Source organism: Pleuronectes platessa, chromosome 10, assembly GCF_947347685.1.
Source record: "Pleuronectes platessa chromosome 10, fPlePla1.1, whole genome shotgun sequence".
Taxonomy (NCBI): Eukaryota; Metazoa; Chordata; class Actinopteri; order Pleuronectiformes; family Pleuronectidae; genus Pleuronectes; species Pleuronectes platessa.
Window position 1 is genome coordinate 9,278,509 of NC_070635.1, and position 138,499 is coordinate 9,417,007.

Here is a 138,499-nt window from a genome sequence, read left to right on the forward strand (position 1 = left end):
GACCAGCTTCTTCCCGGCTGCAGTTGGCCTTATCAACAAGGCCCGGGACCCCCACATGACTCTGACTTTTATTCCGCCCCACACCTCAAGGATGTGTTAAATTAACACATTATATCATATTACATTAAACTGCACTACATTGCATATTGCAATCTGACACTGTTCACTGTCTTGCATTTCACTTTTTACTTCACTTTTGATATCTTTTATCTATTATATATATTTTATTTAGATATGTTTATGTCTAAATAAATGTTACCTTGTATAAATATTAGAAAAAGGGAGTAAATAATAAGTAAATAGTGAGTAAATATGTATTGTTTCTTTTTATTGCTTTTCTTATGAGTGTTGTATTTATTGTGTTTGTATGTTTTTATGTTCTATGTTCATTGTATGCACCAATAACCAGAGCAAATTCCTCGTAGGTGTAAACCTACTTGGCAATAAATACATTCTGATTCTGATTTTGATTCTGATTACACATTCAGAAAATCTAAATAACTTTTGAGAAAACCAAAATAAATAAACACAATAAATGATTATTAATAGCTCCTCTCCTGATGTCACTATCATGTAAAGTCTCCTTCTTTTAATAGTGTAAAATGAATGTACATTCTCTTTTGATATAGGGTTTTTCCTTTTAATTGATATATAATCAAACGTGTGCAATAGAACGGTTATCACCTTTAACTCTTAACACTGTATGACACCCTGATTCTTTGATATGTTGGTCGTCATAAAAAAAAACTTTTTGGACTGTATAGCATACACTTTAGTTTTTGTGATTCAGAATACAATCCTATAACTTCTAGGTTTTTCTTTCCCCACGCTGAGCAGGTTCCAGACTTTCCAGTTTTGCAGTATTTTCAGTTTAATATGAGGATTCAGCTGAGATGAATTGCATCGATCTGGCAGATTCGTTTATAGATTTGATCTTGAGGAACATCAAACTCTGTCTCTGAGTGGCGGTCTGAGGTGGCACAGTCGTCTCCGTGTTCCTGTCCTGACTGCTGGTTATCTGGCTCTGAGCTCCACTGATCCCAATATCTGTGACAGGGCGAGGAGACGCAGGAAAGTGGGAGAGATAGGGCGAGCTATAAATTACAGCTGTGAACATCTCTGACAACTGGGAAAAACAAGCTCACCTCACACAGCTCGCTGATTTATTGATGATGAAATGTTGGAACTTACATTCATCTCAGGTTCTGCGGCTGAATTTATGACTTTTACACCGTTTTCAATGTCGTGAACGTTTTTTAAGTGGCACATTTCTTCATGATCATTACTTTATGCATGAGGTGTTAAACGTAGTTCATTTGTGTTAAATTTGTAATTTTGTGTTGTGGTGTGTTTTGCTCTCATCCTCAATCTCCTCCACTTTCTTTTTCCAGAGCGTCCTAGAAATAACATACATTTTGAATGTATTCTTAACCCTAAAATCCTATTATAATGATACAAATTAAAAAATCAACCTTAAGACTAGACAAAATGTCTTTATTTAAAATTAGATGCTCTCTTATGGTCTTAACTCAAATTGAATCACACAAACATGTTTCTAATCATTATATTATTATTATAAGTAGAAGGATTTTCAGAGTAAAAAAATCCAGACCTTTAACCCCGTAGAGGCCTAATTTATAACTCAAAATCACAAAGTGATTGCATATTTTCATACTTAATAGACAACCAGCTATTTTTTTGTAGAAGGAAACTCACAGGTCTTATAAACAACTCTGTGTCGCATTGGATCCAGTCAAGAATAGTCTGTTTGCACTCACATAGTCCTGAGCAGTGGGAATCCAGTGAAGTGACCTGTGTAGGAGGGACGTAAGCTGTGCAGAGCCTTTAAAATAGAGCCATGTATATAATGTGGAGAGTTTAAAGACATAAGTGGCAAAAACCAACCCCTCATAAATGACTCAGTTTTTCTGTGGTAATAGCTGGATCAGTAGAACGCAGTGTGAGAAGCACAGGGAAGAATAACTTTAACCTGCAACAGGCCTCAAATTAAGTTTAACTTCTAATTTCAAACCCCAAATACCCTCAGATCAGATAATGTGACCTTGCCCCAACATTTCATGTTCCTTCCTCTTTACACACACACACATACACACACAGACACACACACACACACACACACACACACACACACAGTTCACAGTAACCCACCCAATTAAGTAGAGCGAGGAACACCTGTGCTGGTCAGGAGGGCTCTGCAGAAGAGTTCATTACACCACACACACGCAGAGTAATGGTTTCACCCCTGACTGTGTGTGTGTGTATGTGCACAAAAAGACTCAACAACACATGGACAGATTTCCCCCCAGTGTGGTGGGCATATTACATGAAGGGTATTTCCAGATGAGACATTTTTCGTGCTGATCGGTTTAAAGTCAAAGATCAAGATCGTTAAACATATGGACCAAAAAAACACAAAACAAATTGTCCTCAAATATTAGTGCTAGAATAGTGTTGTCAGGACCCACACACACACACACACATACACACAGGTGCATCCTGTTCTACAGTGCTCAGTGATGGCCTCTCATCTCTGCACAGCTGTCTCTGCTCTTCAGTCAGTCCCGCTTGTCACGACTGAAATAGTAACACTGATCCCTGACATGAAGTCCTGCTTCAGGACACTGCTGAACTGTTAATGAGACAGACAGAACAAGACAAAAGGACGGGGGGGGGGAAACATAATGAATCGAAGGCAGCGGTGAAAGGAGGTCGTGCACATGTCTGATCCACATCTTGTCCCCTCTCTTTGATGAGGTCTTTCCCGGGGTGGTGAAGTCCTGACAAGACTGGATGTAACGTTTCTGTGAGGAGTTCAATCTCAGACCTGGAGATGACGAGGCCGAGATTAGAAGGATTGAAAAATAAAAAGATATAAGAGAGAGAGAGAGAGAGAGAGAGAGGAGAGAGAGAGAGAGAGAGAGAGACTATAAATGTCAACGTGACGATGTTACTACGGGAAAAGTCATGTGAACATCAAAGTGAATAGGACTCATCCTCTGGGGACCATGACTGCGCAGAACATCATGGCAGCGTGGTGTCGATATATTGGACCAGATCAAAATGACAGTTGTGTTTTCTGACTCACCTCTATCTTCTCCCTGTGATGGTCCTGTGGATATTTTGTGAATCTCTGTGTGATTTTATTGCTGCTGTTTCAGGAATAATTGAGTTTATATGAGCTCCCTCGCGGCGGTAAGATAATGATCATTTTAATATCGTCTGGTTTCTTCTTCACATAATCTTCCAGATTTGTGTCTCCTTTGTTTATGTTGCCACTTCCCCTTTGCCTTCTGAGACGTTAATAAGTTATAAGACGACTAATTCATGTGATATACGTCATGAACACAGATAATCGTTGTAAATTGAGGCTATTTGGCTTTTATCCAGAGAGACAGTAGTAATGACAACACATACATACAGATATAAGTAATTTGAGGAAGGAACGGAGTCATTCATTCATTCTGTGTTTTATCTTGATTAATTCCATTAGAGTTAATGAGTGTTGTACAAATTTGTTTTTGTAAAAATTAAATGGTAGCTAATACAAAGATTTCACAAAAAGCAGCACAATATACCATTATTATCAGCATTTGTTCAAATGTGCGGATTTGTTTTAGCACATTTCTACATTCACTATGTTGTGTTGTGTTTCCACCTGTGTCTGTTGGTGGGTTTGTTGCGGGGATTCGGGAAGAAGCCATAAAATGTTGTTGTTGATGCTGATCAAGTGCCATTTTGTTTCCACCTTTGTGAACTATGTTTTCTGATAAATGATAAATGAGTAATTGGACCACTTTGCCTTTTCTTTCATATTTCCACTATAAGAACAAGACAATCCTGTGTAGGATTAATCGACCTTGACACAGGAGCCGTTCCAGTTACCTCCAGGAGGTACGTTTTCACCCCTCTCACTTTATTTGATGGTTGAATTGTTTGTCAGTAGGATTCAACAAAACTACTTAACAGATTCCCATGAAACTTAATGGAAAAATGCGTCACAGAGGAAGAAAGAACATAATAAGTTTTGAACTGCACTAACGGATAAATCAAGGATTTTTCTTTTAACTTTTCCCAAAAAATTGTGGGATAGGTTGTTTTTCTTCCATTTTTACCGATTTCACAAGGAACAATACATGAATCTTGCAGAAAAAAAGAGAAGAGGCATATTTAAGTGACAGATTTCTGTGCAATTTGATGCAGATCCAAAAGTAAATATTTTGATCTGGAGGATTTAAATATGCTTTATCCGGCGACTGCTGGGCCTCGTTGGAGGGATGTGCTCTATTGAATAACATTCTAGTTTTTAAACAGTGCTAATTTGTAACAGCAATAAATGTTAAAATGTAAAAAAGTTGTTGTAGCTTATTTCAACATTTCTCTCGGTACTTCCTCTAAGTTGTAAGGAATATTAGCTTATTCATCATGACAGTACATTATGTTCACTTCTATACCTGATTCACATTGCAGAGCAAAATCTTTTTTTTCTCTTCTATCAACAGTCTTATGTTAACAAAAGATGTGTCTCTTTGTGTTTGAGAGAGTGTATGTGTGTGTGTGTGTGTGTGTGTGTGAGAGTGTTTGTGTGTGTGTGTGTGGTTGTATGTGTGTGGGTGTGTTTGTGTGTGTTTGTGTGTGTGTGTGGGGGGGGGGGGGGGGTTGTTTGTGTGTGGGGTGGGGGGTGGGTTTGTGGTGATAGATCGAGGACATACAGTCCCAGTGGTGTTTGTTTTAAATGAGCGAGTGTCCTCACAAGCACATTAACAGGCAGAGCTGCCAAACACCGTTGGCCCAGCAGGAAATATATTTCACAATTATGGACTTTGGTGCTTTTTCTATTACATGACCCTCACCGGACTGGAGAGAGAGCACTTTATCTTTTCTATTGCCAATTATAGTTGTCCAAAAGCACACTGAGCTGAAATAAAGAGAGGACAATCAGCCGGACGGAGGAATAGAGTGAGACTTGCAGAAAAAGGGGCAGACTGGCAGGTAGACATGCTCAGACTGCGAGAGCGGGAAAACACGGGCGGCTGAAAGACAGTGTTTATTCTCACAGTGAGTGTGATGTTGTCACAGATGGAGGCCCAAAAAAACAATAAGCATCAGAAGAGCAGTTGGACTCCTCACACTCTCAGCGCTGCACCGCGGTCCCTGGGAGCCTGATTAGACACAAAACAGTCCACAGCATGGTCGCTGTCAATTCAGGTTTTCTTTTTAAATCCTCTGGCGGAGCTTGTAGAGTTCAGACTCTGAATAACAGGAGGTTACCAACCATTGGAGCAGAATTTAGCTTCATTGACTTTTCTCAAATTATAAACTGTTTGTAGAGAGTCTAATCAAAGAGATTCTCCCTTTGTCTCACAGTGTCACATACTCACACAAACATATAGTACTCATACACATAGTCATTAATATAAAGCTATATTTATTGATGGCTATTGCGGCATAGCGAGGATATCAACAATGTTAAAAAGTGTTTCAGAGACAAATAACTTTAGTCGATGGGACGTGGACCAAAGTAAAAAGTTAAATTACTTGTTAAATACAATTTCTTATAAAGGATTTCTGTCATTTTATGGTAGTTCTCATTAAACTAATGAATGTTAATGTGCTGTGTGTAAAATAGGGTGGAAAGTCATGATTGACAGCTGATACTGACTCATGATTGGTTCAAGTGAGAGTTTGATACTGGGGGCTTCATCCCACGATCACTGGCTCTAAAATGTGCAAGATGGTGGTGTCTGGGATATATTGATTTGATATATTGATGCGTCGTCCATCTATATTTACAGTCTGTGGTCTGACTGGTGAAAGACTCAAAACACCCGATGTCGGGACGAAGATGATACAAGTTAAAGACGTTTGCAAAAATCTTCATCAGCAAAGTTGAATATAATCACAGCTTTACAGGAGTAAATGTACACACTTCTGATCTTTGCCACATGAACACATAAACCCACCATGGCTATGTCGGAGGACAGGCCTGTTCCCTCCAGGTGTTGGCTCCTCTGTGAACCCCTGCAGACCTCTCTGGGTTTTTCCTTCTCTCCTCTGAGGTCTGCAGTGTCCTTGTTAACGCTCTCGCTTTGTCTCTCTTTATGGGCGGAACTCCTCCGCTCCCTAAAGGCTTTTGGTGTCTCCTCTCTCTCCCGAGCAGCAATATTTCTCCTTGAAATTAAATTTGTTTCCGCCCGGTTGATTTATCGAGCCACGTCCCTTTGCCCGCAACACTGCAGCAGTGTTAAACCAACGTCCTCAGAGAAATGCTGCACTACACCCACCAGCCCCCCCCCCCCCCCCCCCGGAAAAAAATAAAATATAAAATGAGTGTTTTGTTGAGTGTTTTCTGAACAAAAGAGGAGACACATCAATCAAGGGTTTTCTTCTGTCTGGTGGATTTCAGTTCGTTGCGTTAGTCACTGTCATTGTCACCCTGCCACATATAACATTGCAAAACCCCAGTTGCAGATTCACCCTTTGGCTCCTTTTGAAGTGGGGCACAGATTCTGGGAATGACAGATTTTGGGCAGCTGTGGAGAGCTCAGGCGCCGAGGGCGGGTCATCCACTAATCGGATGGTTCGATCCCCTGCTCTTCCCGTCATCATGGTGAAATGACCTCAGGCAACCTAAATTGCTCCTGACTGCTGTCCTGGCAGTGTCTCGTAGCGCTGTGTTAATGTGGCTTGTACTGTAAAGCACTTGGTGGTAAATAAGCCTGGAAAAGAACTATATTTAAATGCAGTCCATTTACCGTCTCCCATTACAGATGCCTCATACATGACATTATGTGAGAGTAAGATGCTTGACAGATCAAAAACTTTCTAAACAATACTTGGAAATCCCTTCAACTTTCTGACATTAATTTAAAAAAGACTGGACGGGTGACAGAGTTGTGACAGAGAAGCATCTGCCTGTTATTTTTTTTTTTTTTATAAAATGCCGAACTCTGAATCAGTTCAGACGCTCTGACGATAAGAATTTGTGGCGATGTGCAAACACAAATTTTCTCTCCCTGAAACACACTCAGAGATAAACAACGGCCCAGTCCTCCTCTGCTTTAATTAGTTTTGGTTTGAATAATAAAACCTCGAGAAGTACAAGAGCTGACAGTGGCTGCGGGAATAAGCTGCCAAGAAAAAAATAATAAATGGGACATGTCAAAAAAAACAACAACATGTTGACAGTTTTTTGGAGCCACAGAGTGGGCATCTGGTGTGTGTGTGTGTGTGTGTGTCTGTGTGTGTTGTGGTGTAGAGGTCATATTGTTGCAGCTGCTCTGCTAACGTAGAGAATACAAATAACTCTGAACAACGCACTACACCGATAAATGCTGAATCGCAATTTTTAGGCCTCCATCTTTGCCAAGGAACTTTGCTCATTCAATGGTAAATCACGCCGAACTGCAAATGTTTGTTTATCGAATCTGATCCGGCGGCTTATCGATGGTTTGGCTTTCCAATATTGCAACATTAGGTTTTACCAGGTTTTGTCAGATGGGAGGCCGATCTGTTTGGAAGATTTGTGCAATCTGTACTTTACGTTCTCTTTGTACACAAACCGCTCTATAAAACACCCAGAGGGCAGAGAGAGAGAGAGAGATAGAGGAGAATCTGTGATATCCTGCAGGTCGACAGCCACAATGAGCCTCATCAAATCCAAAGGTAAACCAATTACAAAGTGTGCAGGAGGGGATGTGCGTGTATGTTGGGTCTGTTTGCCTGTGCGCTAATGTCATATATTTCTACCTTCTGCTATCCGTCTAACAAGGTGCCCTGGGAATCAGAGGCCGCGTCCTGCTGTCTGTTTTCATGGGCCTGTTGGTTTGCGGCGCCGTCTCTCAGGCCGCTGATGCTCCAGAGGAGGAGCTGGAAGAGCTGAAGCTGAGATTCGACTCTCTGAAGAATCGCTACAGACTCCTGCTTGAACAGTATTCCGACCTGGCGACCAACTGCTCAGCACCAGGTAGTGTGCTCTCCTCTTCCAGGCTCCAGCAGATGGTGATAGTTAGTTAAGCTTTATTTTAAGACTCATAGGTCCATGTCTTTCTGAAATATGAAATGATATATTGGACAACATGCAGCACAAATATATGGCAACACAATCATCACACTTAATGAGTCCACATGGATTAAAAGCAGCTTGATAAGCTTGAGCAAATTGTTTATTGAATTTTTTGTCTCTGAAAGGTTTAACCTCCTTTGTGCCCAAATACACAATCATTTGTTAATATACTTTGTTCTGAGGTTGCACGTGTTCTGCCTCATTCTGTTAAACTAACTTTGTAGTTGTCTGATCATTTCCTTTTTTCCTCTCCTCACAGGGCTCAACACCTCCGAGTGTCCTGCCGGGTGGTTTCAGGTGGCAGATCAGTGCTTCCAAATCAGCCCTGACAGGCAGGACTGGCTTACCAGTACAAATATCTGTGCATTAAAAGGCGGACATCTTGCCATTCTGACCACAATGGGACAGCACGTACGTGTGTTTGTAAACTGTTTATGCTTTTCTTTAGCATTTCAATGTATTCGTTTTCTAAAAGTTTTTAAATTTGAGTGGAACACCTTTTAGGATGCTGTGGAAAAAGAAAGCATAAGGTTCGGAGGGTTCTACACAAACTACTGGATCGGACTGTCTGACTTTGAGAAAGAGGGAGAATGGAAATGGGTCGACAACTCAACACTTAATAACCCGTGAGTTTGAAATGATTCAAATGCTGTTTCTACACGAACAAGCAGCTGAGTTATGGGTTTAATGACTCATAACCTTCCAAGCAGCTGCAACATCTGCAGAGAGAGAGAGAGAGAGAGAGAGAGAGCTGTAGGAGTTATAGACTTATGATGAAGGCCTTGGTTTAGGTATCACACACTTAAAAATACATCATATATTCCAGAGGTTTATATACGGTATTATACGGTGGCCTACAACTGCAGGGCTATAATTGTATCTTTTTTCTTTCTTCCCCATTTGAAGATATTGGGACACCTTGAAATCAGAGCCAGACAACCACAAGTCGGGCGGGCCAGAGGGCGAGGACTGTGCCGTGGTAGACAGCCGCTCTCAGAAGTGGTACGATGTTCCCTGCTCCTTCAAGTATCCTCGGATCTGTCAGATGGCATCCACCCCACTCCACTGACACCAGCCTCCACCCCAACCTCCAAACCACTGCAGGGCCACTCACCAAAAAAGCTGATTTACTCAGGACCCTGTTTTAGTTTAAGTAATAAAATATAAATTTCTGTGTACAGATAAAATAAATGTGTTAAGTTTTTATTGCAGCAGGTAACCAAGCCTTTCAAAGGAGCATCATAAAGAACATACATGACATGGAAATTAAAAAATACTCAAATAATACTAAATATACTGAATCCAACATATAAAAAGAAACAGCTAGGTATTATCATAAAAAAAGAGAAACAATTGAATTGAAGATAAGGAATTAAACACAGTCCAGCCTGGTTGATATATACAACTGTAAAATACACTTTTCTTTCTGAGTCTCATCTGGCATCTCAGCGAAGACTGAACTTTGATTCAAACTTTCAGACCTTCATCTCTCGCAGCTCACACAGCTTCACAGTTTAGTAGATACGACAGAAAAATCCATCTTATCTAGAAATTCAATCGGTGGCCGTGTCCTGTTGGAAATGTCTTTCTGGGAGATATCATGTTCTGTAGAATCCTTTGGGCTTGGGTCTGAAACAGAGAGTCACAGGTTTTGAAGTTTAGATGCTTATTTTATTGGTGCATCTTCATAAAAACACCTTATGGCTGCACTTGTTATTCAATTGCCAACGCGGATGAGTGTGAGTGAGTGTAAATGTGCGTTCGGAGCCATTTCATCAGTCCAGGAAATGGTTAGTACGTACTTTTTGCATCGGCAGAGTTGATGCCTGAGGTGTCTCATCTTCCGCTAATGTCAGCCACAGAGTGAGACAGACACAGAGAGATTGAGAGTTAACTTTTAATGCCACATTAATGGCCCATTGTGATCTAACGAAAAAAGATGTAGAAATTATTTGACTGTACACGTCTGCGTCGGTGGAGGACGAGAGCCAGGATGAGGAGGAGGAGGATCACGACGGCTGCAGCGCTGCACGCCATCACCAGCGTCCACACACTCACTTTGGGATCTGCAAACACGAGGAGGAGGACAGTCGTCAAACAGGATACTGTAGAGAACGCACCGTGTAAAACCAAGTTTCTGTAGTTTCAAAACTGTGGCCACAAGGTCACGCTGATGTCATATTTCCTGCTCGGCTCTCGCTTCCTGTGCTCACCTATCGTCAACGTTATCACAGCCGACGTCAGCTGCTTCTCACCCTGCCACAGCCCACACACCCAAAGTCCTCCATCGTCCGTGCTCACTTCTGGGATGGTGAGACGGGCAGTGTGCTGGTCAGAGTTCTGGCCAGGCTGGGCTGATCGTTTAGGTCGGTTCCACTGCAGCTGGAGGTCAGAGGGCAGCGGTTGGCCCACGCTGCACGTCAGGTTGAGCTGCTGGCCAGTGAGGAGGTGTGGTCCCGGTGAGGAGGCGACTGGGGAGCAAGGGAAGAAACAATCAGTCTACAGTTGTCCATTCTGAAGCTGACGTCTTTTTCACATTTTAATATCTTTAAGTCTTCTGTTGCTGCTTCTGCTGGAGAAACTTAATATGAACAATCATAATATGTTTAAGAAATATAAAGCATTGCACTGCAAACAGCATCTTTCTCCCAACCACTTTACATAAAAAAACAATAGGAACATATAGAGGCTTGAAATGTACTTTTAATGAACCTTAAGGGTCGATCCAGGGGATGAGCTGGGAGAGTCCCCAGTTTTTCTTTTCTTTATATTATTAAAATAATTTCTTTATGTATTGTGTGTGTGTTTCTTTGTATTTTTTGTGTTTCTTGATATAAACAAACACTCCGAAAAACATAAAACTATTTATAAGTCATCACTTTTACCACTTATAATCAGATTAGAATGTGAAAGGTTAATGTTTCCAAGTGATTTCATGTTGTTTATTTCTAACTGGCTTGGACATCACTAAACAAACCAAACCTGAGTCGTGTTAAATAAGCTCCTGAATTACACAAATCAACAGTCTTTTAAATACGTGCAACATTTAATTTGGTTTGGTAGATGGAGGTAAATCCCCAACAAAGCTGAAGAGAGACCATGAAATGCTGCAGCTGGACTCCAGTGAGATCACGCTACAACAAAGTCCAGGAGCAAATGAATTAATCCATCAGATCAGTGGACTTTAGGGAAAAAAACTAATGTTAAATGTTAAGTCCAATTAAAACATGTTGTTTTATCACATTCCTCTGGCAGAGGGACAGCTCGTTATACTCTATTAAAACAAGTGGAGCCAGACTAGTGTATTAACCATTGAATTAGACAAAAGTCACACAGGGACATTTTCAAATAAACTCTGCAGCAGATAGATTAAACACTCGCTTGGTGCAAGAGAGCAGAAGCAGAGAGGTGGCAAACGAGTAATTGTCTCCGACTTTGTCATGAATGACAATTAGAAGGACGCAAACAAACTAATACTCACTCGACAGATGTGAGGATAACACAGAGCTGGGCTTGTGCCATGCAATTCACTTAGACTTACTTTGCAACACCTCCACGTGTACCGTCCTGTTCAGGGTCAGGCCATTTTTAAATTTCATAGTGCACACGTAGTCCCCTCTGTCGTCCACTCTGCCCAGCTTTCTGGTCAGCTCCAGATTTCCTGTTTTGGGGTCTGATGCAGGCCTCAGATCTCGGGGTTGGTCTTCCTTCCAGCTCAGCGAGTCCAGTGAGAGGGAGAAGAGCCTCTGGGCGGAATTGAGGCCTGATGATGTTGCGGGGAAGAATTGCCAGTGAACTTCCTGGACACCCTTAGTTTTGATCTGTTCCCAGGTGAAGGGAGGAGGAATCGAACAGGGGACGGCGAAGCGTGAGGATGTAGACGTGTAGTGAGGAAGTACAGGAGTTGGAGAAAGGCCTGAAATGAGAACAAAAAGAGAAATAAAGTTTTCATCAGAACGAGGGATGACTTCTGTGAAATTCAATCTTGTGCTTTCACAGTAACTCACCCGTAACTTTTACAGGCATTTCGACCTGTTTTTCTTCTGCCACTACACAGGTCCACATGCCATTGTCTTGGCTTGTGACTCTCACAGCGACTGTTCCCTGGCCTTTCTTCTCGCGTCTGGGATTCAGCCAGTGGATCGCAGGCTTCTTGGGAGAATCTACGGTGCAGGACAGTGACAGAGATTCTCCAGGCAGCAGAGGATGGGCTGGGCTCACACTCACTAGGACAGAAATTAAGGAGAGCAAAAAAACGTTACGCTCAATCATTAGTAATTTCACCATAAAAACATCTGCCTCTGGAGTATGTTTAAAACAACATAAAGTATAATAGCCCTCTCCTGAGAGAACATTTCATGACTGAGCAGAACACGTCTCTTTGTTTTCACTCTTACCGTCGAGTTTGATAAGTTCGATGGAATGGATTTCAGATTGAATTTTACAAAAGAACGTCCCAAAGTTCTCTGGTTGGACCTTTTTGATGAACAGTGAGTCGCCAGACATGGTCAACTTATCTTTCCAGGGTTCAACTGCAAGGCAAGAAATACTGATTGTAATTGTCAGAATCACATTCAATTAAGATCATTTGATGCTACAAATAGGTTATTACACCAATGAATAAGTTAACGCATTGTTTACCTTCAGCGACTTTTTTTCCACCCAAGTGATTGCTCCAGGCAAGTTCAAGGCCGTCCTCTTTTTGAAACGTCCAGTACACATATCTATTTGAACTGTCAATCACTGGAGGCTTTAGGACGACATCCTCTCCTACCTGAGCATAAACAGACTTCTTGGCACCTAAGACAGTGAGAGGGGTGTTATGTGTTAAAACAAATACCATGCCCCAAGTTAAAATAAACCAATCAGTTGGAATCAGGACATCGAACCTGATGTTGAGATGAGGGCAGGTAAGAGGATGAGGACAAACTTCTCCATCACGATCACAAGTCTGAAAAAACAGGCAGTTTAGAAACATCCAGGAAACACGTTCATATAGATTCTCTGAAGTTGTAATACTCTTTAAGGAGTCTGTTAAAAAATGCTCAGTAACAGGGCGTGAATATACAACTGTGTGTCGTCTGCGTAGCATTACATTTCTTATCTCCAACAAGGAGCATGTAGAGCCAAAAGTACTAATTACTGATGATTCAAGATTATTTTTTCAAAGAAGGGATCTGATTAAGGGAGTTGGCAAAGGTATAGACCAAAAAATTATGTGAACACTTTATTTAAGATTTAACAGAATAATTTAGAAAAGCAGCAGTTCAAAAAAAAAAAATATTTTATCATAGATATATCCCTGCTTATATATCGTTCTGTGTGATACACTATATGAAATTTCGCTGCAGAGTAAAACCCCTCAGCAGGAAGCAGAGAGGGGTCTGTGGTGGTCTCAGATTTAGAGATTTAAGAAGATAAAAGAAGAGAAGTTCAGAGGGTTGAGAGTAGGCGGCCTGTGGTTGGGCTTTGGATGAAAAGACACAGACAAACGATGGAGGGAAGAGAGTCGGAGCGTACGCTGGGTTGTGGTGGGCCTTGATTTAGTTAAGGTGCAGATTCGTATCCCAATCCCCCCCCCCCCCCCCCCTGCCCCACCCCTCCCTGCCTCTCACACCCCCTCTCTTCCTCTGCTGTTCCACGAAAGACGGATCTCTCCACGCTTAAACAGACAGAAAAAAGACACCACAGCCCCGGCAGCACAGATATACTGTGGTTTAAGATAGATGTATCTTTTTCTTTCCCTATATGGCTCCGTCATCTCCCTGCCCCCACACGTCTCTTATGTCTCCATGGTGAACACAGTATGTGCACAAAAATCGTTTCAAAGATTTTTCATACTGCTTTTATATTGATTTGACCCTTTACGAGAAAATGTGCAGATTCATTTCAATTCAAGTTTTGACTACTTCCTCCTTGAATCAAAATAAATGACATTTTTTTTCAAAACAACTGAAGCACAACTTTATTCATTGTTTTACAAGTAAGGTCTGGTCAAGTGTTTTAAGTTTGAGGTGAATTCAATGAGTCGAGAGCCTTTGTCACAAAAAGATGAAATAAAATGTTACGTAAAAAGTTGATGCAGATGGTTGTTTATTTATTTATTTGGCACCATTTAATGCAGAACGCTGTATAAACAGGTGAAGGGGCGCAATGCGTGTTAGCATCTGGTTTGTGGTCTTAAAAAATAACAAGAACTAACAAAGAAATATATAAATTAAATAAAATGGAAAGTATAAGCTTTGCGTCTTTTGAGTATTTTTTCGAACAATATGTAAAAATTAATTATGGTCCAGGGTTCTGATTAATATATTTGTGGCACAAAGATATTAAAGCTGGGGCTCCGTGGTGGATGTATCGAGAGACCGTGAATGCAGCGTCCCTGGTTCGAGTCCGTCCATCTCTCTCTCCCCTAATATCCTGTCATGTCATTACTGCCAGTGTTTCAATAAATACATAAAATATAATATAAGAAGTTGTCAGCAAAAGTCTCCGTCACAACTTAATGCAATAATATGCACCGTGATAATCAGGATATATATTTTTAATTTATAAAGGTAACAAATTATTATTTATTGTAGGTACACCAACATTAATCATAGTATATTGATCAAATTCGGCTCATGGTTTTAAAAAGCTACTATCATGTGTGCGGGGCCTCAACCTTTAAATAAGGTGCATGTTTTTGGTTCAATTTATAACGATTCATGTCAGTGCCTCAAGATAAGCAACAGGAAACATTCATATCTGAGGTGATGTGTGTATCTAAGAGGAAAGACTCAGAGCAAATGGTTTGTGTAAGTTTCAAGTATAACAGGATAAGATCAAGGATTTTAAACACTTGACTTTAATCCATATGTCAACATGTCCGATTGGAACGATGAAAGAAAATAAATAACGTTGTGTCATTTCTTACAACTGCGATAACTCTGAGTTTGTAAGAAAAAAAAAAGTTGAATCGAGACAAAACCGTCATCCCACCTGTGGAGCTGTAACCCAGAAACAAGTCAGAGGATGGTGTCTGTTGTCAACATGGGGGGGGGGGGGGGCGGGGTGAGGCCAAACCCAAGGGATAGGTGAACGAGGGGAGGAGGAGCGCAAAGAGAAAGAAGAAAAAACAAGAGAAGAACTACTCGGATATATTTTTCTCTACTAGAGTGTATCTGTTTTTTTTTTATTCTTTAAAGTCCTGCTGGATCAAGTTTAACATCTTCTTACTTTCTTAAATTCACTCCTCAATAAATTATGCTGCAAAAGCTGCAGTTTGAACAGAAATAGTTTTTTTCGGTGCAGTTTTACTCTTATTCAGAAAGCCAGAATAACAGGATTTAGTTGATGTATCTATGGATTTTTTTGTACTCTATGCAAAGATCAATTTCAAATAAAATTCAGTTTTACTATTACTATATAATCAAAGTTTAGATTTATAATTTGTAAAGTTGTATGTATAGCGGTTGTCCTCTTTGTAGCGGTCAGCTGCCGAGTGCATAACGACTGAATATTTGTGACAAAGCTCAAAGAAAGAATAAAGAGATTCAACAAATACAACAATGAATTTGTGCGTAATGAGAAATTTATAAAAATAAATTTTAAAGAAATTTGTTGTTAATATCTTTATGTTTAAAATCTCAATATTGCCTGTCCGTTTAAATCAAAGTATTCTCGGTGAGTGCTGTTGATCCATTCATCTTGTTTTGTAGCTACATTAGAAAAATGAAAATATAAAACTGTCTACGACATCTCAGCCCGGCTGGGCCTGCTGTTAATGATTGTGCTGTTTATGATTTGGATAAAAAAAAATTATCAGTTTGGAGAGAAAGAAAATAAACAGATGGTGTACTCTGGTAAGTGTTTTTATATTATCAGTCATATGAACACAAGGTAAAAATGTAAAAGAAATCATTATACTTACAATTGTCGTCGCTGAGATGTCCCTCGATGTTCACTGATCTGGTGTCAGGAGGAAATGATGAATATTTATCAAACGAACCCTTTTAAGAGCTGTTGCACCTCCCTCACCACCGATTGGTCTAGAGAAAGAAACGCAGAGCTGTTGATCAGGCCAAAGTCAAAATCCTGACCTTTGATTGGTTGTTACAGAGGACGAGAGCAAGATCACTGAACCTTTCTTTACCATCTTAAAACAGTTCATCTTTAAATTAGGACAAAAAACATATATGTTACATTATATTATTGGACGATTCAAAAATAAAGCCCATCAGTCGGTCGACATAATTTAGCCAGCATGTTATCGGACTCACAAATAAACAACAAACCGAACAAATATTTTTTTTAATTGTCATAGGAGTCGCTGGCTAATAACATGAAGGAGTCCCACTGAACTCACTATCTTTTTTTATTGTGCTCTAGTTTGCACACGGTCGGTTTACGTCCTAATTTATTTATTTTAATGGCTCAGTAGATTTTTTATTTATTTTATTTAAACATTTAATGTATTTGTACACAGTGAACCTGCATTTACGTCTTTGCTTCAAGAGAAACCACTGAACTCTTAAACTGCTCTCCTGTGTAGCGAATTCTTAAACCGGTAAAGGAAAGTATTTTGCTGGGACAGATGCTGAGAGAGATGGAACTTTAATATATATCGATATGTGGTAAAATAAATATATCAGGAGAATTTAAATCTTACAGAGCAACACATTTCATCTTATATGATTTCTCTCAACTCCATGACCAGTCCCTGTGCGTCTCCTCACACATTAATCTACTTTCTCTGTAGACATCGTTTATTTCAGGACATTGTCTTGTTTAATGGTAACAATCATTTATTTCTGTTTCAACTACGCATGTCTTCTATAGGAAGCAAGTATCGAAGACGTGCATCAGTATAGTTTCTTCTTTGAAACTTCTCAGCATGATGAATACGCATTAACACTGTAAAAAAAACTGCTCTTTCATTTGTTTAAATATTAAAACAACCTAAATAATGTATATATATATTTAAAAAGTCTAAAGTATCTCCGTCTTAAAATCTTAAATTACCTTTTGAGGAGCTTTAAAATTACGTAACTTACTTTTCCTCAGTGTAAAATACTGGTACATTATCGCTCCGTTAAAGCTCCATCACAATGTGTCACCATGCGACTGACTGAAAACTTTATGTGCTTCTTTTGTGACACTTCACCTCGGCAGACCGTGTTTGGATCTTTGATGATTTGAAGAGAATTCAGAGTAGAAATCTGAAGGTTTCATCAAATTCTGCTCTGTGCGAGTTTGTTAATGATACGAATGAAACCCGACAGTTTGTGGAAGCGGATCCACTGATGTTTTAATCTGAACTCGTTATTGTCTCCTGATTAATTAGTATTTGATGATAAAACTCAAATTAGTCAGATTAAACCAAACGAATGGCGACATTCTTGTGCTTCAACAAACTCACACAGGTCTGTTTGTTTGTTTGGCCGTAACATTACTCAAAATGAACGGAACCGATTTGCTTGGTTCAAGTACCCATTACATTTTGATGAAGACCCAGTTAACTTATATCCAGTTTTTCAACTTTAAGAGGAAGACAGACGCATGTCGGACAGTCTGGCCTTTACAAAGTGGAGGTGTGTGCACTCGGATGGATGTAAGAAAGAACATTTTTAACTAAATATAGCCCTGATCTAAACTGCTTCCTATGATAACGCTCTCAATGGACCCTGCTCCATGAATTTTTCAAAAATCTGTATCTGTATTTTTAGCATTTATCATAATAATCTTCAGCTTTTGCAGCAACACATAGTCCAGTTAGGTTAATGGGCCTAAAGTCGCTGTGAGGGAAAACTGACCAGGTGTCTATCTGCTGTGGCCTTGGCAAACAGGGAGTTTGCTCCAGCGGACGGACACAGATGAAGATTTCATATCTTTTTTCATATTACGTTTTATGAATAACCTCTTTCCATTAGTTCTGGCTTGTCTATTTTTCATATCAATGCTTATGAAACGCCTCTTTCTATAAGTTCTGGCTTTTTGTTAACTTGCAACCAGTTGTTCCATTTTTAACACCCATGCTTGTTGTATAAACTCCGCAGAGCTTATTATTGTTATTATTGTAAGACTCAAAAGCAGCTCCAGTCTGAGAATTTCATTATTTCAAATCTCAAGATGAATTTCCATCTCATCGGGTTCACTGTAAAATCAGTGTTTCAATCCTCCCGTGTCGTGTTTTTGTTGAAATGGAGAAAAATCAATTGTCAGTCATCCTGTGTACAGATCATTTTACTCTCTGCAGGTCCCAGTAATTCTCTTATTACTTATTGTGCACCTGCTCAACAGCCAAACATCTGCCGGTGCTTATCTCCGATCCCGCTGTAAAGTCTCAGCAGCAGAACATCCGTGGATCTCAGTCCGCTCGGGCTGCCGTTTGAGTTTTTGTGTTGAATAGCTTGTTATCATCCTAACTGAAGTTAGATCTATCATTACAGGGACTGTTAATGTTACAGAATCACTGGTAGTATCACCCCCCCACCCCCCTGTCTGTCTGTTTGTTGGTTTGTAAGCAAGATTGAACAAAAGAAGTTCAATGATGGTGTTGGTCCGTGATTTAACCTTTGCTAGATCAAACGTTTAAATTCCAGGATTGTTTCCTTCATATTCCCAGGGAATAATTCAAGGGATCTCGATATAAAAAAATCAGGCACAGTTAAGAGACTGATATCGATGATTGTGTGAATTCAAGCTGACTGTGGGGCCTTGGCAGAGGTATGCACGCTACTGAGGGACATTCAGTATAGTTTTAACACTGAGAGTACACATCTTTAAAACCTATCCCATGATCTGACAGTTTCTGAAAAGGTAAAAGCAGTTGAATAAGAGTGGATTGGCAGCCACAGTCGACATCTGGTTAATAATTTTTGTTTCTTTTCAGCAACATTTAAGAAAATAGCGTTAAAATCAGCTTATTGATTTTCAAAATGACGTTTAAGAGGTTAGAAGAACAAAATATCTCAAATGCCGACGAATTGACTGCGTTGAAAACACAAATTTTTAGTCATTATAACAAAACATCTCTTCATCCAGAGCTGAGATGATCTGCCTGAGGACAGTTTGCTAACTACCAGCAGCTACAGGGATCTTTAAGGGACGTGAACTGCATGAACAAGTGTGGAGGTGGTTTAGAGACGTGAACCACAACAAGGACAAAACAAACACGTCTCATGTGTGTCTCTGAGGTTTCCTCCGCCTGCCTCTGTACATGAAGGCCTCACACCTGCTTCTGTTCCCTCTGAGCTCCGGATGAAACCCGCTCTCTGTTCACTCCTCACAACAAAACCTCCAAAGTCACAGCTGCCACACAGAAACTTCTACTTCTGCTGGGCCTCGTGTCGATGGATATTCTCCTGAGGCGACATCTGGATAGAAGCCGTCAATATAAGACGTAGAATAGATTTTAAATTTGACTCTTTCCTTCTCTCTGGGTTTTCTCGCAGAGATTTTGATGGAAAACACCTGAAAGTGAGGACTCCCTCATTAGTCACACAGCTAACCAGGACGTGTGTGATATCGTGACTGAAAACGACAGAAGGTGTGGGCTGCGAGCAAGAATCAACGATGATTCACTTATTTTCATATGTATCTTTTGTGCCCTCGTCCTTTGTCCTCTCCCACAGAGGGTTTCCCTGAAGCTCTGTGTTTTATAACAATCTTAAATGAACAATGTAGCTGCTTTCATTCTCTAAACTCGGATATTCTCCGGAGGGGCTGCATGGGAGAACGTAAATGTCTCAGTAAGAGGCTCCGGACCTTCTCCTGCCGGCCCTCTGTAGTGAAAACTCTGAAGAATGGAGGCAAACATTTAAAAACTAAAAAGATTTGAATAATCTCATCAGGAGGATCGAACATCTGAGCCAAAGACGTGGAAAATCACCAAGGAAGATGTCAAGAGAGGTTTCGGTGATAAGAGCTGATGCTGTGTAAATAAAAACGCAACGCATTCTTCATGTGTGAAAGGCAAACCTCCGGAGAAAGTCTGGACCCAATTGTTCAAACGTTCTCCGGAGTTCATGTCTGAAAAGGGCTCGAACGTAACTTCGGCCATCAGGCGTCTGTCAATCATATCGATGGCAAAGAGACTGAGTGTGATGACATCGTGAAGCAGCGTGGGATCATGGGAGTTGATGTGTTCACCATTACTGATGAAATCTACCTGACGCGACTCGGATCAGGTATCGCATGGAAGTTTATTAGGGGTACTCAGCAAATGGCAATTGATAGTACTGATCTTTTACGAGTTTACCTTGAATCAATTTGCAGATTTGATGTTGAATTGTTAGATATTATAATATGTATAGTTGGAGACTGAAGCAAGGCAGGAAGACGAAACACCAGAGGATGTGCGAGGCCCTGAGAAGACGTGAAGACACCGTGCTCACACTGTATTATAGTTACAGTTGTGATGGTTCAGATATAAACCAAATGTCAGTGGAAATTATGTTGAAATCAGAAACAAGTGACATTCTGCTCAACGCCTGAAAACGTGTCTGTCATGCGGGGGACTTCATTCAAGCTGCTGGTGGATCCTCGGGGTTGTGAAACAGTCGATGACAACAGAAATGTTTCTCGTGTGTTTCTCTCCCACTCACCACTCCACCTCCATCGCCCACGCACACCACTGGTTTGTAGGGTATTTACTTATCTGCCGTCACTGCACTGTTTGCAGCCTGCAGCGTGGATACGGGAAAATAGGATTATTTTCCTTTTGGACGTGGATTTCAAGCATCGCTCAGAAGACGCCTGGTGTCGTTGGAATAGTTGTGATATCGAGACTTGTTGGTGTTTTACTGGCAAGGGCCTGATGTGTGTGAAGTTATTTTTAGCTTCTTTTATAGGAAAACAGCATCACAGGCTCAGCATGAGTCGAGCAGCCAAACTGTGACTGTGAAGCTGTGATTAGGTTTAAACTAATGAGTTGAGCGATGACGCTGGTTCACCGTCGGAAAAACTGCTGCACGGCTCCCACGTACCGAGGAATCGAATGTTTGTGTAGATGCAGCATTCCTGTAAATATTTGAGATCATCTTATTCTTAAGAACACTGCTGCGGCTCGGCAAGAAAAGACTGATCAAGGAAGAGGAGGAGGGGATTTACAAGAAGGAGAATTAGAAGAGGTTCCTCTGGATTAGTCCAAGTTTATTTTGCTTCTGTCGTATATTCAGCTAATAGATATTTTTAACATGGTTCTGCATCAGAATGACATGTTTATATCTATGGCGCCTGGATTCCTAAATTCTCATGGGACTTTTTAAATACTATTCCATATGCTTTTCTCAGTTCTCTCCCTTTTTGGAATAATCTCTGACCTGCTCATGGATGGGTAAAGACAGAATGTTCTTTAGCAGGTGTCTTCAACTTAAGTTAAGAGACATTATTTAGTCAGAAGCCCAATGTGTGATGTCATTTTATCTCTAGTGTTGGGGGGATCATCTCGCCTATAAGAAGCCTTGTCAGGCATTGACAAGGCAGATTTTCACAGTTTGGTTTGTGAAGTCTCCGAGTTTCTAGAGCTCGTCCTGACCTGTAACTTCTTGATATAGACTTTGTTATACTGCAAGTACTGGGTCCACGGATTCCTTCCTTCAACATCATCTTCAACAACACTCTGCTGCTTGAAATAAACGACACTTCATATGAACTTCAGTATTTTCCCATGGAGAACAGACTGTGCATTTTGTCTCCTCGTCTTCTCCATTAGAGATGCATTGAAACATCTCTCTAGTCCCTATTGTCTGTGAAGACAATAGGGACTGACTGAAAAGTGATTTTCACGCTCATCTGCACCAGAATTGTATTAATAAAGGCTGAAACAATGTGCACCTAATTAGACTAAACTCTCCGATTTGTAAGAAAGCTTTTGCAAATCACAATCAGCTCACGATAACACGTCATCTGCAGATTCACGTCTACAGATAAGACAGCTGCAGCTTATTTGATTTCATCGTTCAATGCCGAGCATCTGACAGAATCTGCCCTGACGTGAAACCGTCAGCGTGGAACTGAGGCGGCACACGAGGGGAGTTTACAGAACGGGAAACCACCTCTCAGCTCCACGTAGTTTGAAGGATTGTGGACAGACAGCTGTTTGAAATCAATACAATGTAAAACAACATCACTTTGCATCTGTAGTTTGAGCACAGGCACCTGTGCTCAAACTACAGATGCAAAGTGATGTTGAAAACTCACAGGTCAACAGGCTGAGTGTGTTTCACCTCCAACAAAAAACAACAACTAACATGACACAAATTGGCGGCAAGGCGTCTCCAAGAGTTTGTTTAACTAATGTTGGAAATTCAGTTCCCCCGATGTTTTTCACTGATTGAACTATTGGAAATACAAGTGGGAGGGTGGAACGTACACTGGTTAAGAAATTTCGGTTTCACTTTGGATGACTGTGTTTGTGTCAAAACGATGAAGAAGAACACTGAGTAATAGCCACGGAAAGGGAATCCTTATTTCTCATAAGGAAACAATCCTCCAGGGCCACAGAGACGTCTTCAGAAGAAAGATAATCACACATGGAGCCTCTCCAGGAACGGGAACTCATACATTAAACGACTTGTCTTTACCGTGCAGTATAAACAAGCGCTCCTTCATTCGGGGTCTATATTCCAAAACGCTGAGTTTACAGTGGTGCTTTTCCAGTTTGATGGTGTAAGAGAGCAGGAATCATTGCTCTTATTTGTACAAAGGGCTTTAACTGGGAGGACGATGCAGGATAATGATCGTAAACATATTCACGAGACAAACGAGGAGTCTTTAACGGCCAAACTGTTCTTTTCCGGACAGATTATTTAAAACGTAATCCCACGGAGCCGATTTGAGTAAAAAGCCCCAAAGCAAGCCAGAAAAGAAGATCGTTGCAGAATAATTCTGGCCGAGTATCAACAACTAACAAGTGCCTGCTGATATCTGGGAGTTGCAGGCTTAGCCCTCACAATATAAATATATAAATATATTGGGGGGAATATTGGCACAGCCGTGGTTAAAGGGGGTAGAGCGGGTGTCCACTAACCAGAGGGTTAGCGGTTTGATCCGAGGCTCCATGCCCCTGATGTGTGTGTGAGAGATACTGTGGTAAAAGCAATGCACATACAAGCGCTGGGTAAATGTGTCTGAATGAGTGAATGTGATGTTTGAGCGGTTGCTAAAACTAGAAAACAACCATAAATGCAAAATGTAATTTATCAAATACGTTCAGGTTACTTCATGTCTTCTTAATATTTAGAGATTACTTTAATATGTCATACTTTTACTACCGAAAATGTTAATAATGCTGTAAAATAGTTATTTTGGAAAACATAAGCGATTCCCCAAACGTAAAAGAAGTTTTGTCAATTTTGCCTGACAAAGAAAAAACAGAAATCAGACGCAAGTCGGAAAGTAAACAAGAGACAGAGTCGACCTAAATCTCTTTTACAGCATCAGTTGTTTTCAGTTGAGTTTCTTCAGGAGCAGAGTGGAGGAAACCAGAGTTTTATACTGAGTGTTACAATTAATTAAAGATCCGTCTGAATTAGGCTCCTGCTGCTTCGAGGCCGATGTCCACGCGTCACGTTGAACGTTTGTGTTACGCTCATTAAAGTTTAGGTCAACAACAAACTAACATTATTAAATATATAATGATTGATAACATTAGCTTGTAATTGGTGATTCTGGCACAATTTATACTGTATTCATGTTACAGGTTCTACAGTAAAAGTGCATAAGAAATGCACGTCCAAGACATCATATTCAAGCTGATAACATAAAGCCATAAGTGAATATGAAGTTATATGAAACCCATGAATACTCTGTTCTCTTCAGAACAATATTTGCAATGTTTATACATATTTATATGTATGTTCCTGCAAAAATATGTGTATTATTTGCAATAAAAACATATTGTAATTTGGTGTAATATTTCCAAATAGAAAGACTTTTAAAGGCAGTTAACGTTAATTTAAAATGCTTCTATCAAAGACTTAATAATTATTATTACAATTATTATTTAATTATTGGTCTTTGAAGGCAGCAGCAGGCGTTTTGCATGTGGCAGCAAGAGGCCACTGAGCTTTAGCCCTTAGCAACAGCTGATATCAGCAGTGAACAGGAGCAAACAACAAAGAGCAGAAACGTTAACGTCTTACCGGGTTTAAAACTATATAACATGTTTATATACAGAGAGACAACAGATTGTCAGTTTGAGGGCTTCTTGCGTAAGAGCAGAAACGTTTCATCCCAACTGTGTCGATGGTTATTAAACCTGCAGCATGTTGACATTAGTATCGCTCTTTAAAACTTACAAACAAATTAGATCAATAAAGTCTGAAACACGTCCCACAGAGGATCAGACCCTCAGACATCCTGGTGAAATATCCAAGGTTAATTAAACTTGATTGCAATATCCGGCTGAATATCACAAGTCACCCGGCAACACTAGAAATACTCCTGCTACATACTTTTGATTCTTGCAATATTTGGAAAAACACAAACAACAAAGAAAGACGCGACCGGGATGAGACACTTTTTAAAATCTTAAATTACGGCCTTGAACGAGACCAGGTTTGAATGCTACAGCCTGGATTTCTGTCCGTGTCGATGAGATTTTGTCAGTTTTCGTTGTTATGTGTCGACAAACAGATTAAAATCCTGACTCAAGTCTTTTCTGTGTAAGAAAATCCCTTAAAGCAGCTAAAGCCAGAAGAATACAGAGCAAATACACACACAGTGTTTTCAGGAGTACTCACATGTGATGTGCTCAGTGCAGCGATAAGTTGTGCTCTGACATTTGGTCGGCTTCATGCAGTGCTGGTGTCTCACAAACACACTCACACACACACACACACACACACACACACACACACACACACACCCACACACACACACACACACACACACACAGGAAGTCAGGCAGCACTACGATCCCATCATGTCGGTTAAGTACTAGATGACATGCTGTAGACACATCAACCCATATTCATTTTTAATTACATATCAATATACACGTGTATATATATATGAACGTGTGTATATATGCCACTGGTGGTGTTGTGTTACTGTGTGAAACAGGTGTTTACTGTGTATTCCACACTATCTAGCACAGCACCGGTATCGACACCTGCGTCCCTGCACCAGTTGTGGGGCGTATATTCAGGTCTTCGGGGCTGATGCAGGGACAGTTTAAAACAATACATCCTAGTAAAGAAGAAAAGATTGTGTTCGATGTTGTGTTAGGTCGTAAAAAGATATATCCAAACACAACTGCACAGTCAGTGTCACTGTTTCATCCCTGATAGAAACTTCCTTCCTCTTTTTTCATGAGGACAGAATGAATTTAGAAACTCTGCAGTTGGGTTTCTTTATAGTTTATTGAATGAGGGGGGGGGAGGGGGGGGGGGGGGACACGTTTCAGCACAATACTCAGGCCTTTTAAAACCCACAAGAAAAATACATAAACTATACAACGCATACGTCAAATACAGCAAAGAAAGAAGGGATACTGAAGTCAGCTGGATGTTATGCAGAACATTAGAAGGTGGGGAAGCTGGAGGACACAGAGATACTTGTTCACACGCTACATGAGGAAGAACTACAGATTATATTCGGTGAGAAACACACTTTTACATTTTGATTTGATTTCCACCGGCATTCAAAAGTCCATTTTACATTCAGGCCACTTGCTCGCAGGGGTTCTCTTTCACATTTCTCTCTCTCTATCTCCACCTAATCCTCTGTCCCCTCGTCCCTCTCTCTTCTATCCGTCTCTCCCATCACTCCATTAGCAGGGGCTTCAGAGCGAGGGTGGACGGCCTCCCCTTCTGACGTCCTCGCTGTGGTTTCTCCGCGGCTGGCCGGCTGCGATAAAGAGGAAGGAGAAGAGGAGACGTGTTCACGCTAATTATGAGACAATAATGAAGCTCCCTGCGCGCGGGGCCGTGGGAATGAAGGTCAAGGAGTCGTGAGTACGAAGCGAAGGGAGTCTATTAGAAAGCATCTGTAAAGTGAACTGAGATTTTTATTATAATAGAGGAGTGGAGTGAGGAGAATTTACCAGTTACACTGACAGTACGTCTTGGGCCTCGCGGATCTCTGGCCCTTCTTCATCATCTGCTGCAATTTCCTCTAAAGTTGAAAAGAAAAAAAAGTGTCATCAGCTCTTTCTCGGTTTGCTCCTCCTGGTGCTCCTCGTGGTGCTCCTCCTGGTGCTCCTCCATCCCTCCTGCTGCTGGTTTCAGAGGAGACTTTCTTCACTTACCTTGCGTCTCCTGATCCTCCTGCAGAAGACGATGACGAGCGCCGTCAGGAGGAGCACGACCACGCAACCGGCTCCTGCTGCAGCCCACAGCCACCAGCCGAGCGGACCCCCCCAACCGCGAGGATCAGCGCCGCCTGCTCGAGCAGAGAGAAAACACAAAGCGCGAGTCGGTGAGGCTTCCTGGGAAAAGTCACTTTCAGATTATTTTCGGGTCAGAGGCCACAAAAGAATCCAAAGCAGTACGCACAGCCGGGGCACAGTGTGTCCTTGTTGTCCTCTGGTCTCTGGACAGGGGGGGATGTTGAAGACACAGGTTCTGAAAGGAAAAACACACTTGCTTGTTCTCAGCGACCACATGGGGAAGGTTCTGCTGTGTTGTCAGAGGCAGAGAAGCCAGTGTCACACCTTTAACTCGGACGGCGAGCTCCTCTCTGTACGTCTCCCCGCCGTGGGAGAACTCACAGTGCCAGGCCCCTGCGTCCGAGGCGGCCACGGGATTCAGGTGGAATTCTGGCCCCGCGTGGGCCCGTCCGTCCGGCCCCTTCCACTGCACAGTGGAGTCCGGGCTCAGGCCTGCGACCTCACACTTGAGCCTCACCTCGCCGCCCGGCTGCAGCTCCTCTGAGGGGCTGGCTGACACTGGAAACAAACCAGGAACCAGTGAGAGTCCATTAGAGAAAGGGAAGCTATGCTGAAAAGGATAAAACACCTTCTAAACACATGTGGCTAACAGGAGGATATGTTGTTTATGTTATTTAGCCTGATTAGACAAAAACTACTGGAGGGATTTCTGGTGGAATGATGGGTCAGAGAGGAACTCATTTAGTTTTTGGTGCAGATCAGGGCATGGATCCCAGATGATGTTTTTTTTAACCTTTTCTAACACATCGAGATATTCAATATTTTCCTCAAATTTTCAGAGAATGATTGTTGAATCATGATGAACATTTTTAAGCAGATCCAAATAAAAACCAGTATTTAGTGAATTTAGATGTGTTGTAATGAGGAGGCTGTTGCACCATGGTGGGGAAATGCACTTTACTGAGAGACCTTCTAGTTCCCAGGTGGTAACGACTGGAACATCTTCACTTCATTCACTGAACTCCATCAGTGTAAGATCAGTTTTACCATCACAAAATATACGTTTTCTAAAGAGAGAAATAACCTTGAATATTTCTCAGCTTCACATTTTCAACAGGAAGTTTACAACAGAAGCAGTGCGAGGTGAGTCTTGCGGATGAGAGTGGAGGTTTGTCAGGTGGGGAGGCTTTTTGAACAGGATCCAGTGCCTTTGAAGCTTGAGTCATGTTAAACACAACAATCTGGATATTTCAGCTTCTGTCTTTTTGTTTGTTTTTAATCCGTCTCCTGTCACACTCCTGACTTTATAAGGTTCGAATAGTAAAATACTGGAAAACGTAAAAGAAGTGTGGAGGTAAAAGTGAAAATTTGTACTTTTGTCCTTTATTTATTTATATTTGCTTTTAAGGCCTAAAAGTTGCTTTTTAAATTTTAGGGTGGTTTTTTCTTTCCTCAATCCACTCTTGATCTAATATAGCAATCACTTAAGACAATACAGCTTCTGCTTTCAAGAATAAAATATTTTTTTCTTTACTCTAGTAAATAACTCGAGGTAAATCCTGTGCAACGCTCAAATGATCTGCTGCAGACCTGAAACCACAAGAAGCGTGTGGTCGTGGCGGCTCCCGTCTGCTTCGCAGGTGAACGCTCCAGCGTCTTCTTTCCTCACTTCAGAAATCACCAGATCCTTATCATCCCTCAGCCTTGACCTTAGCTTAATGGCAGCCGGGCCTAGCACAGAGAACACATGTCAGTGGTGATTTTGAAATGATCACATGTCCTGTTATGTGTTTTTATGAACTACCTTTGCGAGGGGGGCCGGATCTCGCAATTTGAATAATCATTTCATCCTTGTGTTTCCACGTCAGGCTTCCGCTGTAGGAGTCCACCCCACACTTCAAAGTGACGCTCTGCCTGGGTTTTGAGTGGATCACCGTGGCTGCATCAGAGAGGGCACCCAGCACTGAGGAGAGAACAGCACACTGCATTTCATACCATATATTCACAGAAGGAGACCATGAGTATTAAATTAAAGTAAAACTGCTGATACTGTTGGTATATGAGTAAAACTGTTATTATCCTAGGTAGGTTCAAAGTGTTTAAATATATGCGACATATTTGGATCTATAGGATCTTCAAAAAATATTTTAAAAAGTAAAACTCACCAAATCCCAAACACACGATGACGTTCATTCTGAATGTTGGATCTAAAAATAACAGACAATGGAAGTTTTCAGTGGAGACGAACACAATTCACACAGTAGCAAACATTTCCAGAGTCACAGAGCTTCACCACACTTTACCCAGAAACATGTGATTCCAAACCACCGAGCTGCCTCTCTACTTCCTTCGTCTCTCTATCTCGTCTATTAGAAAATAAGAAGAATTTGCTTCACTTGTCCTAAAAAACTAAATTGAAATCCTAAATTATGTTTTGGCTCTTTTGTGTTTTCATCATCATGATCAACAAATTGATTAAAATGATCGTGCGTCAGAAACAAGTTGAAATCCGCTTTTGAAAGTTTTCAAACCGGGAAACGGAATGAAAGACGATAATGAAAGTTAAAATGAGTTATTAAAACCTTTCTTGATTCCTTGATATCTAAATTTTTTTAAAGATTGAGAATTTATCCCAGCATGATTATAGATTTTATTTAAATTTCAAAATGTCTCCTTTTAAAGCCACAAAATGTAGTTATTAGACTTATAATAATCCAAAATGAATTATCTTTTAAAATATGTTACCAATATACTTCCTATGAATGACTGAGCAATAAATATAATTAGAGACCGTCACACACATTGTTCTCCTTTAAATTTGTTAGAGCATTTATTTGATCTTCTACTGATCAACAGTTTCAAACTTTCTTGATTCTTGTTGTTCTGGGTTTGATCCCTCGTGGTTAAATGCACTTATTGTAAGTCGCTTTGGATAAAAGTGTCTGCTAAATGAAATGTAATGTGATAGGGTTTTAATTAACAAACATATACAAGACTGAAAATTGCTCTACAAAAAAAAGTTACTCAAATTGCTTCATTTTTCCTTAAGGTTTCACTTTTGCACGGAACAAAGTAAAAATAGTTTCAACATGTTCAAACTGAATCTTTCAATTTAATCTAACAACACAAAGCTTGATTTCGTAATTCAGTTTTGGATCTTACCTTCAATTTGACGCAGTGTGGTGTTTTTCGTGCTGTTACTAAAGGTTGAATTCTTTCCTCATCCTTCACTTCACTGAACTCGAGTGAACAAGGAGGCAGAAACTAGAGAAGGCGGAAGACGTCTACAGAAGAACATGCACTGTTTGAAAGATGTGGGCCAATGCAAACCCCAGCTCTCTGCGTATGCCCTTCACTTCTACAAAAACTAGGTCTGGGATTCTGGAAACCGCAGCTTTGTGAAGCAGAGACTTTTGTGAAGGAGCTTAAACTCACTTGTGTATAAATAATGAAACGAGGAGACGTTGGATTAATTTAACAAACAATACATACTGGTATCATGATTTGTGGCCAAGAATGAATATTCAGTTTTGGTGTTGAAATCAAAAGAAAGGAGAATAGGCAGTAGAGAAAAAGAAATAGGCCACATGACAGAAAGACAATTCTTTATTTGTCACAGCAGAAATAACAAAGGATGTTTGCAAAATAAAAACCGCACAAAAAACACTCAGGTATCACCCTCACCAAACCTTTAGAAAAAAACAAGTTAATTTGGTGTTTTGACTTTTTTTATTATTTAGTTTTAACACGCATTTGAGCTTTTTCTTCTTTAATGTTTGATTTTCTGACATTTCCTCTTGTTATTGTAGTGGAAGTGTTTTCACATCCTCACTGAATAAGGCGGAGGAGGAAGAGGAGGAGGAGGTGGTGGTGGTGCACGGCCGCGACTGCGAGACCAAGCTGCAACAGTCCAATAAAAGAGGCGGGTGGAGGCAGTAATTTGACGGGGAGGGGCAGTGACTACTGACGGCAGTAGAAATCAACAGGAAATGGATTCATGTGAAAGTTAAGAAAACTTACTAATAAAGAGTGGATGGACTTGTTCCGTGGAGCAGGTTCTCGGAATTATCTGGATGCATTTGCTGAGAAAACAGATCTCAGTTTCAATCAGAAAAGTTTTCCAGATAAATAAAGTGACTGTGCTCACAGAACAGGCCCCCGGCTCGTCCCCAAGCCCCAAACACCTCATCTGTACATCTGCACCAATTGATTTGACTGTGTGTATATTTGCAATCGGAGAGATTTATTTACATGTTTTTATCATTTTGAAGCAAGCCAAAGCATTTGAGCTTGTTGGGGATGCGACTTTTCATGAAGTGTTGTTGTTGCGTTTGTGTTAGCGTCCACAGCTCTCCTCCCTCACGCCAAGCAATTTGCTCCGATGTCTCAGTCCGCCACCCTCCGGTAGAAGTAGAGGTATCCCAGGTCTTTGGGAGGTTTCTCTGAAGCACACACCTTCTGATCATTGAAGATGACCCACCTAACAAACAGAGGATACAAAGTTCAGAGTCTGGTGACACCTGCTGTTACCAAATAACTAAAAGCATATTAATAGATAAAATATTAAGTTATTGTTCAGAGAAGAATCCACGGGTACAGATGGGAATACTTGTGTTATCCAAATAGATTTCCAAAGTATATTTAAAACCATTAACATTGTGTTGAACAGCTTAATTGTTTAAACCAGACCTGGAGTTTGCTGCCCCCTGGTGAGGAACCATGACTCCTGCTACATAATATTTTGAATATGATTCTTTAAAGACATTTCCTCCATCATGACCAATAAATGGTTTGAGAACATAAAAGCATATCATTTCTTAGACTGTGACTAATTTGTATTTCCGTTGCTTCTGGAAAACAGGTAAATATAAATGCAATTTATTAAATTTTCTCAGTTTAGATTTTCTCTCAAACTTTTTCCTTTGAATTTAAAAAAAACGACATTTTGATGCATTGAAAGAGTAAAATATTCCTGTGAGTTCGAAACAAGTGTGAAAAACCCCAACTCACTGCTGATCCTTCTTGATGTGACAGACGTAGTGGCCGCACATTGTGCTCGTCCCCATGTGACTGATGAATGCAAAGAGCTCGTACTCTGGATAAACAAAACACAAATTCAATCAATACTATAAAATAGATTTGATGGATACATATTATCAAAAGTATCACATTGAAATATGATTGCTGAAAGAACAAAAGACGTCAGATGGAAAATCTGCTGTTGACACAATCTGAGGTGATAACTGTTCTGAATGCCTCGGTCTCTCTTAGACTCACTTCCTGGTCCGTCTCTGACTCGGGGCCCAGGGGGCGGCTCCCTGCCCTCGCTCTCTGCAGCCGAGCGGCCTCCTTCAGACACATCCATGGACTCCAGGTCATCCAGGTGCGAGAAGATCCAGTCCACTGCACGCTCCAGTACATTACTCTGACAAACAAACACCAGTTGGGAAAGATGGAAACGGCAAATCTATAATCAGTGTGAGTTCTTTTTAAGTACAATATTTTATGAGGTAGAGGACACACTGCAAAATACATCAAATGGATTGTAGTAATTTTGACCCATAAAGGGGAAGCTGCATTTATGTTTAGTGGGGTTGTGATACTTTAATAAATAATTCAAAAATACTGTGATACTTTACTATTATAAGGAGCCAATAGTTAACGATGTCAATATAATTTAACAGCAGGCGGCTCTAAGTACTTCCCTTCCACATAAGTGGCAAGACATAGATCCTGATTAGTGTCTAATGGTGAAAAACTATATTTAACTAATCTAAACAAGCTTTGTTTTCTGTTTGAGTAAACGCCGTATGGAAATTTGATGTTAGTCACCTAGTGCTTCTCAACTTTTGCCCACTAACTAATCTCTGGCTGTTTCATTTGGATATGTAGTCAAAACTGTGGTAGCCAAGGTTCTTAATAATACATCCACATAAGAAGTATGTTTTTAACGTCTGTACTATTCATCAGAACCACAAAGGTCCTTTAGACATAGTAACTAAAAGACATACTTGCTAGTATTTGAGAGAGTGAAGCCCAATGCAGCTTTAAGTTAAATCCTGTGACTCATTTTGTTGAGGTATAGAAACACACTTGGGGGACTTTCTCCAAGAAAGACAAAAACGTGGCTTCATTGCTGACTGAATTCAAAGACGGCAGCTGTGCCTGTATTGGCCCAGTTCGACTTTGAGTCTAGCCGCCTGTGAAATTAGTAAAAGTCCTCATCTCGAGCTGGACGGAGTTGGATTCTCACCGTGGCTCGGAGTGCTTTGGTTGCCTGGTCTCGGCTGAAGCCCATGGAGACGATGGTTGCCAGGTGCTCCTCGGAGAGGCTCTCTGTGGGAGTGGTGCCGGAGCTGCAGCCTGGCAACACCAGGGGGGCCGAGAAGTCTGTAGCCAATCAGAAGGAGTACATGTGAACTGATAGGAGCCGTCAGACTGATGCTTTGCTTACTGGTGAATTCCCATTGCTCTAAACATGTAAAGCGTCCTTGGGTCTCTTGATAAGCACGGAATAAAATGTTTTAGTTGTTATTATTATTAATAATATTATTATTACACACCTGGGTCATCCATATGGCCCATGATCCAATTCATGGCAGCATCAGTTCCAGTGTTCCCAGTGTAGTACACTGCTTTCCTGCAGGCCTCCAGTGGGAATCCCATTTCACATAACTGAGACAACGTGGAGTCATCAAGAACTGGAGCTGAGGGTTGAGAGGAAACACTTGAATTACTTGGATCCATTTTTGGAAAATGTATTTGGTTTTGTTTGTTTTCATAGAAATACAATAATTGTTGCTCTTGTTTCTTGTGTCCGGAGCACTTCCTCAATATGAACAGAAGTTAAAAGAACAAACAGGTAAAAAAATATGGTATAAAGAAAATATTGGAAACCAAATCATATATAACTACTAAAAGAAAAGCATGAAACATGACTTCTTTAATTTAAAATGCAACGAAAACAACTTCACATGACACAAAAGTAACACAAATTAATGGCAAAGGACGGACTCGAGAAAACAGAAAAGGCAGAAAAGAAGAAAAGTGGGAAACAAGGGCAGACAAATAAGAGTGTCACAGAGGAAGGAGTCAAAGAGCAGAAAGACAGACAGACTGACACAGCAGTGGGGAGTAGAGCGAGTCGTCCTCCTCGTTGCCATGGAAACCCAGGATACCTTTAACCTCCATATCAGGGGTCACAAGTGAGGGCGGGGCCACCTCTGGTAGAAGCTCCTCCCCCGGCTGCTGGCCAATGGCATGAAGTGCGCTCAGGTCCAGAGTGTCAGGAACGTCTATGCTCACGTCTAAACGGAGGGGAGAACAAAATTAAAATCACACCTCTGCAATTCAACTATAAAAAGCTCCTGGGATTTGGAATGCATTTTTTTATTTTTTATTATTATTATTTGTTGTCAGTATAATGGCATTAGAAAGATATTTAATCGAAAAAGAGATTTAAATGACCATCTGAGCACTAGACAAACCAACTATCGGCCGTTGGGACCCCTATTCCTTACCTCCCATGTATTCTAAATTGCGATTGCTATGGTGATGATGATAACAGGGGTGACATCAAAGTGACATTGCTTTGTAACTAGAACCCATGAAGCCCACCAGGTTATTGTTTTAGATCAAACTTATGTATGCGATTCATATGTTTAAAAATGTTCCAGGGCCAATAGACTCTGAGGCCTAGTTTGTCTCAGTGAGCAGATTTCCATCTCTGTCAAGAATACATAAATGTACGTACAGTAAGAAAACTAAACATCTCTGCAACAAAAACATTTAATAAAATATTTGATTACCCAGTTTCTTGGGTACCCAGTCAAGGCCAATGGTAAACTTCTTAATCTGGATCACCAGGTGGTCGGGGAAAGAGGCAAAGCGGGTTGTTCTGAAAAGAGACAAAAGCTGATGTTAACAAATTCATTGTAAGATTTGATAATCTCTTTCATGCTGTGAATGGGCATAACTTTCATACTTGGTAGCAGTAGTTTTGGCTTGAACAGCTGAGCTCCAGAAGTCGGCGAGGATCTCGGGTTCACTGAGGGCTGCCATGCAAGATGTGAAGGGGATTTGTGCGCGCACTGTCGGGGCGGATGAGTCCCCCTCCTCACGCCGGCGCTCTGCCTCCTGAAGCTCTTCTGTAAAAACAATAAACAACGTTTGAAAAACAATTGAAAGAAATATGAGCCTTTAAAAAACACAAAATTGTTATAGAAGTATTAGCATTACTCAAGATACAAATGCAGGATGTATTTTTTGGTCACAGGGGATCAAATATCACTCATACTATGGCATTATCTGAGCACTTTATTGTTTAATCCCTAAAATTATACATAACACTTTAAATAAGAGTTAGACTGAAACTGACCAGGGAGAAATATCAGCTCATATTAGCTTACTGCAAACATGTAAGAGATAAGAGAATAAATCAGTTTATCATTACAATGTCAGTGCATACACAAATAGAACTTCTCAAATATCGATATCAGCCTAAACAACTACTGCAAATAATATCAGCTCTGGTTTTTATAGCTGATTAAAAGATGCAACAAAGTGGATTGGGTCAAATTTTTGACTTTGAGGCTTTTAACATATGATCAGTGGACGAATCACTTTGCTATCTAATGAGCAACAGCTTTCCTGCAGGGAAAGTGAAGGGACGCTTTACCTGGTCATTGCTCTATCTTGTGTATTCAGTGCCATTTGGATTGTATGCTTTACTGCTGGACCCCAATGCCAGTCAGTTTAAAATGTAATATTGATCGTGACCTTTCAATATGCGACGGATGAGAAGACAGCTGTGCATGATGTCATAAAATGACCATTTCTTACCAGGATAACTGATTTCTTTATTACACTGCGAATTAAGCTAAAATGAATTATTCACAAATCATCTTTAGTGGCATTGGGGCAGCTTCCTTCAACACATGTTGGTGATGTAAACCAATGCTATTCTTTGCCTCTGCACCCCAACACAGTGGATATTACTCAGCATGTGTAGATCTGGAGAGTGTATTCCATTAGCTCCATCACCTGTGTTGGTAGCCTGGTCCATGGGCACAGGAAGCTGAACGATGTAATCTACCCGCTGTGTGTACTTGGCTTTCTGTGATTGCTCACACACGATCCTCTCCTCCACCAGGAACCTGAAGGCTTCAGATGGGTTAGGCCCGGAGCGACAGTTTCTCTAAGGGTCAAAAGAAAGACTGTTATAAGAGAGGAGAGTGATAATAGAAGCAGTAAAACAACAGAAGCAACTGCAGACTGCTACTTTACCTCCACCATGTTAATGTAGTGCAATAAAAACTCATGAGCATCCTGTTGACGATTGGTGGAGAACTCTGGGTGGCCCCGTCCAATAAGTGCTTTAAACATTCGGGGTGCTATGCCAACTTGGTCTCCCTGCAAACAAAGCATGAACAGTCAGATTCTTCTAATGGTGAGTTTTTAGGTAAACTGTATTCTCACTCATTTCTGAATGTAAATCCTCTTACCCTGGGTTCAGAGGCACCGTTCTCATCTCCAGGGTCTGATGCTGGTTTGCAGTACTCTCCTGACAACAGTCCATACCCGAGCTTGGCTCTGAGATAAACAAACAAAGCTGACATCAAATATTACACAGGAGGAGGAGTTGAATATAGATCTGAATGTATTTTTTGGCTTTCAAGCAACATGTTGAAAAGTAAATTGGGAAGAGAAGTCTTTCACTCAAGTTTCTGTATCACTATAAAAGTAAAGATAATTTGGAATTAGATGTTATACACAATTTGCAAGATATTTACAATTTTGTATTTAAAAATATTAAAGCACTGTGTAGACCTGACTGTTAAAGGTGTCAAGTTACATAGTAAATGCAGCAGACTGTACCAGACTTAAGTTTCACTTTTGTTTTCACAAAAAGAGGCTCCATCAGGTTTAGATAAGTCACAATAAAAGCAAAGCTCTTGTCTGTCAATATCAGTCTATCTAAAACTTACCAATATCAACAGAGCTTTTCAGTTTAGGAGGACAAAACAAAGGGGAAAAAATACTTTTAACATAACATAAAAAGACTATTAGTGGTTGACAGCTCACACACAGTGTATGCTTGTCTTATTAATGTTGGTTGATGGTGAAAAACAAAACCAAGTAAGATGAACACAAAAGTTGTTTAACTCTGCACCATTGACTGTCTATAAAAATGTCCAGCTCGCACACCACAGAAAAATTTACATTATAGGCCTGTTTGAGGAGGGCTCACTAATGACAAGGAATAATTCTGAAGTAAACTCCAGAGCTTTACCACAGGACAAGGAAACAGAGGTAGTGGTAATAAAAGAGCTTATCGTATAAAATTCAGGAGCCAAGTTAGGAGACTCACACTTGGGTTTTGAAGTCCTGGGTGGGGTCACTAGGAGCTTCATCGATGATCTTGTCAATGTTGGACACGTACCTGGAAGACATCAACATGTGAACCCAATTCTTTGCATTCAGTTAATGTTGGATAAAAACATTTCAAAGTTGAGCTCTAAATCAAAGACAGGAGCAATAACTTATTCACCTCTACTTCTGTAATCATGAATATTGAAGCATTAACAAAGTGTATATAGGGTACTGACTTGCTCTGGAAGTCTGGGACAGTGAAGAGCACTTGCATGACAGAGTTGAGGTAGCAGCTGTTGCCCAGGTTCTTCATGCCAGTCAGGCCGGGGCCGAACAGGGGACGTAGGGTGGTCCCTGACTCCTGGATCACCTCCCACTCTCCCACACGCTGGTTCACTGCAATCTCCAGCTCTGTCATAGTCCGCTCAGTCTGAGGGCAAAGCAGTCAGTTGTATGAGAAAATGCAGGATGCAAGGTACAAGCAAATCAAATCTTGCTACAGCCCCCCGACAATGTTTTGTGAATGATGAGAAAAAGTAGCCAAAATGAAGAAGTGATGACAACAGACAGAGGAGCAAGAAAATACATCAACACTACACTTAGCGCTGCACTTTTCCCATTGCTCCATTGAAGCATAACTCCTCCACCCCCTGTCAGTGCAATATCATTAGGCCCGTGCTGCAATACATTAGCAAGACGAGAAATAACATTACAGTACGCAGTGAGCGCCACAGAGATCATAGAGATTCTGTGTAGACTGCGCTCTGCATAAGGAGAAGCAGATGGCACAAAAGTAATGGTAGCAGGAAAACAAAGAAGAACAGGTGTGGAGGAAATTATCTGAAACTAGGGAAATTAGGTAGTTATGATGATGTGTATGGCATCAAAGTCAAGCCAACAGGGAGACAAGTAGTGTAAAAATGGCTAAACAATGTTATATTAATTAAGAGTGTACAACCAAGAAAAAGAAAAGTTGGCCAATTATAACTAATAACAGGGTTTTTGTTAAAAAGATGTCAGTGTGTTGCTTCCTAGAAATAAATCCCCAAATCTCTTCTGGTTGTCCATCTGTCCTACAATTTTCTTGACATTCGTTCAACTGATCAACTTCAAAATTGGTGGGTGTGATTCTGAGACCAAGGAGGTTCAGTGTCGACTTTGAAGGGTTTTAGAGGAGCAGTTGTCGAAACCACAACTCGAACCCCCTATTTAATCAAGTAACACTATATAATCAATGTCTGCTCTGTAAGGCAGAGCCAGCAATAACTGTGTAGACGTCCGCCAACAAGGGGAAAAAGCTGTATCTCTCTGACTGAATTTAAAACACTTGGCTAAAAACGTTCATCTATAAGTACAGGGTCCGATGAATAAAAAATTACAGATTTTAAACAATGGTCAACGAGAAATAAATAAAACAAAGTAACACATGTTTCAACTTAAGACTGTAATAAGTTACCTTCTCCATGGTCATCATGTTGATGCCAAAGTGTGCAAGGTGCTCTGGTAACTTGGGATCCAATACCATGTCATCCTCATCATAGGAATACACATCTGGACATACAAAAGATTGTGTTATCAGTCAATTTATGCTTAATGTGCTACAACATACTAACAACTACTAGGGCTGTGGAGATAGACCTGTTTTCCTATCGCTATTCTACATTTTTATTATTTTTCAAAGTTGGAGTATTACAATTATGTTCAATTTAAGTTGCCTCAATGTACTTTCACATATGAATTTCCAGCATATAACTAAGACTTGCAACATAGACATGGACTCATGGGTGCACATCCACTAACACACACTGCTCGTACTGCGTGTATATCTATAAAATAATACAATTGTTAATATAGCTAAATTGCAGCATCGTTTCTCCATACAGGTCAAGATTAAATACTCACGGAGACTCACCAGGGCAAAGACTATGTCCTTGATGTGTAACAGTTATATCAGTGTCATGCAATCCATTTACCTGCTCCATCGGGAGTGATGGTGCCGAGTTTGACAGCGATTGGGTATCCTGTCTCCTGGAAGTGAAGAAGGGCGTGGTTGTTTCCCCCAGAGCCATCAAAATATCTACGACCACACAGCAACTTGCCGTCTGTCAGGTTCATCCAAATATTCTCCTCGAGGTCACAGACCTCACACCGCCATCCACTTAAATGATGAAAAGAAGAATAAGTAAGTGAGTAGTGAGTGTCGAACTGAAAGGAAATGTTTTATTCTTGCAGACCCTGCTCTCCAAGATCCTGAGTTTTCAAATGATAAAACTGAATAGCTATTTCTATCTTAAATGTGTATCATAGGATCAACAAGATTTATAAACTAATGGCACCATGGATACAAATTTCAAAAGTGCTACTGTATGGACAGTCTATTTGCTAACTTCAATAGAACATGTGTAAATACCAGGGTTATACAAGACAGGGAACAGTTCTTCTTACCTGGGAGGAATCTTGACTCCGTTATCCAGCTGTTTAAGGTCAGTAGCATACCTCGACTCCTGTCTCACCTCTCCATCCCACTGTTGAACTTGTAATGTGTGAGACACTGAGTCAGCTGCCATGATACCCGTCATTGACAGGGACACCTTAAGGAAAAGAAAATGTGTCAACAAATTAGACCTAAGCGCTCATGATGAAACTCCTCAAGTACTTGATTACTGATGGTAACAAGGTTTATTACACACACTGTGCATCCCTGTGCTATTAAGTGATATTTCTACTACATGCTGTATGAAGGCTAACTTGTCAAAGATCTCTGAAGATTGTTTATGTTTGCATCAAGCCCCTGTGCTATGTCCTATTGGCATCAAATCTAACAATCTAACAAGTACTATATTGCCACATAAACATGACAGAATCTGAATGATTTCTCTTGCCAGATAAAAGACAAGATATCTCACCCGCTCTCTCACAACGTCAGGCATGGTTGCAAGGCCCTCTGAAGTCACTTCCTGTCTGTCAGGTAAAATGACCACCTTTACATCCTCCTCATACAGCTCCTGCTCCACATCAAAACCTCCTTCGATACCTGGACACACCAGACACAAGAGGGCAGGTAGACATGGGTCAGCTTTTGAAACAGTACAGCTGGATATTACCTGTTTGCATCGATACCCTTTCTCGTGCTCACCTATGGCCAGTCTGGTGGGCTTTTTCTTTGGCGGGTGTCCAGATCCTGAGTTGACATCCTCTTCCTTCTGTGAGAATAACATAGGATGTCAGTGGGTGTTGGGATTGGTTGGCTGGAAATGAAAAGAGATAATTCTGATGCAAAACATTGATTTGAAATGGGTGTCAGTGGGGGATGAGGAGTCGGCCCCGGTCTTGAGGAATCCACCTTAGCTTTGCGAACCCGGGTGATGTGCAAGTAAGCCCTCTGGCCGGAGCGAGCGTGGTGCCTGTCCACATACTGACTCCCGAAGCCCAGGAAACTGTTCATGCACACATACAGTCCTCCATCACTCTCCTGCAAAGAAGACACCGGCAATGGTCAACATCACAAAACCTGTTCCTTTCTCACTCCATCGTGACACCACAAAAAAAAAAGTCACAGCATCAGCTGCTACACATAAGCAAACAAGCTAACAACAGCTGCATTCCAGCTAAACACTGGTTTAGTACTGGGATATTCAGCTGGAAACACTGGGATGCATCTGTGCTGCGTTGTATGAAAAGAAAATGAGCAGACCCTCAACTGATGTGTCCATAAAAACACCCAAGTCAGCTTGCTAGCTAGTTTGACAGCATACCACTTACACTGACACGGCTAGCTAACTAGCTAACTTAGCTACGTTTCCGTTACAGTGCGTTATTAGCTTAGCTCGCTGCTAGCTTGCTAGCTAGCCACAACAGAAATATGAAGGAAGCCGGAGCTTTAAAGTGGAGCAGCGCAGACACAGCGTCAGACGGGACAAACACGGGAGACGCGGGGAGGCAGGGAGGGGGAAATGAAAGCACAGTTTGGAGGCTGGCGCTGTGGTTGAAGCGGGGAAGATGGCTCACCGGAGAGGAAAATGACAAGGCGCATTCGTCTTTGTGGACGCGGTCCCCGGGCTTCGGAACCCGAATTGTGGACAAAACCGACATCAAAACCTCCCCAACGTCCGCCATGACGAAGTAGCTGGCTGTGCCTTGAGTGTGGACCCCCGGCCTCTGGATTCCCCGGCTCGGAAGAGTGTCTAGCCCGTGTTCTGGTGCGTGTGTTGGGCTGAATGAATCATGAGACGCTGCCTGGTGTTGAACGAAAGGCCGATTGAACTATGCTGCCTGCTGGATACCGTAATGTGTAGAATAACTGCACCCGTCGAGCTTTAGAACACAATAACTCTCCCATCTATTAAAGCTAAGTTATTGGTTAAGAATACATGTGGATCGTCGATTAATCAATACATTAAACCTGTTCTCCTGCATGTATTGAATCTATCTCATTATATTTACCAGCACAGTTTTGAGATCTCTGATGTTGTATGTGTTTAATTCTATTTCATGCCCCTTGTTCTTCTCCTCTACAGTTATCAGACAGGTTTGATTTCTTGATACTTTAAATTCTAACTCGTTCCATACTGCCCTCCAACGGGAGGAACATTTCTTGCATAAAAACAACTAAAATTTTGTAAAATATATGTTTTTTGTCAATAAATGTTAACGTTATCCAAACTCTACCTCTAATATTTATCTCCATACCCATTTGTGAACTACTGCCCTATGCAAATGGTGTATTTGAATACGTTTTTAAGAGTTCTATTGGGAATCTAGATGACTATGAGGACCCTGGCAGTTTACAGTATTTTCATTGAGTGTGTGGCTTTAAAATTAGTATGAGCCCAAGAGCAGACAAATGAGTGCATTGCAAAAATCAGAATAAACATTCATCCATCCACCAACCCATCCATTCACCATCCATCCATCCATCCATCCGACACAGTTGGTTTGTGCTCAACCTGCCCAACTCGTATATTTACGGTAACTTCCGAAACACTACGTTCAAGGCTGCCTCTAGCGGCTGCATTGAAGAATACACCAACTCTGCCGTTGCTGGGAAGTTTTTAGTTCGAGTTTTAACAATCAGCTCAAAACGAGACAATAGGATTCATTTAATTCATAACAAATAAAAACGACTGGTCGCAGATGTAGAAATTAAGATGAGAATGACAGTTCCATAATATCCTGGAACGGGAGGAGGAAACTTTGGCGAACTCTCTCTTTCTTCACCAAAACTTTTTCCATAGTCCCTCCCCCTCCTCCTCCTCCTCCTCCAGCTGTGTCTCCACTCCGGACGGGTTGTCTCGGGGGCCATGGCGCAGCTCTCTGTCCTACTCTCTGTATACGTGGCGTTTCATTTAGTCCTCCGAGCATCCCTCCATGTCGCCGCGGTGGGTCCGGCCGTGGGCAGCGCCAACCTCCTGGCTCTCCTTCAGCCATATGACCGCATGTACTACAGCGGGGTCCGTGCGTACTTCGGCGAGGAGTGGGCGAAGGCTGCGGAGATGCTGGAGAAATCCATCCTGACCAAGCAGTCGCTGCACAGGGTGCGCAGACAGTGCCATGAGGAGTGTGAGGCAGCAGGGACACAGGGGCTGTCTAAACTGGGTACGTGCGGTGTGGAGAGTTCGTGTGCGCGTGTGAGATTGGGGTCGCGTTCAACAGTTCTTCAGTAGGCGTTTGATTAAATTCGCATTAAAGGTTCAGTGTGTAGAATTTAGTGACATCTAGTGGTGAAGTTTTATGTTGCAGCTGAATACCCCTCACATCACCCTCCCCTTCCAAACATGTGGTAGCTTGAGTTGTCATAAAAATTCAAAAGATGTTTAGTTTGTCCAGTCTGGGCTACTGTTAAACAACATGGCGGCCTCCATAGAGAGGACCTGCTCCTGATGTAAATATAAATTATTTAAATATAAAAAAATTGACTTCTTAACCAATATGAAGTATACCTTAAGAACATTTCCTTTATTTTTTCATTTGATTTAAAAGTTCAATAGCAATGATTGCTTAGTTCCAGTCAGGTTTGATTTATAATCAGTTCTGACTATAGTTTATGTTTAGCTTGTTGGGTAAACTATCATGCTAAATTAATATCTTTCTCAATAAGCGACAGACGACACAGAGAAAACCAAGGAGTTTAATAAAAGATTTATTAAGAGATTCAGTTCAGAATTGAAAGATTCAGAGTCATCCCAAACAAGGGCAGGAGTATCACCAATAGTGGTTGACAAGATTCACTCAAACATTGAAACCTCCTCAAGAGGGGTTTTAGAGAGTCTCAGGACTTCCCTCTCAAGCTGCTCGCAAGAAACCTCTTTCAGAATCTCAACGACTATAATTATCATTCTTATTAGACATTATCCTCCTGAGCAATATTTCACTTGTGAAAATGATTCATGTGTTTCCTGTGTTAGACTCTGCGGAGGGGAGTCTGTGGGACCTCTGGACCTTGGATTGGGTGCAGCAGAGGGCTGAGTGTTTGAGGTTTTGTGTCGGACGCTCTGTCAGCCCTGCAGGGCAGCTTCCGGTTTCCTCAGACATAGAATATGAATTCGGCACTCGCAACCCTTACAACTATCTGCAGGTCACATACTACAAGGTAAGCTGCTCTCCAGGCCCTCACACAGGTCTGTGATGCTCTAATAACTGGTCGTTTCTCATCGCTCCTGATAGACGTGCAAGTGGGCTTATCTGAAAGTGGCCTAAGCAGCTTCAACTCTCCCATTCACACTCTCCTCTTCATCCACATCAGTTGGAAAAGTTGCAGAAGGCGGCGTCAGCAGCTCATACGTACTTTGTGGCCAATCCCAGTCACCTGGAGATGAGGAACAACATTGAGAAGTACAGGCGGATGGAAGGAGTGACCGAAGAGGCCTTCCAGGACAGAGAGATCGAGAACGAGAAGCACTGGGTGAGTGAGGAAGGAAAAGGTCACTAAGACTTTATATATTGAGCAGCTGCAGTGGGTTATTTTTCCAGAAAAGTCAAAGTCAAATTAAGGAATATTTGCATAATAGTTTAATATTTGAATTTTCTATTTGAATTAATAAATGTACACTTTTACCGACATTTCAGGAGTTCCGATTTTCTTTTGGCAAATGAGACTGATTTACTGGACTCAAAGGGTATTTGAAGAGAAATATTCTGAATTTTTAACTAGGAGAGCCAACTATGGCCTGAGGGATGGAATTTCTTTCTCTCTTTCTCTCTCTCTCTCTCTCTCTCTCTCTCACTCTCTCTCTCACTCTCACATTCACTTTCTGGAATTCAACAATGCTCACAAAAGGCCTCGGTCTCAGCCACTGATTTACTCTCCTCAGACTCACTTGTTATAACATGACCCATCTTGTCTGAAATAAGTTTCAATCCTCCATGTATTAGTATCTGCTTACGTCTCACAATTCATCCAGCTCTTACCTTTCAATCAACTCAACTTCTTTATGTTTTAAACTTTATATTAATATAACAAAAGCAAAAGCAAATGAGGAAGTATCTCTATCTTTAATAGAAACATATTCTTCTCGAACCCATTAACCCCAGGACCTTTATGATGCTGCAGTGCAGTATGAGGCCTCCTCTGACTGGAGGCAAGCGTCAGAGAAATGGAAGGCGTGTGTGAATGAGACCCTGCGGCAGACGGAGGAGTGCAGGGTGCAGTGTGAGGTGGCCTCCCAGCTGCTGCCAGAGGACAGGGGAGTGGGCAGTGTGGACGGTGTGTTCCAGAAGGCTGCAGGTAAGAGAGAGAGAGAAAAGACTGAATGTTTATCTGTGACACAGACAGAGAGAAAAGACATGGTGGCCATTTTTACTTTCGTTTTCTTTCCCCTCCAGCTCTGTCTCTCTCCCTGCTCTCGTGCCGGCAGTTCTGTGTGACTCAGGTCGCCACACGACCCGGAAGGATTTCTGCTCAGGAGGACTACCTGCCCACACAGCTGGAACATCTGCATATTGCACAGTTTAAAGGTCAAGTTCAACAAGATGATTCATTTATGATGTGATGATACAATTGGAGCCGGTCAATATGCTTTCGGGGCAGATGCGAACACTGATACTAAGAAATAAACTATTTCTGATACTGATATATTCACTGATATATATATATCATAAAAAAATGGCAACGATTCCTCTTTGCTTGATGCGTCATCTTCCTCCAAATTCTCTTTATCTTAATATGGTAACACGTTCATTTTGAATCTACAAGTGTGGCTGTCGTTCAGGAGGTAAAACAGGTCGTCCAATAACAAGACGGTAGTTCGATCCCCAGCTCCTTCAGTCTGCAGATTGTGTCTGGTGGCCATGCCGGCAGTGTGTGATAGAATGAATGTGCATCGTACTGTGAAGCACTTTGAGTGGTCGATAAAACTAGAAAAGTGTTATATAAATACTGTCCATTGACTTTTATTCATTTTTCCATTCACGCTTCTCAACAGCTGGTGACATTACTGGAGCCGTGCAGACACTGCGCTCTCTTCTCCTGTTTTACCCCACAGACAAGGACTCTTTAAACAACCTGCAGCTCTACTATGAAACACTAGGAGGTGACACAGAGTCACCGCCTGCTCAGGTACCGCTCCATTTCCTTTATATTGAAATCACCACTGTAGTGAAAATAATTATATCAGTGATTGATTTATTCTCTTAATTCATAAATGCACTCAGCTGGAAGGTTCATAAGTGAACCGGGAACCAACTATTCTTGGTGCAAAATGTTTTTGTCCTTTCTTTATCCATGAAAGAATGTGTGGAATCACTGTTGAGTCATTTTATCTACACAAAGACCTAAAATTCAACTCTTTGACCAAACTTTTGTGTTTTTCTACAGGAAATTGTCCGATACTTCAGTCGCTCTTTGCAGGAGAAGAAGCTCCTGTATTTCGGGATGGAGAACCTCGACCTCAGTTTTACCGACCCAGTATGTGTCCATACCAAATAAACAGTGTTTCTGATGCACGTGCATGAGAATTTAGAAACTTTAATAATTGATTTTCATGTAGGATCTTTGGACTCCTGAGGATGTTGTACCTGAATCGCTGAGAGCGGCTTGGAGGTGAGAAATTAAGAAAAGGAAAATACGACCTGGAGCTTTGGTTTATACAATGTTGACAGATAGTTTTGTATTTCTACTTTCAGAGTTGAAAAAGAAAAAATAAACGAGAAAATAAATAAGGGCGATCAGGAGGAGGAAGTGGATGACAGTGGCTTTTTCGCAGGTGAGAGAGTCATTCCAACTCTTCTCTGGTAACGTTTATAATTCACGACTTTCCTCTCTCACCCTTTCTTACTCGCCCTCTCTCCAGGTGGTCCGGTCCCTCGTAAGGGCGTGACCATCACCATGGATGACCTGATCTTGAACGGGACCAATCGCGTAGCATTAGACGGAGTGATGACCGAGAAGGAGTGTGACCGAGTACTGCAGCTAGCAGCGGTAAGTTCACGTTGATTCACGAGTGTCAGACCTCGATCGGAAAGAACCAGGAACACTCTCGCCTTTTCATTTCCTCTCGTCTCCGATAGGCTGCGGCATCAGTTGGAGACGGCTACAGAGGACGACGGTCTCCTCACACACCGCATGAGATGTTTGAGGGCCTGACTGTGCTCAGGGCTTTAAAGGTAATAACCTCATGAACTAAATGTGAATCACATTATAATGATGTGCAGTGTTTTCAATGTGATTTTAACCTGTTTTTTACAGCTGGCTCAGGAAGGCCTGGTCAACCAATCAGATGCCAGACTGTTACACGAGCTGGGCGAGCGAGCCAGAGACCTGCTGCATTCCTACTTCAGGAGCCCCTCAGGACTCTTCGTGTCGTTCACACACCTGGTCTGCCGCAGTGCCATCGCAGGTAGATACCAAACCAAACTAAAAGCACTGCAGCGTTTCCCCTGTGCTCTGATTATTTGAACTATAATGTGTCCTGTTGTTTTGGGACAGTGATACATTTAGTTTGTTTGATTTTCTGTGCTCTCAGGGCACCAGGAGGGCAGATTGGACCTGTCCCACCCCGTCCACGTCGACAACTGCCTCCTTGAGCCGGAGACCAAACAGTGCTGGAAGGAGCCGCCAGCGTTCATACACAGAGACCTGAGGTACACACAAATACCTTCACTCAGTAACTTATGATTCATGTCATCACAAACTTCTCATATTGATAATTAAACCTTCAGACAAAATGAGAAAATGTTGTTTTATTCGAATGAACATTTCTGAATCAAGTGATATAACAAAGATTTGTTTGTATTTGACTCCTTCACATAGAAGAAGGGAGAGACAAGGCAAGATAGAGAAAATAGATGTGTTTGTTTGTTTGTTTGTCTGGTAGTTAGCATGATTATGCAAAAACTGCTGGACGGATTACATTAAGGATGCGGTATGGGTCAAGAAGGAAGTTCATTTTTCAACTTTCTCCTTGATTTCTTAGAGAGTAATAATTTGGATCTTGATGAAAAAAATCGGGCATGTTTAGGATATGTATGAGTATGTGGAATTTAGTGCAGATTCAAACAAATATCTGGATCTAGTGAATTTAAGGGGACTGCATTTATGAACTCTATTTGAGCCATTATAGTTTTGCCGTCACGCACTTCACACCTGTTTCTGTCACAGTGCTATTCTCTACCTGAACGACAACTTTGATGGCGGAGAGCTGTTTTTCACGAACAGGGATGCCAAGACAGTAACGGTGGGTCACTTTTCAACATTTCATATGAGAAAATCATTTAAAAGTCGAGTTAATGATTTTCCTCTCCATGCCTCCAGGCTCAAGTCAAACCCAGCTGTGGTCGACTGGTGGGCTTCTCCTCAGGTCCAGTGAATCCCCACGGTGTTACTGCGGTGACCAGTGGCCGGCGGTGCTCGCTCGCCCTGTGGTTTACAAAGGAGAAGCTCTACAGGGATATGGTGAGCATGACGATGGCACTCGGCAGTGACCTCCTCCTCCTGCAGTCGTGTGAGAGCCGAAGTTGTGAGATCAGCTGGAGAGAAATGCAAATCCAGTGGTTGTTTACTTGTTCTATCATAGACACACCATGTCAGGGGCCTTTTGGTTCAGCGTGGTGTTTACTCCCCTTGGGAAAATGATGTATCAATTTGTAAACTACTGATATTTAAGCTTTATAATTTGTTTTGAATTCAGGCAATCAATCATTTTGAAAAAGTGCAGTGTCCTCATCTGTAAAAAATACCAGATACTCCTCTAATAAGTTTCATAGCTGAGACAAAAGGTGATCTTGAAATAGTTCCAGTAGCTCTCCCAGTTCCGTGCTTTGTCACATTGAGCATCATCAGGCCTGTTTCATGTTACCACGGGGGCCATCAGGAAAAGTTCCAGAAAGTGTCGGGTTGATCTGACCCTGACATTCACGTTCTCGCCCATCCAGAAAATTCCAGGAAAACATTTTGAGTTCTAGACTCATCTTTACTTTTAAACGAAGAAAAAACACGTTCTCCTTCTTGAAGATAAAAAGTCAAATTCACAAGCCAGAAAACAAACCCTTACTCAGGTCAGTGCCCTCAGAGGTTTTTGCTGCTGCAGCCTTATTTGGTCTGCTAGGACCAGGGGCTTATGGTGGCTAATATTAGCCAATGTTAGTGAGGTTTATGGAAGTATTGGTGTGTAACAGGCATTAGTGAGTCAGTTTTCTGACCTGATGAGACTCGTCCACCAGTGGCACTGTTATAACTCCAGACTTTATTTTTCATGCCACAGGAAAACAATCCTTCATCTGTCATCACTGTATTTCTGTGTCTCTCCCTCAGGAGCGAGAGGAGGCAGAGGCCTTGTGGGCCGCCGACGGGCAGAGTGTGGTGAAGAAGGACGAGGAGGAGGCGAAGGGCGGCAGCACCACCGCCACCAGGAACGCTCGGAGCCAAGCCTCAAATGAGAGGAGCCGGGGGAGAGGCAGGGTGACGGGGGCCAAAGACGAGCTGTGAGAGTCCGAACTAACCTGAAGAGACTAAAACTGGAACCCATTCTCATTTGCTGCCATTCCAGTGGAAAAGACATCATCCCATAACAGAACCAAAACACCCAAAACATTTCAACTCATCTGATTTTTAACATTCACTCTCTTCATCTTGCTGCGATTTTCATGTGAAGCTGGAATGTATATACTGTGTTTATATTGTATATGATGAAGGTAAGGGAGGGAAACACGGCCCGTGTCTGATATCAGAAAAATGAAGAGAATAAAAGAGGAAATGAACGTGACTTTCTTTGCATAAGTGAGCCGTATCCAGTGAAGTGAGGTGCAGAAAGAGCCAGAGAGAACAAAAACATTTGGCAAAGGGAAAGCAAAGTTGTGTAAACTGTTAAGCGATGGCCTGAGGTCTTTCTGCGGCTGCCGGCTGATTAAACATGAGAAATGAAAGAATTAAGGTTCATCTCAGTTTTCGGTTGAGAGTTGAAACTTGATCAGACAGCAACACACCAGCAGGTGACTGAAAGTAATTACATCAGTAACTAGAGTTCCAGGCAGTAGGAGGGAGGAGAGGGAACATAGAGAGAGAGAGAGAAAGAGAGGTGCACAGGGGGGGAAGGATAGAAATAGAGAGATTACGGTTAATCCCTCATAAATGAGTGCATTTGTTTATGAAGCTTAAAAAATCTCCCATTTAGAATATGGAATAATAATCCAGCAAGAGATCATTTAATCATTCACGTCTAGTGGAGCGACACTCAACCACCCACTTCCATCTTATCCCTCCCATTACAACCAGTGTCCTCCTGTCGGGCCCCCTCCTCTGCCGCCGTCTCGTGCATTAGGTACAGAGCCAAGTACTGTTTATGGCCCATATTAACACTCTCTCTCCCCCCTGTGTTATAATCCCCCCGCCGCTGCAGAATTGGGTCGGCAGGACTGTTTAATGGAGCCTTGGCTTTAACCTTTTCCCTCCCTCACATGCTGAAACCCCGCTGCACCCTTAAAAGTCTGCATTAATCTCTGTGTAAGTAGGTGTTATTTCTGTATAATGCATCTAAGTTGTAACCCCCTAGCCCCTAACCCTAACCATGTCCTCGCACTCAGTGCCCTCGCACCCCAGCCGTCTACTGTTCCAATTAAACACTGGTTCAGAAAAACATAAAGTTTATAGTGGTGTGATGGGACGTGACGTCATACTTTGCATCTTTTTTTTATCATTAGCAGAAATTATGTAAGGCCTAACAGCGCGGTTATTAAACTAAAATAGCAACATCCTGCTGTCATTAGAACTGAGTGCTGCGTGTAGTGAGCAGTCGACAGGACCACTCATCCCTTGTGCTGCACTTCCACTATCCCACTATTTTAGGCCGACACCATTATTGAGTGGTGTCTGGCGTCACTGGATGATGCCTTACACCACTTTGAGGTGTAATAATGACATAGAGATTCGATAATATGAGTATGAAGAAGAACAATTCATGTCACAATGTTTCATTTAACTCCATAGGCCACACCCCTCTCTCACACTCTCACATCCTGCAAATCATTCAAAACAAGGTCACAGGTCTGACCCTTTATGGACTAAACCAAGTCTACTCTCCTAACAATGGCTTTGTTGTAACCCTCTTATCGTCTCACTTTAAAAATAAAGCTACAAATAGTGAAATAACAGATGTGATAGAAATAACCCGACTGGTCTGTAAATAGGAACTGAAGGTAACTCTGTGTGTCTTTATCCTGGTCGGTGTCTGTGCGTCTGCTCACAAATCGGTTTCCTTCTCCAAATCCAGGGTCAACATCTCAAGGGTCAACACTCTTTAACCGAATTCAAACTGAATCATAGAATAAACTCAGGAAGCAGGCGAAACACACTAATACACACACTTGTGCATGTGTCCATGACTTCAGAGGACATTACACAGACTTAATCTAACCTTAACCATAGTTACTATTTCCTTAACCCTTACCCTAATTTTAACCTTAACCTTAACTTCCACCTGACATTCAAACTTGTCAACACCTTAAAACGTAATGATTTGCGTTATAAAGATGTGCTTTTTGTTACCATAAGGAAGACAAGTCCCCATAATGTGGCTGTAAACAGATTTAGGTCCCCACAACAGCAGTAAAACCTGGACCGAACACACAAACACACACACACTTCAAGCCTTTGTCTTCCACAGAAATGAATGCAAGTGTGCAAATATACAAAGGCTCCTAATCTACAGTATCAGTGGAACCATGAGGCTGGTTAATCGTCTGAATCTTTTGCCTCCAGGGTTTTGCACGGAAAGTAATTATGGGATATTTGTTTCTCGCAAGAAAACTTTACTTTCTAAGGTCAAAGGTCATGATCAGCTACAGCAGAATCCTGTGGCACGTCGATTGTTTTTCCAATCGAGTTTAAATTAAATGCCAACTCGGTTATGACCAAAACCTATAGCGACCAAATATCTTACTGATATTCTTCTGTACCTCTGCATGGACGTGTTACTTGTTACATCATGTTGTCGTCAAAGCAAACAAGCTATGTATTCCACACACAGTACACATTATGCAAAATGTAAACATAGCTGCTGACTCACTGCCCTCACTGTCACCAGAGCATCGCAAAGGTCTTCAGTGGACGGACACTTCAAACACCGAGACCCTCGTCTTGCTCACCGGCACTTCAGCTGATTCCGGGCGCTGAGACCACGTGGAAGTGCTATCTCATGACAGTGAGCACAAGCTGTGCTGTTTCATAACTAATACAGGTGATTTACTGTGTTGGATGATGTGTAGCAGCAGTAGGGGACACGCTTTCTAATGGGCAAGGGGCAAACATCTAAAAGAGGGAGGTCTGAGTTCAGAGGTTTGTTTTGTACTCAGGTCCCACCGGAGCAGAACTCCAGGCCGTCGGGTGTGGCATTTGGTTAAATCGTTAAGAATGACACTCAAAACAAAGAGGTCAGAGACTGGTGAAAAAGAAGTTGAAGCACTTAGCACAAATTGAGCAGAAAGACGCCTGTCCTCCATCCTGCAGCCATCTTGCTATCATCTGATTTCCCTCTCTGCCCCTAAATGTTCTACTATTAACTTAACCCCAGGTTTACCCAACACAAACCCCCCTGCCAGACCCAGATCTTAGACACACCAGCTCAGCACCATAAAAAGCCATGTTCCCGACTCCTCTACTTATCATCCTTCCCCTCCCCTCCATGGTTTCCATCTCTTGGTTTCTGATCCGGATTCACCCAGGGCCCCGCATGTCTCGTGACCCTATAACCGTGCTCTGCACCTTGTTTGGTTTCCCCCCACCGTCTCCTCTCCCTTTCTGTATCCTTCACCCCCCCACCCCACCCCACTCCACTAACCCCCTCCCACCCATCTTTCTGTCCATCCCAGGGTTTATCCCCTCATCACTGATCTCCCTTCATCCCTCCAATCCTCATCTGTTCCTCATAGGAGCTGTGGAGAGAGTGAGTGACGGAGGAATATCCCGCTGTGTGCGACGCCATAGGTGAACGAAGCGGCAGAAAGTGTGGTGAACTTATGACAACGAGCCGAGGGAGACCGCTGGAGGAAGAGTGACTGAAGATCCACCGCCGCACCTTGAGAGGAGCCTCCTCATTGGTGAGTGGATGGTGCGACTGGATGCTGCTGTGTACACACTGTGGTCTTGGCCGTTGTGTTTGTGTGTGTGTTTGTGTGTGTGTGCAGGTCCCTCATGCTGCTAAGATGATGGATCAGATCAAAATTGAGCTTGAATCTGAAAACATATTTATCAATAGCATCCTCAACAATTTGGCGAAATCCTTTCAGCTTTTTCATAACTCTTCAAATTCAACGATCGAAAACTGTTACAAGAAGTTGAGAATCTTAAAAAATTCAACAAAGTGTATGACATCATAGTCTTGTGATCTCAAAATAATGTTGACCCGCACTTTATGAACTTGTGTGTTTTTTTGTGGCAGACACAGCAGAGGGATTTACATGGGATCAACATACAATACTGGTTTTGTCGTGTAGACTGATAATCTGAAAGGAAAAAAACAAATTCCTCTTCCTAATACTGTCAGACATAATCTGCATAATAAAACACTGCGGTAAGTTGTTTTCCTGGATGTAGAATATATGGCAGTAAAATGTAGAAGCTATGAGGCAAAATCTTTCTTCTGAATCAGAAGAGTATTAAGCACAGAGAAAATGATTCGGTCATATAGGTTAAGATTATATAGTTATATAGATAAAATCTTCCATTACATGTTATTATATGTTATGATTCAAGCCTATGATACTGATCATATGATATCATAAGGCTTTGGAAAACTGGATATAAATAACCAGACTGATATGTTAAATTGTGGCTGCTACACTAAATAAAAAGCCTGAAAATCAAGGTACTTTATCACATTTAAGGCAAAAGTCATGTAAATCCAAAATTACTAGAAAGCAGCATTGACTACAACAGTCTTATACACCCAGAGATACTTCACTCTTAGCAACCAAAGAGCAAACAACGTCTGTTGGTAGACAGAGATGATTTATCTCTCATGCCATCATGTTCTCCAACAATAGAACAACCCAATGTTTATCTTTGCAAATATTGCAAATATAAACCGCTCCCACAATAGAGGGTTGAACTCTATGTTCTTTTATAATCAAACAAACAAGAGACATATTTAAAAGTTTGCAAATGCAACTGGACTTGTTTGTGTTGTCCAGTGGCCGATGTACTAACTCATGACCCGGATTCACAAACGTGATTTTGACCGGTCGGGCCTCAAACGTCACAGTATCGGTGTCAATGGTCAAACTCAAGTTCGTAGGCCCGTCGGCTCTGAAAAGCCTCCTCACAACTCTCTCCGCCTCCTCCATACGCCCCCACCCTCATTCTCATCCTGCTATCTGCCCCCCCCCCCCCCCCCCTGCCCCGCCAGCCCACCCCGCCATCCTCTCCTCCAGCTCTTATCCAGATGCAAAGAGCAGTCAGTAATCGGATGAGAGCAGATTTGATTCAAAAGGCTTCCCTTAAAATCTCAGCCAGTCGGATTTAAAACTCACTCTCCTGCCTCCCCCCTTACCCTCCCTCCCTCCCTCCCTCCCTCCTGCCTCCACTTTTCTCTGGCTGTGTTAATGCCCTTCACCATCCAGCAACCCCCAGCAGTCATTTAATCACACAGTACAATGGCAGGTTCCCAGGGACAGAATGGCAAAAGGGTAATAGCACGACTAAAACACTCAAGCATTCATTACAACCCTCATTATTGAAGCAGTTTCCCATCTGGAACAAAGGCCTACAACAATCCGTTGTTCCCAACTTCAGAGACAATGCAGTCATCATCGGTCTCAGACAGGACACCCACACATTATATGTTTTGTATCATGCCGCAATAAAAAAAAGTCCACACATCAGCTCTGTTACTTCATTTCAACATGTTTTTATGCCGTCTTCCAGTGAACACAGTGTGGAACAATTAAAGCAAATCTCTTTCTTTTCCCGAGTCACTCCCACCTTCACTCCCTTCCTCTCCTTTTCACTTCAAACAAATTAGACGCAAATCCACTCTGTCATGTGTTTTGACAGGGACTCTCATTCAAATAGTGAAAGAGAGAGAGAGAGAGAGACAGAGAGAGAGAGAGAGAGAGAGAGATTGCTGCAGGGACGAAAACGATAAGATCAACACCAGTATCACCTCTTCCGATCAGTACTCAAGGTGAGACGGAGGAAATGTCAGCGTGGCGGTTTATTGCGTGACAAGAAGAGAGGAGTCATTTCTGCATGTGTTCAGGAGGAAGAGGAGGAGGAGGAGGAGGAGGATGAGGAGGAGGAGGAGGAGGAGGGTGGTTTTATTTCTGTTGAGGTTGGTTATATTGTGCTGCCTCAGCGTGAACTCAGGGTCATTTCTGTGCTCCTGTAAAATCAGACCGTGACTTGGCCTTTCCTCTCAGGCCTCGATTACATTTGTCACACTGTATGAGTTTGTCCATTAGGTGATTGCTCCACTCATTTAATCATGACATTACCAAATTCAATAGCCATCAACATAAGTCGGCGAGTGCACTGAAGTGTTAAGTGGCACAGACTTCCCCCCCCATCAGTGCTGCGTATTACAGGACATACTGGTTTGTGTGTACATTCAGGGTGAGGATGTGTGCTCACAACTTCAACTGAAGAACAAATACTTTCACGTTTAATGTCACGCTCGAATATTCATACTCTCCCCATGTATTTGTGTGCGTGCGTGTGTGTGTGTGTAGGCGTGTTTTGTGGGTTTCTGTGTGCTCCTGCGTGTTTATTAAGTTTGCAAAGTAGACAAGGGCCAGTTTGACTTGCAAAGCAGCGCTTACTTGGAATCGTTCAGGTAGGTGCAGGTCAAACTCCAGCATGAAGCATTAGTGCAGGCACAGCTGCTACTGCAGGATAAAGGTATGATCACAACGATGTTCTGGAATAATTTTCTCCTGAACTGATGTCTGTTTTTTTTTTTCTTTCTACCCCTCTTCTTCTGCTTCCTTTCAGGGTTATCTGCTTTTCCTGACATCTCTACCTGTGTCCATTAGCGACCGGACCTAACATTCATCGCCATGGATGAAATGGACCAATTGCGAAAGGAGGCGGACAGTATCAAAGACCAGATCACCGTGAGTACGCTCATCCTGTCTCCTGTAATAAACCAAGAAAACAACGTGGTCGTCCATGATATCAAGTGACTTCTGTTTCTCACCGTGACCTGAAGTCCTCTTAAAAACAAATACTGCCATTATCCTGCTATTACTGCTCTGTGGATTAACACTGGAAGTGACCCGATCCCCTTCTGTTTGCGTCTGCACCCCAGGCCGCTCGTAAGGCCGGGCAGGACACCTCGCTGCAGGAGGCGGTGGCTGGGATCACCGTGGTGGGCCGTGTCCAGTTGAAGACCAGGAAAACGCTAAGGGGTCACCTTGCCAAGATCTACGCTATGCACTGGGGCACTGACACCACGTAAATACACAACATGTTGTGCATAAGTTGACACAACACCTGCTGTTTTAATTTATAGCCAAGCTCAGATGGTTTTTTATTTAATTTGAACTAACTTAGAGTGAACAGAAATCTAAGTTAGATTTGTTACATTCACCTATTGCTTTAAAATGGATGAACTAGCAGGAACACGTTGTACAGCTTATGGTAATTCTTCAGCTGACACCTTCAATGTTTGCTTGGCTCTCACCCTCTGTTAATGTGACCCCCTGCAGGCTGTGTGTCAGCGCCTCGCAAGATGGAAAACTCATAGTGTGGGACAGCATCAGCACCAACAAGGTAAGAAAGAGTAAAAGAGACATGTGTCATAGTTACTGGTGGAAACAGACAGAGAGACATGACATGAAGCCCTGATTGTTTTTTAAGCTCAAACTGAGTCAAAAGTTACAGTGGAGAAAAAACCCTGCAGCAAGTTTTTACTCTCAAATGCACAAAAAATATAAATGAAAGCTAATTTCATAAAGCTATGAACATTTCAAATCAAAAGTATTTTTCCAAAACATTACATATTTATACCTAAACCGGCAATTTGTGTTTATTAAGCATTGAAAACCTCAGCCGATCTGCTTCTTTAGAATTGTGCTGAGGTAATTGAAGTGGACAGTGACAATAACAAAATACCACAAACATCAGATTGTGATTTGCGTGTTGCTGAATCCTGATTGGTTCAGAGAAGCATGTGACATCGCACCACAAACCAGCGAGAGAGTTGCAGACAATAACAATCTAAAAAACAGATCTCGGATGTCATATACAAAAGAACATTTCTAATGTTGGCAAAAATTGAGTGTATTCAAAAATTAAAGAACCATGAATAATATAATTTTTTTTAAAGTTTCCAGGGGCTTTGAATGTTTGTAGCTTCCATCCAGATAAAGGGGTTTGAGTTCATTTGTGGTGTTTTGATGGGAAAGAGTTCAAACAGCCCTCTGTGTGTCCTCAGGTGAACGCCATCCCTCTCAAGTCATCGTGGGTGATGACGTGCGCCTACGCACCCTCGGGGAACCTTGTGGCTTGTGGTGGTCTGGACAACATGTGCTCCATCTACAATCTCAAGGGCAAGGACGGGAACGTCAAGGTCATGCGTGAGCTGGCGGCACACACAGGTTTGGACATTTAAATCTCTTGAGATCACTCTGCCGTCGGCTCCTTGTTGCGTTGCATATTATTTCCTCTCCCTCTCATTTGTATTTTATCATAACGCATTTCTTTGGCTGCCCAGGTTACCTGTCCTGCTGTCGTTTCCTCAGTGACAGTGAGATCATCACCAGCTCCGGCGACTGCACTTGGTAAGAATATCGTACGAGTAATTGAACTAAAACGAATGTTGCAATCTTAATTTCTGACGTTGTGTTGAAATGCGTGGCGCTTCTGTCTCCTCACAGCGTACTATGGGACATTGAGACAGGAACCCAAAAGACGGTCTTTGCAGGACACCAGGGAGACTGCATGTCCCTGGCTGTGTCCCCAGACTTCAAGTTTTTCATCTCAGGGGCGTGCGACTTCACGGCCAAGCTCTGGGACATCAGGGAGGACGCCTGCAGGCAGACCTTTTCGGGCCATGAGAGTGACATCAACGCAATTGGGGTGAGAATGCAGACGATTCCCAGCTCCGTTTCCTGAAAGGTGTTTTTCTCAAAGGAGGTCGGCTTTCTGATCCCTTCTCTTGTCTCTCACAGTTCTTCCCAAACGGTAACGCAGTAATAACCGGGTCCGATGATGCTACCTGCAAGTTGTACGACCTGCGAGCAGACCAGGAGCTCATCACCTACCAGGACTCCAGCATCATGTGTGGGGTGACCTCCCTGGCCCCCTCCCTGTCCGGACGCCTGATACTGGCTGGCCATGACGACTTCAACGTCAACATCTGGGACACGCTGAAAGCTGAGCGAGTCGGTGAGTTCAGAGGGAAAATATGGAGTTAAATTACCAACAGGAAGCATATGATGTGGCAGGGGGGAAAAGGGGAAGTTCTGATTTCATCTCAAGTGATTCTTACATGACTTCTCTTCTGTGTGGTGGCCCAGGAGTGCTGGCCGGTCACGACAACAGGGTGAGCTGCATCGGAGTGTCCACCGATGGAATGGCGTGTTGCACGGGGTCCTGGGACAGCTTCCTCAAGATATGGAACTGAGGCCGTTCCTCACCAGTGAGCAGAGAGAGAGCAGTTAGACATCCGCCAGGGGAGAAATTGGAGAAGATAAAAAAAAAAATAAGAAATTGGAGTTTGAGGGAGGGATGTGGCGCCCCGAGATGAGAAGAGGGTATTTTAATTGTGCCAAGTCCTATCTGATGTTGGAGAGGGGTTGTAATGTGAAGAAAAAACTAAAAAAAAGTCTCCTCTCTCTCTGTCACTCTGCGCTCTCACCTGTTTTCTCACGATCTGGGGGAATTTCGCGGTGGGATATTGGGTGTGGGGTTTCGTAAAAAGACCATTCCTCTCATTAGTGAATTCTATTCGGGTTCAAATTAATAACACATGCACATTTACTGCAGCAATTCAATCGTCATCTGCTGAGGTCATTTGCCAAATGGAAATGGTAGCACACTGGATGAGATAGAACTGAATACGTGTCAAGTTACAGCCTCTGTAGTTTCACACCCGCTCTGCTAATATGCTGTATCAGAACCTAAGTTAAGTCATATGAAGAATATGAGCATTTCGCATTTTTTGTTTTGTTTCAGACTCTTGTTTGTTCTTAGTTTTGGTAGATTCCCTCCACGCTTAGGTTTAAATTCTTTACACTTTCTAATTTTAAATGAATTCTAGTTTGCAGATGTCTACATTAGTGTTTGAGTTGTTTTGTATGTGATTGATGGACAATATGCACCAGGATGTGTGTGGGCTCTAACCAGCGGGTTAGGCCTGAAAGTGCTTTGTGTAAACTGTTGAGCTGACAGATGGGATAATAAAAATGATTTCATGGTTCATTAAGCACTAACAAAAAAAAAAAAACGCGAGATGACCCATTTGTCTCAGGACAGGACTTTTTATAGGAGTGTTGTTTTTTCCCCCCAGAGGATAAATGCTATTGTGTGGTTGTGTGAGCAATAAAACTGAATCTGTATATATGAGCTTGACATTTCCTCTGCACCAGAACGGATAATCTTGAAGGAACGTTTGTGTAAATACAGGAAAAGGATCTGCACGCTGTGACTTGGATGTGGACCTCTCTTTACACTGTTGAGTAAAAACAATATGACCTTTCTGAAAGACTGTCTAATAAACCTGGGACTCTGCATTATACAAGTATATGGTGTTTACTTTTTTTACAAGCCAACTGCAGTTCTAACAGTGTTTAACACGAATATTTTAAAATCCCACTGGACATGGATTGAGCCATTACATAATATGGCATCATGCTGCTGAAACACCATTTATATTAAAAAGTATATATTAAAGTAATTTAGTTTGATAAAAATAAAACAAGTTCCTGGTTTTATTTACTGACACTTATGCAGCTTCATTGTAATTTTTGACTCCAAACAGAGACAAATAAACTATTGTTCCAAAGCCTGGAGCTATGAGACTCAGACAGCGCCTGGCGGTGAAATGAGAAAAGTCAATTTTACAAATGAAGAAATATTTATTGCATTTAGGCAGAAATAACTAGAAATTTTACAGTTTTGTTACAGGGGGAAAAAGAACACAAGAAAAGGACAATAGGAATAGAAGGGAAAATAATCCTTAGAAAATAAAGGATTAAAAGCTGAAGTATGAATGCAAATAATTTTATATATATTTACAAAAAACACAAACAGTGCAGAAAACTGCACAAAACAGCAGTTCAAAATAATTACACAAAAGGACAGGAATCCGCTTAAGAAAACTGTACACATAAAAGCGAGTTTTAAGAGATATAAAAGTAGCAGGAATCTGTACATGGCTGCATGGAATCATCTGTTCTCCTTGTCCAGAGCCACTGCCAGCACTCTGCGGTCCATCGGCCCATGTCTCTGCTTATCTGGGGTGGACGCCTTCAGCTTCATCTGGAGAGTTAGCACAGAGATTGATTTACTTTGGGTTCAACGACTAAATAATAAAGTATCGATGCAAATTTAGTTTGAATGAATATGTATAAATAGCAGCAAGTTTTTGCTTGAGTACAATACCTGAGAACGGTCTCTGGGCGAGTTGCTCTCCTTGAGGATCTGCAGGGGGGAGCGGCCTTCAGTACCTAGAGAAGAATTACAAAATGTCAGTCAACGATCTCTTATTTAAGACATCACGAAGACACAAGTGTTCTACACACCTTTCTGCTTCAGTTTTCCAGTCGGTCCCTTATTTTCCTTGGTTGCGTTCTTGACAGCCAAACGGACGGCGAGAGGAGAGGAGCCCCTCTTGCCAGCCTTCACCGCTCGGACTCTCAGCCCTGAAGGACCGAAGCCTTTTCCCAACCACTGGGGTTTGAACACCACCTGACTGGGACTCTTTGGGTCAAAGGTGGGGCAGCGGATGCCACTGCAGACCTGCACCTGCTCTGGGCTGGGAGTGACTGGTGTTGGCTCGGATGAAACAGATGCAGGAGGTAAAGAACATGCTTCAACTAGCTCTTTGGTTTCTTCAGAGGGGGATGGTTTATCTGCTTCCTCTGGCTGTGCAGGGGATGTCTGCACTGGTGAATCAGCTTTAGCGGTGGTTGGTGAAGGCTCAACACCGGACTCTGGCTCAACTGGGCTGCTGGGAAGGGCATAATCGTGATCAGCGCCATCGCTGAGAGGCTCCACCTCCACACTAGGAAGAGGGGAAGCACAGTCTTGGTGCACGTCAGCAAAGATCTGTGATGAGGTTGCTCCCTCGTGGTAGGTTATCAGGCTCATGCTCAGTCGCTTGTGAAGAGGAGTCTCCCTCGCCTCCTCTGCCTCCTCCAGGGTGGCTTCGGTTTCTAGCTCCACCTCCACCTGGGGCTGGTTGAGAACAACGAAGGGGCTGGAGTCACAAGCGCCCTGGAGGGGGCGTGGCACAGGGGTGGCAAGGAGGTCGGCATGCTCAGCCAGGGAGCTGAGGATTTCAGATGACTGAGGAGTCACGAGGGGCTGGGTGGAAGCCAGCTCCTCTGGCTTGAAGATCTCCTCCTCGACTTTACTGAAGCGTTTCTGAGGGGCTTCAGAGACTCGGCCGTCAGCCTCATTGTGGAGGAGCAGGCCCAGGCGGCGAGCGAAGGACCCGACTTTCGCTGTGGGGACAAGTGGGAGAACGTCACATCACATGTTGCTTTTGAGGTGAGAAAACTCAAGCTGCAGCTTCTCAATAGGTACCTCTCATGACATCTCTGACGGGGGTGCGGTTGATACCAACAGAAGGTGAGCGGGGATCGGTGAACGCCAGGGCACACTCAGTTTTCCCCTTAGCAGAAGGTCCAGTCACAGATCCACCAACCTGGGGAAACAGTTGTTATGATCTGTTTAAAAGGTGCTTCCACAGCTCACGGAATGATGATGCCCAGGAGGAAACAAGGCCACCTACCTGAATGGGAGTACGATCGAGACCTACTGACGGGGAGCGTGGATCTGCCAGGTCACCGAGGTGAAGGTTTTTGATGGCAGGCTCTGGTTTGACCGGTGCAGGCACCAGCATCTTGCTCTCACTGGATCCCATGATGCTTATCGAAGGTTAACTGAATCAAAGGTGAACAGAAGATAATCTTTACTTCACTGAATCCACAACAACCGCATCACATCAGATTCAACTCACACACACTGTCAGGGATGGGTGATATCACCAAAGATTATAAAAAGATAAACATTTTGCTCTAGACTTAACCAGGTGGTTTATAACAATTAACAGCAAAACAGTTTACAAGTCTGAGGTTGAATATATTCGGTGTTAGAGCTCCTCACTGTGTTAGAACAATGCATAAACATTAAAACGATTTATATATTGAACTTAAATCGCTATTGATGGAAAACCATACTGTGATAGTAATTGATAGTTTTATTTTCCAGTCCTAAAACACGATGCAGAATTAGTTGAAAATGTCTAAATCCACCAGTAACACATGTATATACAGTATAAACACTTTCCCTCGTGGCTGCTACACACTCACATGTATCAGGAAAGTGTTTCATACAACAGGAAACTAAAACAAGACGTTAAACAAGGGGAAGTTCGTTTTGTGTCTTTTTTTTTAACCTAAACTACAGATCGCACAAGATAAACACACACAACACGAAACAACGACCACACAACTTTGTAGTTTTAACAAATAGCATGCAACGATGAAGTCACAGAAACGTGCAGAACGCTAAAAACAAGCTAGCACAGCCAAGGTCAGTTAGCTCGTTTCCTTAAACAGGTAAAGGTTTAACGCGGTAGAAAGTGTTGACCCGTGATAACTGAGACTATTCCTCTTTCCGTGAGTCGTGTGTTTCTTTACTCACCTCGGACGAGAAGGAGGAAGTGTTGTGCGGCTCAAAGACTCGTCTCTGACTCCACAGTAGAAACACAGCGAGTTAAAACACACGACTTCGAATCACAAGTCTATGATTTGAATCGTAGACATTTAAATGGCGGGTTGCGTGCGTGTTATTTTTGAACGACCCAATCAGCTCGCACGTCCTCTCCGCCGATTGGTTTGCTCAGAGGAAGGCGTTCTACAAACTGGGCGTGGCGTTGTGCTGATAACACGTTTGAAAGTTGCAATAATCGAGAGCTTTGTTTTTCTCATCTGGAGAAAAGTGGAACGTTACATTACAGGCGTGACCCGGAGGCACGTGATGCTTCAACACAAAACTCAGGGAAAACAAGGCTCAATAAATAATCTTCTGCTTTAAATACTGTGGAACATGAAAGATGCAGTTTATCCATTTAAATCAATCCATTTGAAACAATGCATTTTTCATATTAGCAGATATTTACTGGAAAGCAGTTATTCACTTCTGTGTAAAGCGCCTTGAGATAATGCTTAAAATAAAAATGTATTCAAATAAATTTGAATTGAAATTGAATTTCCGTCTGACAACTTTATTTAGAGCTATAATCAGTACTATACAAAAAATATTTAAATTTGAATACAAATAATACATTAAAGAAAAAAAGTACAGAAGATTGTTTAAAGATTATTCTCAATGTCAATCAATTAATTTGCTCTTTATTTCTTGGCAGGATGAATGAACAAGTTACATTTAAAGGGAATATAAAATATTTTGTGTTAGTTTTAAATTGTAAACTGCTTTTTTATTCAATTTATGTCACTTCAATCTAAGTTTCATCTTCACAATCTACTCGGATCGACTTGTGATCATCTCGGTTTAAAAAAAATTCTCTGGAGCTTCAATAATGGGAAATTTAAAACCTAAAGTCTAAATTTGTTTATTCAAATCGAACCTGGCTTGGTACTCCAGGCTCCAGACACACTACATGAAGAGACTAGCCTCTTTCTATTTATTTTCCAGGTAAAAACTCCACTATTCAAATCTGTAAACGCTTTTTCTTCTCTTATATAATATTCACTCTTACACTGTGAATGTTCCATTCAAAGTGAAAGCAGTCCTAACTTTGAAACCCTCCCGTTATCCACTGCTTGAATCTGATATTTTATTATGCTTACCACACCTTCCTGTGACACCCGGACCTGCTTGTCCAATACCGATTGCTGCAGAAATAACAAAAACATGTTTGGAATCAAAGCTTTATTGCTGAATATTATATTAAACATTGCAGTCAGGATAGAAGTAGCCTGAAAACAATTATAGTGCAACAATTATTTTACAATACACAATATGGCATATAGCATTATTTTACAATGAAGCAAATTGTTTTACAAGAGCGATATGAAAAAGAGCAGGAAATCATCCTCAACGATATTACAATTATATGTTCTTATCATCCAATAGAGGATTAATATCACCCACCCAGGCCCGAACACACAAACATCCTGTACACACACATACACACACCGTTATCATTACAGTAACAGTCCTGCTGGTTGTCAGTTCATTGTCCCGGCTGATAAATGATTACTAAAAAATTAAATAAGATAGAGGTAAATAAAGAAACAAGCCACTATAGCACTTCTGACTACTGTTTGTTATCGGCAGCTTTCTCTTGAGAGCACTTTTGATAAAAGCAGTACTCTTTTCAATGTCACTGAAATACTGTACCTTTAATTTACATAACCGTAGAGACTAACGGTTCAATCTACAATCTGTTGTTGTTAAAGAATATGAGAGTTCATGAAAAACATAACTACATAACTAACTGTCCATACAGCTGGTTACTGAGTACAGAGGGAAGTCATTCATTCTTCTTCATTTAATCTCCTCACTAAGAACACATTTCAGATCGAGCCCAGTTCTATAGATCAAGGCAATGAAGAAAATCCCAACATTTAAAAATACAGTGACATGTCTGTAGTACTGCTGACTGGTTCTCTTCTCAGGTACAGACTGCAAAGTTTGATAAAAGTCACTCAAACATACACAAGCACAAGATGATGTCTCTGGGACGGTGGATAATTCACAGTGTCTCCATTTCCCTCGAACTGTTACCACTCGGATTCCTCTCCGCTTCATTCAGTCACCCACACATTTCCCTCCCAGCAAAACACATTCACACTCAATAAGCGCCCCCCCAGCTGGTTTTCATTCAGTCCCACCCTCCACCTCTCTCTGGCAGAAGTGAGCCAACAATGTGTCCAAGTCCCGGCGATCGGCGGCGGTGTACAGCGAGCTCTCGCCCATCATGCTGAGAGCCATGCGCAAGGTCGACCAGATGTTGTCGGACATCATGGTGGCTGCAGCTCCTCCAGGGCCCCGGGCAGCTCTCGCCCCATCGCTGGCCGCCTGGCGCTGTAGAGACAGGGCTTCGAGGAAGTGCTCCACTGCCTCTCTGAGGATATCCCAAAAAAGAAAGCAGGACAGAGTGACGAGAAGATTTCAAGTAGTTTATCGTTTACATTAGCTGTATTATGTAAACACACAGATTCAAGCTGTGTTTTTTTGGTCTTTTGAACAATGTGATAAACAACATCTGTATAACCAGCCTGATTTTAGTCCCATTATAGCAAAAACTCTTCAAAGCTTAAACTGGACAAATAAGCTTTCTATGGCTCTGTTCATACTTGGTATTAACATCGTTGATGTTTGCATGTCAAACCCCACCTGGCATGAAAATACATCTCTGCATGTGTCCCAAGAGGCCACTTGTGATTAGATCTCACTTCTCCACTCGATATATACGACATTTCTGTTTGCAAAAATCCAATTATGTTGCTTGTTCCCAGATGGGTCCATTGTTTTCAGTGTGCGTGAGAGAGCTGGGCACAGAGGGGCTGAGTGAATCACAGCTCTACAATAAATAAGATTTTACTTATTTGAAATGATTAAAAAAAAAAAAATCAATATGTGGCCACGAGTCCTAGTTGAGCTCTGAATGTGGTCTGTCATGTCTAATCATCCGTGATGGATGTTAATACCAGGTATGGGGTTTCTCTTTAGTTTTATCGTATTTAAAAATTGCCTCTTCACCTGTGTACTCCCAAATTGACACAACTAATCCCCAAGTTGTAGCGACTACGGATGAAACCTGGCTGCAGCTCCAGAGCTCTCCTGTAGGCGGCCACTGCCTCCTCTGAGCGGCTTCCATTAGCCAGCGTGGCACCCAACTTGTTCCACAGCAGATAGTCCTGATGGAGAGAGAGAAGAAGAAGGAGAGGTCATTAAAAAAAACAGAGTGAAAACAGACGTTGAGATCTCGACAGTGGCTTCTACCCTAACCTGTGGTGTGACAGACAGAGCGGCGCTGAAACAGTCCACCGCCTTGTCGTACTCGCCGCTGAGGTTGAAGAGAACTCCGAGACCACACTGCAGCTGGGGGTCCACCTTGGAGGGGTCCGAGTTGGCTGCAAGCAGGAAAAGGGACTGGACGTCTGAAAACAAAGATCTGTGCAAAACCAAGAAAGAGTCAGGAAGTTCAGTTTAGTACACCTAACTACAAATATATGGGAATCCTCTCTATCTTGTGTTTTAAAGCTGGAAGCCTACTCACTCTGGCAGCAGTGACCCGAACCTCTCCCGCTCCTTCTCCCTATCTCTGGCACCGTCCTTTTGGCGTTCCAGCTCGTTCTGGTCCCAGACAGAGCGGTAGTCTGGATTGTGCTTAAGCCAATCCCGAAGAGTCTCACAGGCCTGCCTGTGCAGCGACTCATTCGTGAAACTGACAGCCAACGCCATTAGAGCAATCAGGTTGTCGTTCTTCAGCTCTATACATCTAATGGAGGAAACGTGATTATGGAAAAACAATAACGAATAAAACACTTAATAAATAAGTTCAGGATAGAATTAATATGACTTTAAGTTAATTATAGGACTAGATCCAGTCTATAAAATAATCTTAATAATCGCTAACTGCCTGTCTTACAGCATATCAGTCATAATTTTCAAAAAATGTCCAAAAAGGAAAACAGTTGTCAATATTTAATTATTTATGATATACATAATGCCTCCTGAGATCCAGAAGAGCAGCATGTATGTTTACTGTTTCCTATTGCTACCGAAGCCAGTGTATGAACTTGCACCACTACACTCATTTTGCATTTCTGGTTTCTGACCTGCGGAGTGCGCTGATGGCAGCAAATTCCTGCTCGTTCTCAGCCTGACAGGTTCCCAGATATTGCCAAGCCTGCAATTAAGAGAAAACAGATGCAGCCACAACAGAGCATCATTACAATTGCTTTCAGTCAGCGGCATAAATCCAAGTAACTTACAAGCAAAGAGATTTATTGGGCTGTTTTCGTGAGTGATTGAAGAATTAAAAAAACAGGAAAATGCAAATGAGTTTTTAAGAGTCTCACCAGCTGGTTGCCGGGTTCTGCCTGTACGGCACTTTCAAAGAAGCGCACGGCACCCGGGATGTCCCCCGCCTCCATCCTTGTCACTCCCTCTGTCAAAGGGTCCGGGTGAGATAAGTAGGGGTTGTCCTCTTCAAACTGATAACCCTGCGATAGACACAAGAATAACACAGAGTCTATTTCTGTGTGGAGTGTTGAAACAGAGGCGCCTGCAGAGTCACGTACGTAAACAGCAGTAACGTATTGTACTCAGACACAGACAAGGGGAGACGTATGAGCAAAACCGCTGTTATCCTCAAACACAATAAGTCTCTAAACAGATGGCTACCTTGTCATAAGAAGTGCTGAGTAGCTGATCGAAGTCAGACAGCCAGGGATGGCTCTCTGCGTCCCTCTTCGCCATCTCCTCCCACTCCGTTTGCAGCTTCTCCCAGAAATCCACATCACTCTGAGAGAATGACAGAGATACACATCATTACCCCACTCCTCGTATCACACTTCATCCTGTATTATAGACCCGTGTGTCCTCTACTTCTCAGAGAGAGAAATGACTGTGCACAGAACTGAGTCAAAAGAGAGAGACGCTGGTTTGTTTGTTTTTCTCTAATGGGATTAAGTGACTTTATCAAAGGCACCTTGATCTTGATAGTTTCCATTTCAAACCCCAGCCTCCCAGGACACATCGAGCTGTAACCTCTCCCTTCTCACTGCTCTCAATTAACACACAGCAGCTTAAGCTTTGGTTTTCAGGGTGTGTGTTTTCAGTAATTCTCGTCTCACCTCCACTGCAGCTTTGGCTTGTTGGAAATCTGGTCCTGCCGTGGCAAACTCATCTACCCAGGCTTCGGCCGACTCCTCTGACACCTGAATAGCAATGAGGAGCATCGACAGGGGTTGACTGAAGTCTGCATGCACTGGCTACGCAAACTGTTATTTGAAGTCAGGATGGTTACAGCAAAACAGGGAAAAATATAGAGGGAAGTGAATGGAGAAGAGGAAAAGAGCAAACGAAGAAACAGCACAGCACAGAAGAAGCTAGTTCTCTCCTACTCCTTCCTTGGATTTCTTCCAAATGAAATGGTTTTTTTTTAATCAGATAGAAAATGCACTCGTCAGCAAACAAATTTAATGCTGAGTGTATCCTTTTTCTTCTATGTGGAAAACAACTTGCATATAGCATTTCATATAACTGCAGCTAAAAATCGTAACACCTATCGCTGCTGAGACCACAGAGGTCCTACCTGCCGGACGACCTCGGCCCACTGCTCTGCCTGTTTAGCTTTAGTTTTCGAAATCTTCTCATTCCGCGCTGGGGTTTCCAGGGGAAGACTCCCCCCCCCTGTCTTCGTCAGGAACTATGGCGGAAGGCGAGGAGGCGGCAGGGAATGGGGCGATGTTTTGAGGAGGAGGGAGCAGTTGGTGAGGAGGTTTTTTTTGGAAGGGGGTCGGGCGGAGTAGAAGTTATTTTTAAGTAGTAGGAGGATTAAATGAATGGCGGTTGTTAATTGAGGGAATGGTAAGCCAAGAGTTCGAAGGCAGGTAAAAAAAAGGGGGAAAGTATATGTCAAGGTTAGAGGGCAACGGAGTACAATGGAGCCATGTTGCAGCACATGCACAGTAAAAAATATGGAAGCCATTTTCTGCCAGCAGAAAAAAAAAAACACTAGATGAAAGTTAGGAAATATGAAAATAAAAGTCTTATACACTACTCCAAAGATTTGACATATTGAATAAATTGTAAGTATGATATTAAAAATTATTCGACAGATACAAATGTTGAATTCATTATTGGACACTAAGTCACAATTGAATAGCGAGTCAGATTTTTTAAAGTTAATAATTTAGACTTTTATCTCATATTTCTAACAGAGAGTATTTGCATTAGATTATATCCAACTTGTGATCTATTGTTTTCTTTTCTATGTGGAAAGAGGCCTCCACTAAATTGTGTCTTTTGGAAAAATGTAGTTAGAATTTAAAACTTGGCAATAGCCTTTTTCTGACAGAACTGATTGTTATGGCAAAGTCCTAGAAAACAAGATGTAGATCACTTAATTTGGAGTTTGACTGCATGTCTTAAAAACTTAATGCATAAGTAGAGAGTCATAGGAGTCCTCTCTTTGCCAAACAGATTCCATCTGCACTGCTGCTCAGCGCTGAGCTTCATATTACAGGCCGTGTAGTGGCTGCTTTTGGTTACATTTCTGGAAAATGTTACTCTGCATCAGATACTGGGCTGATGAGTCATGAGTCAGAGCCTATACTGTGTAAAAGTGAGCAGAAGTGCTTCCCCCGGTGTATTCCCAGTTGCAACCATCCCCTCTCCTCAGTGGGCAGAGACTCGTACCTGGTTGAGGTTGGAGGCCCAGTTCTGAGCCTCCTGGGCCTGAGCCTTATCTGTGAGCTGTCTGTCTGTTTTGCTCTCCACTGTGACACTGCCCTCGCCAATCTGCCTAACGAATCGCAGGAACTACACAACATCGGAAAAAAAGGAAAAAAAAACATTTACTATTACCATTGCTAAATGGTCAGGTTTATACTAATATACTGCGAGTTTCTTTCCAAGACAACAAGTTTCTTTCCACACAAAGACAACAACCTGGAGAAACCTTAAAGAGATAAACATTAGCAATGTACTTTGCTCCAAAGAAACTACACACTAAGAAGGTGTTGAAGAAAAAGAGAGAGGATATGGTGATAGATTCAAAACAACAAATGACACATGGTACTAACAGGATCCAATGATAATGTCAGACAGAAGGACACAAACTGCTCACCTCTGTGTTTTGTAACTTAGGGTCATCGACCTTTGAGACAAGTTCATTGGCCGTCTCCCTCAGCTCCTCCCCTGGTTCATACTCTTTTGTCCTGTAAAGTTAAAAACACACCGTTATGAAATGATAAGATCAGAAGAAACGGCACATTGGTTTATTCTATGTATGTATGTATATATATATATATATATATATATATAGTGTGTGGAGCAAGTCAATTCAAGCTAAAGAATGTGCTTTGCATTGTTGTAAAAGTCAGTTCTTGAGGTCAGTGCATGTCGATGATTAGACATCTAGGCAGTATAATTTACACCAGCTCTCACTGCCTGCTTCATTGCCTTTTGACACCACTCACAGTTGGATAATTTCCACATCATCAGACAAGATTAAAAGTATAAAGGAGTCAAATTCTTGAGCCGTACAGACAAGAACATTATCAAAGTGTAGACATGTTTTCCAATCTACCATCTTTGTTCTAGCAATGCTCTTGTTCTCTTTTACGCAGATGTCTTGTCTATGCTCCACATTCATTGCAGTGTCCCTGAAGTCGCCATTCATATAAGCCATTATTCTTCTGAATACTTTCAACACTCTCAATCCATTTCCCCAGCCGCTTTTCTAACCATTCGTTTTCCTTGTCTCCAAGGTCTCCGAGCCACAACTTCTCCTCTGACTGCTCCAGATACTCCTCCGCCCAGCGTCCAGGATCTGGATTTAAAGAAAATACAGAGAAAGAAAAAACGCACACAGCAGGAGACACATTGTGAAAAGGTCAAACTCGGCAAAAAAATAACAGGCTTTTTACAAAGCAGCTGTTTGATGTCAGCTAAAGTTCATGATAAATGACAGACTGATGACGACTCCAGAAACTTGAAGGACACCGCGTGTTTCCAGAGTGAAAGAAAGAGGAAGTCTACCTGCAGCCTCAGCGATAAACTCCCTCGTCCAATCAGCATCTGCTGCATCGCCGAGAGCGATGAGTCCCGGTGCGGCGGCCGGGTCCGAACTCGAGACGAACTCGGACGCCCAGTCCCCGGAGAGGGCCAACGCTGCCACATCTGGAGCTGTGACATCCATGGAGACAGTGTATTACACACTAAAAACTGTTTGAAATACCTGAAACTAGTAAACACAATGACAACTATAATAATATTAATAAGGTGGTATACCTCTCTGTGGTGCTTGTCTGTAGCTCTGCTGGTCAATCTGCTGCATTTCCTCAAGCAGCTGACCCATGTCAAATGTGTGTGGCGCCCGTGGGGGGGCCTGAAGGAACTCATTCACCAGCTGCGACAAAAATTAGAGTGATAAAACTTACTACAGTTTTTTTTAGATCATGAAGTATCCTGCATACAGAGAGGAACATGAGCACTAACCTCTTCTTCAGTTGATATTTCAATAGGAGTCGGGGGAATCTGAGAAAAACAATAAAATATCACTATCAAGCATCATGACTTGGCTGAATTATTCATGTTTTGTATGAATATATTTTTTCAAACTACCAACTTGAATCTACAAATCACTCACTGTAGGTGTTGAGCGGTGCCGCCATGCCCCCCCTTCCTTGGTCATGTGACTGGTCAGCTTCATGAGGGGATTGGCTCCCCCACATTCTGCCTCCACCAACTCCCGCATCGCCATGGCAACACGAGGATCAGGCAAAACCCAATCAGACCACCTGAGAACTGAGAAGAGGTTGAATCGATGCATTACTCTGGTTTTTTTGGAGGGTTTGTTTTGGACAATTGCACACGGCTCAATCTGAATTCGAGAAAGTTAATGGAATCGTATTTTTAGCCAGTCGCACTGAGGCACAGCACACGCATCACTTAGTTCTGTGTGATCCCTGTAGGGACTGACAGGTCAGAGAAGTTGAAACCTCAAGGGGGCGTCCACACACGCACGGCACAGTCAGCCCCATGGCACATAGCAAAATTCAAGCTTCATGCCTCCATCTGCTGTTTTCCATGTGATCTCCTGGCTTTGGATGAACCATAAATAATGTGGATGTGATGGTTCGGCAGGCACAGACATTCACTGCACATTTCACCCGGCTACTGCAGTAAGATTAACAGATTTTACCTCTTGATTTAACTGTTTATACAGTTAGAAAAAGACAAGATTTAAAGCTGGATTATGATACTGTTATAACCAAAATAACAGACTGTAATTAGTGCCACATATGCCTGAGTGCCGAAACTAAATACTTCTTTGGGACTGAAATTAAAAGAAATTGTTTACTTTTACTTTGATCAAATATTTTTCCAATTATTTCATTTGGGTAAAGTTCTTCTACACTTCTACATCATCAATAGAAATCAAGGGTTTTGTATTAAAACCTGGTTATACATCCAGACAAGGTACTGGACAAGTAACCAGACGTTCTGGTGTCATACCAGGGCTAAAATGAAAGATAATAACATAATAACACAAAGCCTTCGTATCACAGCCTCAACTTTGACCTCAGGTTCCATTTGTTTCCTCTTTATCTGATGATCGCTCACTCAGCTAATCCTCAGACAGCAAAGCATTAAAAACTGGAAAACCTCCTTCGGAGACGGATTTAGAGCCTAAATTCAAACCCGGGAAAATATTTTGTCCATGAGAAAAACCATCCTGCTCGACGCACTGGGACATATCCAGTCCCAGAGATGAACGGATGACAAATCTGTTACGTATGCTGGCCTACTCAACTTCTCTAGCCCCCCCCGGAGGGATTTACGATGGTTGCACTTTTCATAACGAGCTGTCAGGAATAGAAATGTAACTCCCTGTCTACTCTGCATAGCAGGGTTTAGAAAAGCTTGAGAAGAAAATGACCCACTAGTCTACAGGTGGACTCTGATAGATTTTAAAGATGTTTTATTCCTAAACAGCTGCTGAGTGATGATTAGGGTCAAATTTAAAGAGGATTAAACTAAGATATTAATACAGACAGTGTCACAGACTTCTTACATGACTCAGACGTCAGTGCAGGAAGGTTGTGTTTGTGACCTGCACACACACACACACACACACACACACTCACACTCACACTCACACTCACAAACACAAACACACTCACAAACACACAAACATTGTATTTTGTAATACGGTTCATATAGAGTTGCATGCAAAGACTCGTCGTCATCCTTCTGGTGCAGGCATACTGGTTTGAAGTCAAGCAGTGTGGGACCAGTTCACTGTTGAACTGATTGGGGACACCACAGCTCTGTTTGCCTGATGCTAACTGTAGCTCCACTCATAAACTGCAACATTAGCTCACTCCACGTTGTTTCTCTCTACCCGCCGACATGTTGCTAGTTTAAAAAGCCAGTTCAAAAGAGAGATGTGTCAATAATCAACGAGCAGTTTGTCTTGTCTCTGCAGCTACAGCAGCTAGCAGAGGCTAGCGGTGGCTAGCTCCAGCAGGGCCAGTGCAGTGTGCGGCCACAGAGGCATGAAGAGACGGGTAGCACGGTGCTCACCTCACCGCCGACTGCTGGAGCCGATGGACCGTCCCTCCTCTCCGGCTGACTTCAACGACCGTGTCGGGCCAGAATCTGTCGCGTCCAGCGTGTCGAAGCTCCCGGGAAAACGTGCGAGTGCAGCTGCCGTGTGTTACCAGCGCGTCTCCTTTATTTACCTTCCTCCTCCATGACCCACAAAACCCTCCACCACCGCCGATCCTCCGAGCGTAAGGCTGCGGAGGTTTTCAGGATTCTCCAACGGGGTTTACGTAAAAGCACGTCAGCTCGAGGGGGGAAAGGAACGGTGACCGACACCACAGGCTTTACGTAAAAAAAGCTATTGTCTAATGTACTGTCTAAGATTTGTATGAACAGAGTTACCAAATTATATAAAATACTTTCACTTAAAATACAATAAAATACAATAAAATTATGTAAAATTGTACTTAGACCAAAATTCATTCATAGGTTAGTTTATCATCTTTTCTAATTCATTAATATTAATAATATTGCTATAGATAACTTTAATTCTATGCATATTTTGTTTAAAGCTGGCTCACAGCTTCATCTTTATCACTGGCATTATTACAATGACACTTCAAATTGTATCATGTTACACGCTACAATGTTTTACTTTAGCTTGTAATGCAGTATTTTAGATTATAAAGGTGCTAGATTCTACTTAATAAACTATACTTTCACTACTGACCGTGTACTGTAATACTGGATTATTTTAAAGATGCACTAATATGAAGTATTTTACTTTTGACGCTGATGAAGTTTGTCTTAACAACATTTCTATAGTGTTGTTTTGTTAAATCTAATCTGCTTCATGTAATATGTTTTGCCTTGTACGCAACAACTGGAAAATAACTAATAAACACTTTTTGATAAAAAAAAGAATAATCTAAATGAAATATCCTTAAAATAAATGGAAAGTTCAAGTAAAGTACAGCTATCTTAGATTTATAGTCGAGTTATGTTAGTTTGTTACCCCAACTATTGGAGTCACATAAACAGTAGTAATACTATATTACTTCACTCAGTGTGAACTCTATTCCTCCAAGAAATCTTTCCCATGGAGACGTCATATAGTGTTTTTATTATGAATTTTGTAATGTTTTCTGACAGTTCTCAATAACAATTAGTCAGCATATTCCATGTCATCATTGTATCAATAATTACAGGTTATGTTCCAATAGTAACATAGTAATAATATAAGTTATTAATCGATGCAATGTTTATTCCTTCCTAACATCACACTCAAAAACAACAGGCTTTATTTACTGACAGGTTTAGCACTGCACATTGATAGGCTACACAGACAGACAGCAAGAGACGCACGGGGGAGGGGGAGGTGAGGAGAAGCACACAGTTGTTCATTTGTTGAACCCACAGATATCAGATTTTGAACGTAAATAGAATTTCTTTTTAAAAGTTTCGGAATGTCATGTGAAAAAAATCACCAAGAGGTGGCAAAGATAAAATGAGTGAGACGTATTTAAGTATCACAACGATGTGCCCTCCTTTTTTTTGTGATTCAGATATTGACAAATTCTTAAATTACAACAATATTACACACAAATTAAGAGACACTCATCAAGCCAGGGATTTTTCATCCTTATCACTACTACTATTATTATTATTACACGGTTTTCTGATGCTGTAAAGGTGACGACTCAAATAAAGTGAAAAAGAAACAGACAATCATAATCGGCTCCCTCTCAGAGTGTGCAGAAGAACAGAAAGAGTGGCTGCAATAATAATAGTAATAACAATAATATTGTATTATTCATCACTGTATGTACAGAAAAATTTATTACAATCAATACAATCAAAACTGCCCAAGCTGAGCTGACATTCTGGAGACAGCAGGGGTAGCATTATGGAGTGTGTGCATGTGTGTTTGTGTGTGTGTGTTTGCACATGTTGGGTTGCAGTTATTGAAAGAGCAGTGTGCAGTGAGTGAAACAGTTCAGTGAGTCATTTAGAGACATTCCAGTGGTCACTAGGAGACAGGGGGGGTCAGAGGTCATGTTACACCATAGTCATTTAGTGGCACAAGTTGAAACTTTGCAAAGTGAAACCAGAAACCGCACCGACGACGACGCCATGGACTCAACACAAAGACGATGCTATTCATGGTTGTTGGAATATTGCAGGAGAACCAACTTGTGCCGAGGACGAGGTTTATTAGTTCATATACCTCAAATATTACCATCAGCCCCAGATAAAGTATATAGTTACGACCTGGAGCACTGAAGTAGTCACAATATTAAAAGTAAAATACCTGCAAGCGCATCATCTTTTGATATTTTCTGAAGTTGGAGAGTGATGGTAACGCCTGACCTCACTGTCTTCACTCTGCGGGTGAAGGAATTCGCGAGAGAGGACGCAAAAGAGGAAGAGAGGAGCTTGTGCACAGACTTCTGGAGTCAGTCTAACGAGGGAGCGAGGCGACGGGTCGGGATCAAGGCTTGTGTCGTTGTCTACAGATCTATTCAAGGCCTGCACGTTGTGGAGTTGTAAAGAGTTCATTCTGTGTTCTATAGCAAAGATAGAATACAATCGTTTTTTTTTTTCTTTTCTTCTTCCAAACAAACGAACAAAGAAACCTCACTCAGCCAGTGTAACACTAAAGATCACATGACCGTCGTGTGATGCGGAACTGGGGCACCACGTACAATTTGGTGGGGTTTGCTCAGGCGGTTAAATTACATTAACTGTATACATTGTGCCATTGAACATTTAGGTGAAGAACAACAGCCTGTTGTTGGCTATAGGTCACATATGGTGTCGAGTGTCAAGAGAATTACAGTGACTGTGTTGTGCGTCGTGTTTGTAAGCATACATTCCTTATACTAGTGGTGTCAGCATATTAAAAGTATGTGTGTGTGAGACTGGTGAGCCGGTTTGTGTTTTCCATGAGAACTGGTGCAGATATACATTGTGGCTCAGTAGCGACGGGCGGTGCCGTCTCTCCCCTCCTTCTTGATGATGATTCGCTGGTCGTCGCTGGCGTCGTCAGGTGACTCCGCCGCCTCCTCCTCCTCCTCCTCCTCCACCTCCCCTTCGTTGTCGGTGCAGATTCCCATGCGAGACTCGTAGGACTGTGGAACAAAATAAAAGACCAACGTGTGGATGAAAACCAGAGCCGAGCAGGAGTCATATCAGTCATCACATCCATTACTGATCTGGAGCTTACCTCCATCGGGTTGACGATGATGGTGAGGGCGGAGTCGTCCCATTGGCTGCTACCCTCCTTAGCCCCGCCCCCGGCGCCTTCACCACGGCGGTGGATGGAGCGAATTCGGAAAACGCCCAGGATCACCATGACCACCAGGAAACCCACGCACACCATTATGATGACGGTCGCTGCTCCTGGTACAACTGTCAATAACGTATAGAGATAATTATACACTGAAAATAAACCAAATTAAAATACATTTTTCTATAAAAGAACAATGTCTGTATCCAAAGACGTTCTATTATTATATATTTTATTATCCCAAAACTTATCCATAACATAAAAAAGAATCCACACTGTTGCTCTGGGCCAAACATTCTTTCATTACAGTGAAAACAGCACCTATAGACATCATCCTCATTTTAGAAATGCTCACTTGAACGTGAACTGATCCACGATTTGAAAATAGAACCCACTGATGCACTATTTATCTCTTTTTGAAGAATTAGGGTAAATATTTCTCATCACTATTTAAACCTTTATGTTTGAGTGGGAAAAAATGGGCTTCAGGCTGTGCACCAAAGAAAATTAAGTTTTCGCAAAATGCTTCTAAATTTATATGTCTATAATACAACCACACCTTTTGTTCTCCACATAATGTATTCATTGAAAGCCTGTAGGTTAATAAGAATGTTTTTCCCCACTTTGGATACAAAACTATAAAAATTTACCGTTTCCCTAAAGGCAGAATTTAAATTCTAGGCTGTTAAGTGTGTGTGGGCACCACCATGACTCAGCCTGATCTTTTTATCATCCTGAAGTGACTGCAGAGCTGAAACACCAGGCGTCTGCTACGCTCTGCACACACTGTTTGTTCAAATTCAGAGTTTAATCTTGTAATTGCTTTTAGAGCTCTGCATGGTCAGACAACTGCACCAACATTAAACAATCTGCTGCCGCCTGGAGGGTGTCTGGGGTCGTTTGATAAGGATCTGTTAGTTCCTTTCTCCAGGATTAAAACTTCTCTAAGGAGAACTTTATTTTTGCTCAATCTGAAACTTTGGAACCCTCACCCTTTGGATGTAAGATTCGTTAACACAGTAGAAACCTTTCTTTTGTCTTTTATTGTGAAGCATTTTGTGACAGCGGTTCCAGAAAGATGCTGAATGAATCAGCGTTGCTTCATAGAGAGCCAGTAAGAGGGAAATGTCACCTGAGTTGCGGTGTGGATTGGGAAGGGTGTGTCCACTCAACTCCCCAGCATGGTGGGACGGATGAAGAAACTGCTGCTGGGAGGCCAGCAGGTGGGACGGGTGGTACAGACTGTCCAGAGAGTGGAGGAAGTTCACCTGAGGAGGGAAGGAGGAAAACTATGTTAGTAGTTCTTCTGCAAAGCACATATTTTTCAGATATACACAACATATACTACCTACACAAAACACTTTATTACACACAGGAGACAAATAAACACTTAAAAAGCATCTGCTGTCTCAACCAGCTGCTGTTGTGTGAGTTATGTTTGCCCTCACCTCCAGAGTCAACTCGTTGCTGGTGTATCTTCCATTCATCTCGGAGCAGGACAGGCGGAACCGCCTCTCAAAGCGGGCTGAGCCTTTGGCCAGTCGGTAGCGGACCGAGCGAAGGACGTCCTCGTACACAGAGATGGATTCGGCTCCTGAGAGAAGTGAAGGACAAAAGGAGAGGGGCGTAAAAAGAAGACAGGGAGTCGATACTGAGACGATAAGGAGGAGGAGAGAAAAGTGGTCTGCAGCTGCTTATTGACAGCTGGGGGAGAGTTTTATTGGATGGATGACTTTAAATTTTTAGGGTCATTGTGACTATTACATCGAATTTCAAAGAAGTAAATTCAGAAGTTTTGAAGGCCCTGAAAAATTATTTTATAGATTTATATGAAAGCAAGGTTTGGGTTATTTCAAGTTAGTGTTTTATGTATCTTGTGTTTTGTTTTGCTTTTTGAATTTGAGTCTTAAAGGTAGAACTTTGCTTTACCTGTGATGGCAATATAAGCTGTGGTATTGATGATTTCCAGTCCCCTCTCTCGCACCACATCCATGTCCACCAGAAGCTCCTCCCTCTCTGGGTTGAGCTCCTCCCCCAGTGGTTGCACCTCACAGCCGTCCAATGTGTGAGCCACGGCGTCGGACATCAGAGCTGAGAGATGACGGAGACAAATCACCACATCCTTCAGAATACACACCGTGACTCTTCTGGAATCAGTTAATTTCTATAAACAGAAAAATATCCTCGTACGATTCATGACTGACTGACCTCCACCCTCCATCCCCTGTGCAGCCGTGTTGACAGCGTGAGACAGGGAGCAGACGATGCGGAGCTCTGGGAACAGTGGGACACCGCGGGGGCCCTCGAACTCGGGGGCGGGACGAGCCAGATGAGGGCCGACACCGGACAGAGAGATCTGCGGGGCGTCGGGCTGGAGAACCACCAGGTATCCCTCCAGCTGTTTGAGCGACATGCAGCTCTCCTCGTTGAAACATCTGGCAGGGAGAGAGGAAGAGAGGGCTGGAGTGAATGTCAATGGCACAACAGGCATTACCACATCATCATAAGTTAACCCGACTATCTATCACAAACCGGCGTTTTAATCTATTCAGCTCCATCACATTGGTGTGGGACTGAAATATCTCTGCAGTAATTTGCAGGGGTGTTTTAACATGGTAGGCAAAGAGGCCAATTGCCTGGGGGCCCTGACAATGGCTAAATATGTTTGTCCACAGCAAGGACAATTCTGTGAGGACCCCCTTACATGAAATGATTGTCTTCATACAGGACACTGCAACGACACCATGGTCAGAAACCCCCCCATGCCAATAACATTCTGCCAAAGGCTTGGCGATTGTTTGTTAGAAGACTAGAACATCTAAATGCCTGTGTGCACACTTGGTGTATAATTTTGATAATAAAATAATCACGGGGAAGGAATATTGTGGGGGGGGGGGGGGGGGGAGTTTAGTTAAATGCAGGGACCTAGAGGGCCCCTTGAAACACTCCTAATTATTGGATGGATCGTTATGAGGAGCCGAACAACAGGCAGCCAAACCCGTGAGGGATCGTTTAAGTAAAACAGGAACAGACCATTATAAAACCAGGAGGACACAAAGAGGGAGTTTGTGGGGGAGAGACAGACATATAGGATGAGCCTATAGGTGAACCATCAGGTCAACATTTTAGTTTTACTTGATGCACTGCCATTAAATCCAGTACAGACATGAATGACACTCTCAGGGTGAATTACAACTTCGGTCACTGTGATCATGTGACTCAACTAAAAACACCACGAACTTGGCTGCAGACTCTTCTTAATTTAGCATCAATGCAACTGAGGGATGTTGCTAAAGTTGGCCCAGTGATCCGCTACAAAAAGGTCAAAATCCAGTGCAGAGTTTTCACGATCCACTTCCCTAAATCCACCGGGACTGCGGCAAACTTTTGTCTGTTGTTACAAATGTCAAACCTTAGTAGCCATGCTGACACAAATTGAATTTTCCTGCCAAAAAAAGTTGAGCGAATCAGATTGATGACAGGCTGCTTACATATACTTATTCATCGGCACTATAACTCAGCATCATATTTGAAAGGGGATTAAGCTGAGCGAGAGAGTGCATTTGTGTGTGTGTGTGTTTGTGACACATTTCCACTATGAGAGTGAGCAGCTGCTTATATCGTCCTCTCCAGAAGGGCCTGCTGTTCAGCCATCTGGGTAACTCCTGGCCTCAGATCAGTCTAATCTTTACACACGCAATAAAAGATGCTGAAGAAAGAAAAACCTCTGGTGCACTGGAGCAGAGACCAAGAGAAAAAAAAAAATCGGTCCGTGACCTTGAATCACTGCAACCTTACAAACAGTCGGTAGGGGGAAAAAAGCAGCTTAATCATTTTAATCTTATAAAGAAGTGACAAAAACAACTGTCCCCAAAGACAGTGATGACAATATGGGCACAGTCTGATGCCATCCAACTGGTCAGCAGGCTGCTGGTATTAGAGCAACACAATGTACCACATCTATATGCCATGGACTGTTCTTCCCAAGGTGAATGAATATTTCATCAGCTAAAAGTGACTGCTAAAGCCAGAGAGCCGGTTCACAGTTGTTAAGCATGGCTGAGCACTGACCCGAAAACAGAGTTTGTGCGCTTTTTATTTCACGGCCCGGTGATTCGGTGCGATGATGCACAGGGAAGCAGCGTGGGATAGTTGTCAGGGTCCGTGCAGGAGCTGAACAGTTGTGTGTTAGACTCAGCCACCCACCACATTAAAGGTAACAATCTAAGATACAGACTGTGTTTAATCCTACAAAAGACAACAGCTAACCATCCATTCTCTATACCAGGGGTCTTCAACGTTTTTCAGGTCAAGGACCCCCAAACCGGTGGAGAGATGGAGCAGGGACCCCCTACTATATATATTTTATCCACTTGTGTTTTATATTAAACTAGGCCTAGTGCCATATATAAGCATAGCTACCCTGTTATTGTGCATTCAATACTAAGCTATTCAAATATTACACAGGTTCATATATTCATGTTTTTAATTTAAACATGTGCACGGTACAGGATGGCCATGCCACTGCCATTTAGAAAAAATAAATCTTGAATACAAGACTGAGCTATTAAAGTAATTCACAGATTCATGTTTTAATTGTAAACATACATGTAGAAGAGACAGTGAATCCTCAAGCCATCTGTGGATGCCACACATACTCCCACATTAGTGAGATGTCGGACCCTGATGGGTAGCACACAACTTATCTAACCTTGGATGGATGGAGGTTGTCAGGCAGAGGGTCATATCAGCCTCACAATATGTCCAATGCATGTTAATGTGTATTTAAACACATTTAAATTTGTGGGAAAAAAATTGGTTAGAAAATAAATTAAAAAAATATAAAAAATTGTCTAATCAACCAAACATTTCGCGACCCCCCTGCAGTACCTCCGCGGACCCCCTAGGGGTCGCGGACCCCCTGTTGAAGACCTCTGCTCTATACTGCTCATCCTGTAAGGGTTGTGTGTGTGTGTGTGTGTGTGTGTGTGTGTGTGTGTGTGTGCTTGAGACAATCCCAGCCGAAGTGGGAGAGAAGCGCGGTACGTCCTGGACATTTAGAGACGAAAATGTATTAACGCTCACATTCACCCGAGAGTCTCCAATCAACCTAACCATGCTAGAAACATGCTAATGAAAAACTGGTTCTACACTCATTGCACTGTCTACACCATATACTGTGTTTAAGATGGACGGCATGACAGCTCCCAAAAAGTGGAGCTGAAGCGTCTTGATCGCCACCTGGTGGCTGGCTGCAGTATAGATAAAAACCCTGCCTCCTCCATGTAAATAAATGGGACATGAACCAAATTAAAAAGATCACATTTAAGTGGATTTCTTTCATCTACAGTTGTTCTTATCACACTGATGTTTGTTCATATAATCATGTGTCTGATAAGTTTGGTTTGGATAGTTAATTTGATGCTATAAAAATAGGGTGGAACGTCATGAGCAAGCACGTGTCACGGTGGGACTTTGACGACTCCTTCCTATGATCCCTACTGCACAGAATCTGACAGTAAATGCTCAAGATGACGCTGTTTGTATCCAGGATGGATGGAGACCTGTCGTCCATCTTGAAATACTGACTATGCTCTAACGGGAACGAGCAGTGAAACAGTCACTAAATCCTTTAACGACTTCAGTTCCTGTCAAACCAGGCTAAAGGAATTCTGTTTCTGCAGTTTATTCTATTGAAGCCAACGTTTCTTGGTTTGTGAAAGTACAAAGAGATAAGATATTCCCTGTTATCTCTCGCTTTGACGCATTCTCCGTACAATCATTTTTCTTTCAGGCCACACCAGTCCTTATCACAGCCGAGGCACAAGGTCCATGTTTGATGAGTTCAATGTCAAAGACGCTGGCAGCAGCAGAGACCGGAGAGTGATTCTTCATCTGTCGACTGCAAACTGCTACAGGACAACTCCCAGACGCACAGAGAACTGTCTGATGTAACATCTGTGATGTCGAGCGTGTTTCAGTTTAGCTTTTGTGGTGTCGCCGTGGTTGCATCATCGTCTTCTACTGATGAGGTTCATCTCGAGGATTTTACAGGATTACTTGATATGAATAAATTGTAGTAAATTTAAATACTAGTTTATGCCTTGGTTGCAGTGTTTGGTTTGCATTCGCATTATCTACTGTCGGTGGTGAATCAGTAACTCCACCTCCTGTATGATTGATTTTTATCTGTGTGGCTGTAGAAAAGAGCCCTTATCCATCTGTGTGCATGTGTGTGTGTGTGTGTGTGTGTGTGTGTGTGTACCTGAGTGAGGTGCTCAGCTTGAGGGGTCGGACTCCAGGGGTGGCGAAGCGGAGAGAGTTCCTGTAGGTGACCTGCTGCACAGCGCGGTTAAAGCTCTCGATGTCGTCTCCTTCCAGCACCAACACCGACTGACTGGGGTTCACGTGAACCTGCAAGGTCAAAGTTCACACATTCATTTGCACATTCAGACTTTATGTCCTTAAATCCAGTTCAACAAACTAAAGGTATGGAACTATTGGTATTAAGAGACTTTTCAACACCTCTTACACACAGTATTGTCATGATCAGATGAACAATGCAGAACAGAAATGGATTTTAAAAAGTATCTCAAACACACACATATCTGATCACAGAAAACACCAGCAAGGGTTTGAAAAACACATTTAGCAACAATACTCCAGAAAGTATGTAAACAAAACAAAACCAGAAAGTGTGAAACTAGAAAGTGTGATGCACAAATGATACATCTGATTAGCAAAGGAAATGGTTCCAGCCCTTCTGGCAAAACTGTCATGTGCGTTTTATCCAACCCAAACAAGTTCTTAAAAAAAAATCCAACTTGACATCTCATCTCAAGCTAGAGATGATCCGACAGTAAAGTAAAAAGAAATAAAAAAACTATTACCATAAAGCCTCTTACTGCGCAGGGAACAAGTGAAGGTGTGTTTACTGATAATGTTACCAGCTGACATTTGAAGAGTAAAGAATTGATTGCGCTAAAAAAACATTCAATTGATTTATTCAGCTTTAATAATTAATGCCATATTTTCTTTGTAACAGTTTATCTAAAAGCTGGTTGTTATGTCATGTACTTTGAATTTACAGTCATTACCTTTGCCAAAATGATTTTGCCAAAATGATTTATGCTTTTGTTATCAGGATTGTGCAAAAACGACTGAACCGATTTCCATAAAACTTTGGGAAAAGATGTGTATTGGTCAGGAAGGAGCTCATATATCTCTGATGTGGATCCAGATAGGGCTCAGATGCAGGATTTCTTTTCACTTTCTTGAGTGGAATTCTGGTACTGTACTTAGATGTGAGTGTATATGAAACGTCTAGGATATGGGTTGGAGATTTGTGTTAATTCCATATCTAAACAGGATCTTCTGAGCATCCTCTCTCCCTCCCTCTCTTCAATGTGGTATAGTCCATCTCTCTGAGGTGTGTTACCTTCATGCCAGAGCCCAGAGTCTCCAGGTCTCCAAAGTCCAGCCCCTCCCTGCAGGCGTACAGACACTCCACCACGCTGTGAGGCTCCACGCTGCCGGGACGCACCGTCACCCCCGACAGCAGGCCGTGGTAACCGCCCACATACTTCACTAAACACCAGAGACAATCGAGTGACAATCATGTTCACAGATGATGCATCAACACCGCCATGCCAACAAGAGAGTGAAAACAAGGAGGTCACCTGAGTCTTTACCCTCTGGGATGGTGTTGTTCAAGATCTCCTTCTGCTTCTCCTCGAGCTCTGCAGAGGGAATAACAAGCAGAAGAGAAAACACAATGAGCGAGACACTTAAATGGGCATAAGATAGTCACAGGAAGTGAGAGGAAGAGTGGAGGAGTCAGAGATTGACAGCCAGAGTGAAAAATAAAAAGTCATATAAATAAAGTTAGCAGGCTTGAGTGAGACAATGCAGACAAAGGAGCTGCAGACGATAGTTTAAAAATGCACCAACTCCTCATTATCGAGCAGCAGCTGCTGCCACGCAGGCAGCGGGGAGACTTCCTCTGTGGATGTGTGAGAATGAACGCGTGTTTTTGTGCATGTGTGTGTGCGTGTCAGTGTGTTTGTGTGTGTTTTTCAGTGCTAATTGGCAGCCAGAGTTTCCCATTTAAACCAGTGGTTGGGCTGATAGCTGTCTGGCCCTCGTGTTGCTCTGCCGTCCTGAATAATTGATATGACACTCATATTATTAGCCCTTCAAGACAAAATGCATCAGCTAAATTATAACTGAGTGAAATGAGGGAGTGAGAGGTGAGAGGCGGAAAAAACGTCTCGGCAGTTTGTCTCATGGTTCCTTATGAGGGTCTGTAACTTCCACCGCTTCTGCAGAAGATGGAGATCGGCTGTCTTTGGTGATGTGTGAAGTAAACAACATTGTGGTGATGGAGGAATGCAGAGGAAGCAAACACACAATTGCTGCTCGTAGAGTTTTTGTGCAAAATCAGGATTCCTCGCTCGTCTCTGCTTGCAGTCGTTTCTGTCAAAATCCATCATCAAGCTGGAATGAAATATGTGTGGCAGTCCTGAATTCACTCTGCATAAATTTCCCTTTCACTTCTTACCCCAACAGGCGCCGATGGACATCCTCTGGCGGGGGGCGGGGTTGGGGATGGCACCGTTGTCATGGATGAGAGCGGGGTCGAAGGTCACGCCGTCCACATACAGGGTCACAGAGGGGAACTGGACGCTGAGCGACAGGTGATGCCACTCGCTGTCGCACACCTGTCGGACGTAGTCGACATGAGTGTGAACAAAGGAAACTGGTGAAGTATATTATATCAAGCGATAAAATTAACGATAAAACAATGTAAAAATACTCATAATCGTTATTCAATAAAGCAAATAGGTATTAGCAGTAAATTCTATTTGAATATTAACAATACAAATACTCATTCAGCAAACAAATGGTTCGTGGAAATTATATATTATCATATTTATCATTATATACAGTATTTTAACCATAAATTCTACATTAAGACGGACGATATGACAGCTACCTACAAGTGAAGCCAAAACGCCTCGATCGCCACTTGGTGGCTGGCAGCAGTATAAGTCATAAATCCTGCCTCCTCCATGTTAATAGATGAGCAAAAACAACGTAAACGTTCAAGTCAAAAACAAATTAATAATTCCCCCCCCGTCATATTAGTAGTTCTTATCACATTGAAGTTTGTTCAAGTGTTTTAATAAGGACGCTTTAAAAGCAGGGGGAAATAATCATGATTGACAGCTGACACTTCAGCTCCAAAATCGCTACTACGCATCTTCATTTACAGTCTATGATATTAACATTTTTGTTAGCTAGTGTGTTTTAATTGATATGCAGTTGTATGGTTGAGCAAAGGGTTAAATATTAGTATTTGAGCAAATATATTAAGTTGTTTTCCACCATTAATGAATGTTTGATGAGTGTAAATTCCTATAGACCTTTGTTTCTATCTTTTTTTAAGTACAGTGGAAAGCAAAGGAATCCGAATAGAAAAGACAGGAGCATTATACTGACGGGGGGGGGGGGGGGGGGGGGGGGGGCAGAAAAGAGAGACCGGGGTAATAAGATCCTGTGGTTCAGACAGAGGGATTTAACAAATCTTCTCTGTATCAGCTCAGCATCTTTTAATCCAGGCTGCTTCAATCTGTCTGGCACCAGTAGCTTCAGTCAAAACAAAGCCCCGTCAGCCACCAGCCTCCAACACAAACCTCATTACACTCCCATTCAGTCAGGTATGCACATGATCAATATTCAAGCGACTCTCTAGGAAACCGTCTCTCCTCTATTTCATGCATTCTGATGCATGTGCCACTGTGAACCACATATGCATGTCTGGCATAATAACATGTCCATGTGGTGGACAATTCTGTTGTATCTAACTCATCTAAGAAAATGTATTCTACAAGGTAATATTGAAGTCTTAAAATGAGTTATATTTGCTGCATCCTGCAAAAAGGCTGATTCAGCTGTTGACATATTAATGAGGTGCATTAGCTTGTTACCTGGAGAAATAGAGGGAGTTGAGAGAAATATCACTTTATCGCTGTAAACTTCTTTGATTTTCTTTTTGGTGAAGAATTCAGTAGAAATGTTTCCACATAAACATGTTATTTGAAAGTAAATATGATCATTTTTAATGTTATAAGTGAGGTTCTCATATTGTTGTTGATGTTCTTAAACTTCACACAGCGTATAGCTCTGTTCTGATGTAATGTTGTAATTCATTTTATTTCACTTTATATTGTGTTTCTATGCTGTATTTTATGCCGTGTACTTTGTATGTGGATGAGTGACAATAAAAGTCGACTTGACTTGGTGTGTGTCTATTACCAGAAGATGCATGTTTTTTTAAAAAGTGCAGTGATTGATGGACCAGACGACACAGAGATTATAAATAACTGACTATTGTGTCTCCTCTGTTTTTTGTTTAACTTCAAGGTACAAACACGGAGGAAACGGCGCGGGTGAGAACATCAAAGCCAAGTGTTGCCGTTCCCCCAGTACCTGCTCCAGTTTCCACAAGAACTTGACGGGCCGTGCAGCCGAGACGTCGGGCCAGTAGAAGAGAGAGAGGCGACAGCCGTGGACGGAGAGGGAGTAGTGGGAGAAGGAGTCGTCTGTAGCGCAGGAGACCAGGAGAGAAACACAAGAGAATTGGAGGTCAGTGTCATCTCGTCAAAACATCTCAACACATTGAGAATTTATGCCCCTTTCCAACACCTACACGCCCGGTTTCCTAGAAAATATCCCTTTTAGGTTGGCTAAAGATCACTTTACATATCTTGGCCTGACAATACCCAGGGAACCCAGACTCCTATTCAAATTAAATTTCTCAGAGTTTGTGGCTAAGCTTAAGGGTAATATAGAGGCTTGGAAGGTCTTGCCCCTGTCTATGATCGGCCGTATTAACTCGATTAAAATGGTCTCCCTTCCCAGGTTTCTTTACCTTTGTCAGAACCTTCCTATTTTCCTCACATCAGCTTTTTTTAAAGAACTAGACTCCATAATTTTGTCATACATCTGGAACTATAAGAACCACAGGATCTCAAAAGCCCACTTACAAAAGGCCAAATCAGAGGGAGGACTGGGTCTACCTATATTCAGACATTATTACTGGTCTGCCAACATTAGGGCACTGATGTTTTGGCAACTGGAATCTCCAGGCAGTTTGGCCCCTGGGGCCCCCTCCTGGTTGAATATGGAGGCCAACTGTGTAGTCGGATCATCTTTATCTGCCTTGTTGTTCTGCAAAATAGAGAAGCTAGCCATTTTAAGGAGTCAAAGTTTTGTTGTTAAAAACGCTGTTAAAATATTAAACCAGGTGAGAAAAGCCTTGGGTCTGCCAATGACATCTGTACATGCACCTATCTGCTTCAACCACTCCTTTATGCCTTCAACATCAGACAGAGTTTTCCATGCCTGGAGGGAGAAGGGCCTTACTTCCATAAAGCATTTGTACGTGGATGGGCATTTCGCTTCTTTTGATGAATTGCGGGCAAAATTTGAGTTACCACACTCGCATCATTTTCGTTACCTGCAAATCAGAGACTATGTTCGATCCAAAATCCCTGATTTCAAAACTCTCCCAAAGGAGTGTGTACTTTTCGATATCTTAAGGGGCCCCCCTGACTCCAGACATCTCATTTCCAGATTTGTGCGTTTGTTTGATGATTGCAACAGGGCTGCCACGGACAGGGTGAGGCAGGCTTGGGAGGGAGAGCTAGGCATTGAGCTGTCTGCAGAAACATGGGAGAAGTGTTTAGCTATGATACAATCTTGCTCAGTTAGCAGCAGACATCAGCTGATTCAGTTCAAAGTTGTTCACCGTCTTCATTACTGCAAAGTCAAACTGCACAGGATCGCTCCCTCTGTCTCACCGCTGTGCGACAGGTGTAGGGGGTCGGAGGGCACACTGTCTCACGCCTTCTGGCTCTGTCCCTTGTTGACTGAATTCTGGAACAAGATATTTGACTGGTTCTCCAAGGCCTATAAGAGACTCTTCCGACCGGAGGCTGAACTTGCAGTCTTTGGCTGCTCACAGACTACAGCGTGCCTACCTGCAGCAATGCAGCAGTCTCTGATGCTGGGGATGATTGTTGCAAAACGGCTAATCTTACTGGAGTGGAAGTCGATGTCTCCCCCTTGCTTTCGGAGGTGGTTGGCTGACATGGCATCAACCATACAAATGGAAAGACTCAGGTTCACAAGGACTAATTCAATTGGAAAAATTTTGGCCATTTGGGGCCACTTCCTTGCCTACCTGGACGAAACCAGGACAGATGACAAGTAACTGGTAGCCTTACTGTATATTTGTCTATGCACTCATCTCTGTGTATGTGTGCTTACAAAAGTCACAGCTGTTTTTCTTTTTCAATTTCATTTTACATGTCTGAGCCGGGGTGTTATTATTGTTGTTGTTTTTGTTATGTCTGTTTTTTCTTTAAATGGAAAGTGTAAATAAAAAAAATATTAAAAAAAAAAAAAAAAAAAAAAAAAAAACATCTCAACACGACCAGGCCTTTTAAACACAGTAGGAAACATGCAATGACTTTATATAGATTTGAATCTGTGGTATTTCTTCTTTTCATTCCAGTTTTTGTTGAACATGATGCACACAACATTCTGCCTGGCACATTTACAGCATTTCTTCCATCGTCCACTCGGCTGCTCAAGTGGGGCAGCTGGGGGTTAAGTGCTTCTCTCAAGAGCACCTTAAACGTAGTGGTCGAAGCTATAAACAGTTTAGAGTATTTTTTCAGAGCGTGATTTTCCCTGCAGCTCTGGGGATTTGAGTGGGTGACCTTCAGGCTGTGAGAAGATAAAGCAACAGTTCTTCAGCCCTATTTTGAAAAAGTGCCCATTGTAAACTACACACATTTGAAAACACTACTAAAATGTTATTAGACCCCTCCGACACTGTGATATAACGCACCGTTCTTGACAGTGCTGCACACGATGGTCTCCTCGTCTTTGCGACTTCCTCTGGTCTGAGTGGTCGAGGGCTGGATGTTGGCGCCGCCCCTTCGAATCCACAGCTGCAGGGTGAAGTGGTCGCCTGACAACGCGGAGACAACCGAATCCGGCACCACAGCAACGTGGTTGGATCCGTTGAAGGAGAAGACCAGTGACGAGTCGGAGGAGGGCAGAGTGGGAAGAGCCGAGGTCCAGTTGGCAGCAGGAGATGGAGGCGGGAGGAGGTCGACTTCACCCCTGACGGCACCTGGTAACAGAAGAAGTAAATAAAGATATTGATAAAATAGAGTCTAACTCCCCGGTTAGTCACAAGTTTGATGACATATTGTCGTATATTCAGCTAAGAGATCTTTTGAACATGGTTATAAAACATAATGACATTTACATCTATAACTAGCCTGGATGCCAGACGAAATTAGCCCCGCCCACAACATTTGAGGTCGGGAAGTTCAGTCTGGCATTGCTCCGTTGGGGAGAAACTATGCCTGAACAGAAGCTGTTCGGACCAATCAAATTGTCAGGGCGGGATTTATACGATGATGGACAGATGATCAACAGTAACGTAATCAACCAAGTCACCAAAGAGCGCTTGGGTAGAATTCTTTTTAAACAAACATGCCTGCCGCTGGAGAGCTGAGATGTGTAGATGCTGCCATTGAGTCTGTTTTAGAAGACATCGACAACGCATTCATTTTGAAAGAGGAACAGAGAAACGCGATCAAGGCATTTGTAGATCGAAAAGATGTTTTTCGCCGTCCTTCCTACGGGATTCGGAAAAAGTTAAATTTATCAGCTGGCCCTGATGGTCGCGAAGAAGATGGGACACGATGAAAACCCAGTGGTCATTGTGGTTTCTCCTTTGGTCGCACTCATGGAGGACCAAGTGAAAGAGGCGACCGAAATGGGCATCACGGCTTGCACAACGAGGTGGACATTACCAGCAGTCGTTGCCAGCTCCTTTTCGGAAGCCCGGAAAGGAGCTGGCAACTGATGTTTTTCAAGCCAACGTAATAGGTATCGTCGTGGATGAAGTTCATCTAACTTACAAATGGTAAGAGAAAGTCTTGACTGTCTGACTTAGTAAATAACTCACACTGTCTTGATAAAGTTGACAACAACTATGCGTCGCTTAACATACGTCGCATACTACGTTGCTCTGATTGGTTGTAGGTCTATCAAATTGAGCGAAGAGGCATTTTCCCTGGTTCGGTTGAAACACGCCCCATAATCACAGCCCAATGGAGCGGTACCAGACTCATATTCTGACTAGAATTATGAGTATGACAACGTCAGGCTAATCTATGACGCCTTATGCTCCGACTTTTTAATACTATTCCAGACGTGTTCTGTTAGTTTCCTCCCTTCTCTGAACGTTCTTTGACCCGCTTAGTGAATGGTAAAAGAAGGGATCGATTCAACAGGTCCGTAAATCTTAGGTACAACGAATGCCCAAATTTGATCTCTAGTTTTGGGGTACACCCCCCCCCCCCCCCCCCCCCCCCCCCCCCTATAAGAATCATTGTCTTGCAAGAAGCAAGGCAGACTTTCACTATCTGACTTGTGATTATCTCCGGGTATATTATGGTGCCCGTCCTGACCTGTGAAGCTTCTGTGTAATAAACATATTATACAAACAAGAACGATGTCCGCTGAGATTCCTTCAACATCAAACTTCTACAACATCATCGACCTCTCGGCTGCATAGAATATACCATAATATAAAACAGAACTCACCACACAGTCTGCGCACGGATCTGTCCGAGTAGCTGTCTCTGTCACAGCCCTTCCCGATGTGGCCGGTCTGGAGGTCTACGGTGGCCTGGATGTTCCACACGGTCTCCTCGCACGTCTCCAAATGCAGACTGGGAAACAGGGGGATGCTTCCTGACCCGGGTGTGTACTCCACACGCTTGGTCCATCCTGAAAACAGTGAGACATGCTGAGATCGTTAAAACCTGATCCCCTCATCTAAAAATATAAAATGTAGGAATCTATTGAGAAGGAGTGAATGATATTTGTAAGGTGGACAAGATGTCACTAAGAGAAAACAGGAAACACGTTCCAAACGGAAATGATACGGAAATTGACAATCAAACAAGCTGCTGCTGCTGAGAGCCAGTCACCACTCAAATTTGATGTTTGTCTATTTCAGGTGTTATGGTAGAGGTCTGTTTTTCCTTTTTGGTTGGTCCAAGCACCTGTACCGTAACACCTCAAATAGAGAAGCATCACATTTTAAGCAGTGAATGGCTTAACTGGGTTTTCACCATAGACTGCTCAAACCAGAGCTCACTTGACTGCAGAAAGAGAGGAAATGACACCAAAAGAAACTCTGCCCATTTCATTGTCAACATCCGTTGTTGCCCGCTTCCTTTGTGATTGTGTTTTCGGACCTGTCTTCTTCGTCAAGTGTGAGACGTCTTGGTAACTAGCTAGGCTCCTGTTTATTTGACGCTTGTTGAACCCTTATTCACTTGCTGCTTCTAAAAATTTCAAATATTTGATATATAACGTACTTAGGGCTACAAAATGTCAAGTTAGTCAGAAACGATTTCTGTTTTCAATGACGAAGACCCATTGCAGCACAATTAATAGAACACTGTTGGGAATGATGCTATAAATATTTTGTAACACTTAAATGAATTACCTCTCCTTCATATTACTCATTATTCAGCACCGCCTCTTTAGAACTCAACTCTTTATATAACACAGGCACAAAGGTGATTCATCCAAGCAGCCTCCCACACACACTCCAACTCAAACGGTTTTAACCACAAAGCAACAGATCAAATCGACACAACACATCCACGCAGCCCCAAGAGACCCAGGATCATAACCAGGGCAGGAACTGGGCGACCTGTGACAGGGACTACCCACCGATCCATCCCGGTTTGCAGGAGGGTTTGACCGTGACGACGACCTGAGCGTCGGCCTGGGCGCGGTTCTTCCCGCAGTCGAAGGCGGTCACCCAGAAGGTGTGAACGCGCTGATGCTTGGAATCCAGGGGCTCAGTGTTCTTGATGTTACCTTGAATCCAGAGACAAGGAGAGAACAGAGGGGAAACAGAAATAGAAGAATTAGTCATCAAACGCCCGGCACGAACAATTGAAGCCCTCGTTGATAAAGCTCTGATCAGGGCACGTACACATAAACAGACCTACTGTCATGTTCGAGGCCCGGGGATCACGAATAACAGCACAGGACAGGTTGCAGTAAACAGAATGAAAGCTGAAGGGGTTTCCTGTTCGCTGAGATAAAGGTAGCAGCGAGTGTCTGTGATAGGCTGACAGCGCTCAGCACGCCAGCTGACAGACAACAGGTGAGAGGGGAGACACTGTGACATGGTGAGAGGAGCAGCGGAGGGATGAAAGGAGGTAGTGGTGGAACCAGAGAAGAAACAAAGTAACTGGGAGAAAGGAAAACAGACGGTGACGAGCCTGCAGCTTCGGAAAGCAAGCTTGGAACAAAAGGTCTCTGTGCTGCGATACCGATCTGATCCCGAAACATCAAAGCAGCCTTCAGAAAAAATAACACCTCGGAGTCAATTCTGCAGCGTCATCCTAATACAGGCTGCTGTGTCATGTTATAAAATGGCCACGATTGATCTCCCAGTCGATGAACAACTCGTGACGCTAATTTGCTTCCTGAGGAGGAATTTGGGGAATCTACGAGCAGCCGGGGAACAAAAGGATGTTATATCAAACAGCTGCTGCGGTGTTTATGCAGAGAAAGAACAATCGCCCTCCCACACAAACTCTATTTTAACAGCTTTTGGTTTCTACCTGGGAGAGAAATTAGGTACCTGCCAGTGTTTTCTCTCTGTCGCTACGCAGGCAGCACTATCTGGTGTGTTTCTCATCTACTGGAGTTTAGCTGAACACTGAACTGCAGATGGAATTTCTTGTGATTTTCATGTTTGCCACCAAGGCCAAAGAGAAGAAAGGGCTTATAGAGAAAATAGGCAGAATAACCTTGTGACTGGTGAGAGGATTGTGTTTCTGTCGCAGACAATGACAGTAATAACGTGTCCGTGATTCCTGCAGCTTCTGATAAAAACATGTCTCACCGTCGTTGTCAATGGCGAAGGGCACGTTGGGAGTGATGATGTCATAGAAGCAGATCTGGCTGTACTGCGGGGAGCAGTCGGCGTCCAGGGCCTCCACGCGCACGATGCGATCAAACAGACGCCCCTCTGGGACGGACGCCTCGTAGCGACGCTCCACAAACACGGGGGAGAACTCATTGACGTCATTAACACGGACGTGCACGGTGGCCCTGAGAGAAGCAAAGAGAGAGAGAGACAATGAGAGGGAGGCGGATTATTGTAACAACAGGAGGCATCAATGGCTGCGTAGTCTTCACAGCAAACAGCCAGAGGGAAAAACTGAGACTGTGACTGTAATCATTGTTAAAAACATGAAATCTCTAGATTGGATGTGAGGAGAAGGAGGCGTGTGCTCTGACTTGTGGGATTTCTTGCTGTTGACTCCATCAGGTCCCTCGCCGCAGTCGTAGGCCTGGATGGTGAAGCTGTGCTCGCGCTGGCTCTCGCAGTCCAGCGGCTCCTTGGAGCGGACCAGGCCCTCGCCGGTGGAGCGGTCCAGGACCACGGCTTCAAACTGGACAGACCCCGAACCAGAGGGACCATTGTGGACCCGGAAGCCACAGATCTCACCTGGGAGAGGGAGGGAGGAAGATGTTAGATCGGATCAGGGCTGGTCAATAGAGTGAAGAATTTCAATAAATAAATAATATGAATCATACTTAGATATATGAACGTTTTTAAATCTTTCTCTAGCTTTAATAAAATTAGAAATCTCATACAAAAGGCTGCAGAGAAGAAACATACGTCAAATTGATTAACCTCAAATTTGGACCTTTAGGTTTTATTCATCACTATTAAAAATCTCCAGTCAGGCTCCCGCATTCATTTGTGAGCTTTTGTGCCCTTATATACAGTAACCTCCCATTGAGCATTTAAATTAAAGATTTTCTGTCAATTACCCAAAGTCTGGACCAGGCTAACTCTTGGACATTGTCTTGCTAGCTCCGGCCTTTCCTACAAATTATCTGCATTAAAAAGTCCTTCATCTCTGTTATTCCAATTCCTTATTCATATTTCTGTAAAGCAGTCTCAACTCGAGAGGTTATAATTATAGCTACATAATAAAGCAGAGATAAGCCTCTGTGAGAAGAGAAATATCATGCATGGATGCATTCAGACGATTTTTAGGTCACATCCACGGAACCTTATATACGAAGAAAGACCAGCAGATATATCTGGAGGTTCCTTTAAACGCCCTTTTATCTTACAGGATCAGTCATCATAAGACTGGGAGAGATCAGTCTGCAGCTGGTGCTCGAAATAAAACCCCCAGAACAGCAGTTAATCTCGGCTGCCTGACACCAGTCGAAGGTGTGGAAGGTTTGTTTCTCAAACAGCTCATCTTCTCCTCCTGCTTGACACGAGCCCAATAAATTTCAGGGAGCCCCCGAGTAATTTAAGTTGCTCTGCTGTAATTGGACTGAACACGGTTATTTCCAGGACTCTGAGTGCAAACACGATAACCTTATTCCACGAGGCTGCAGAGGCAGGAGTGCTGCCGAGTGCTCTCGCCGTGACGGGTTGAATTACACTATGATGGCCTAAAAATAGTGGAATACGTCGCCTTTAATATTCAGGCTGTTGGGAAATGTGGCTGCCAAAGGCTCTAAACCTCTTTCTATAATAATAATAATAATAATATTAGTAATAAGAGTCATGTTTACTATCAATAAATCATAACCTGGAATTGGTCTCGCAGCTGCAGTGACATTCCGCAGAATTCAAAGTTGATCATTTTTGGCCCGGTGGCATGACTTTCAATTTGTCCCTGCAAACACCCAGTTTGACCTATTTTCCACTGTAGCCAGATAATTCATTCCTCAGTTTAAATATCTGAGAGCAGTTTTTTTATGAGGGTGGGGGGGGAGGCATCTCTCTCCTCCTTTATTCCTTCATGTGGCTCATTCCCGTTGGTGTTACCGGCATAGTGAAGTGGAGCATCTTTGTCCAGGGCAAAGAGAGGGGGATTGAGCAGCACGGTGTTGTCGTTCTCCATCACAATCCCCTGGTACTCCGTCTCGATCCATGGCTTGTGCTTATTGGCTGAACGGCACAGAGAGGGGACCAGAGAGGCTTTGGGTTAAATGGAGCAATTAGAAGGAACCAACGTGTCTATTTTTAACACTCCATTATGGACAAGGACATGGTGAGAGTGTGCATGAGTGGGGAAATACACAATATCTGCCTGTGTGTGACCGGGAAGACACAGTTTAATCACATTCACACCCTCCCAGATTCCCTTTTTCTCCCTTTCGCCCTTCCTCCGTATGGATAATCTCCTCTCGTCCACACCGAGTGCCAATGCACGCCGTCCAGGTTGGCAGTGTAATTAAAGCCAGTCAGCTTTCACCTTATCACACACCGAGGGGGACATTGCTTGAATCAATCAGCCCAACCGGGCCTTCCACAGGCACGACAACAATGGCTCCTCCGCAGAACATCAGACTCCAAATCCAATGCCTGAGGTTTACTGTGAATTTAACCTTTAATTGTGAATTAATTATTAATCAGCGTGTCGGGTGTTCTGCGCCGAATGATCAAAAACCAAGTTAATGAGGCAGAAGGATGACGATTCTACACTCCGGCAAAGAGCGACAACAGAAGCCGGCGTCTCTTCCCTCTGTTGTCCTCGATCTCTCGACGCCGCGGCCACAGAGTTGGAAATCAGACGGAGGCACAAGACTTGTGTTCAGCAGCTGCTTTGTTGTTTTCACAGTGAATTTACCAGAAAATCTGACTGGAACTAATTCTGTCCCACTGTCTTGTTGGTGGGAGGAGAGTCGACTGAGGGAATTGCTGCTGGTTCTGGATCTGAGTAAACCGCTCGCTCTTCACACACCCAGCTGGGCACGCAGCTGTAGAGAATACAGAGTGTTGTAGATAACTGGGTTTAGATACCAAAACCAAAGTTGGACTTTTTATCTGTATCTTACTGATGAATATAAATATGCTTTTCTAAATCTGTGTGAGGTGCCTCACTTGGTATTTCTATTTTGTAGTATATTATACTCCAACTGTTTTTCAAATTTATGTACTTTTTACTCAGACATTAAGTCAATATAACATTAAAATGCTGCTTCAGACCTTTTTTTGAGCAAGATTATGCAAAAACTGCAGGATGGATTACCACACACCTTGGTGAAGGAGGCAGTATGGGTAAGGAAAGAATCCATTTAATTTGGTTTTTATCCAGGAAATGTTTTCATCACCTTCACTAACGTTGACTTGCATTGAAATGGTGTTTTTTGACATTTCAACGATTTCCCATTGGCCGATATTTTTACTTGGGTAAAATGTTGAATTAAGGTAATTTACTGTTAATTGAGTATTTTTTATTGAGATATTGATATAGAAACAATTGGGAGATAATTTATTAGCCAATTAAAAGAAAACACACAATTAGCAACTAGTTTGATAATTGCTTGGTGACTTTTTGATGTCAAACACTTAGGATTATTTGCTGATTTTCTGTCTCATGTGATAATCAAGGGAATTGTCTTTGGCTTTTGTAGAATGTTTGTGTTCTTCACTTTTGAACTTTTGGCAATTAATCAAGAATTTCACCAGCAGAATAATCACTAGCTGCTGCCTTGATGTTTTTTACTTGAGAAGAACATTTAATTAGTTCCTTAATCACGATTTTCTTTTCTACAGATGAAACAATTTTCAAATCTCATTTGTTTTCAAACAAAATTATTATTTGAATGGGAAAATCGGACATAAGTGCAACTGTGACTGAGTTTTTCATACCAGACAGTTTATGCTACTATACTATTCACACTTATATTGATTGGTACCCAAAGAAGTATTGAGGCTTAATATCCTGCGCTGATCCCAGATATTCATCGTCTCCTCTCAAGGTCCAACCTGACACGGTCTCCTCCTCCTCTATTTCCACAGTCCTCCGCCGTCTCTCTTTTTTGGTCATTTATCTCTCGCCCTCTGTCCCCCTCGCTGATCTCCTCCCTCCCTCCGCTGCTATATAGCATTAATCTGAGCATCAGGCCTGTGGATTACATCCGGGATTACAGATTGAGAGGCATCCCGTTCTATCTCTCTCCGTCTCCCCTGGCACTCCGCGGCTCTCTGTCACTCTATCGCCCCACAACACACACACATGCTCTGGTATCACACTCCTCACATCCCTATCCTCTCTCTCCTCCTCCCTTCTCATCGGCCTGCGTTTTTTTTCCGGCCACGTCCTCACCTGTCACAGCTTCTTCTCCTCCTCCATTCCTCCCAACATCCCCACCCTCCCCCCTCTCTCTTTTTCTCTCCGTGTTTTTCTCTGACACTCCATCTCTCCTTCCACCTCCTCGTGTTCCCTGCACCGCTCTCCTCTACCTCCTCCTCTGACACTCTCTCTCTCTCTCTCCCTCCACGCTGTCTGTTTCGCTCGCCTTCGCCCAGCGTGATAATCACTGGAACAATGATGTTGAATCAGAGTCATGGTTATCCAGGATGATAAATCTGCTAAAGACAGGGAAACAGATTTATCATCTCGGAGTCACGGCACACAGGCGGAGAAGTCCCACCGGGTCACGGAGATGAGACACAAAACGTTTAAACATGAATGTGAGCTGTCGCAGATGCACTGTTTATGTAACGAGGGAACGTGACAGATTATGATGAAGACATATGAGGTATTTCAGGGCACAGGAATGGAAATTGAACGGCGTGTGCTCCCGTGGCAATGGAAACCGTTATCTCAACACTTCACAATTAAGAATCAAGAGGATGAGGAACTGACCTTTGTTGCCATTGGCAACCGAAGTCAAGCAAAGGAGTAGTAAGGAGAGAATACCCATTCTGTCCATCTGAGGGAGGAGAGGAAAGGTAGAGGTGGGTAACAGGGTGGGGTGAGGAGAGAGAGAGAGAGAGAGGGGGGGGAGGAGGGAGGGAGGGGAGGGGGGGGGGGGGTAGAGTACATGCATCAACAACTGTTCAGCAGTGGAGGAAATAACCAGACGGACCGAAGCAGAGAGCGAGGCCCGTCATCAGATGGTGCAGAGTGTCGCGTGTGCACGAGACGTCGCCAGCAGAGTGTCGTGCATGTAACCTCTGGTGGAGGCCTGCAGGCAGCAGCCGCCACATGATGCTCTTAGATCAGAGCTGCATGTTGAATCAGCATAAATGAGCAAATAATCCATAATGTGCCGTCCTGTCCCCCCCCCCCCCCCCCCCCCAAACACACGCACATGAACACACGGGACAGTTTTCCTCAGGATGACACTGCCATGCACAGGAGCATATGGAGCAGGCACATATGAACCTGCTGCTGAGTGGGATTATGTGTGTGTTGCTGTTTAGTCTATCTTCCCTATGTGGCCGTGTGGGTGTTTTCCCTGCGTTTTAATTGTGGTCTGTCAGGTTAAAGATGCCGCTGCTGTCTTGGAGCAGTGGCCACATCTGAAGAACGAGTCCTTGGGGGGGGTTCTCAGCTCTCATTGACATAACAAGCCTCTACATTTTTTCCATTGCTGCAGTGCTTGGTGAGGCTCCACTGCACAGGAGGTGGAGATAAAAAAAAACAAACGAGGGGACGCAGACCGTGGCATCTGGTCACAGGTTGTTCGGGCTACACATCACAGCCGGGGACAGGAAAAATAATGCGACAGTAATCATGCTGCTGCTGACACACATGAAGAACCCGGGCTACATGGCTGCGTGTACTCTGATGCTACACGGGAAAATGTCGCACGACCCGGAGAGGAGATGTAGAAAGCTGACGTTACCGTGGTGAGTGCGGTGATGCTCCTGGTTGGTACCCAGCCTCTACGCGCGCAGCATCCGCCTCTCACGCCCCTGCCGCTCGGCTCGGCTCGGCTCGGCTCGACACGGCAGTTTTTCCCCCCAGTCGCTGGCCGGAAAAACAAACCCGACACTTCCAGGTGGAGGAGGAGGAAGGACACACGCTCGGACACAGAGATGGAGCTCAGTTGAGGAGATGTCAGGCGTGTGTTTGTGTGTGTGTGTGTGTTTCTGTTGGACTGAGGATGAGGAGGTGTGAGGAAGGTTGAGACGCCGATGGATGCCCTTGTTTTTCGGCTGCACGGAGGAGGAGAGAGAGAGAGAGAGAGAGAGAGAGAGAGAGAGAGAGAGAGAGAGAGAGAGAGAGAGAGAGCGGTGCTACGCTGGCGTCCCCTCCCTCTCGGCGTTTCTTAACCCGCCCACACTGCGTCCTTCTCGCTCTCCATCCCGCTCTCCGCCCGGCCCCCTCCACCAGCTGGAGACCAGACTGCTGCTCTGGCTCTTTTTCTGCTGTGGAAACGCACATTAGCAGTGACTCAGACGAAGCGATTCATCTCAGCACCTTTAAGGTTGTTTTTTCTTTATCTAGGCCAGACGCCTCCATTTTTTAAAAATAATAATCCCCCCCCCCCCCCACCTCACCTCAAACTGCTCTTAACCAGACTGCAAAATGACGTCACATCACCCCTTATTGCCCTGTGCTCCTGTACAAATGAAGGCGATGGTGACACACGATTTTACTTCTATCTCACTGAGGACACTCATTTGTATAATGCAGTCACTACAGCCCCTTAATCTAATCTTAACCATCACAATTTAATGCCTAACCCAAAACCTAGTTCTAACCCTAGCCCTAAAACTAAGGCTTAACCCTCAAACAGCCCTTTAAAAGTGGGCCTGAAAGTGAGGATAGGCCAAATGTCCTCACTCACTCCATAGGTTCTAGGCTGAACATGGTCCTGATAAAGTGATCTGTACAAGCACAGGCACAAGCACACACACACACACACACACACAAGCACACAATCTTTTACTTAATGACACTCATTAGCCTAATGCTTTCCCTACAGCCCCTTACTCTAACCTTAACCATCACAACCAAATGCCTAACAATGTGACTGTGTAAACAGATTTATGTCCCCACAACATGAGTAATACCTGCACCACAATTATTCACTCATTGGAGGGGGGGGGCGTAGTTCCCATTTCCCTCTTATGCTGATTTCATTATATTCTTTTATCCTTTTAACTTTCAATGTTTGAGATTTGGGACTCACTTTCTAGTCTTGATCCTATCTTACTTTTCGTAATTGGTTTATTATTCTATTTTTGCCTCGATAACTCAAACCTAAACCTTAGAATAATCCTCAAACAGGCTTTTGAAAAAGTGAGGACCATCCAAAATGTCCTAGTTCCATCAGGTCTATGCTCAAAATGGTCCTCACAGCGATGTACACTAAGTACAAGTTCATACACACAATAGCTATCCCTACACATGCACACACATGCACGTATGCACACACCAACCAGAGTCCTTGCTTGAAATGCAGCATTTTAATGAAGTTATAAAAGCGTATTTGAAAAAAATCACTTCCCCCCCCCCTTTTATCAATTCCAAGTTTTCTTTTCCTGTGTACATTTGGTAGGAATAAGGCAAAGAAGTAGTCTCTTGAAATAGCAGTTCACATTAATTAATCATCACCATGTCATGTATAAATATTACTAAAATCTGGGCTGTAGCCACAGCGAGGTTCATCCTCCCTGTGTGTCAGCATCATAGAAGGGACGGCGGCGGCAGCAGGGCCGGATGCTCTCCAGCTCGCTTCCAGACAATCCAGCCCCCCCACCCCGATCCCAAACAAGACAGCATTCCCACAGAGGGATGGGATGCTTCTACTTCACTTGCTCTTTTTTTTGTTCATCCCGTTGTCAGAAGCAGAGGAACAGGTGAAACTGTGGAATTCAAATATAAATGTCGTTTTTATTTTCCCTCCCCCCCAATATTTTTTTTTTCTTTTTCTTTTTTCTTCCAGTTCAAAATGAGACAATTCCTCAACTCAAAACACAGCCTATGCCTCTCGCTTATAAAAACCAGGGTGAGGGTCTGAACTTTAAACTGTAGTGACTCCATGTTTGGGCAGTGAGTAAGTGTTTTTATGAAATGATTAACAACTGTGCATCTCAGAGCTGAGGGCCTGATTGAAATCGAGGCGGAGACACGAGAGGAGAGGCATAGTCGGAAGTGAGGGAGAGGAGGATGCATGGCAAGAAAAACAACCACAACATCACATGAGGAAAGGCAGGAGAACGATGCGGATCCAGTTCAGGAAATCTTATCGAAAGATAAAAAATGTTCTTTTTCATAAAAGCTGTTAAAACTCTATAAAATCAATTCTTTTTTTTTGTTTTCTTCTCATCACAAATCAAATTAAAACCCGGACATATGTACTGTAAAAACATTCATTATTACAAGGCCATTTTGAGTCGGTGTTAGTGTACAGTGTGTGTGAGATTTACAGTGCTTGTATAACCACTGGCAGCCATTTTCAAAAAATAACCCCCCTGATTATTGTTATTATCATCATCATCATCATCATCATCATCATGTGGCTTTTTCAGAAAAGCTGTATGCACGTTGTATTAGTCCGAGAGAGAGCGCCGCACACGCTGGTGCTGTGCTCAAACCTCCTGCCGAGGCTGAATGCTGCTGCTAAACGCAGGTGCAGGACGAGAGACAGGGAAATGAAACATAAAACACAGCGGAGTCAGTGAAGGACTCTGAACCCGTGACTGGTGAGTGCAATTCTGTGTCGACAGCATGTAAGTCTCTCGGGTTCTACAAGTCCCACATGTCTTAAAATGAACAACAAGAGAGAACAATAAACAAACAGGAAATCACCCCTGATTGGCTCACAATTACCCCACGTGGCACGATGGTAATTTCCTGTAAACATTTCTTTGAATGTTTATAAAAACACCCTTCCCATTTAAAACACAAAAATATATAGAAATTTATTTTTACATGGACATATATATTACTAAAGGCCTTAAAATATTTTCCGTTCTTCTCCTTGAAAAGTCACAGTTCCCTTCAGTGGATATTTAGCCTCAGACGGACCTGGAAGGAGAAACAGACGTGGTTTCACAGCTTGTCATGAGTCACAGCAGAACGGACTGAAGGCTTGCACTTGCTTACCATGCCAAGTCTTAGTACCAAGTTCTATTCCTGCTTCTTCTCGCTCCGTTCTTTCCTAGGCACCAGTGCCTTGCGGAGGTATGGCATGAGTAAATAGGCTACAAGGAAGAATACATGACCACAGAAATAGATGGACGAATACACCTGTAAAAACACAGAGAAGATCAAATTAATATCAATTACACAGTCAGATGAACTGTAATTTACATTCACTCTAAGTAAATGTGTGCGATTGCTACAATCTGCAGCTGCTGCTGAAGCTGCAAAATAAAGGCAGTAACAAGTCTACACACTAGTGTCAGCATAAATAACATCAGTGAACCAGATAAACAATTCTAACAGAGGCAGCTGGTAATGATCAATATTAATCGGTATAAAGACCTTGCACCTTTTATGAAAGCTGGAAATTGAGCAGTGGTGGCACATGTGTAGCCACTAGACTACAAGAACTACTTCACATTACATGGTTAAAAGGGATGTTTTCCTGAAAGATGAAGCTCATTGGCAGCAGGAGTGATATTTTCAGCTTGACCTTGAGTAGCTGAGCGTGACGGTAGCATGTTACCACCCTCCAAACACAAAGGAAGACAGAGCCGGCTTGAGGAACGGGAATCTGAGCCAGTCAGTCACCACTTTCTAATCTATAGGAGCTTTATGGTTGCTTATCTTTCAATTAAGTTTGAAAGACCTAAACTTGATGCCAGTTATGTGCATACTCAGTTAATTACGTACACTCAGGAACTGTTTAGAATTTTCTTCTGGTCTCAAGAAAGCACTGCTCCACACTGTGGGTGGTCACATGACACACTGAGGAAAGCTCTACAAAGATATAAAACCCTTGACTTTAGTGGGAAATAGCTAAAACTAAACACACACAGTCACATTTTAATGAAGTCTGTAGCATGTCAAACAGATTAGTAAGCTTTGAAAGTCAAGTGGGATCCTAAGAAATCATTCATTTGTAAAATCATTAAAATATTGAATCAATCAAAAGATGTTATCAATAAAAGGCATAGAAGAAATTAGAAGTTATAACATTCCCTGCTGAAAATGAAATGTGAATACTGAGTTAGTGATGGAAAAGTCATCAGGCAGTTCGGGTAGATGTGTTTTTGGCGTAGCTTTGACGAGCGGGGCAATTTTCCAGGATTACCAACCCCAGCTTTAATGATACAAATGACTGTATTTTTCCTGTGACTTTACTTATTGAGGTGTGAGTTACCTTTAGCCATTTGTCATAGGTGAAGAGGCAGAATGGCACTAGGGGGTAGCCCATGAAGAGCCAGTGTAAAAACTGCTGGACTACATAGATTAGAGGGTAGAGCGCGCTGTTGGCCAGCTTCGTCAGCAGGGGACTGTCCCTCACCAGAGCCAGGGCCTGTCACACACACACACACACATAATAATAATCATATGAAAGCAAGAAAATGATGCCAAATTGTGACTGCAGTCAATATTTAATTAGTTCATTCAACAGTAATGTACATTTGATCCATATTGTTATGATGTTTAATAACAAGAGAGTGTCTCTTGTGAAATCATAAATATCCTGCTGAGATAAATACCAATAAATAAAATGATCCTCTCCGTACCTGTCTCTCTACAGTGATGATGAAGAATTCCATGGAGAAGCACAAGATGTATCCGGAGTGAAGGCCGTGCCAAATCGTCAGAAACACCAGTGTGGCCACATGAGACAGGGTCTTATTTCCAAGGAACTTTAACCGCTTGAAGACATGTCTTAAAAAAAAGAGAAAGAGGAATCAAATTAAGATATTTGGAACATTTCCTTCAATTAAATATCTGGACATTGGGTGAAAACGCTCAATGAATCGACTACCACTGTCACAACAAGCACTCACTTACCTGAATGTTGTTGTTGCATAGCAACTGAGGGTCTATTAAAACAGCTCAACTTGACATGTCTACCAAGGTGCTCATTAATTCAACAGTGGCCCAGGCTACAGGAGGCACAGGGGGTTTTCACCAGCGTTTCAGTTTTTATAAAAACATCTAAACAAGCTCCATGTACGATCACTTTGCATCTCTGCACCGTCAGAATGTGAAGGTTACATCAGGATTTGTCTTTTTAACTTTGTGAAACCAAATCTTGGACAGGGCACTCTCTCTTAAAACAAGGCCAGTGTCTTGGAATGTTTACACAACAAGTACCGAGGGATATACAGATACTTATGTGGCAATACAAATATTCTCATGTACTCTGGTTCCTCTCATTACCCAGACGGTCCTCACCCCGGGGACCATAACAGGGTGAGAGGTTGTGCCAGGATCATTTCAGGAATGTGTTCATTAGCACATCAATTTGAACCAAGATTATTTTCATCATCATTATTCATAGATTGTTTTTTTTACTGGCACAGTGGAGTTTGAGTGGGCTGAGATTGTCCTGTTGCTTACTGAGAAAATCACTATAGAATTCAGATTCCTGTTAATCCCTAAGTAACTCAGAAAGTATCTGAGGTCTTAAGAGAACTAATGAGGTAGGGTCAAGGGTAAATGAAGGAATATGTTAGTGAGCCGCGATCTGCCCTCTTCCTTTAAGGTCACCACTGCTTTGTGCTCTCGTCACTGGTAAACGCACAACCACAAGAAAAGCACGCCTGCGTAAGTTTCCTCTATAAATGGTTTCACGCTCCTCGACTAATTGAGTTAATGGTGAACACTGGTTGTCTGTCCCTTTGTGTTTTCTGGTTCACTTACTTGCTTCCATCACCATTTGCTGATTGATGGTAGATTTAGCCGACATGCCAATGCTGTTGCTTAGTCTGGCAAGCAATCACAGAAACTGAGTCATGTCCCCGCCTGAACATCTAATAGATTAAGTAAATATAACTTAGAGTTAGAAAGTAGGGAGGATTTAATTCTTGTCTATTATTCACACTACTTCTGACAGGCTTTGCGTTTACGACTAAAATAGCATTACCTGAACCTGTTTATTACTAAACTGCTTAAATGTCTGCCAAGAGAACAGTAAATCAGAAGTGGCACACATGTGACTATATATAGACTTTTCATTGTAGGTCAAACATGGAGAAGGTTTTAGTATCCGCCTCAGGACAGAAAGCTCTCCAGTGACCAGCATACTGTTTAATATCGTCCTTAACTAAAGTCGAATATCCTGTTGTAGTTACCTGTTGAGATTCTACATCTTAGCTACTTTTATTTCCATTTTAAAACCAATTCCCACCCTGTCATCCTCTGTGTCTCATGCAGTTCTGCAGAGTAGAAGGTAAAAGTGAGCTTAAGTAGCTAGTGCATTCAAAAGAAATGGACCATGTAATAAACTGTGTGTTAAATAAATTGCTTTGCTCACTGCGGTAACCATAAAACTCTGCCACATATGCAGAGAATTTCATGCATGAAGCTGCTGCTGGAGAACTGTCAGAGTCCGTAAGCGCCTGAAAGCTGCAAAACTTTTACACCCCTCCCAGGATGTTCGCATCCCGTCGCTGTGATGATTGAACTGTTCTGTCTTCTCCCTCATTGTTCCCATCCAGGTAAATAGTTCACTTAAACATCAACGCTTTGGATAAGAGAACCTCAGGTGTTTCCGGCTCCACACTGACCTGGCAGCCCACGCATTCGTGTTGATGTTGAAGGAGGAGATGGTTCCTCCGAAAAGCGGCGTGGTTTCAAAGATCCACACCTTCATGTTGGCACAGGCGTCCCACCGGTGCTCGCCCTCCACGACGCCATTGTAGCCGAGGCCAGAGAGGATACATATACCCTCCTGAAACATACAAATGATATACTTTCATCATTAGCTCGAGTCCTATCGCACGACGAAGCAGATAAACTGTGACTGTACATGTTGCGGATATGGGTGTGCCACAAAAAAATTTACTCATCAGCACATATCAGGGGGTGTAAAGATATGTAAAGGGTGGTAGTTTTAGTGTTATTGCTGCATTTACACTATATACATCGATATAAATGCAGTTTCATAAAAATAAGGCTAATTTTAGGCACCGAATCAATAGCTTTTAGCCGCTTGCCATCAAGACACAACCTTTTCAAACACATTTCATGCACACGTTTGCATTTTATGAGACGACTTACCGCTATGACCCAGCAACTGACGTATTTGTACAAGATGACTTTAGCCCAAATCAGAAGAAACACGCAGCGATACCAGAACGGCTGAGCCTGTGGACAAGACATCGTTTTACATTTTAGACAAAGAGGAAAAAAGATAAGCTGATGCCTTGACTGGTCGTGCATTGAAAGATGTCCGACCACTAAGTGATTATTTGTCTTTCTCACCTCATATTCGTCTGTTAGAAAGTAGCTCTCTGCGTAATAGGGACTAAATATGGTATATATCACCAAGCAGACGAAACCCAGACCAAACCTCTTCATAGCCGGAATAACGCTGTAAGATAAAGGAAGAGATGGATGAGGTTGGGAGTAGAGAAGGTAATAATGGTGAGGTTAACTGCAAGGCTGTGACACTGTGCCTGAATTTTTTCACAGAGACGTAATAAAGATATGTTTTCAGCTCATTTTTCTTTACATCACTCGTAATCCTCCGGCTCTTGTACCTGTTTGGGGGCTTTCCGGGGCAGTCGGTGAGCTCCCCCGCCACCAGCCTCTGGTAGCTCCGCAGCGTGAACTGGGGCCCCACCAGGAAGCCTCCATAGAAGTAGGAAAAGCCGCACACCTCAAGCAGCGAGGGCACAGACGGCAGGGCTGATTTCTTCTGCTCTTCACTCAGCTGGGACTGGGATTTAGGGAAGTGAAAGGAGAAAGACAATGAAACAAAAAGAAGATCAGACGAAGAGGAAGAGGAGGGATGGCGAGGTGGGATGACAGTCGGGAGGGAACAGACACTGGAGAAGGGAAGACATTTTAAGAGCACTCTGACGGGCTCAATGTGGATCTAGTTACAAAACGTTTGACCACTATGTACAGTTGGCTGCAAACTAAACATGACTGAACTAAATACTCATTAGCTGGTATGTCAATGCAGGCTATAACCTGTGTACTGACGAGTGACCCATGGCCTTCATTACCTCCGCCAAGGACATTATGTTTTCATTTGTGTTTGTTTGTTTTTCTGTTATTTAGCAGGATTACACAAAAACTCCTGGACAGATTACCAGGAAACTTGGTGGAAGGATCCGGTATGGGTCAGAGAAGAACCCATTAGATTTTGGTGCAGATCCAGATCAGGGAGCAGATCCAGGAATTGTAGGGCGCTTTTCAACATTTCCATTGATTTCTCAAAAAGTAATTCATGGATCTTGATTAAAAAAAACAATGAAGCATGTTAAGGGGACAGATTTTACGAATATGTGCAATTTGGTGCAGATCCAAATAAATCTAGTGGATTTAGATGTGGTTTGAAAAGGGTGCCTGCTGTTTTCAGGCACTGAACGGTAACAAAGGGGCGAGAAATCTGTAACTACCACCATAGCTGAGAGCTGCAATGTGGCCTGAGCTATGAGGGTGGTTTTCATTTAAGGGGAATGTTCGGCCTTGGTGTAGGTTTGTGCCAAGAATGAAAGGAGAATGAAAAAACACAGAATAATACTGATTAAAATACGAACGAAAGAAAGCAACAGAAGTGGAATTTAACAGCTGCCACAGATGTGTTGAAACATATAAAGAAACCGAACTACAGCTGGAGACCAAAGCAAACTGGGTGAAAGAAGAGCACATCATTGAAAGACCTTAACAGAGATGATACAAAGTTCATAATGGGATGAGGTAGTGATGCTATTCTGTTTACACTGACCTAGCTATCTATATGACACCTTCGGTCGATTTCTACCGCTGTGGGTTGTGTTACAAATGAACAAGCCAGCCTGTGTGGTATCTGGTGACAGTTTATCTGTTTTATTTCTATTAAAATGTACTGTATCACGATGTTGTGATACATAATTGTACATATTGTGAGAGATGATTTTATCCTTGCCACCCATTATGTTATACCTTCGCTAGCATGTCCCTGTCCTTTGTTTTGTCCCATTTTTCTTCCCTGCTGTACTAAATCATGTCGACTTCTCCTCTCTCGGGCTTTTAGCAGACAAACACAAAGAGCCTGAACGGACTGTGAAAAAAGAGAAGATCACTGCAGCTCCTCTCTCGCAGAAAACCCTTTTGTTCGGCTGCTGCTATATCAATGCTGCTTTGGAGTCCATAGTGGTCCGGCTTTCAGTTAGCTGTGATGTGCGTAGATGTCCAGTTCTTCTTTTGAGCTTCACTGCTGTATTCATGTACTCTCTCCTGAGCTGTGAGTCACTTTTGTTTCCTTTACGACCAAGCATTTGCTTGTTTGAGTGACCTTGTGGTGACATATACACAATGGTTTGTGTTTGAGTCGTAGCCAACAAAAAGCTGCTTTATGGTAAATGCTTCGCTTTGTATTCTAGGGTGAGTGAACTTAATATTGTTGAGTTATGAACTAGTTATCGCACAAAAACAAAGAATCTGTACCACTGTACCCTTCATTTTTGGAAATTGTAACAAGTAATTTCTTCTATTCTGATAATTTATAGTCTGTACAATTTTGTTTAGAAAATAAAATTTTGTGGGGAAATAATTGGTTCATTCATGAATAGCGATAACAATGTTTTGGCACAGCCCTGCATCCTTGTTTGTATTTAGTCACTGACTGCAGCTCATAGGGATCATAAATTGATTGAATATTCTTTCTATCAAAACCCATCTTCCCATTTTTAACATATACGACAGGATTAAAAAAAGAGCCCAGAAATAACAAACAGAGATTAAATGTGAGTAAAACTCAAACCCAGACAGACAACATGGATAAATTCACCAACATTAGAGCAAGCAAAAGCAAGAAAGATCAACCAACTCACTGGTTCCTTTCCGCCGTCATAGTAATCAAATGACAACCCTGTAATCAGAAAATGCAAGGGGTGTCAGAAACTATGTTAGGGTGACTAATGCTGCCATGATCATTTCAATAAACACTAACAGCATGCAGATGTCCTGTCCGCAGTTTATCAATGTGTTAATCATTCACTGGAGAACAGGGGGAGGTGACAACAAAAACAATAGAATGCTGCAAAAAATCCAATACAATGAGAAAATACCTACTTTTAAGAAAACAATTGGTTTTGACAAGCAGAGCAGTGCAAGGAGAACACGAGTCAACTCACCGACGAGCTTCAGCATGAGGACACAATGAGGCATAGTCCACTTGATGTCATACTCCTCTGTTGCTGTGTAGTAATAACCTGCAAGCAGGTAGACCTGCAGGAGGAGGAGGAGAAGGGGAAAACCAAAAACAACCAAAAACATCCGGATGGAAAAGATCAGCCTCATTAAATATAAGTAGAAATGTATCACTGCTAAAAGTAACAGAAAAGAATGAAAACAGAAAATCATCATGATAATTCCCAGGAAGTGTGAAGAGCTTTTTTAAGGAAATCTAGAGCATGCACATTTATGTTTACCATGTTTTTCTGTTTTTAAGTGTGTGGGTACAAAAAAGCAAGCAGGGCAATTTCTGCAGGAAGCATGTGACTTCTACTTGTGACTGGCCATTTTAAATACACGGGTCAAACATTGTTTAGGCATTAACAATGAAATCAAAGAAGCCTACAGACACAGAAATAAGACTGTGCAGACGATCTGGTTTGTAGTACCTGAGCCACTGCGGCAAAAGTCTAGCAGTGCACAATCACGGAGCTATTGCTACAGAGTAAGCCTGTGTGCATGGAGATGGAGAGAGAAAGAAGAGACACCAGGACACCTCACCATTTGAAAGGTAAAGCTGCTCAGGACAGCTGTTACTGTTCTTCCCATAAGCCTCAGCATCAGGAATTGGACAAGGATGCATACTGCGGAGTGATAGATCTGAGCGCCTGGGAAAGAGATGGACAGAGAAGGGGGTAAGGGACTGGGAAAGATGGGGAGTGCAGTCAAGTGTGACCTGTGGGACTGAAAAGGACAACAGCCCTTTTCCTCCTCCTTAACAGTTCAGTATTGGCAGACACGGGGACACGACGGCAAAAGCAGAGACATGATAAACATCCGACTTGAACTGAGCTTTCAAAAGACGGCCGGAGCAAACAGAATTCCACAAGGAGAAAGATAAAGCAACAGACCTGCTGTAAAATCCAAGTGCAGCCACAACATAATAAAGAAAGGAGAAAGAAATCAATGTTAGCAGTTTGCGTTCAGTCCAGCCCGCCACCATGACGAAGCGCCATCCACTCATCCTCTCATCCTCTCATCCTCTCATCCTTCCCACTGCTGCCGCGGTGGCAAATAAACGATTCATTGTTACATGAGGAGACAGAAAGTGAAAAAGAAACTATTTTGATAATCAATATCATGTTATAAGAAAAATCACCCAAAACTCAATGGTTGTTCTTTGTTGGCTTCATATCTTTCTGTGACAGCAAATTGAATTAGGACTGATAACTAATAGTAACTAGTTTTATCATGTATTAACTTAGAAAATTAATTGACAGATTAATTGATTTATCGTTTTTCTATGAAATAACTGATAATAAAAAAGACTTGGAATATATCAAAGCCCAAGGAAGTCTATAAAGAATTCCATTTTTATAAAAAAAAAAAATCTAAACGGATGTTGAGTTTACTATCAGAGACGGGAAATAACAGCGTCATACTAACATTGAATGAGTTGGAACAGGAAAAAAGTTCTGTTATTTGTTATCAATTAAAATCTCCTGTAGTCAAACCTGTCTGCCCGCCTGCTGAAGAGCAACACATCTACTTCCTCTTCCACCAAGAAATGTCCCAACAACAGTTGATGATTCATCCACATGCAAATTATAAATCTTGATCTCCAACAACACATCCCTGAGCCACCGTGTTTCTAACTAAAATGAGTGAATGTGCTTTCAGTTAAAGCAGACACATGCAATTATATATTAGTTCTTTAACGAGGCTGAAGAGTTAATACATTTGAAGAAATGCTAACAGGGTAAATATGTGAGCAGAGTCAACACTTAATTTTCTTTCACAAAGTTACTCTGGATCAGTTTGACAGCAGCCGAACATATTCTGAGAGCACCAGGGGTATGGCAGGCGTATTTGACAGTTATAGATATGATATATATTTCATCTCTTAAGTCTTACGTTTTTCTTTAATCAAACTTACTGACACAGTAAATATGTTAGAAAGCATTCCACCTAGTGAAGAGCATGAAATTGTTTTTTTTAGGATTCAAAACTAAAGGTTAAGGCCTTGGATTGACTCAGAAAGGCCAAGAATTGTGACTAGGATTTTATCTCACCTCTCGTGGGTGAAACCACTGGGCTTGGATTTAATTGCTTCAGAGTTTGTAGCTGCTGCTGACACACAATGTAAGCAGTGTGTGACCTTTACATTTTAAGGTGCCCTATGGTTGTTCTGAGCACTATAGCACTAAGGAGAAGCTTTTTTTCAGCTGATGTAGTTCAGCACATACATCAGAAAAACAGCAATGCACCATTAGTGGCTGGGGAGCAGGAGACCACTGAAAGACTTGTATTTGATGCATTTGATGACCTGCATTTAAAAGTATCACCTCTTTAGAAGAGACCCCCCTGGCAGCTTTAAAGAAGCCCAGACACATATATCTTAACCCAACTATTTGGATGTGGTAGAGTGTATGAAAACAACTATAAATAATGGTGTAATTGTTTTTGGGGTGAACAATACGTGTGCAGACTTTACCCCAGCACAACACAAATCATCTCCTTTATCTCACCGAAGTTGAAAGCTGCTAGAGCCAGTCCAGAGAGCGTGTTGAATAAATGAATAACTGTGGAAGACTGGTAGAACAAGAACCGCCGGTAGACCAGGGCACAGGGATACCCTGCAGGAGAAACAAACAGGGGGGGGGGGGGGGAGAGAAACACGCCGTTACAGTATGTGCATTCAGATCAGCGACTGAGCTTCTGTTGACACCTCAGAGTATTAATGACTCTGACCTTGTGGTAAAAACACATGGCGGACACACATTCCGACACATTAGGCCCCATGGTGCGCATGTGTGGTGTGTGTTGGTGCAAGCCTGGCCTCTCAAGGAGGAACATAATGTCTGTGCAACGACAGGAAGAAAAAGAGGATCATTTTGTTCAGTTTGACTCTCATATTAACCAGTGAGCCAGTAAAGAGACTGAAGGGCCAGTCAAAACAGTTTTTAACAGTCCACAAACAATCGGTTGTTTTGTAATCAGTGCATTATGGCCTGCCTGCTTTTTTTCTAGCGTGCAGTGTGTAGCTACACAACTTTTGTTTGTCACAACCACTTACATTCTCCATCTCAAGGTTTCATACAGCCATCGTGCCTCTCTCACAGAACCGGCCATTGGCATTAACACTGCTGGGGTGGTGGGCCACATGTCCAGTGAGACTTGTGACTTGATTCTGTTTTAGCTCCTCACCTGCTTCTCATGTATCTCAATGTTTTATTGTGTAGCACCACCCTCTTATGAGATCAGCAATAAATCGCAAAGGTGCAACTTATTTTTAATGTTACATTTTTTGTTCAAACTTTTAAGTAGAACAAGATAGATTTCTTGCTATATTTTGGCTAGCTCATGAGTAAGATTTCAAGTATAATATAGAATTTTTTAAGGAAAGCTTTATGGGTTTGCCTATGCTACTAAAGTTTATTGCTACATACATTTTGTGTTTTTATTTATTAATTTTGATAAATATGAAATGTTAAAATCCACCAATGGTTTAATGGTTAAATCGTACTTTGTGCATAATATTTATGCATAATGGAGATATGTTTTAAAATGCATTTGTTGTGTGGTAAATTAATATGCCTGAATCAAAATAATGATAATCTAAAGTAAAATCTTTGCAAGGATGTAATTCAAATATTTGACAACATCCTTCGCTGCACCAAGGCCATCTGTATGATCAGCTACACCCTCCTCCAATGTCTGCATGTATCTTCGCCTTTTGCAGCTGTGGAAAAAATATCGTTCAGGGCCACCAAATTCATGGGGCAGCCCCTGCTCACTCAGTGTCTCACCCATCCTACTCCACCCCCCCCCCCCCCCCTTTAGATCTACGCTGATCTCATCATGGCGTCTCTAGGGCTGCCTCTGGTGCAGGCTCTTCTCTCAGGTGAGTTCCACCGTTGGGATACTCGCAAAGAGGAGGCAGAGCTTGTTGATTAGTATTCGTAGTAAACACCTGAAACAAAAAGTCATCCTTCAAAATGCTTCATTATGAAAAAGTTTGTCAGAACTGTGACGCAAGAGTTAATAGCTGTGATTATTCCCGGTGAGTGTGTGAATGTGATAATAAAATGACGGAGGAGAAAGACAGTCCAACATTTGAATCAGCTGTTTCTGACTGAATGAGAAAGACCTTTCAACTTTGTACTTCCACTAACAGACAAGGCACTAAAGGTTAGTGGATATCAGGGTTTGCATCTTCTCAGGAACCACAGCAACTTAGACGTGGCTTAATATGTTGTAAAGTAACACACAGTTCCCTGTCTGCTCCTGTTGGTTAAAGAGATAATGAATTGATCTTAATAAGAAGAATTGTAGCTGTAATAAAAGAGTTTCAGTTTATTACTCCGAGCCAGAGATCTCCATTGTTGTCCAAATACTCAGGACCAATCACATTATTGAAAGTTGCTTTATCAGGTTGGTCAAGGGACACTGGAGTTTGTTTTGAGTCAACCCCACATACACTGTCCTCCTGCTGCCACAAATATTCTAAAATTAAATATAAAATTACACACGTTAAACAGATGTTTTTTTTAAATGCTCCATTGAGGATTGTATGACATAATTCCTTTAATAGGAACTCTGGGTTGTGTGGATCTTCTCATCCTTTCAAAAGAGTTTTAAGGTCAAAATTATTGGGGTAAAGATTAATGACATGACACTTTTGTACAATAAAAAGTTTTCAAAACAAATAAAGCTGCTCAGACAAAGTATCTGAGTCACTGGAATGTAGAAACTTGCAGGCTTCTTGTGAAACTGCTCTGTGGCTGATATGGCCCAATTATTTTATTTTTTTTGAAAATACAAATGTGGCCAGGTCCCACCCAGTACGTTTCCATGTAACTGCTCTTGCAAAGCAGCTGGCTAACCAAATCCAGCCTTTGAAAATCTGCGTATAGCAGAAGAAACGAGGGCGCAAGCAGTTCAGTCAGCCTCGGCTGTAGACAGTTACTATACGATTGCAATAATACGCAAAAGCACATCTACAGTGGGACAAAGAGCGTGCACCAGGCTGACTGGAGCACTGAAGGCTGTGACACGAGCCAAAGTCTGATCTGAATGGCCTTGTTCAATCCATTGTGTTGTGCTGTGTGGGTCTACACAGAGAGAAAAATAGACATGACCATGTGTCAGAGCAAAGTTCAGAGAGGACAGAGTGGAGGACACCCTCCCCCCCCACATCCACATCCACACACTCAACCCTGAAGTTCCCACCCTGGAGTGGGGCAACGTGCTGCAGATTGATGTGGTGAAGCAGCAGAATCTTCAAATAAAAACAAAGCTCTGTTAGGAAAGACCCCAGGGAACTATAATATCTCCCCGCCCTCAATGAATGGAGGGGAGACATAGTTTGACAGCATGAGCTCATTCTGCAACATGTCAGAGCTTTGTACTCAGCCAACAACAGGAGGACTATTAACCAGCACTACTCTCATGTTGTTTAGCTAATCCTGCAGCTACACTGCCCCTGTCATCACACTGGTAGCACTTTGCTAACACACATTTGTATCATACTAGCTAACTTGGTTGACTAGTTAGTTAGCTGGTCCAATAAGTGGGAAGATGTTGAAAAACACGGCAGACACGTTCTGTGTGTATCTGACAGCAGCACCTCGCTGAGAACTAGCCGAGCAGCAGCAGCTTCACACCGGCTCAGCAGCCTCACTTCAGCCGCTGCTGGAGCTTCTCACACCAGAGAACTTCACCGATGAGGCTGTGAGGCGAATGTTCCACCGCGGTTTGGAAATCGATCAGTAGCTTTCCTGCAACACAAGTCTGCTACTGTTCAAAACAGCAGGAGCAACACAGCAGCGTTTCAGCCTGATGCTACATCTCTCACTCGGTACCTGACTGAGCGTCATGTTAGCGGTGACAGTTGCGCTCGGCAGCGGGAGCTGTGGCACCGGTGACCCGGCCCGGAGTCCCCTCGACTGCCCAACATCATACCCGACCCCGGGGAGGAGACACTTACCGATTAAAATAGATAAAATGAGTCGAACCGCGGGTTCCGGGGAACCTAGGGAGTCCGCCAGCTTCTCCATCAAGGGAGCCGCCATCTTTCTTGTGGGCGGAAACGTCTCCTCGCGACGGTTTAGTGAACTCTACTGACTCACGGGGACGCACACGCATGCACGCAAGCGCACGCTCCCCCTTCTCTCTCTCTCTCTCGCTCTCTCTCTCACACACGCTCACACGTATCCTTGTTTGCATTTACTTCCCTTTATTCTGTACAGCCTCACCATAAGCTCATCTTTACCTTTAACCATAACCTTGACAGTAAACATAGCCTTAACCTTAACCAACTTATGAATAACTTCAACCAGCTCAGAAAAGATGTTTTGTTTTATTTAAACCAGGTTTAGATCACTTGAATTGTATCGATCTGACAGTGTTTATAATGAAAAAGCTTTAAAAAAAAGGCAACAAAAACGAGCACACAAACACATACTGTGGTTAAAACCCCGGAAAAATGAAACGGTCATTTATTATTATATGTGATTTTATTTGTATGTTTTTAAGAGTTTCCCTGCCTGTGGCTCATATAGGCTGACACGTATCTGCAGCAACGCATCCAGAACTATGACGTAGAGTTGCAGACACCGTGAAGTTCAACCATCAACCCTTCACTGTCTGGAAGCAGACCCACACACCTGACCGTGTAGGGGGAGTTTGCCCCCGTATGGTGACATGCAGGTATAGCACTTCGTTTCTGACCCTTTCCATAATAAACTTTTATGTTGTTAAATCTTAATAAATTTGACCAACATAATAGTAAATTGTGTGCATGACATGCAGTCGATTGTGTACATGTCAAAACAAGTCTAGTATAAATAACCTGCTTTAAAAAACAAATCTAAAGCAAAAACTGCATTTTAATACAAACAGAAATGATGCAGGCCACCGTTGTGACAAAATACACGTTTATTCAAGTAGCATCCTAAATTCTCCCCAAATTTATACAAAAGAATCAAAAATCAATGTAACTACCTTTCTAACTTTACCTTTATTTGACGTTCCTATTCATTCCCTCAACTCATCAGTCTGTTGTGTTCCTGTCTACCCCTTTATATTCTTAACGTTTAACATATAAACATATTCAAATATAATATTTGTACTCACATAAAAAATTAGTCAAAAAAGTGTTTATAATGAAAAATCATTTTAGCTTACAGAAACAGGGCGTCAATGTATTATTTAAAAATATGTGACACTGTTTATTTACTTTATTCCCTTGCACTTGTGTTAATATTCCTTGGACTGTGACTTCACATCTCTTCCACATTTCAAATGAACAAAATGTACTTTTCACACCACTGCATTTATTTGTAAACTATAGTTGAGTCTTACCTTGTTGCAAGATGTGATATTACACATAAACCGTCATATGATTATGAAACAGTTGTGTGGAATCATTGTGTAGGACTAATAATAAAGGACTACATAGTCTTGTATGAATCTACAGCAGTTACCTCATCTTCAAAAGCACTAATAATATATTTAATGCTAATTCAGGGAAGGTCTTACCAAATCTTAACATATATATTTATGTTTTGAGAGTAAGTTTTAGATAGTTGAGCCCAGTCTATTATCTAAGTTCATCTATTTGTTGTGAACTGACTTCGACCTGATTAGATACACTTGACTTTAGACATGTACAATGGGCTTCTCTTTAAGAGAAACCTTCTAGAAAAATAGCAAAAGAGCAAATTATCCTGCAGGTCTGCCGTCAGCCGTGCAGCACAGTACTGTCACCACCTGCATTTCTGTTCCGGTGCCACAATGTCTTAATGTGGAATTAAGGAAGGCAAAAGGGAATAACAAAAGATAACAAAACAGCAATGTTAATATATGAAGAACTTGAGTCTACATCTTTACAACTTTATCACGTTAAAACAAACTTTTGTCTTTCCCAGTGCATGCAGGGTATGCAAAGCGAGACTGAATATCATCCAATCAAAGCGCTCCTTACTCATCCAGACAGCAAAAAGAGAGGCCGGGCTTCTGCCGTCTCAGCCAATCAAACTCAGCCTCAGACACAGGTCGCTATCATACTGGGTGAAGTCAACCTTTACCGATAAATGGGTTAAAATTGTTCTCATTCTTGTTGTCGCCAGTGCAATTTAAGAAATGAACGTTAGGCAACATTTTCTTATTCAAACTGACCCCCTTTTCTTTTATTTTTAATTAAAGTGAATGCAATTGATTAAATTCAAGACCAATCAACGATGAATGGATTGCACAATATATCTGTTCTTTTGACCTTCACAGAGAAGGTTCTGTTTGTGTATGTGTCCCTGCCCATTTAGATCACTGGAAAAAAAAAAGTCATGGGCCAAGCAGTTAACAATAAAGTGACAAACAATAAAGAGTAATATATATTTTGTAAATCTATCGAATTGTTCAAAAGTAAACAGATATAGTGATATCTATAATAGTTTTTCACACCAACTAAACACAGTAATACCTATAAGCTATAGCCGGATTTGAATAGAACAAAGATTTTAGAGCAGTAGCAAGTTCTACAAGATGATTGAAAAGTATTCATGTCAAGGTTCTACATATAGTTAGTTGTTTATTTCCATAAAGATAAAGCTACTCCGACTGTATGATATTGTAGATAGGAACCAAACTGATAGAACCAAAGGATTCACTCGTGTTTAGGGGACTGATGTGTGTGAACTCTGGTGCAGCTCCAAACAATAATCTGGATCTAGTGAATTTAAATGTGGTTTCATTAGGGGTCTGTTGGGCCCTGGTGGCGATATGTGCTCTTCCAAAAGCCCTTTTACTTTAAATTTGAGACATTTTTATTTGATTTTGCTTATGTGACATGTTGTGGAAACCTTTCAAAATGACGCAACTTTGATCCCTTTTTGAATATTGCACCTTTAAAAAAAATGACGGTGTCTCTACTTTAATTGTATGTAGTATTTCTATTATCATTAGTATTTTTACTCTTACAATATTTTCCCCTTCCATGTGCTGTTGTGTAGATTGTGAATTTCTGATTCATCTTATCTTATCCTAACTAAATTGATCTTATCTTGACTCAACTCGACTCATTCTATCTTATCTCATCTAATCTTATCTCTAAAGAAAATATAAAATTCTGCCCGTTTACGTCCATGGTACACACCGGCCTCTGCAGTCATAAGTGTCTTTGAACGCAGCACGCCATTTCGCTCGCTCCCCTTCCTCAAATGGGGAGATGCGTTCACGGGCGTGCCGTCAAGAGCCAATCGAGCTGAATGAGAGGAGGGGTCAACTTCTCCGTGTTCATAAAAGCCCTCAGCTGCTCTCTCACGACCGCTTTTCTCGCCCTTTGTCGAATCGTCACCCAGTGAACCGTCGCTACCGTTTTCAATTCTCCTGCTTTGTCAAAGAAAAACACAACAACCGCAAACATGGGCAGGAAGTTCTTCGTCGGTGGAAACTGGAAGCTGAACGGCGACAAGAAGAGCCTGGGGGAGCTCATCGACACCATGAACGCGGCCAAGGTGGACGCCAATGTCGGTACGTTGATCCAGAACATATCCCATCGGCTGAACACTAAAACCTCCTGATTTATCAATATCACTATAAGCATGTGTTAGCTTCCTTTAGCCTCTTTCATTAGCCTGACATTCAAAAAGGCCAACGACACCGTCAGTGTCCACCTCCTCCATTTAACGCCGTTCAAGGCTACATCCATTGTGAAGTGACACTAGACCAGAGATGCGCAGGATTTCGTGAATACGGATGATGCGATTTTTCGCTAATGTCGGGCGGTGAAGCTGCGTTCTCGTCTGCACGTAGACCAGCCAGGATGCGTTCAAGTCTACACTCATCCATCTGCACGCTGCTGCTCCACGAAGCTAACGTGGGCCTGATGTGAGTGGTTTTTAATTCATGTTGTGGAGACAGTGTGCAGGAGATTTCAGATGTTAACACTTAGCAGCCACAGAGGTTTGAAACACAGGGTTTCATCTGCAGTCCTCTCCTCTTCCATTTATCCAACGCTACTTGAATGCAGCAGCCGACATTTACCCTGTTGCTGTCTGCTTCCTGCAGCCTGGACACACGCCCACACACACACACACATTCACGATCCTGCAGCTGATTTAACACACTTCTGTTTTTTTCCCCATTGCATGATACTGTGCACGCACACACACGCGCAGGGAGACGTTCAATGCGTCCGGGCCCGTTTCCTTTGTGATCAGACCAGTTGTGCTTCTCCTGCAAATTGGTGTTATGCAACTCCAGTGTTGTGCATATGGCCTCAACAGGCCCGAGCTGCACACAAGCAGACTATCTTTCTATTCGACCGATCCTTGGACCTTGCTCTGTTCATGTATCCAAGACCCCCCCACACCCCACCCAACTGTGTATGACTGACGCCAAATTAGGATTTCCCCCCCTGGGCTTTATGGTCAAAGTTCTCATGGAGGGTATTTAAACTCTGGTACTTGGCCTTCTGGACTCTGGATCATGACTTTTGCTTGACTTCTGTAGAATGCAGCCATGTCAGTGACCTTTAGAGGCTGAACTAGGACCTTTAATGCAGAGGGGTCCGAGCCCGGCCGACGGGGGAGATGACCTTTACCAAACCAATAATAACGAGGGGTGTTTAATATAGACTCCCCTAACCCCAAAGATATGGTTACATTGTGAATGTCAGTGTCTTAACTTTGCTTTTCTGTGCTTGACCCCTGCAAACTTGGCTGGTGTTGAGGGTGATAATATCATATTTGCACATGCAGTCTACCCACTACCCACTGTATTCACATACAGAGCAACATGAATCTATTTTAAAACCAACAGCAGGAGGTTCTTAATATTGGCCAGCTGACGTGGTAGAAGCAGTAGGGAAACATGTTTATTGACACATTTGGTTGCCTGTGGTGGGATTTTAGTGTTACTGATGGGAAGAAGCAGTTTGGGATCAATACCAGTTTCTTTTTTTCCTTGTTCATGTTTGGCTCTCAGCATTCGGTTCGATTAACAATTCTCCCTGTAAATATCACAAGAGAAAAGACTGAACTGAATTAGTCTCTTAAATCTACACAGTGTTTTAGCGCTGTGGGAGAGCTGCATATGCACATACATTTTGGCATCCTGCTAAAGTCTTTAAGCAAGGCCTGGAACCCCACCCACCTTTTGATATCATTCAGCAGCTGAACATGTTGTTTCACATTTATGGAAATTAGACAACCAAAATTAACGTTTTAGGAAAATACAAGAAATATAAGGGATTTAGTGTCATAGTTGGTTTGGGTGCGTTTCCCTTGTCTTAAAGTGAATGTTGCAGAGAAGTAAATGATTTGAAATGAAGAATGATTCTGTTCTGCCTTCACACATAGACAACTACTGGCTACTCTGAATTCTTCAGTATGTACAGTTAATATCTTCACATTTATATCATTGATGTGAAGGAAGCCGGTCAAATATGTCTTGTAAAATGTGACCGAAGCTTTTCTCTGTTCCTCTGGGTTAATAGACGTGGTCTGCGGCGCTCCATCCATCTACCTGGACTTCGCCAGGACCAAGCTGGATGCCAAGTTCTTCGTGGCAGCCCAGAACTGCTACAAGGTTTCCAAGGGTGCCTTCACTGGGGAGATCAGGTATGTCACGTATACCATAGAGGAAAATTAAAGATGGATGAATGAAAACAACTTATAAGTAGCTGAAAATGCTAAAAAGTCGCTCAACAGTCACTTGAAAAATCCACTGGTATATTCAATCATATCATGAAAATCGAAATCTTGTTTCCAGATGGAGTAGATTAGATTATTATGTGTTTATTGTACGATTATTATTTGTTTCAGCCCTGCGATGATCAAGGATTGTGGCGTGAAATGGGTGATCCTGGGACACTCCGAGAGGCGCCACGTGTTCGGAGAGAGTGACGAGGTAACACTGGATGATTTTAATATTGTACATTCACTTTGAATTATCTTTAAGAGACAGCAGGTGCTAACTTGTGAGAGTTGAATCCTTACATGAGTAGGTTTGATAAAAAGATTCCTCACTGCATCCTTTGTTCTGCAGCTCATTGGTCAGAAGACGGCCCACGCTCTGGAGAGTGGACTCTGTGTGATCGCCTGCATTGGAGAGAAGCTCGACGAACGCGAGGCCGGCATCACCGAGAAGGTCGTCTTTGCTCAGACCAAGGTCATCGCAGGTACACGAGTCCTGTCAACCCCGTCATAGAGTTGCATATGCACAGGAGATTCCCCTGAATGTTGCAACACACATTTCAGGGGAAGTTTGTACAAGCTGGAGCGCGTTTGAAATCCTAAAACTTACAAATTCAAGTCTTATCACACGTCTCTTCCACAGACAATGTAAAGGACTGGAGCAAGGTCGTGCTTGCTTATGAGCCTGTGTGGGCCATCGGCACCGGCAAGACAGCCTCCCCACAGCAGGTACATACTAGAATCCACTGAATATCTCCTCATTTCCGATTACGGCTCTTTGTCCTGAACCTATCATAAAGTGTCTGTTTCCTGTGTTACACCTCAGGCTCAGGAGGTTCATGACAAACTGAGGGGGTGGCTGAAGACCAATGTTTCTGAGGATGTAGCCAACTCTGTGAGGATCATCTATGGAGGTCAGTCAGAGGGACGAGAAGAAAGTAATCATGTTAACCTTTTTTGTATTTTCTGTCTTCTCACGAGGCTTTGCTCTTCTTCATAGGTTCTGTGACAGGTGCTACCTGCAAAGAACTCGCCTCCCAAAAGGACGTGGACGGTTTCCTCGTCGGCGGAGCCTCCCTCAAGCCCGAGTTCATCGAGATCATCAACGCCAAGGCATAAGAAACCTGGAAACTGCAGTGTCACCATGTCCAGATCAGAGGCCAGCTCCATTCAGATGATCCAGTTCCATCATCCCTCACGCTCAGCACTTAGTCATGTTCCCCTCTTTATTCAAAGTATTCTGTGTAACAGTGTCATTCCCCCCCTTTGTTTTTATCTGATTTGGGTAAATCTTGTCCTGGAGAAAAGGGACATGTTGACACATACACTGTATTGCACTGAAATGAGTTAAGACCACTGAGAATAGCCTGTGTGCGCTTACTAACTTCCACACCAAGTGCTCAAGCTGTAAAGAGTGTCACTTGCACCTTGAGGTGGATGAGCGTTCCACGCCTTTACTTGAAAAGTTTACCAACTTCTTTTGCGTAAACAGTGTCACAGCTCTTTTCAATCAGATTTATTGTTGTCTTAAAAATTAGTTGCGTCTCTTTTGTGTAATTATGATGTTCTTCTGTGGCTTTTACCTCCCTGTAGACACGCATGAACCGCTCTCTCATTGGCTGTTTCGCCAAGAGGGAGGTTTCCATTAAATGTAATCACATTGTGTCATGGCCGATGGGTTTGAGGGTCAGATGGTTGTAAGGAAGCGTTATAATAAATGGTTTAGAGACTGTTTTAGTGTGTTGGCTCTTGTTTTTCTTCTACTGTATCTTAGGACTTTCCCAAGAACCCTTTAATTATTCCTTACATTTAACAGAATATATGCTTGCACTTATAACAGTCAAATCACAACCTGCCCTTCAGGCTGCTCTGTTTTCGTACAGACACGATAAGTAATCCCGGTGGTACTCTCAGGAAGACCAAGAGAGTATCTCATTACAAGACAATGCCATGCAGAGAAACATTTCACTGCTATTTTTATCCCGGTGCTGAGCTAAAACAGACACAGAGCTGTCATAAGATTCATGTGTCAGGGGAGAGTTCCGCAGCCTTTTCCAATTATACACCTGTACAGACAGTCATGTGTATTGGACTGTAAAATAACAGCAAAAGCACACTGGGAATGCTAATCTGTGTGTGTTCTCATTAAAACGTGTTCTGGAATTTCTATTAATTAATTAGCAGGGGCACACACCGTAAACTGATATCCTTTTCAGACCTGGTATTAACATCTGTCCTGAGTAATCCAATGACAAGAGGTCAGCGCAAAGTACAGGTCTTAACCAGACTGTATATGGGTCTCATCCCACCACAATGTGTCCTCAGATCTTATCATTCAAAACCATGCTTGAAGGCGTTCTGGGATGCATGTATCTGTTCACTGTGTTTACTCATACTGGGGGGGTTGACATGCAACAAACTTCAACAGGCTGGAGCTAAGCAGAGATGTCAACCACCAACCTGAAAACCAAGATTTGATTCCTTGATTAGTATGTTCTAAATGGGTAATAAGAATACTCTTGATAAGGGGACAGTTCACTCTAAAATGAAAAGTCACTTATAATCTATGCACGGTGTCATGGACACCATGTTTTTAGCCTAAATGTCCTCTGTTATCCGCGTCCTGCTTAGATAAAAAAAACATGGTGTAAATGTACTCGTTTCGCTTGATTGTTGGGGCTTAAGGACACTTGGACGACACCACAGGAGCAGTATGGAGGCATTTTATGGTTTTTAATATGTTCGAAGATTTTTTTGCCATTAACTTAAATTTGATTGGATTTGGCTAAAATACCCAAGGTGTTATGTGGACCCAAACACTTCATCCACCCCTCCATGCCAGTGGTGAGTAGATGACGAGTGAATGTAAATTTTTGGGTGAACTATCCCTTTAAACAATCAATTCAACAGATAATTCGACCAATGTCCACTGGGACTGGATTGGCTCTGGATAGTCTTAAAGGTATGGATTTTGCATGGATAGATAGATAGATAGATAGATAGATAGATAGATATTTAGATAGATAGTAGTGTAAAACATATGTTTTACATATTACCTTTTTTTCTTGCATTCTTCTCATGTGTACTTTATATTTATATTTATTCTGCACATTCTTCTTATACTCTTGGTCTGAGCAATCGCATCTAAAAATAATTTCCGACGACGATCTATAAATATTCCTAATTCAGATTCTGCCCTTTCCCCCTCCAGTCCAGCAGGGGGCGGTTGTTCCCCGTCACCGAACCTTTGACAGTGGCTCAGACTCATGTCCGTGTTTACAAGCGAAGCGTGACGTCCGCGGACCCGCACGATCACGTCCCGAAGCGCGGTTCAAAAGCTGTGAATTCCCTCAGAAAATGTCCTTGATGATGTCCCTGAAAGTTTTCCTCAGCGAGAGGCTGGCGGCGGCCGCGGACGAGATATTCGGAGCTGTGGAGAAAACAATATTCGAGTACAAAGAGGAGATTTCTCGCTCGAAAGATCTGGAGATCAGTCGACTGAGGATGCAGCTGAAGCTTCTCAAGTCAGGTTGGTCTCCACTGGATTCTAACTCCACCTCGTGCAGGTTCCCATTCGGGTTGATGTTCATGTTCGTGATGTAGTTCTGTGTGTTTCTCTCCTCTCAGAGCCTGTGGAGGACAGATGCCTCTCAGCCCAGCTGCAGCAGCACACCCATCACCACCATCCTCCAACCTCTCCCCCTCCTCCTCCTCCTGAGCAGCACCATCAGTCATCCCCTGCAGAGGAGGCCCCTGAGGCCCATCCCTGCGAGGAGGACGGAGGCCGCAGCCCGGAGCAGGAGCACCTAGTTCCCTCGCAGGTGAAGAAGGAGCAGCACAGGGGCCACAGAGATTTCTGGATAGCTCACGACGAGGAGCAGCTGGACGGCCTAGAGTCGGACATCAAAGATTTCATCTCGTCCCCTGCCAGCCTCAAAGCCGGCCTGCAGGACCACGCCTTGCCCTTCCACCCCTACCACCACCTGCACCTCCACCACCACCTCCACAACAATGGCAGCGGGGACGAGGGCAAAGACAAACCCTACTGCTGCTCCGTGTGCGAGAAACGCTTCAGCAACTGCTCGCACCTGGCGGCTCACATCCGGACGCACACGGGCGAGAGGCCGTACAGATGTGAGATCTGCAGGAAGACCTTCATCACGACGAGCGCCCTGAACAGACACCAGACCATCCACACCGAGGGGAAACAGTTTGTGTGTAACTTCTGCGGTAAATCCTTCAAGTGGATGGAGTCTCTGGGCAGACACACGAGGAGCGTTCACAAGAGGGACAATGTGCCTGTATGACCCTGTGCAGCTGGACAATGGAAGCAAACTTGTCCAACAGATTAGAGACGTTGTCACTGCACATTGCTCATCCACAACTTAAGTGTCAAACTCCCAATGGATGCAAAGAAAGAATGAAATGTCTGTTTTCTATGTTGGTTTGTGAATTATGTTGTTAAATGTGCTTGGACCTCATGAAGCCTTGAGATAGTGACTATTAAATTATCTGTGAATAAATTGAGTGGACTCAATTATATGATGTTTTTTTTAAATAATGGTCAATTTATAATAAATAATGTATTGCTACTTTAAATATGTTAGTGTATTTGTATTATTGTAATCTGCTCTCTACTGCAGGGGTGTTAGGGAAGTGGCACTTTTCACCAGTAGGTGGCAGTAACAGAATTTCATTCATAATTTCTCATCAATCAGAATTAGTCCTAGTGTCCAAGGTACTGAGCTGCAGCTTCTTCAGCCTGAAGCCTCCGAACAATGGAAATAATACAGAACATGAAAGTGATGTCACCACATGAACACTAATTCCTTCATTTGAATATTAATAAGAATAGATGATTAAATGAACGACCAGCTTCCAGGATACAACCACAGATTATATCAAATTTAGTATTTAATTTAGAATTAAATATTTAAATAGTGTGTGGATTTCTTTATTTCTTGTGTGAGAAGGGTTCATTGTCTGTCTTTGCTCCCTTCTTATTTACATGAAATTATACATTTCACTTACATTTTTAAACCTCTGGTATTTCAGGAAGGGCTGGATATTATTTCATTGTGTTAAACACTTGGTCTTACGTTGTGTTTGTATGAAAAGTGTCATCAACTAATTTCCATAACAATTCAGCTTCACATATTTGGGGCCTTTGGAAACTTTGGGACCACCACTGGAGTTTTAAATGAAGCCCCGTGGGTATGAATCATATTTAGCTGCACAGTTTAAGTTTGTGATGATCCACTGATGAGTCTGTGGCATTTAAGAGCTTTAACCTCAGAGTGGTTTTTACATAGCACTCTCCTCAAATGGAATTAAAACCACATTTTTTATTGTTTATATTTGACCAGTATTTTGTTGATTTTTTCTTTTTTTCTTTATTGAGGGAGAAACACCTTAGCCCCCTAATACTACCGACTATAATAATAATACTCTGCTTTGCTAGGACTGGAAGTTCAGGGTTTATGAGTAAGATGTTGACTGAAACTGGTGGTTGAAGGAGCAAGAGCCAAAAACAGAGGTCGAACGAATCACTGTGAATTATTTTTAACTTTGAAGCTGGGTTGGTCATAAGCTGTTTGTGCTCTTGACTGTAGTTTACAGACCAAAGGCCAAAAGTATGTGGACGGAAGATATTTTGATGTGTTTATGGTGATAGCACATGAATATAACTGAATTATATTAAACTGCTTTACTGAGCATAGTGCGACACTTGAAAACAATGGAGGCCTCATTAAAACAGAATATTAAATTACTTATACCAGTGATTTTCCTTTGTTTACACAATATCTTCTGTGAAAATGAAATATTACCACAGTGTACGATGATACTTTAGACCGTGTTTGTAAATTCACAGTCAGTGGAAGCAGATTAATGCCCTTGAATTTGGACTGAGAGTTTCAACAAGAACTTGTTGCAGGTGTCCACATACTTTTGGTCACATGATGCATTTAGCACAGAAGAAACACACACTGCGTCCTCCTCCTTCCTCAGGGTGGAATTAGACAGCCCCCCCCCCCCCCTGCCCTCCCTATGCGCTGCCATTACGAAGCGTTACTTTATATTCAGGGCTGACACTGGGATCTGTACTTCAGGGGAAGCTGTGTGCGTACTGCTGAATGTTCGTGTTGTGAATCAAACAGCACACACCATGTTTTGTGGTCACACTCGAATCATTTACTTGACTTCCTGATAACGACTGAGCGTTAGTGTCTGGACCCTCCACTTGATTCGCTCCTCGTAACTCTGTGGAACATCTTGTTGAGCTGTGTTAGTGTTTCAGGCTGCTCTCACTCACTGGGGAGATTCTCTGAGAGCACTCGTGTACGTGGAGCTGCTCCGTGCGGTAGAACTCTTCGGTCAAATGTGCAGAGCAGACAATTAACTGCATCACACAATATCTCTTTGAAATCCAAAGTGTGGATTAAAATAAAGCTGAGTAATGTGCCGGGGCTTAGCTCCTCATCATGTGTGTAAAATGAAGCAGTGGTGCTCTGACCAAACAATGCACTGAACAAAGGTTTGTAGAGACACAATGTGACTTTACAAATGACACCGCACTGTCTCTGTTGTTTCCAAAGGTTTCCAATTCTCCAAAAAGAGAAATGTGCTTCCCATTAAGTCAGTGGCTCAAGGCCTCTCTCGCTCTTTCTTCTCATCTAATGAATACCCAGTGTTTCAGGTATCTGTGGAAACAAGAATTACAAATGTTTGCAAACCCAAATCCTGGCATTATTTGAAATAAGTGAAGATGGCTTGAATTTGTGTAATTTGGTTTGTCTTGTCATTACAGTACTATATCACAATATCATAAATCAGCTGATTCAAAACTCTCTGGTGACCCGAAGGTTTATGAAGTTGGCAGGACCCACATTGACAGGATCTATTCAAACCTCATCACCTCTGGATTGGTCTGTTTTTATTTATTGGGCCTTCCTAGTCTTACAGTACAGTTTCACACTCTTGGCACAGATGTCAGGGGCAATTTGGGGTTTAGTTTCTTGACACGAGGACATTTCCTCATGTGGAATAGAGACTTGGATCAAACCACCGGCCTTCTGGTGAGAGGACGCCTCTACCTCTGAGCATCTACCTCCTGAGCTACAGCCCAGTTTCTACTTTGTTTACAGACAATAGATTGGTTTAAATGCAAGACACAAACTCACATAACATATAGTTGAGGGTGAAGTCCTTTAGACCTGTTTTAACCGTAATCCGGGTTGTTGGGTCAAACTGAGCAGCAGTGACCCTGGTCTGTAGCCTGTTGGAAGGTCGAGCACCTGCTCCTTTCACCCCACACGTCGTCCACATCCACTTAAAGATGCTCAGCGACGTCTCCTCTGGGATCCTCTTCTCCCGCCGGGAACGGAGAGAGAGAGCCAGAGGTCAGAGGAGATTGATCGTCTGGGTGGGGGCATGTGAAAAAGGTGAAAACTCAGCTCTCGGTCGTGCACATGTGCCACTCTGCAGTTTACCTGTGGCTGCCGCTGAGGGCCTGGATGGGCCGCCTACAGCTGAATGACATGTTGAAGCAGAGGAGAGTTTCCCTTCTTGAAGCTCCAATGTGGAAATACTCCAGCTCAGAACGATGGGCGATGTAAAACTAATCTGTGTCTATAAAGGAAGTTCCAACGCGAGATTTCAAACAGTAAAACCGGAGATGATCTACAGGCCTGATGGGAGTGTGAAGTGGAAACCCCCACCAAGGACCAACAGTCCTCTTATAAAACCACATTTAAATTCACTAGATCCTGAATTTGATTTGGATCTGCACCAAACTACAGTCCCCTCAACAAAGAATCATTCTCTGAGAAATCAACGAAAATGTTGAGAACACCACATCTCACAATGATGTAGAAAGTGGCAAAATTCCTCGATTCGACCTCTGATCGGGATCTGCGCTGACATTTAATAGTTTTTTTACTGCACCATCCTGCATCATCCACAAGTTTCGTAGTAATCCTTTATGTAGTTTTTGCATAATCCTGCACACAAACAATTCTAGTTCTTCTTGTCATTGCTACTGTAAGTAATTAAAAGAAAAGCCACAAAGATCTACATAAAACATTGTGATTTAAATGTTACCTGACACTCTCCATGAATCGAATGCACTAAAGCATTCACATCTGATATCAGAAAGTAGGTCAGTGTGAGACACCGAGACTTATTTGCAGATAACTTTTATTTTCATCAGCTGTGGGGATAATAATACCAGGCCCACACGTTCATAATGAAGTCCTTCATCTCTCATAACGTCCTCGTCCGCCCTGAGACAGAGGACTGATGAAGTGCTAAGAATATCACCCAGATGTGATGTCACCGGCGGGGGGAGAATCAGATTTGTCCTGCTGGATGATACTTTACATTATGTTGACATACTTACTCAAGGTGACTTTTAATGACACCCAACCTGCATAGCAACCCACAAGCACGGCCCTGCACAGTCTATATTTCACAGCCCTGTGGCTCGCCTCACATCCAATATCACTATCCTGTCTGCGATGGCTGTTACGGATACGGCCATCCATCAACGTCACATCTGGATGAAGAGTTTTTTATCGCATTAAAAGGAAAGAGATGTAGGCTTGAGATACCGAGGGACGTCGTGTGAGGAAATATAAAAGGACAGAGAGGATCGTTACAAAAAATAAAGTTTGTTCAACCACATCTACACGTCCCCCCAAAATCTGAGAGGCAGCAGTGAATCTGTCTTTCAACGCGAGGGTCGGATTCACTGATCCGCGTCGGTTTGAAGGAGATTCCTGCAGCTGGACACGGTGAGAACACACAGCACCCTGAGCCTTCAGCAGCGTCCGTAAATCACACTCTCACCGCTCCGGCTTTCTCTCTCTCTCTCTCCTTTTCATTCTCTCTTTATATAGATTTTTTTTCTCCCCCCCTTCTCATTTTTACAGTGCAGCAAGGAATGCTCGCTCTACAGGGTGGCTGGTGTTCACTGGAGCAACTCATCTCCCATATCTCACACTCATCCCATGTGTCTCCCATTAGCTACACTCGCCAAGAGAGGGAGGGAGAGACCAATGGGGGGAGAGACGGGGAGAGAGAAAGACAGAGGGAGACAGAGGGGGGGTGGGGTGAGGAATTTGATATGCTTTGTGCATGAGTGACTTGTATAAAACAAAGACAGGGGAAATAGTCTGAATGTATGGGGCAGAGGTGGTGGTGGGGAACAGCGCACGCATGAACACGCAAGAGACTAGAAAAAAAAAGATTATAATTTATTTCCAGATTTTTTTGCCTTCATTTGCATCTTGTTTCACAAGGTAAATCCAAAATAAAAAATAAAAATAAAAACTGCCTGCCATACCATGAAAATGTAAAAAAATAATACAAATAATATGTACTGTATATATAATTATATCATTATCAACAAACAGACGACATTAATCATAATAACAATACTATTGATCATAAACATAACACTAAATTGCTGGTCTCATGCATATAGAACGCCCCTCGGGTACAAAAGAGGGGGTGATTACTAAAAATAGAACCAAAAGTTCCACCAGGTCAGAATAAGCGCTATAGCTACATGCAATGACATAAAAGAGACTCATGTACACATTCCTTCTGGCAAAAGTATTTTACACATACGGTACTTCACTATAGCTGCCCCCATCTAATATACTGTACGGAGCACGATATAAAACAGGACTGGAGTTCAAGAACATAATGAAGGGAAGTAGTGGAGTCTGCATCTTCATCCCGGTGCACGTTTTTACACCCTCCTCCTCCTCCTCTTCCTCCTCCTTCTTTTGTCAATCCTTCAAAGTCTTCTTGATTTCTTGAGTGAATTCCCCGTCCTTCAGTCCAGCTTTTCTTTTGAGTCTTTATTCCTTCACTGTGTCCGGTGCTTCGCCTTAGCTTTATGCGTTTAAGTTTGCGCGTGCACGCACACACACACACACACACACACACACACTGTCCCTCGGTTTTTCTCCATGCTGCTCTCTGTTGCGTCCCTCCCTCACATGGTCTTGTCGCTTTCTTTCTTCAGGTGACTAAAAAGGTCAAAGAGGAATCGTGTTAGATTGCAATTTGGAGGTCAGAGCTCAGGCTGGGTTCAGATACGGGATTCAGATGGTGAAGGATATTTTAAAACCACTATAGGACAAGAAATTACCCCCTAAGGCCACAAAGCTAAGCTCCCAGTTACACCTAAAGCCTGAAACATGCTTCTGCGTTTTCACGGGCCCGTAAGCGCAAGAGCCCTTCCGGGTCCCTTACGTGCTTATGTATCCCTCCTTACGTGCTGACGGGTGTCGACCCCCTTTTCTAAAATGTACGGCAAAGCTCCGCAAGCTCACTCAGCCCGCAAGGCTGTGATTGGTCTGCTCTACATCCCTTCTGGAGCTGCATTTCCGGTTTCGTGCCCCATAATACAGGCAGAAACAACGGGAGATTTAGAAGAATGAATATGGACCAAATAGAAGAGCGTTTGGCAGAAGAGATCCGAAAGTGTGTCCACTTGTATAACCCGTCACTGACTGGCGTATTTGTCCGCCTGAAAAAGGCTACAAGGAGCCGCAGTAGCTATGTAAATAAACAATCGATGAAGAAGAAAGAAGGCGTCTCTCAGGTCGTCTTCGACAAAAAGCATTACTCCGCCTAGTGTTCTGGCGCGGAATTGCTTTGTAAGACGCGCAACGGTTGGGGAAGCATGAATGACAACGAGTCTTGCGCCACAGCGGCGTGAAAAGACGCAGACGCAGTCGCAGAAGCATGTTTCAGGCTTCAGATGCAACAGAAGATTTAAAGCTTTCTCGCTAGAAAACCTAAAAATGTTAGTATAACTACAGTATAACTAACCCACATTCATGCTCCACAACACTTATAATTGAGCAAGAATTGGAGTTAGAGTTTAGAGTCGTAACCAAACAATATCTAATCACGTAATTTATTTTGTAACGGCCATTTTGCTGTTTGTCAAATCAGGTTTGGTTATTTTCAAAAGTAATTTTATGGAGAAATGTTTTTCTTTTCAATGCAGCGATGCAAGTTAACTGTTCGCATGCCGTTTTGCAGAGAGAAATACTGAAGCCCATGATCTGCAGTAACATGATGAGCAGTCAATAAATGAGGAAACATACAGTAGTTACACAGGGAATATAGCCCTGGGTCTAAGGTCATGTTTGGGTCTCAAATTTGGCAGAATGCCCATCAGTTTAATCGGATTAGATCTTTAATAATATTAGAGCGGAAATTAGTAATTGATTAATCACAGGGATTTTTTTTTCATTTTTAAGTGTCCTAAATCTAAGGATTTTCTGCTTTTTCATTTCGTACATGATGCTTATTCAGATCCACAAAGCCTCCTCACCTGTAGTACTCGTCCTGGGTGAGGGAGTGGTGGTGGTGGTGATGGATCCACTGTTGTTCCAGGGCCAGTCTCTGGATTTGCAGCTCGGCACTCTGGGCCTGCTGCATGGCCTGGAGCTGGTGGGCTGCTGACATGGGTCCAGTGAGGGAGGACGGCTGGGGCAAGTCACGGAAAGGAGCACCTGTGGTGGTGGGAAGGTGGATAGGAGGTGCAGGAGGAAGAGGAGGATGTGGGAACACAACAGGGAAAAAGGAGAAAGAAAGAGCACCAGGGTCAATCATCATTGTCGTTTTCGTAAACTTTGTGCACTGTGGAGTTTTTAGAGAAAGAAATTGAACGAGTACATGGACGAGGAGCCTTCTCCTCACCGAACAGCTGTTGGCGGAGAACCTCGCTGTCAGTGAGGGGGTGAGCCAGGATGGGAGTGCCTAGCGTGGCTCCTGGATATGGGAGGCGTGCCAAAGGAGACCCCGACGCCAACGGGTCCATCAGGGGGTGAACCCCGCCCGCCGCTGGATGCCAATGATGTAATAAGAAATACAGGAGATATTTAATATGAGTCAAAGCGTCAGAATAATTTATTTAAAAAGACGACCGACATGTTAGAGAATTCTTACATTCCAGTAAAGGTTGTTGGGATTTATTTTGTTAATATGAACATAACAGCTTTTTCAAGAGTAGTCAATCAATACAATGTGTAAAATATTTCCTATATATATATTGGAAAATGTTAATCCTCTATGCATTTTGGCTGAAACATATTTGAAACTGATATGATGACTTATGACTAAATCTATGACCCATTAACACCTGAAATCACAGAGTATTGGCTGCTGCTATCAAACTTTTTAATGTCACCAGACTTGTAGTTCACAAATCTGGCATGTGTGAAAAGTTTATTGTTATCTATGAAAGTCCTATAGTAACACATCAGTATAATCTCAAGGCAGTTCATAGTGACAATGAAAGTATTATTTGTAGCAGTGGGTACCTGTGTCTTGCTGGTGTAGGTGAAGATGTGAGTGGATGTGTGAATGCTGGTGATGATGAGGCGTCACGTTTAGCATCTGAAGACGTCCCGGATTCTCTCCCCCACCTCCTCCACCTGTTCCTCCTCCTCCACTTCCCCCTCCTGCTCCTCCTCCTCCACCACTTCCTCCCCTTTCTCTCTCCCTCTCCCTCTCTCTTTCTCGCTCTCTGTCCCCAAATGGCGGCAAAGCTGCTCTGTCTCGCTCCCTGTCCCTCTCTCTCTCCTCACTCCTGTCTCGCTCATAAGAGGCGGGTGAGCGAGTGGGAGTGGGGTAGGCCTCGGGGGGAGCGGCTGGAGCAGGGGCTGGTGGCAGATGAGAGGACAGAGCGCTGGGAAAAGAAGAATGAGGGACTGGGTGATGAAGTGAGGCGGCATTGGAGGTCGGTGGAGCAGGTGGAGGAGGAGCTGGCGGAGGAGCAGCAGGGGTGGCCGGGGCTGTGGGGGCAGTGGGTGCCGCGGATGAAGGGTGAGAGGGGAGTGAGGGTGGGCGGAGAGATGGGGGGGGTGGATTGGACAGAGACTGAGGCGCTGGAGGGTTGGGAGGTCGAGTTACTGGGGCCAGGCTTGGGTTCTGGAGGTGTGGAGGGCCAGGGGGAGCTGGGGGAGGAGGAGTGCCATAGACTGACACCTCATTAGATCCCGCAGGACCTCCTCCAAGGAGCAGGGAATGCGCATGCGCATGCGCATGCACATGGGCGTTGGCATGGGCATGTGAATGTGAGTGGGCAAGTGCGAGAGCTGCATGATCGGGTATGGACCCTGGATGGTAAACCCGCTCATCGCTCTTAAATTCAAACCCTTGCTTCATTCGATCTCGATGTGCAGCCATCGCATGAGGAAAGCCAACTCCTCCGAATCCTGCTCCCCCAAACCCTCCAGGTATCTGGCCTCCAGCCATTCCTGGGTGGCCACCAACAACTGGACCACCTTCAATGCTGCCCCCATACAAAAAACCCAAGATGGCTGCTGCTGTAGCTGCATCAGCAGGCATATGGTGGGGGTGGGCTAAAGCATGATTTTGGAACTGAGGAAGGAAAAATGAGGGGTGGACATGGGGATGACCATGGTGCATTTGTTGGTGGTGAGCCTGGGCACGGCTTGCTGCTCCGAGAGGAGACATAGCATGAGGGCGAGCGTACTCGCTCAGGGTTCTCAGTGCTGGGGTGTCTGGGCCCAGGTACGGACCTCCTAAACCCATTCCCAGGGCTCCCTGTTGGCCTCCAACCATGGCTGATGCCCCACCCATGGATGGCATGAGGAGGGAGTGGGGGATAGAGTGAGAGAGGGAGGGATGAAGATGATGTGCTTGAGAAAGGTGAACATGTGGATGTTGATGATGCTGGGGGTGAGGGGACTGATGGGAGACAGGGTTGCCTGAGGAGGAAGATGAAGGATCAAGGATGATAGAGGACGAGGAGGGAAAGAAGAGTGAGGAGCCCTGGCGACACACTCCAGCGGCGTTGACATCCTTCTGCTGCTGCAGAGAAAACAGGAGACGGTAAATTTCATCTGCTTTACTCCCCTCCCATTCAAGTGATCAATTTAATCTACATCTAATCCATTAAATATGACACATCACATAATTATCATGCTCCAATGTGCACACCTGTAGATGTCGATCCAGTTCCCTCTCACGCTCCCGCTCCCGCTCTCTTTCCCTCTCTTTTTCTCTCAGGTCTCTGGCCCGCTGTTCGACCTCTCTCCGGGCCCTTTCAATCATCTCATTTCTCTTCTTCCACAGTTTGGAGCCATCCAACGGGACAAAGAGGACATCGCTGCGGGCACAGGAGTTCCCGTTGCCACGGTCAAGGACCTTGTGAAACCTAGAAACAGGAGACACAGCAATGTAACACAGTTATTACAACCATCATTAGTACAAACATCATAAAATTTGAATTACTGTTGTTCAAATAAAGAGGGTCTGAACAAGGGGATATATTGGTAATCTCAGTTAAGATAATATGGTCTTTTTGACTTTACCGTGCTGATTGACTGGCGTGGATAGGGATGTCTACAGGTTTGGGTTCAGGAGAAGGGCTTCTCAACACCAAAGGTGGGCTTTCATTCTCTTCCCTGTCTTCTATTGGTTCTTCCTTGATGATGACAGGTGGGGGAGGCGGGCCCGAATCTGAATGTCCGTCTCCACTCGGGAGTGAAGAACTGGAGGCGGGAGCCGAGACGCTGTTGTTGTTGGCAGAGTTGCTAAGAGGCGGGGGTCCTTTGGACATATTTTGAGGCGAGAGAGACTGTGAGTTGGTATTGCTGCTATTGGGTGCGCTATTGTTGCTATTGCTATTGGCCATGTTACTGCCACTGTTCCCATTGGAGTGGTACGTTCCACTGAATGGAGGGTGGTTGTTCAAAGTGCCATGGAAAGGGGAGGGGCGACATCCAGCTGAACAGCTGGATGGCACACCTGGTCCAGCAAGTGGCATGTTGGATGCAGAGGAGGAGCCAGGGGGAAAAGATGAGAAGCCTCCCATCTGATTGGTGGAAGGGCTGGGTAAGGGAGAAAGAGGGGTTGGAGGAGTCTGGGACGAGGACTGGTAGTGCTGGGGGTGTACATTGGGTGTCATACCCGAAGGGGGTGGCTGGGAATGGGAGGTTTGAGGTGGGGCTAGAGGGGGCTGAGGTGGCGGTGGGTAAGGAGGATTTGGAGGGTGGACGTGATGGGTGGACGAGGAGGAAGGAGAGAGTGCAGGAGGTTGGCTTTGGCCTCCACGGTTTTGGTACAAAGCTGGCTCACGCAGGTTTGAATCCCTTTCTCTGTCTCTGGTTGCAGACTGGTAGTGGGGGTGATGTGGGTGGGGATTTTGGGTTCCTCCAGGCCCTGAATACTCTCGTCCAAGGTTTGGAGTCACCCCAGGGGAGCTGAGGTACTCTCGATTTGTGCCAGCAGAAGGAGGCGCCCCGGCAGGAAAGTCTTTTCCTCCAGTGGGAGTGTACTCTCTATGAAAGTGGTCGGCTCCCGAGGAAGGAGTTTGTGCCTGGTCCATTGAAGGAGGAAAGTCTCGGTTGGATGAATTTGGGGGATGTGGGTGGGGGTGTGGCGGCATGGAGGAATGAGAGGGGTGGCAGGGATTGTTTTGGGGTGATGCAGGTGGGTCTCGGTTCAGCATTGGGGTCACAGGTAAACCGCTAGTGGAACTTGGAGGGTTACCCTGGGGGATAGAGCTGTTGTTTGGGTTACTGTTTCCAACAACCTCTCTTGTCTGACCCCCAAACTCACCCCATCTGCCTCCATCTTTGTCTCTGGGATGCCCCCCTCCAGCTCCATTGGGACCAAAGTCTCTACTCTGATTTTGGTTTGGCAGAGGAAACTCCCTTCCTCCCTCACGTTCCCTTTCCCTTTCTCGCTCCCTGTCTCTGAAAGCGGGACCAAAGTCTCTTCTTTCAGGAGCTAAGTTAGGTCCATCTCTCCCAGAACTTTGGAACTCCCGGTTCTGACCCGCTGACTGACCCCCAAACTCCCTGCCTTGGATGCTGTTGGGTCCACCTATTCCACCAGAAGCACTATTACTATTAACCCCACTACTATTGTTGCTGCTGTTGCCAATGGGAGCAGAGAACTCCCTGTTCAACTCTCTCCCCCCACACTCCCCCCTCACTCCCCTCTCCCTCTCTCCTGCAGCCCCCCTCTCTCTTTCCCCTCCCCCTCCGGCGTACCTGGGAAGGTACTCCCTGTGGGGGTGAGGATGAGGATGGGGGAGGTAAGAGGGGTGGGAGGAGGAGTGGCGAGAGGACGGAGGGTTGTAAACAGAGGGAAGTTGCTGCTGCTGCACCGGGGGCTGGTGCTGTGGTTGGTGTGGGTGGTGGTTGCTAGGGTAACGGGTGTAGCCCCAGCTCCCCTGGCAACCAGTTGCCGTGCCACCCTGCCAGCTGGAGGAGCTGTAGTGATGAGGGTGGGTGGAGGTCTGGGTCTGAGGCTGGGACTGTGGCTGGGGGCCGGTCTGTGGCAGCAGCGAGGGAGGAGTGGACTGAGCCTTGTCCAGGAGTTTGTCTGCTTTTTCTATTTTGTCTCTTTCTGTCTTAACCTCAGCAGGCAGGTTTTGTCCCCCGAGCTCCAAGGGCTTCAAGGCAGGTGGAGGTGGGAGAGGAGGGGGTAAGGAGTGTGGAATGTTGGGGCTGTTGTGGGAAAAGTCTCCCGAGATAGTATTCTTGGTCACGCACTGAGTGCTGGCTTTGGAATTCATTCGGTTGCCACTAAGTGCACCATCGACACCCACTGGTCCACCATACTCAACTTTACACATCAATTTGGAGTCCAGGGAGAAGTAGGACTTCCTCCCGCTATTGCTGTCATTTGTTGAGTCCCCTGCTCCCCGGAGGGAGGGAGTCAGACCAGAGGAAGAGCACGGAGTGGAGGGGGGCTTAAGAGAAGGACAGTCTTCAATTCTTGCATCCACATCTCGCTTTTCTCCATCTCCACAGGAGTCCTCTCCTCTCCCCTCTCGTAGCGCTCTCCTCTCCTCGCCTGACACCTTCCCCGCCCCCCCTTCCTTGCTTTTCTCTCGTTCCCGCTCTCCTTGCTTTGGTGAGTCTGGGCCGTCGGAATCAGAGTCCAGGCTACCCAGAGGGGAGGCAGAGAGACTCGGAGATGAGGAACGATTGTCCTGGTCTATATCCCGCCCGCTGCTCAGACTGCTGCTGCTATTGGCCAGGCTCCCAACAACAGAACTCCTGCTGCCCTGGGATTGGCCATCTTCGTTGTCACTCTCACGAGATTGGCTGGCAACCGAGGTTGGAGGTGGGACAGTGGAAGGAGCCGAGCTGTCAGTCGAGTGTGTTGATGTTGGAGGGTTTGGCGTAGAGACTGAATCCTGACAAGAAAAGATCATTTGTGGATGAGGTAGAATCCTACACTTTAAGAATTTAGTAATACTGTTTTAAAGATATATAAATATGTATACATATGCAGAAGGAAAACTCTTACTGGCTTAGATGTTGCCTTTTAAATGATTTAGCTGAATCAAAGCTTTATACTTGGTCTTTACATAACAGGGGGATGAAATGTAACACAAACCTGAACTTTCTGCCTCTTTGGAGGAGACACAAGTTCCTCCCCCTCACTCTCTGATGAATCATGCCCTTGTGATCTGCGACTGAAGCGATTTCCAGCCAATTCCTCAACAGCACCTCTTTGCTAAAACAACACAAGACTTTAAATTCCATAGTGATGCTTTTGAATACCTAATAGGCCTGTGTCTGTTTTTAGAACGAAGTCACACTCGGACGCAAGCCCGCACACAA

At 43.0% G+C, this 138,499-nt stretch overlaps 13 protein-coding genes and 1 non-coding gene across 17 annotated transcripts in view; 5 read left to right on the plus strand and 9 right to left on the minus strand.

The window, feature by feature from the left end:
• Positions 1-7,527: 7,527 nt before the first annotated feature.
• LOC128449613 (galactose-specific lectin nattectin) lies at positions 7,528-9,274 on the plus strand. Its single transcript, XM_053432872.1, has 5 exons — positions 7,528-7,683; positions 7,790-7,984; positions 8,343-8,494; positions 8,588-8,709; positions 8,990-9,274. Exons 1-5 carry the CDS (start codon positions 7,662-7,664, stop codon positions 9,150-9,152), a joined length of 654 nt encoding a protein of 217 aa, XP_053288847.1. The 5' UTR covers positions 7,528-7,661; the 3' UTR covers positions 9,153-9,274.
• Positions 7,809-24,924, minus strand: LOC128449611 (T-cell surface glycoprotein CD4). Of its 2 annotated transcripts, XM_053432871.1 has the most exons (11): positions 24,811-24,924; positions 15,996-16,113; positions 12,973-13,034; positions 12,725-12,883; positions 12,481-12,615; positions 12,091-12,309; positions 11,625-11,999; positions 10,297-10,554; positions 10,046-10,149; positions 9,886-9,929; positions 7,809-9,712 (listed from the first exon to the last, which is right to left on the minus strand). In XM_053432871.1, the coding sequence occupies exons 3-11, from the start codon at positions 13,019-13,021 to the stop codon at positions 9,682-9,684; spliced, it is 1,374 nt and encodes a 457-aa protein (XP_053288846.1). In that variant the 5' UTR covers positions 13,022-13,034; positions 15,996-16,113; positions 24,811-24,924; the 3' UTR covers positions 7,809-9,681. The 2 variants fall into 2 exon arrangements, with proteins under 2 accessions (XP_053288846.1, XP_053288845.1); XM_053432870.1 differs by having other exon boundaries at positions 7,809-9,929.
• A 524-nt stretch (positions 24,925-25,448) lies between these two features.
• On the minus strand, positions 25,449-29,750 carry LOC128449538 (uncharacterized). Its single transcript, XM_053432764.1, has 9 exons — positions 29,562-29,750; positions 28,565-28,606; positions 28,204-28,362; positions 27,990-28,130; positions 26,724-26,957; positions 26,566-26,634; positions 26,319-26,452; positions 26,115-26,185; positions 25,449-25,918 (listed from the first exon to the last, which is right to left on the minus strand). The coding sequence occupies exons 2-9, from the start codon at positions 28,590-28,592 to the stop codon at positions 25,834-25,836; spliced, it is 921 nt and encodes a 306-aa protein (XP_053288739.1). The 5' UTR covers positions 28,593-28,606; positions 29,562-29,750; the 3' UTR covers positions 25,449-25,833.
• A 237-nt stretch (positions 29,751-29,987) lies between these two features.
• usp5 (ubiquitin specific peptidase 5 (isopeptidase T)) lies at positions 29,988-41,043 on the minus strand. Its single transcript, XM_053432762.1, has 20 exons — positions 40,779-41,043; positions 40,114-40,242; positions 39,907-39,973; positions 39,677-39,804; positions 39,216-39,361; positions 38,744-38,928; positions 38,227-38,321; positions 37,007-37,200; positions 36,769-36,840; positions 35,903-35,990; positions 35,685-35,810; positions 35,442-35,595; positions 34,384-34,546; positions 34,208-34,296; positions 33,578-33,706; positions 32,963-33,106; positions 32,653-32,789; positions 31,677-31,824; positions 31,410-31,494; positions 29,988-30,879 (listed from the first exon to the last, which is right to left on the minus strand). Exons 1-20 carry the CDS (start codon positions 40,884-40,886, stop codon positions 30,786-30,788), a joined length of 2,481 nt encoding a protein of 826 aa, XP_053288737.1. The 5' UTR covers positions 40,887-41,043; the 3' UTR covers positions 29,988-30,785.
• A 746-nt stretch (positions 41,044-41,789) lies between these two features.
• On the plus strand, positions 41,790-48,967 carry p3h3 (prolyl 3-hydroxylase 3). Its single transcript, XM_053433437.1, has 16 exons — positions 41,790-42,365; positions 43,175-43,359; positions 43,513-43,671; positions 44,301-44,493; positions 44,592-44,723; positions 45,191-45,324; positions 45,583-45,672; positions 45,755-45,807; positions 45,891-45,970; positions 46,058-46,185; positions 46,275-46,370; positions 46,453-46,603; positions 46,730-46,847; positions 47,365-47,440; positions 47,518-47,658; positions 48,517-48,967. Exons 1-16 carry the CDS (start codon positions 42,071-42,073, stop codon positions 48,688-48,690), a joined length of 2,205 nt encoding a protein of 734 aa, XP_053289412.1. The 5' UTR covers positions 41,790-42,070; the 3' UTR covers positions 48,691-48,967.
• A 5,929-nt stretch (positions 48,968-54,896) lies between these two features.
• gnb3a (guanine nucleotide binding protein (G protein), beta polypeptide 3a) lies at positions 54,897-58,939 on the plus strand. Of its 2 annotated transcripts, none has more exons than XM_053432380.1 (9): positions 54,897-55,027; positions 55,186-55,307; positions 55,502-55,647; positions 55,902-55,965; positions 56,630-56,792; positions 56,909-56,975; positions 57,072-57,273; positions 57,366-57,582; positions 57,714-58,939. In XM_053432380.1, the coding sequence occupies exons 2-9, from the start codon at positions 55,251-55,253 to the stop codon at positions 57,818-57,820; spliced, it is 1,023 nt and encodes a 340-aa protein (XP_053288355.1). In that variant the 5' UTR covers positions 54,897-55,027; positions 55,186-55,250; the 3' UTR covers positions 57,821-58,939. The 2 variants fall into 2 exon arrangements, with proteins under 2 accessions (XP_053288355.1, XP_053288354.1); XM_053432379.1 differs by having other exon boundaries at positions 54,952-55,092.
• Positions 58,940-59,253: 314 nt separating this feature from the next.
• On the minus strand, positions 59,254-62,353 carry cdca3 (cell division cycle associated 3). Its single transcript, XM_053432383.1, has 6 exons — positions 62,068-62,353; positions 61,154-61,304; positions 60,946-61,066; positions 59,940-60,863; positions 59,800-59,864; positions 59,254-59,676 (listed from the first exon to the last, which is right to left on the minus strand). Exons 2-6 carry the CDS (start codon positions 61,283-61,285, stop codon positions 59,584-59,586), a joined length of 1,335 nt encoding a protein of 444 aa, XP_053288358.1. The 5' UTR covers positions 61,286-61,304; positions 62,068-62,353; the 3' UTR covers positions 59,254-59,583.
• A 950-nt stretch (positions 62,354-63,303) lies between these two features.
• pex5 (peroxisomal biogenesis factor 5) lies at positions 63,304-72,918 on the minus strand. 2 transcript variants are annotated; one of them, XM_053432381.1, is made up of 16 exons: positions 72,718-72,918; positions 70,778-70,935; positions 70,627-70,665; positions 70,420-70,537; positions 70,168-70,314; positions 69,874-69,958; positions 69,254-69,344; positions 68,824-68,946; positions 67,257-67,340; positions 66,805-66,924; positions 66,480-66,623; positions 66,237-66,307; positions 65,675-65,896; positions 65,404-65,569; positions 65,155-65,312; positions 63,304-64,516 (listed from the first exon to the last, which is right to left on the minus strand). In XM_053432381.1, the coding sequence occupies exons 2-16, from the start codon at positions 70,889-70,891 to the stop codon at positions 64,270-64,272; spliced, it is 1,929 nt and encodes a 642-aa protein (XP_053288356.1). In that variant the 5' UTR covers positions 70,892-70,935; positions 72,718-72,918; the 3' UTR covers positions 63,304-64,269. The 2 variants fall into 2 exon arrangements, with proteins under 2 accessions (XP_053288356.1, XP_053288357.1); XM_053432382.1 differs by lacking the exon at positions 68,824-68,946.
• Positions 72,919-73,978: 1,060 nt separating this feature from the next.
• Positions 73,979-97,849, minus strand: clstn3 (calsyntenin 3). Its single transcript, XM_053432385.1, has 18 exons — positions 97,783-97,849; positions 94,953-95,075; positions 93,392-93,602; positions 92,994-93,202; positions 91,805-91,954; positions 90,662-90,847; positions 88,887-89,174; positions 86,459-86,571; positions 84,528-84,687; positions 83,647-83,706; positions 83,406-83,554; positions 82,233-82,381; positions 78,176-78,402; positions 77,897-78,058; positions 77,416-77,561; positions 77,100-77,235; positions 75,905-76,089; positions 73,979-75,809 (listed from the first exon to the last, which is right to left on the minus strand). The coding sequence occupies exons 1-18, from the start codon at positions 97,847-97,849 to the stop codon at positions 75,654-75,656; spliced, it is 2,877 nt and encodes a 958-aa protein (XP_053288360.1). The 3' UTR covers positions 73,979-75,653.
• Positions 97,850-100,744: 2,895 nt separating this feature from the next.
• On the minus strand, positions 100,745-115,294 carry lpcat3 (lysophosphatidylcholine acyltransferase 3). The gene is made up of 13 exons (XM_053432918.1): positions 115,157-115,294; positions 111,696-111,803; positions 109,729-109,835; positions 109,128-109,221; positions 108,825-108,862; positions 106,542-106,720; positions 106,264-106,372; positions 106,060-106,146; positions 105,567-105,730; positions 103,572-103,719; positions 103,202-103,357; positions 101,980-102,123; positions 100,745-101,901 (listed from the first exon to the last, which is right to left on the minus strand). Exons 1-12 carry the CDS (start codon positions 115,239-115,241, stop codon positions 102,004-102,006), a joined length of 1,395 nt encoding a protein of 464 aa, XP_053288893.1. The 5' UTR covers positions 115,242-115,294; the 3' UTR covers positions 100,745-101,901; positions 101,980-102,003.
• Positions 115,295-116,842: 1,548 nt separating this feature from the next.
• Positions 116,843-116,898, minus strand: LOC128450207 (U7 small nuclear RNA). Its single transcript, XR_008339972.1, has one exon. It is a non-coding gene; the product is annotated as a U7 small nuclear RNA (small nuclear RNA).
• Positions 116,899-118,383: 1,485 nt separating this feature from the next.
• Positions 118,384-122,595, plus strand: tpi1b (triosephosphate isomerase 1b). Its single transcript, XM_053433156.1, has 7 exons — positions 118,384-118,698; positions 120,665-120,788; positions 120,993-121,077; positions 121,216-121,348; positions 121,507-121,592; positions 121,690-121,777; positions 121,864-122,595. Exons 1-7 carry the CDS (start codon positions 118,590-118,592, stop codon positions 121,980-121,982), a joined length of 744 nt encoding a protein of 247 aa, XP_053289131.1. The 5' UTR covers positions 118,384-118,589; the 3' UTR covers positions 121,983-122,595.
• Positions 122,596-124,126: 1,531 nt separating this feature from the next.
• LOC128449718 (zinc finger protein 572) lies at positions 124,127-125,462 on the plus strand. The gene is made up of 2 exons (XM_053433009.1): positions 124,127-124,392; positions 124,491-125,462. Exons 1-2 carry the CDS (start codon positions 124,221-124,223, stop codon positions 125,168-125,170), a joined length of 852 nt encoding a protein of 283 aa, XP_053288984.1. The 5' UTR covers positions 124,127-124,220; the 3' UTR covers positions 125,171-125,462.
• Positions 125,463-130,096: 4,634 nt separating this feature from the next.
• The window catches only part of atn1 (atrophin 1), an 11,725-nt gene continuing 3,322 nt past the window's right edge, over positions 130,097-138,499 (minus strand). The window contains exons 4-10 of the mRNA XM_053433711.1: positions 138,273-138,392; positions 135,230-138,069; positions 134,856-135,072; positions 133,211-134,726; positions 132,564-132,731; positions 132,220-132,400; positions 130,097-130,900 (exon numbers count right to left, since the gene is read on the minus strand). Of these exons, the coding sequence (XP_053289686.1) occupies positions 130,867-130,900; positions 132,220-132,400; positions 132,564-132,731; positions 133,211-134,726; positions 134,856-135,072; positions 135,230-138,069; positions 138,273-138,392 (5,076 nt within the window). The 3' untranslated portion in view covers positions 130,097-130,866. The remainder of the gene's footprint in view (positions 130,901-132,219; positions 132,401-132,563; positions 132,732-133,210; positions 134,727-134,855; positions 135,073-135,229; positions 138,070-138,272; positions 138,393-138,499) is intronic.

What these genes read in the sequence shown, in the direction of transcription:
- gnb3a (XM_053432380.1), top strand. Translation starts at nt 55,251, where the DNA reads ATGGATGAAATGGACCAATTGCGAAAGGAGGCGGACAGTATCAAAGAC. An exon ending in CACTGGGGCACTGACACCAC is followed by an intron (nt 55,648 to 55,901) that starts GTAAATACACAA and finishes GACCCCCTGCAG; the next exon opens with GCTGTGTGTCAGCGCCTCGC. An exon ending in ACAGCATCAGCACCAACAAG is followed by an intron (nt 55,966 to 56,629) that starts GTAAGAAAGAGT and finishes GTGTGTCCTCAG; the next exon opens with GTGAACGCCATCCCTCTCAA.
- pex5 (XM_053432381.1), bottom strand. Translation starts at nt 70,891, where the DNA reads ATGGCGATGCGGGAGTTGGTGGAGGCAGAATGTGGGGGAGCCAATCCC. An exon ending in GGAGACAAGGAAAACGAATG is followed by an intron (nt 69,345 to 69,873) that starts GTTAGAAAAGCG and finishes TTAACTTTACAG; the next exon opens with GACAAAAGAGTATGAACCAG. An exon ending in AAGCCAAAGCTGCAGTGGAG is followed by an intron (nt 66,925 to 67,256) that starts GTGAGACGAGAA and finishes TCATTCTCTCAG; the next exon opens with AGTGATGTGGATTTCTGGGA.
- LOC128449611 (XM_053432870.1), bottom strand. Translation starts at nt 13,021, where the DNA reads ATGGAGAAGTTTGTCCTCATCCTCTTACCTGCCCTCATCTCAACATCA. An exon ending in TGTGATAACGTTGACGATAG is followed by an intron (nt 10,150 to 10,296) that starts GTGAGCACAGGA and finishes TCGTGTTTGCAG; the next exon opens with ATCCCAAAGTGAGTGTGTGG. An exon ending in TCCTCCACCGACGCAGACGT is followed by an intron (nt 9,930 to 10,045) that starts GTACAGTCAAAT and finishes GGCTGACATTAG; the next exon opens with CGGAAGATGAGACACCTCAG.
- usp5 (XM_053432762.1), bottom strand. Translation starts at nt 40,886, where the DNA reads ATGGCGGACGTTGGGGAGGTTTTGATGTCGGTTTTGTCCACAATTCGG. An exon ending in CCCGGGTTCGCAAAGCTAAG is followed by an intron (nt 39,974 to 40,113) that starts GTGGATTCCTCA and finishes TTATTCTCACAG; the next exon opens with AAGGAAGAGGATGTCAACTC. An exon ending in CTGGGTACCCAAGAAACTGG is followed by an intron (nt 33,707 to 34,207) that starts GTAATCAAATAT and finishes CCCTCCGTTTAG; the next exon opens with ACGTGAGCATAGACGTTCCT.
- tpi1b (XM_053433156.1), top strand. Translation starts at nt 118,590, where the DNA reads ATGGGCAGGAAGTTCTTCGTCGGTGGAAACTGGAAGCTGAACGGCGAC. An exon ending in TGTTCGGAGAGAGTGACGAG is followed by an intron (nt 121,078 to 121,215) that starts GTAACACTGGAT and finishes TTTGTTCTGCAG; the next exon opens with CTCATTGGTCAGAAGACGGC. An exon ending in AGACAGCCTCCCCACAGCAG is followed by an intron (nt 121,593 to 121,689) that starts GTACATACTAGA and finishes GTTACACCTCAG; the next exon opens with GCTCAGGAGGTTCATGACAA.
- LOC128449538 (XM_053432764.1), bottom strand. Translation starts at nt 28,592, where the DNA reads ATGAACGTCATCGTGTGTTTGGGATTTG. An exon ending in GCTCGCCGTCCGAGTTAAAG is followed by an intron (nt 26,635 to 26,723) that starts GTGTGACACTGG and finishes TTTTCCTTTCAG; the next exon opens with AACCTGTGTCTTCAACATCC. An exon ending in ACGTACTGTCAGTGTAACTG is followed by an intron (nt 25,919 to 26,114) that starts GTAAATTCTCCT and finishes TCTTTATCGCAG; the next exon opens with CCGGCCAGCCGCGGAGAAAC.
- lpcat3 (XM_053432918.1), bottom strand. Translation starts at nt 115,241, where the DNA reads ATGGCGGCTCCCTTGATGGAGAAGCTGGCGGACTCCCTAGGTTCCCCG. An exon ending in GCAGCTTTACCTTTCAAATG is followed by an intron (nt 109,222 to 109,728) that starts GTGAGGTGTCCT and finishes CTCCTCCTGCAG; the next exon opens with GTCTACCTGCTTGCAGGTTA. An exon ending in TCATCACTGTAGAGAGACAG is followed by an intron (nt 103,358 to 103,571) that starts GTACGGAGAGGA and finishes TGTGTGTGACAG; the next exon opens with GCCCTGGCTCTGGTGAGGGA.
- cdca3 (XM_053432383.1), bottom strand. Translation starts at nt 61,285, where the DNA reads ATGGGATCCAGTGAGAGCAAGATGCTGGTGCCTGCACCGGTCAAACCA. An exon ending in TGGAAAACTGAAGCAGAAAG is followed by an intron (nt 59,865 to 59,939) that starts GTGTGTAGAACA and finishes ATTCTTCTCTAG; the next exon opens with GTACTGAAGGCCGCTCCCCC. An exon ending in CGCCCAGAGACCGTTCTCAG is followed by an intron (nt 59,677 to 59,799) that starts GTATTGTACTCA and finishes CTAACTCTCCAG; the next exon opens with ATGAAGCTGAAGGCGTCCAC.
- p3h3 (XM_053433437.1), top strand. Translation starts at nt 42,071, where the DNA reads ATGGCGCAGCTCTCTGTCCTACTCTCTGTATACGTGGCGTTTCATTTA. An exon ending in ACAGGGGCTGTCTAAACTGG is followed by an intron (nt 42,366 to 43,174) that starts GTACGTGCGGTG and finishes TTCCTGTGTTAG; the next exon opens with ACTCTGCGGAGGGGAGTCTG. An exon ending in CTGTGCTCAGGGCTTTAAAG is followed by an intron (nt 46,371 to 46,452) that starts GTAATAACCTCA and finishes TGTTTTTTACAG; the next exon opens with CTGGCTCAGGAAGGCCTGGT.
- LOC128449613 (XM_053432872.1), top strand. Translation starts at nt 7,662, where the DNA reads ATGAGCCTCATCAAATCCAAAG. An exon ending in GAGCCTCATCAAATCCAAAG is followed by an intron (nt 7,684 to 7,789) that starts GTAAACCAATTA and finishes CCGTCTAACAAG; the next exon opens with GTGCCCTGGGAATCAGAGGC. An exon ending in TGACCACAATGGGACAGCAC is followed by an intron (nt 8,495 to 8,587) that starts GTACGTGTGTTT and finishes AACACCTTTTAG; the next exon opens with GATGCTGTGGAAAAAGAAAG.
- LOC128449718 (XM_053433009.1), top strand. Translation starts at nt 124,221, where the DNA reads ATGTCCTTGATGATGTCCCTGAAAGTTTTCCTCAGCGAGAGGCTGGCG. An exon ending in GCTGAAGCTTCTCAAGTCAG is followed by an intron (nt 124,393 to 124,490) that starts GTTGGTCTCCAC and finishes CTCTCCTCTCAG; the next exon opens with AGCCTGTGGAGGACAGATGC.
- clstn3 (XM_053432385.1), bottom strand. Translation starts at nt 97,849, where the DNA reads ATGGACAGAATGGGTATTCTCTCCTTACTACTCCTTTGCTTGACTTCG. An exon ending in CCCAGAGGGTAAAGACTCAG is followed by an intron (nt 83,555 to 83,646) that starts GTGACCTCCTTG and finishes TCTGGTGTTTAG; the next exon opens with TGAAGTATGTGGGCGGTTAC. An exon ending in CTCTGGGCTCTGGCATGAAG is followed by an intron (nt 82,382 to 83,405) that starts GTAACACACCTC and finishes TTGACCTTGCAG; the next exon opens with GTTCACGTGAACCCCAGTCA.